This window comes from Erythrolamprus reginae, chromosome 2, assembly GCF_031021105.1.
Source record: "Erythrolamprus reginae isolate rEryReg1 chromosome 2, rEryReg1.hap1, whole genome shotgun sequence".
Classification (NCBI taxonomy): Eukaryota; Metazoa; Chordata; class Lepidosauria; order Squamata; family Dipsadidae; genus Erythrolamprus; species Erythrolamprus reginae.
In genome coordinates, this window is record NC_091951.1 from 304,214,954 (window position 1) to 304,359,132 (window position 144,179).

At 38.1% G+C, this 144,179-nt stretch overlaps 6 protein-coding genes across 12 annotated transcripts in view; 3 read left to right on the plus strand and 3 right to left on the minus strand.

The window, feature by feature from the left end:
- Positions 1-3,523: 3,523 nt before the first annotated feature.
- Positions 3,524-67,554, minus strand: RHOBTB3 (Rho related BTB domain containing 3). 3 transcript variants are annotated; one of them, XR_011558344.1, is made up of 13 exons: positions 67,435-67,554; positions 42,693-42,877; positions 42,252-42,477; positions 38,984-39,176; positions 31,488-31,639; positions 29,079-29,190; positions 25,528-25,893; positions 22,027-22,139; positions 19,755-19,875; positions 15,476-15,649; positions 13,532-13,694; positions 8,122-8,218; positions 3,524-6,469 (listed from the first exon to the last, which is right to left on the minus strand). XR_011558344.1 is itself a non-coding variant. In XM_070743007.1 (13 exons), coding segments are annotated over exons 2-13 (1,839 nt in total). In that variant the 5' UTR covers positions 42,695-42,877; positions 67,435-67,554; the 3' UTR covers positions 3,524-6,353. The 3 variants fall into 3 exon arrangements, 2 of the variants coding, with proteins under 2 accessions (XP_070599108.1, XP_070599107.1); XM_070743007.1 differs by having other exon boundaries at positions 13,532-13,698; XM_070743006.1 differs by lacking the exon at positions 67,435-67,554 and adding an exon at positions 42,990-43,117 and having other exon boundaries at positions 13,532-13,698.
- Positions 47,398-67,800, plus strand: LOC139162538 (carnitine O-palmitoyltransferase 2, mitochondrial-like). The gene is made up of 5 exons (XM_070743005.1): positions 47,398-47,577; positions 53,159-53,239; positions 54,979-55,085; positions 57,995-59,293; positions 67,472-67,800. Exons 1-5 carry the CDS (start codon positions 47,402-47,404, stop codon positions 67,798-67,800), a joined length of 1,992 nt encoding a protein of 663 aa, XP_070599106.1. The 5' UTR covers positions 47,398-47,401.
- Positions 67,801-70,525: 2,725 nt separating this feature from the next.
- SPATA9 (spermatogenesis associated 9) lies at positions 70,526-87,315 on the plus strand. Its single transcript, XM_070736337.1, has 5 exons — positions 70,526-70,586; positions 72,225-72,313; positions 83,215-83,442; positions 85,414-85,509; positions 87,012-87,315. Exons 1-5 carry the CDS (start codon positions 70,526-70,528, stop codon positions 87,237-87,239), a joined length of 702 nt encoding a protein of 233 aa, XP_070592438.1. The 3' UTR covers positions 87,240-87,315.
- Positions 87,316-89,798: 2,483 nt separating this feature from the next.
- RFESD (Rieske Fe-S domain containing) lies at positions 89,799-101,986 on the minus strand. Of its 2 annotated transcripts, none has more exons than XM_070736339.1 (4): positions 101,878-101,986; positions 92,751-92,931; positions 92,433-92,467; positions 89,799-91,397 (listed from the first exon to the last, which is right to left on the minus strand). In XM_070736339.1, exons 1-4 carry the CDS (start codon positions 101,908-101,910, stop codon positions 91,152-91,154), a joined length of 495 nt encoding a protein of 164 aa, XP_070592440.1. In that variant the 5' UTR covers positions 101,911-101,986; the 3' UTR covers positions 89,799-91,151. The 2 variants fall into 2 exon arrangements, with proteins under 2 accessions (XP_070592440.1, XP_070592439.1); XM_070736338.1 differs by lacking the exon at positions 101,878-101,986 and adding an exon at positions 98,625-98,774.
- A 10,985-nt stretch (positions 101,987-112,971) lies between these two features.
- GPR150 (G protein-coupled receptor 150) lies at positions 112,972-114,627 on the plus strand. Its single transcript, XM_070736340.1, has one exon. The coding sequence runs from the start codon at positions 112,972-112,974 to the stop codon at positions 114,313-114,315; it is 1,344 nt and encodes a 447-aa protein (XP_070592441.1). The 3' UTR covers positions 114,316-114,627.
- A 6,833-nt stretch (positions 114,628-121,460) lies between these two features.
- ARSK (arylsulfatase family member K) overlaps positions 121,461-144,179 on the minus strand; it is a 38,069-nt gene continuing 15,350 nt past the window's right edge. For all 4 annotated transcript variants that reach the window (XM_070743008.1, XM_070743010.1, XM_070743009.1 and 1 more), the window contains 4 exons: positions 135,844-136,015; positions 132,693-132,914; positions 126,105-126,329; positions 121,461-121,818 (listed from right to left, as the gene is read on the minus strand). In XM_070743008.1, coding sequence (XP_070599109.1) covers positions 121,550-121,818; positions 126,105-126,329; positions 132,693-132,914; positions 135,844-136,015 — 888 coding nt within the window. In that variant the 3' untranslated portion in view covers positions 121,461-121,549. The remainder of the gene's footprint in view (positions 121,819-126,104; positions 126,330-132,692; positions 132,915-135,843; positions 136,016-144,179) is intronic.

Here is a 144,179-nt window from a genome sequence, read left to right on the forward strand (position 1 = left end):
TTGCCTATATAGTCACCAAGAGTCAGATACAACTAAATGGTTAAAAACAACTTAAACTGCCATTAAAAATCTTTAAAATAATTTTTACACAAGATTTACTCTGTTTTCCCTGCCCCCGAACACATTCCCCTTGCTTTCTTATATTTACAATCTAAACAAGCAGAGCTAAGCTTCAGTTATTAACTTGTGTTTTTAAAAAATTGAGGTTTAGCTGCAAGATGTCAAAGTTAGGTATTTGTCTCTGTTGTAGTAGATATAGTTCTTCATGTGTCTTTAGCAGTAGAACTGATGAGTCTTCATTTTAAAATAGATAGGCATCTTCTTTATAACTTCTCCAGGTGGATTTCAGCTCTCAGAATTTCTTTAATAACTCAGTTGGCTTTTTCTTTCATCCATACAGCTAAGAAATCTTAATTTTTAATAGTATTTTGCACTTTTGTGAACCATAAAAACCATTCATTAGGAAAGAAACCATCTTGAATGATAGAAGAATTTGAAACCAGTGCTTCCTCCAACTGTGGATACTAAGCATGATTTAAATAATTAAATGATTTCAGTAGCAAAATAACTGTGCTTTTTAAAAAAATACTTTCAAATATGTATTCACAATGTATTTTATAGGTAAAATGTAAAATTATAGGAAGAAACCAAGTTGAAAAGAAGGCGAAGACAGTCCTCAAACTTTTCATTTTTTACTTATATAACAAATGCTCATGTCCTTACATATTTAGAAGTCAAATAACTATAGTGTATGTAAACATTCAGGTATGCAACATGATTGTGCATCTAGAGATGACGTCAATTTCTGATCTCCTAGGATTTCATCAAACACACAATCTGATCCTACCTTTGCTTACAATTGTGTAGGTTTTCCAATCGATTGAGATATGGGCTCCACTACCCCCTCCCAAAAGGTGGCATATTTTTGACATTTGTTTTCTATATTTCTGCACAGAACTAGAGCATAAAGTGACACAGACCACTTGGATTTCTGAGTACAGTAATGATAAGTATTAATATCAAATGAGTCTGTTGAAAGGTTTTTTATTACTTAATAAGCATATATTCTTGTCACAGTTCAGGCATTTATGAAACTTAGGTTTTTTTAAAATGTTATTTTAAAAGGAAGAGGCCATTATTTTAAGTGTTGCTAAGAAATATAATAGCGAGTTCCTTTTTGAAGCTGTTGTCATTAGATACATGTAATTGGTGTAGAAAATAATGGATATTTAAGTAACATAAACCTAGGCATGTTTTTTAGCTTCATCTTGGCTATGTTCTGTCCTTACAAGTAGTGATGGGCTACCAAATTTTTTACTACCACACTGTGGGCGTGGCTTATGCATTTTGTTTCAACATCTTTCAGTGCAAATTGGGTGCTCTGGGGTGGAGGTCCAAATTTTGCTACCGGTACTACCCGTAGGAGCCCATCACTGTTTACAAGTAAATGCATAATTTAAACATAAACCGATAGAGCATATTTATTTATTGCTCATGGGGATATACCAAGTTATAATCTTAAAAGGTTATCATTGTTACCTTATTGTTACGGCCAACAAACAACACAGATTTTCAAACACCATTCGAAAAATGACACAAGTTAGAGGAGCAAAATGATCAGGAGAACTGAATACTTTCCCCTATGAGAAAAGTTTGGAATGTCTGAGCATTTTTACTTTGGATAAAAGGCACAGAACTTGGGGTAAGCATATGAGTGAGGTACATAAAATAATATATGGTACAGTGACATACTTTTATTATTGCAAGGATGATGTCCACTCACTTGTATTGCTTTCAAAGGGGATAAGATGAATTCACCTGGGTCAAATTGTAACTATTCTGGATTGGAAACAGGATATTTTCAAATACCCATGGTAGGAGAAGTAAAATTAAGAGAGGAGAATGCTTACAAGTATAACAGAGTATAACAAGTACAGTGTTCCCTCGATTTTCGCGGAGGATGTGTTCCGAGACGGTCCGCGAAAGTTGAATTTCCGCGAAGTAGAGATGCGGAAGTAAATACACTATTTTTGGCTATGAACAGTGTCACAGGCCTTCCCTTAACACTTTAAACTCCTAAATTGCAATTTCCCATTCCCTTAGAAACCATTTAGATTATTACTCACCATGTTTATTTATTAAAGTTTATTAAAAATATATTTATTAAAGGCAGACAAAAGTTTGGTGATGACACATGACGTCATCGGGCAGGAAAAAACGTGGTATAGGGGAAAAACCCGCAAAGTATTTTTTAATTAATATTTTTGAAAAACCGTGGTATAGAGTTTTTGTGAAGTTCGAACCCGCGAAAATCGAGGGAACACTGTATATACAAGTATAACAGAAGAATCTAGTTGGCCATCGTGCAAAATAAAATCCTTTTTACTTTGCCCCAATATGAAAGGGAGGGAGAGAGGGAAGGAGGGATAAACACTGTGACAGTCTATTTACTTTTCCTATACAGGTGTAGTCATTCAATTACAATTGTAATGAAGCCTGCCAAGGTTTTTTATGGGCCAGTTTTGCAGAAAACTGCAAGCAAATGCTAATTTTGGAGAAACCATCACGATTACGAGACACTGCAATAAATGCAAGTTGAAGTGTGATCATATGACCCTTGGGAGAAGTGGAGGTCATATATACCTCCAGGGGTGTTCTTCAGAACTTCGAATGGTTGCTATGCAACCACTCACAAGTCAAGAATTACCTGTACTTAGCCTTTTCATCATTTATTTGTTTGACAATGAAACTTTGTCTTTAGGATTAAATTTTGAGGTCTTTTAATATCACTGCATAGAACAGTTCACAAAATATGCAATTTTATAGGCTACCATTCAACCTATGCAAAAGCATTTGTATCAATAGGGCATCTGTTGATTGCGAAAAAATTGACCAGCAACAGTCAATGCCTGGAATACATTACCTCACTTTGTAGTTTCTTCCCCAACCCCCCAAAACTTTAAACTTAGACTGTCACCCCATTCCTAAGAGGCCTGTAAGGGAGTGCATAAATGCACAATCGTGCCTACCTTCCCTGTCCTAATGTACCTGTTTTTGTAAATTTTCTTGTACTCATAACTATGCTTGTATAATCACGTTTATGCTGTGTTTATACTTTGTGTGTAATCATATATATGCTTGACTAAATAAATAAACAAATAAACAAACAAACAAACAAATAAACAAATAAATAAATTTGTTGTCTTCCTTTAAAGACATCCCTAAACTCAATTTAACCGAGATCTCTCTCATGAACACTGGATTTGAGGTATTAAAAAAGGAAATATAAAGCTGTTCAGTGCTTCAGATGTGGTTATGAACAAATGAAGCCCTGACTCTAACTCAGAAAGAATGATGTGTCTCTTTCTGCACTTTTCTGCACATTATGATATACAGTATATTTTCCTAGTCAAAATCTGCTGCTTTGCATTGCCAATTAAATACTTACAATAAAGCCTATACAATGTGTGATAATTGTTCTAATTTAAATGCTAAGATCAAATCAAATACAGACAGCTTTAAAAGTGTTTGGACTGCATCTATTTAATGGATAGTCACATGAAATAAGCACTTAATAAAAATGTCATATTACAAGGAATTAAATAGCATAATTAAATATTGTAAATTTAAGAACCTGTTAACCTGAAAAATTATTACATACTCAACACATGCCAAAATAAAAGGGCTTTTTTTGCAGCAAAGCCACAATCATTCATGTCATAAATTTCAATAAATATTTTAATTGCAATTTTAAGGTTGCATCTCTGTAAACTTCCATGCTGGCTTGATATTGACATTTATCATTTAAAAATATATGAGTGTGTAAATGCTTTTCTTATAAAAATAGATTTTAAATGAACGCATTCAATATAGGATGTTTGTAGATTGTTATTTATCAATTATTGGGTATTAATAAATATAATGTTATTAGAAATGTAGAAGTTGCTGCAGATTATCTTTCACAGTAGGCATAACTGTTCATTAAAATGTTTAAGAAATATAATAAATTACAATGTAATCATATGGATTTGAAGGACTATGAATAGCTGTCATAATCCGAGAAGAGATTATAGTTCAGTGCATGTGCATTCCAAAGTATGAATACTGTCATTTTATCAGCTATTTTGCAAAACATGCCATTTGCACCCAAGGATTTGCAGGTTACTAGTTATTATTTATGCATATCTGCAGGTGAATTCAAAAATGTTCAACAATACAGTATTCCTATCTATGTAAGAATTCATGAACATAAAGTACTCCATATGTGACTTCCCATTCTGTCTCTACACAGGATTGTAACAGCAATCTTTAACTCTCATTTTTTCTAAGTTGCAGAGAAATTAATATTTCTGCTTCATACTATCATCTATAATTATCTTCATCTACTACCGCATTGGAATGTTAATATTTTCAGGATGAAATGTATCATAATTATACACATCAGTGTTCAGATAAAATGAACATTTACACCAAATCATAATCTTAAAACATTTGAGTCATTTGAAAAATTATGCCTAGTTTTATAGATAAAATAACTAATTAAATACCAAATCAGTTTGTGATTTATTGTTGTTTTAGTACACAGAATCTTTGTGGCTGCTTACTTAACAAATAGGCATTGTTATAGGGGAATTTTCATTGTTATCATACTGATTTTTACAAATATATTACCATTTTTAAATTAAAGCAAAGGGACAGTTTATAAATTGATTTTAATGTATCTATTTCCATGGAACTTATAGTCATACAAAAATGCTGAAAATGTTTTAAAGTTTCCTTAATAAAATATCCATTATAGAAATAAATTAGTTACTTGGCATTTTAAAAAGAATACAAAACATTATATAAAACATTATTTATAAAAATCATTGTAATATATGTGGGTGAAGCAGTGCATTGTCTTTGAAAGTGTGTGTGTGTGTGTGAAAGTGGGTCAGATAATTCCTGGTTCAAATGTTGCTTCATTAACCATTGGAACATTCTAACGCCCCGAGTCTGCGGAGAGGGGCGGCATACAAATCTAATAAATAAATAAATGCCACTTTTCTACATATGGAGGATGAAATGTGGAGGTCACTGCACTCTATGTCGGTTGTAAAATATATACTTAACCACATATAAAGATAGAAAATAGCAATAATGTGCACCTACACAAAAATGGGAGGTACAAAATCCTCAGAAACTTGACCAGATCAGTCCCGTTGCCTAAATACGGCACAGACCTATCTGGGAAAATTGACAAGAATGCTTTAATGATAAAATGTTTCTAGGGAAAATGAACATGCGGCACAGCCCCTTGTTAAGTTTATTTTTAAAAAATGTGAAATGAGAAGGGAATTATAGGAAGGACTCAGTGGATCAATGTGCTTATGCCCCAAGAGCATAAAAGGTTTGGACCCATATGATCAGAGTATGTAAAATCCTTTTTTTTTCCCTTGGCCTCTCACATACTAAATATAGGAAATCAACTGTAGCACAGCTTTCAGGGATGAATTAAATATATACAAACACAAACACAGGCCATTGCTTGAATTTACACATATCTTTTAGGAATAATGTTCTTTTCAAAATTGTGAAATGATTGTTAAATTACTATCTATTCAGTTGGAAGAATTTAAAATTGTTATTGTCAGAATACTGTAAATGGATTATTATTTCACAAAAAATAAACTTAAGACTTTTATATATACATACATACATACATACATACATACATACATACATGTGTGTGTGTGCGTGTGTATGCGTGTATATGCAATATTTATAGGAAACAATACCAAAATATTTTTGAAACCTAATTTTGTTTTGCAACACCTAGAAAAACCATACTGAGATTCTTTGCCTATACAAGATTCCTCAATGAGGGGAAAGTTTAAATAACTTTCTGAGGAGATTTTTTTCCAGAAATTTGATGCCGATTGGGATGAGGTACATTTTTAATTCCAAAATAGAATCTTCCTTTTACAAGCTCTGTATTTTTACAAAATATAAAATTTCTAAAAGCTCATAAATAACTTACTAAAATCTTCAAAGGAAATAGCTTTAAAAAGTGAATAATGAATGCAGAATCTCTCCGTCAAGCTCCTGGAATCCTAGATACATAATAGGCTAACAAATATTTCAAATTCGTACATATTCCTCTAAAAAATTAAAAATAGTATACAATCCGACCTAACAATACAACTGAAATTCACCTTAGTCAATGCATATGTTACAATATGTTTCACATGCTTTTAAACAGTGCTGTAGTTATTCATTAGCTAGTGCAACATTTCAGCTAAATATCAAATTTTAGTTGTAAGATTTCTGAAGCACAGCTCATTCATAAATAAAAAAAAATTTTTTTTTAAGTTTTACATTATTAGACAATGACATTTCCGAGAATGAATGTAGTTCCTGTACTCCGCAAGCTGTCTCAGGTACATACTAGAAGGCCATCTGTGCAACTCTATGAAATTGCGTTCTTCCACTGGAAAAAAAAGGTAAAGTGTTGTATATCTTTTTAATACTATTTTTTTTAAATATCACCTTTATTTGATTATTTGATATCAAAGCGAGAAAAAGGACCACATCGGCCGTCATAAAACTGTGACTGGTTAAAATACAATAAAATTGGCTAAAATAGAGGGAATTTGAATAAATAATAAGTTAAAATGCAGTATAATATGCTAAAATTGAGTAGTAAAACTTGAGAATATAACTCGTGCAAAGGATTATATTAAACAAATCTAAGATACTGATATAAATATTCTTAAGTGAGTTCATCTCCTTTGCATGCCACCCCAATATGTTCTATAAAACGTATTCTCATCTGAATAGCCCTGACTATAAACTTAGCGGTTCTAGAAACTACATATATATTTGTACCCTGAAGAAAATATGATAATTGTTTATGACAGTCCCAGTGTGTGATTTTGTCAAGTAGGGGCTGTATTTTTTAGTACTAGAAGGGTGCTTATTCAGCCTAATAAGTCTGAATGTTTAAAACATTTTTCTTTATAAGCCAGAAATCTGTGTGGTTTGCCTTATCAAAGTATAACTAATACTAGTTGGGGGAAAGATTAAAAGCAACGTGAGAAAATATTATTTTACTGAAAGAGTAGTAGATCCTTGGAACAAACTTCCAGCAGACGTGGTAGATAAATCCACAGTAACTGAATTTAAACATGCCTGGGATAAACATATATCCATCCTAAGATAAAATACAGAAAATAGTATAAGGGCAGACTAGATGGACCATGAGGTCTTTTTCTGCCGTCAGACTTCTATGTTTCTATGTTACTTCCTCATTTTGACAAGATGACAACAATTATCTGAAAACACCAGTAGTCCACCCACTCAGCCTGACGGTATTAGGATGGTAAAAGCAATTGTGACAGGTGATAGTACAAATAATTTATTTATTCTATTTTTTTTAATGCCGCCCTTCTCCTTAGACTCAGGGCGGCTTACAACATGTTAGCAATAGCACTTTTTAACAGAGCCAGCACAATACGGGTCCTCATTTTAAAATAATAATATAAAAGTAATCAAGGCCCTAAAGAATTTTATAAGTAACATCTTGAACTGCACCCAGAAGCTCACTAATAACCAATGCAGCTCATATACCAACTATGAAACATGGGCATGAGAGGCAGGTAGCATACATATTTAATAGATTATTACTACAGTGTCCAATATTACTTGTGCCACTGCCTTTTGAACGAGCTATAGATGATCACTAAGGGGAGCTCCATGCAGAATGTGTTGCAATAGTCCAATTATGAGTAGAGCATGAGCAACCATTGTTTTAGGCCTGGGTTTCTTTAATCCCTCAAAGACATTCTCCCCCTTCACAAGATTTTTGGAGTCTCCCCTGCAACCTTTTACAGTTTTGGAAAGATCTTTAAAATTTTAAGTATCCCAAAAATTGTTTCATGCAGTATTTGCACAACAAGCCTTCTTTTTACATTTAACTAAATGCAGAAAGACAGATTCCACTTGATTTAAAATTGGTGACAAGACAGCATCGCCCCCTCTTGCTAAAGAATATCAATTTATACATCCGTTTGATATGGAAAAACAACACAATTTATCTCTTTAAATAAAATCAAGCTATTTAGGAAACAAGTTGTCAGTTACCTGAAAGATCTTCAAACTCAGGTTTCTGACTGAAGATTAAGTAATTGGAAGCAATAAAATGAAGCAGCCAATTTGAAAGGCAATCCGAGTTATGAAACTGGGACAAAAGATTAAAAAATAAAAGAATATTGGTACTATAGCAAGGAGTTGAGTCAAATACTATAACTAGACTAAACCTTTGATTTGTAGAAAGATAGTAGTGGTGTAACAGTTAAGATACTGGACTGTGACCGGAATATAGGCAGTTTGATATCCAAGTATCATGTGACACTGGTGGGATGATCTCCCATTCTTACCACAACTCCTGCCTGTTGTACATACTCCTGGTCAATTGGAGGAGGATGAAGAAATTGAGGACTCTGATACAGATAGTGTTTATGAATTAGTGGTGGGCCCAGGGTTACAGGTAGTAGAACAGGTGGGAGGCCAGCCACAGGATGTGGCTATGAGTCCAGAATCTAGTGAGGAAGAATCAGACATTCGCTGGGTCAATCCTAAATTCAGAAGGATCTAAAAATGTAAGGAACAGCTGTTTAGAAGAAGATATTAAGGGGAGGAATGGGTTAAATACTGGAGTGATATATTTGGTACGTCAGGGGGTCAGTGGGGAAGAAGGGTGGAGTTTCAATGTTGTAGGGCTAAAATGAAAGGTATTTCCGTTCAGCTCCCAAGCAAGCAAATGCAGTCTGTGTTATTTTACAGTCATTTCTGCTGTTTTTGAATCATGTTGTGAATACATAAATCTTGTTAAACGGAGAAGGCTGGGAGGAATGTATGAGGAATGCAATTAAGAAATATAACGAGAGGAAGAAGAATGTGCTAGTATGAACTGTATTTTGAATACAGAAGGGAAGAGAAATAAAGATGGAGTTTCTTTGTTTATGAAATACTGCATTTAGTAAGAGTTATTTGTAATAGCTAAAGTTCTACCAGAAACCAGAAAACTGCCCACCTAGCAGTTTGAAAGCATACAAATGTGAGTAGATAGTTCTGTGGATTTTTTAAAAATGGGACTATCTAAGCCAGTGATGGCAAACCATTTTTGGTTTGTGTGCCAAAAAGGGTGTGTGTGGGAGTGCTATAATGTGTGCACGTGCCCACATCCCTTCCCTCCACCCCATGCATGCGTACCCCCCCCTGCATTGCCCCCACACACGTGCCTTCTACTGCACGAATCCCAGCGGCCGATAAGGTCCCACAGAGTTGGCCTTCTCCGGGTCCCGTCGACCAAACAATGTTGTTTGGCGGGCCCCAGGGGAAGAGCCTTCTCTGTGGCGGCCCCGGCCCTCTGGAATCAACTTCCCCCAGAGATTAGAACGGCCCCCCCCTCCTTGTCTTTCGCAAATTACTCAAGACCCACCTTTGTCGCCAGGCATGGGGGAGTTAGGATATTCCTTCCCCTAGGCCATTAGAAGTTATGTATGGTATGTTTGTGTGTATGTTTGGTTTTTATAGTAAGGGGTTTTAGTTGTTTTATTAAATTGGATTGTTACATGTTGTTTTTTATCATTGTTGTTAGCCGCCCCGAGTCTGCGGAGAGGGGTGGCATACAAATCCAATTAATAATAATAATAATAATAATAATAATAATAATAATGTGCACAACCCCCGTCCCGACACATGTGCACAGGCCTCACTGAAGCTGGGACGTGAAATAAAAGGGCCAAACCAGAAGTTCAGAAAAGCGGACTTCCAGTTTGCCATTGTGCTGTTTTTCTACTCCAGAGGATTCAGGGAAGCATCCTGAAGCCTCAGAGTGCAAAAAGCAGCACAACGGGCAAACCGGAAGTGCGTTTTCTGAACTTCCGGTTTGTCCGTTGGGCGGTTTTGTGCTCCAGGGCTTCAGGGAAGCTTCCTTGAAGTGTTCAGAGGGTGAAACAGCCTTTCCCTAGGCCAAAAAGCATCTGGCCAGCACGCACTCTCATGCTGGAGCTGACACAGGGCAACATCTCATGTGCCGTCCAATACGGCTCTGCATGCCACCTATGTCACATGTGCCATAGGTTTGCCATCACAGATCTATGCAGTGTTTCATATACAGTGATCCCCCGGGTATCGCGACCCCGATCATTGCGAAACGGCTATATCGCGAGTTTTCAACCCGGAAGTAACACCATCTGCACGCATGCGTAGATGGTGGAGTTTGCGTTCCGGCAGATCAGCTGCTGGGCGGCCGAAGGAACGTTCCTTGGGTCTTCCCGCCGGCATGGGGGGCTTCCTAGCACCCCCCAAACCCGGGTTGGGGGCTCGGGGGGGTGCTAGGAAGCTCCCCATGATGGCGGAGACCTGTTAAAACACTCGCGTGGCTTCCAAACTGAGTCCTGAAGCCAAGCGCAGAAGTTCGCCTTTGGCGCTTGGCTTCAGGACTCAGTTTGGAAGCCGTGCGAGTGTTTTAAAAGGTCTCTGCCAACAATGGGAGCTTCCTAGCACCCCCCAAACCCGGGTTGGGGGCTCGGGGGGGGGGTGCTAGGAAGCTCCCCATGATGGCGGAGACCTGTTAAAACACTCGCGCGGCTTCCAAACTGAGTCCTGAAGCCAAGCGCAGAAGTTCGCCTTTGGCGCTTGGCTTCAGGACTCAGTTTGGAAGCCGCGCGAGTGTTTTAAAAGGTCTCCGCCAACAATGGGAGCTTCCTAGCACCCCCCAAACCCGGGTTGGGGGCTCGGGGGGGGGTGCTAGGAAGCTCCCCATGTTGGCGGAGACCTGTTAAAACACTCGCGCGGCTTCCAAACTGAGTCCTGAAGCCAAGCGCAGAAGTTCGCCTTTGGCGCTTGGCTTCAGGACTCAGTTTGGAAGCCGCGCGAGTGCTTTAAAAGGTCTCCGCCAACAATGGGAGCTTCCTAGCACCCCCCAAACCCGGGTTGGGGGCTCGGGGGGGGTGCTAGGAAGCTCCCCATGTTGGCGGAGACCTGTTAAAACACTCGCGCGGCTTCCAAACTGAGTCCTGAAGCCATCATGGGGAGCTTCCTAGCACCCCCCCCCCGAGCCCCCAACCCGGGTTTGGGGGCGCGAGTGTTTTAACAGGTCTCCGCCATCATGGGGAGCTTCCTAGCACCCCCCCGAGCCCCCAACCCGGGTTTGGGGGGTGCTAGGAAGCTCCCATTGTTGGCGGAGACCTTTTAAAACACTCGCGCGGCTTCCAAACTGAGTCCTGAAGCCAAGCGCCAAAGGCGAACTTCTGCGCTTGGCTTCAGGACTCAGTTTGGAAGCCGCGCGAGTGTTTTAACAGGTCTCCGCCATCATGGGGAGCTTCCTAGCACCCCCCCGAGCCCCCAACCCGGGTTTGGGGGGTGCTAGGAAGCTCCCATTGTTGGCGGAGACCTTTTAAAACACTCGCGCGGCTTCCAAACTGAGTCCTGAAGCCAAGCGCCAAAGGCGAACTTCTGCGCTTGGCTTCAGGACTCAGTTTGGAAGCCGCGCGAGTGTTTTAACAGGTCTCCGCCATCATGGGGAGCTTCCTAGCACCCCCCCCCGAGCCCCCAACCCGGGTTTGGGGGGTGCTAGGAAGATCCCATTGTTGGCGGAGACCTTTTAAAACACTCGCGCGGCTTCCAAACTGAGTCCTGAAGCCAAGCGCCAAAGGCGAACTTCTGCGCTTGGCTTCAGGACTCAGTTTGGAAGCCGCGCGAGTGTTTTAACAGGTCTCCGCCAACATGGGGAGCTTCCTAGCACCCCCCCGAGCCCCCAACCCGGGTTTGGGGGGTGCTAGGAAGCTCCCATTGTTGGCGGAGACCTTTTAAAACACTCGCGCGGCTTCCAAACTGAGTCCTGAAGCCAAGCGCCAAAGGCGAACTTCTGCGCTTGGCTTCAGGACTCAGTTTGGAAGCCGCGCGAGTGTTTTAACAGGTCTCCGCCATCATGGGGAGCTTCCTAGCACCCCCCCGAGCCCCCAACCCGGGTTTGGGGGGTGCTAGGAAGCTCCCATTGTTGGCGGAGACCTTTTAAAACACTCGTGCGGCTTCCAAACTGAGTCCTGAAGCCAAGCGCAGAAGTTCGCCTTTGGCGCTTGGCTTCAGGACTCAGTTTGGAAGCCGCGCGAGTGTTTTAAAAGGTCTCCGCCAACAATGGGAGCTTCCTAGCACCCCCCAAACCCGGGTTGGGGGCTCGGGGGGGGTGCTAGGAAGCTCCCCATGTTGGCGGAGACCTGTTAAAACACTCGCGTGGCTTCCAAACTGAGTCCTGAAGCCAAGCGCAGAAGTTCGCCTTTGGCGCTTGGCTTTAGGGCTCAGTTTGGAAGCCGCGCGGGTGTTTTAAAACGTCGCTGCCAACATGGGGAGCTTCCTAGCACCCCCCAAACCCGGGTTGGGGGCTCGGGAGGGTGCTAGGAAGCTCCCCATGTTAGCGGAGACCCGTTAAAACACTCGTGCGGCTTCCAAACTGAGTCCTGAAGCCAAGCGCAGAAGTTCGCCTTTGGCGCTTGGCTTTAGGGCTCAGTTTGTAAGCCGCGCGGGTGTTTTAAAACCCCAATCTTCGGCTCCTCGCTGCTGCGGCGGAAGTAAAAACACCATCTGCGCATGCGCAGATGGTGTTTTTACTTCCGCAGCGCTACTTCGCGAAAACCCGATCATTGCGAGGGGTCCTGGAACGGAACCCTCGGAATGATCGGGGGATCACTGTAGTCACATTTGCATTTTAAGCTTTTGTTTCTCTCTACTTTGCATTAATTAAATTAGAAAGCTTTTAAATTAAAGTGTTCTATATTTCCTTCAATACAGAATATATAACTTTATGACAATTTCTTCCATTTTCAGTGTTTTCTCTGTCTGCTACTTCTAAACAGACAGCAATGAAGGTATGTCATATTTCTTATAATTAGGTAGCATGTAACTCTATTGTACTAGAAATGTAAAATATTTAAATTAAACTCACTTAAGGCATGTTTATTTATATTTAAACGTTTGTACTTTTCAACCAGTAAGTCAAACATGCTTTTATGACCAAACCACTATATGGATATTGCATTCTGTACAGTTACAAGATAACACTGTATCTGCTTATATGATTTAAAAATAAATGCTTTATGCATTACATTTTTTCATATTGTTTTCTGTTGCTTGAAAATATTGAGAATTTTATATCACTAATTTATATAACTATTACATCAGCAGTTTACACAGTAAGATAATAATTAACATGGGAAATAATAATATGAAAATAATTTCAAATTAATTTTAGTATTGATGTCTTTCCACAGATCAGTTCTTTAATAATAAAAAGGCGGGGAGGATTCAGCTATCCTTGCCCCTCAGAATCAAGTTTACAGTTGGTCCATTAACTGCAGTTTAATATTGAGCAATCCACAAGTGGTATGTATTCCATCATATAAAAACAATTTTTATTTTCAAAATGAATCAGCCTTTGTTAACTACTGAAAAGATACAGATAAACAATATATCAACAGGGAGTACTTACTTTTGCTTTCTGAAGCAAGCTGACCACGCTCAGGCTTGTAGATGTTAATTCTCTACTAGGCATGCTCTGGAGTTGTGTAATTATATAAAGCTCACAGATGTGCTGGAGCCTTGAAACCTGGTACATCTCAGCACATATTAAAAGTGACATGGCTTGCAGAATGCTAGCTGATTAAAATATGAAACCCAAATTAAAACCGATGCAATAATTATTCACTGGTTTAAATATCATATCAATTTGCAATTCCTATACTACTGATTCACAATGAGTTTTTTAAAAAACACTCTGCCACTAAGTATAAAACTTGAGATTTGATATCTGTAAAATAGACCATTATCTCATCTCTTCAAAGTGGCTATGCCAAAGATGAATGCAATGCATGTTTAATTAAATATGTTGCTTTCACTTATTCACACCCCAAAACATACATCAAAGTCACTTGCAAATTAATAAACACAAAGTATCATTCCTGATATAAAAATAGATTGTATAAAAATTATTTTATCCAACAAACAAGACTTTTAGCCTCCTAGTGTCTATTGGAATCTGTGTGAATTAAACCCTTTAATTTTATTTAATTAATAACAATTCAAACTGTTAGGAATCTCATTTTAGAATAAACAGAATCAAGCTTTTAGAAGCACCTGTTTTTGACTACTGTTGTTAATACATTGCTGAGATATTTTACTATCGTTTAACAATAAGTAATGTGTTCAAATCTATTTACAGTGATACCTCGTCTTACGAACTTAATTGGTTCCGGGAGGAGGTTCGTAAGGCGAAAAGTTCGTAAGACGAAACAATGTTTCCCGTAGGAAACAATGTAAAACAGATAAATGAGTGCAAGGGAAAAAAATGCAAAACGGTGCTCCGCTGGGCGGCAGCGCCCGGTTGTCACCTTTTGAAACAGCCAGGGGCTTCTCGGCATTCTCCTGAATGCTGAACCCGGAGGTTCGGCAAAAGTTCGGGTTCGGGAGGCCATCAAGAAGCGCCGCCGCCCGGCTGTCAACTTTGCAGAAGAGCCGCAGAGCTGTCGACCGGTCGGGAGGCTCAAACGGAGGTGGGGGATCCCAATGGGGAATTCCATGGGCGGAGCTTTGATGTCACGAAGATGTCCTTCCTGGAGTCCACATTTCGGCTGGCCAGGAAAGACGTCTCCGTGACGTCAAAGCTCCGCCCATGGAATTCCGTATTGGGATTCCCCACCTCCGTTTGAGCCTCCCGACCAGCCGACAGCTCTGCGGCTCTTCTGCAAAATTGACAACTGGGCGGCGGCGCTTCTCAGCAGCCTCCCAAACCCGAACGCTTAACCCGAACTTTTGACGAACATCCGCGTTCGGATTTCGGGAGAACGACAAGAAGCCCCCCCGGCTGTTTCAAAAGGTGACAGCCTGGCGGAGGCGCTTCTTGGCGGCCTCCCGAACCTGAACTTTTGCTGAACTTCTGGGTTCGGCGTTCAGGAGAACGTTGAGAAGCCCTCCGGCTGTTTCAAAAGGTGACAGCTGGGTGGCGGCGCTTCTCGGCGGCCTCCCGAAACCAAACCCGAACTTTTGCTGAACTTCCAGGTTCGGCGTTCGGGAGAACGCCGAGAAGCCCCCCCGGCTGTTCCAAAAGGTGACAGCTGGGCGGCGGCGCTTCTCGGACGAATCCGAATGCCGAACCCCAACTTTTGCTGAACTTCCGGGTTCGGTGTTCACGGTGGCGGGTTCGTAAGGCGAAAAAAGTTCGTATGAAGAGGCACAAAAATCCCGAACCCCGGGTTCGTATCTCGGAAATTTGGTAAGATGAGTGGTTCGTATCACGAGGTACTACTGTATATCCAAATGCAAAAATCAATATATTCACAGCTCTCTGAAAAGCCAAGACAATCCAAAAATTCCTTTTTGAGCTATCATAGTATTTAATGCTATTTGAAACTAAAGTCACTGCAATTTATTAGCATACCTGGACAACAGGAGTCTGTATACAGATACTCTAAAAAAGACAGAAATGTATCCTTGGAAATTCCATACACTGGAACCAAAAAACTATTTGATTCAATATAGTTGCCATTAAACATAGCAGCCATTACTTCACAGCGAGCCACCAGGACTGCTTTGTGAGCTGGTACTGTAGCACCTACAAGGAAAGATGTTGGATAAAAATAGTACTAGGTGAGGCAGGATGGTAAGAAATAATAATATATTATTATTTACAATTATAAATTAATGATTAATTATAAATGTATCTGCTGCAAAATATTTATAAATGGCAAGATTGTTCAAGCATCGACATTTCAAGAAAAGCATCACATTTCAACACAGAACAAGAATAAAGGTTTAGTTAAACTTGATTCAGGATAGCATACAATTCCCTTCCCAAATATCATAGATTTTAGCTATTTTGGGACTGCAAATTTCTAGCCAGCAGTTCCCATACTATGCTGACTGGGAAATCTTGGTATTACATTTCTAAAACATGTTGAGGAGATATTTTGGATTGTTTTATTAACACTGCAATCATATACTGTAAATTTATCCTATATTTATCCTATATGTAGAAATTCAGATTTAATGGAATATGTATCCACAATCTGTTTAGCATAAAATATTCTGATTTGTGAATCTATTCCAACTGCCTTTGATATATATGAAATTAATATCTTCTACGTATTAATTGAGTGTTTCTTATTCAATTCTGTGGCATTTTTTTAGTAAATATACTTAAAAATAAATCATACTATGTTTGAAAATCCATTCCTAAATATTACTACTCTATTCAAGATTAGTACTGTATTGCAGAAACAAACTGGCCATGGAAATGTCTATTCCCATTAATTAATGCGGCAATAGTGCCCACCACAAATTCTACCTCTTTCTTTAAAAGGAAATAAAGAATAGACTGAAAGACATTTATTTTGCAGGTGCAGTGGAAAGCTCCAATGAAGCAGACTGTTTCTTTGAAAATAAAATTGCCAAAAAGCCATTTAGAAGTTGCCAAAAAGCATTCTGACATTTGATGTATGGTTAAAGAAAGAAAAAAGCCTTCCAACATTTCCTATTTTTAACGCATTATTCTGCAGCAATATATTCTGGCAATATATTCTTATCTATAAGCACATTCGGGCATGGTACTCGCTAATGACTACTTAAGTGCCATCATCATTTATTCATCAAGGACAGAACAATATTTTGCATATCACATAAAAGTACTTCCAATTATCACCTCACATATTCAGCTGAACCTTATCATTATAATGGTTCTGGAACTAATATATTGTCTTGAATCCACCCCCGGACTCCTCTCTAGATGTCAGTTTGGAAGAGGAGAGTGAGTTTGAGTCTGCAGAGAAAGGCATTGAACTGAGTATTAGGCAGGATTGGGGTAAGAGTATCCTAGCCTGAGGGAGAAGTCTCAGCTGGGTCAATCACACCAGCACAGTCAAGAGGCTGAGGGAGGAAAGCCACAGCTGCAGCAAGTTGGCCAGGAGGTTCCTGGCAGGACTGTGGGAGCAGTTGTTGCTCATTAGCGATGAGAAGAAGGTGGAGTCCACACCTCCAAAGACATGTACCCATGCTTCCCCAAAAATAAGGCTCTGTCTTATATTTTTTGCCACCAAAAAAGGCACCAAGTCTTATTTTGAGGGCGGGGGGATGTCGTCCGCTGACTCACCTTACTTGCAGATGTCAACCCCAGCCTCCTTTTCGCTTTTAGCGACCTTCAGGAACTTCTTGGCTAGCAAGGAAAACAAGGCTTTCTTGAAGGCCTCTTCAGCCGATAACAGAGCTCCAGTTCAATCCGGAGCTCTGTTATCAGCTACCGAGGCCTTTAGAAAAGCCTTGTTGGCTGCAGAAGAAATGGGACAAAAGTGTGCAAGGCGTGGCCGTAACTACAGTAGTACCTCTAGATACGAGCTGCTCCACATGCGAGTATTCCTAGTTACGAGCTGAGACGCGAGCAAAATTTCTGTTCGACACCCAAGCTCAAATTCGGGATACGAGCCGAGCGTCCACTAGGTGGCGCAAGAATTCCATTTTTTTCCAGTTATCTCGGCGCGAAAAGCCAAATCTAAATGCATTCATTCGAGATACTAATTGATCGACATACGAGCTTGGTTCTGGCACGAATTAAACTCGTATGTCGAGGTACCACTGTACTGTATCTGAAGCTAAGTAGTAGGGCAGCTCTATCACCACACCTCCCCCATTTTAGCTTAATTTTTACCTGTGTACCTTGAAGTGGGCAGAGTCTTAATTAGGGCTTATTTTGGGGGTAAGGCTTATATTGGGCACACATGTAAAAATCAAGCTAAGACTTACTTTCTGAGTAGGTCGTATTTTTGGGGAAACATGGTTGAGCAGAGCGGGAACAGGCACGGTGTCAGTTAGCTAGACTACTCAGGAGGAGCCAACTTCTGCACTGGCATTGGCATTACCTACTTAATCTCACCTTGGGGACTTGAGCGTTGTTACTGGAGCAATGTGCCCAGTTGTTTGCCTCGTGTGCTCGTGCTGTGTAACCTGACTTGTTTGACACATGGACTGCCTTCCTGGACTTTGTGTGTGCCCATTGGATTCGATTGCCCAGTGACTCTTGCTGGTTTGCGCTTGGAATTTGGACATGCACTATGGGGGTGCTTTCTAATCTGTTTGAGGGAGGGGTTGAATAAACACCTTTCCATATATGCAGGGGATAACAGGATAGCACATATATTTCTTGCCAACAAATCAGTTATCATAAATAATATGCAGTTTTCATTCATTTATGCACTACATTCTGCCAGCCCCGCAAGTTAGTCAAAAAGAAGGCAGTAAAAATATTTACTAACTCCTCGCATCCTGGACATAAACTGCTTCAACTCCTACCCTCAAAACTTTGCTACAGAGCATTGCACACCAAGACAACTAGACATAAGAACAGTTTTTTCCTGAATGTCATCACTCTGCTAAACAAATAATTCCCTCAACACTGTCAAACTATTTATTAAGTCTGCACTACTATTACTACGAGCTTTTTCCCATCATTACTATCACCCATTTCCTCCCACATGACTATATGACTGTCACTTGTTGCTTGTATCCTTAAGATTTTTATTAATATTGATTGTTTCCTCATTGCTTATTTGACCCCTATGACAATCATTAAGTGTTGTAGCACATAATTCTTGACAAATGTATATATTTCTTTTATGTACACTGAAAGCATGTGTATCAAAGACAAATTCCTTGTGTGTGCAATCACACTTGGTCAATAAAGAATTCTATTCTATTCTAAAGCACGGAATCAGCTACACATAAAAACCAAATTTATTTTATTGAATAATAGAATATTTTAAGTCTGATTGTGCTTAACCTTTCTCTCATTGCCCTTCCCTACCTCTTATACTTCAGTGATCCAGGGACATGTGCTTGAAACACTTTTTATCATGTTTCTCAAGGCTTAAAAATGTTTCACTCTCGTTTGCCTAGATCAGTTCTTGCCTATTTCTGTCAAGATCATCTTCCTTACTCTCTACACATTCTTAAGATATATCAAAAGAAGAGACTCCATTTTTAATTTCTTTGACATACAAATGAATAATTGTTTTCATTGTTTTTGTAAACCTGGCATTTTGGTTCATATCAGTTTATTTCTCTTTGGAATTTTGAAACAAACAATGACACCCATTGTTCTTCCACTTCCTACACAAAATGTCCAAATATTAACATTTAAAAGCCATCTGTTTCTATTGCCAAGTTATATTGCTGCATTTCAGAGACCTGTTTATTTTCAGTTTAGGTTAAGGATTCTTTTCATAATAAAGGGATATTTAGCAAATCATTCCTTTGGACACACATATCCAGTTTTCCTGACAAGCTATTGTTGTTGTTTTTTACCATTGGTCTCTTCCCAGGACTGAAAAAGACTCACTTGCTCAAGACCTCCCAGTTGTTCCTCTAGTGCAGAGGTCTCAAGCCTTGGCAACTTTAAGACTTGTGGACTTCAACTCCCAGAATGCCTCAGCCATTTCTCAGCTTGCTGGCTGAGAAATTATGGAAGTTGAAGCCCACAAGTCTTAAAGTGACCAAGGTTTGAGACCTCTGCTCTAGTGAAGAGAAAGGATTATTTTCTCATTTTTATGTTAACATTATTTCCTAATTAAGTCAAGAAAATATCGATTTACCGGTTCAGAAGATACGTTAACATTATTTTGTATTATTAAAGAAAATATGAAAAAAACAACCAATGATACTTTATATCGTACCTTGTATTTTGAACATGACATCAGCTAATACTGTTGTGTTAAAGAAAAGTCTTAGGGAACTGTTACATAAATGTAGCGGTCTTTTTGACAAATAAGTTCTATAATTTTGTGAACCGTTAACCTGCAGAATGAAAAGATGATTAAATACATAGATATTTTTTTTAAATTAAGCTTTTAAAAAATTCTACCTGCTATTGCTATTATAGCAAACGAAATCACATTTATCTTTGGTCCTTCCACTTCACTATTTTATAAATATCATCTGTATAGCACTTGATCTTTAGAACTTACTTAATAAATTTTCTACTATCATATTTCTGTCTGTAAATCACAGGAGGCACAACCTCAGCAGAAATTGATGATAACAATATCTATGGCAAGAATCAACCTTCCAAGGAGAAAGAGTGCTATAGGCAGAATCTTACTAAGCAAGGTGCTTATACATATTCCTAAATATAAATTCATGGAATTGGAAATTCTAATTTCAAAAAAAGATGGACCTAAAAACAATGATTGAATGCTGAATTCTTAGCACATTTAGAGGGACACCTAGAGGCAAATGAAACAGACTCTTAATTCAAAGGAACGCTGTAAAAAAATTGAGCAAAAGCTGGTGGGGGAAAGGGATGTAATTAGAAAAAGGCATGAACTGAAATGATGGAATTAACAAGCAGGGTTGAGACCAATTGGTGAAGGGCATAGTTAATGCTGAGAAATACAAAGGCGACAGAAGAAAAAAAGTGTAAATCATTACTAACACTAGATAGCAGAGCCCAAATCCTAAAAAGATAGCACAAGGGAACTTGTAGGAAGGAAGTATTATATTTCTGTGAAGTGTAGTTATTCTTCCAAAAACCTATATTCTTTGGAAAATGAAAAACAGAAGAATTTGGCTTATAGGGAAGAATTTAGTTAATAATGTTATAATACCTATGTTTTAATTGGAGTTTTCCACCCTTTCAATCAACACAATTATCTCTATTTCTCTCAAAACAAATTATTTTTTAGTAACAATGACAAACCTGTGTACAATCTCATTCCACCCTACTTTGTTCAGTATTTTATTCAACTTAATTTATATTTCATTTTTTCAGACTTTTTCTCTTATGCTGTGTTCCATAGTCCATAGAACAGTTTTGATGTATGGCTTAACATAGTGTTACTAATATAATATATTAAGATTAATAGCATTAATTTCCTCAAAAGAGTATGCCACAAAATATTAGGTGAAATCTATCAACAGTTCTATCAAAGCCATTTTAATTTGTTTTATAATTCACAAGAATATATTAACTTATATATCAAAAGTGTCTGTTCTACTGACTATGGGATAAAGGAGGATGCATTGGCTGCTGATCAGTTTCCGGTCACAATTCAAAGTGTTGGTCATGACCTTTAAAGCCCTACATGGCATTGGACCAGATTACCTCCAGAACTGCCTGCTACCGCACGAATCCCATCGACCGATAAGGTCCCACAGAGTTGGCCTTCTCCGGGTCCCGTTGACTAAACAATATCGTTTGGCGGGCCCCAGGGGAAGAGCCTTCTCTGTGGCGGCCACGGCCTTCTGAAACCAACTCCCCCCGGAGATTAGAATTGCCCCCACCCTCCCTGTCTTTTGTAAACTACTCAAGACTCATTTATACCACCAAGCATGGGGGAGTTGAGATATTCCTTCCCCCTAGGCCATTACAAGTTATGCATGGTATGTTTGTGTGTATGCTTGGTTTTATAATAAGGGTTTTTAGTTGTTTTATTATTGGATTGTCACATGCTGTTTTTGTCATTGTTGTTAGCCGCCCCGAGTCTACGGAGAGGGGCGGCATACAAATCCAATAAACAAATTAATTAATTAATTAATTAATCTCAACTTACTTCACAGCAAATTAGAATTATCTGAGAAAAAGTGGAGTGATAACAATATATTCAGTCAGTCACCTCTGTACTGATGTTTATTTCAAAAATTCATATTGTTTCTTTTCACATTAAAGTAACATGAATCAAGTTGCAAAAGCTCTATGGATTTATACTTCTATTTCTAGTATTCAGTTAACAGAACAAACGACCCTTCCTTATCAAGCAAATACTTTTCCCCATTAAAAATTACCTGTTTACAAATCTGAAAACTTTTGATTTGCTTTTAAGAATCTTAACAGTGCTTTCTTGTTAAAAAAAATATTAATACTTTTTCTAAATAAATATAAGCCTCACGTTTGAAAAATGAAAGTCTCTTTATATCTTTTATTATAATAAAAATAAGATTTCAACTTGCCTTTCCTGGAATTTTCAAGATACATTTTATCCTCTCAAGAACAAACTCAACATCTCCAGGGTTCTTCAGTTTCTTTTTAATGTGCTCTTCCAATAGGTCCCATTGGAAAGCACCTAAAGATATGAAACAAGTACTTTTAAAATGGCATACACTTTTAGCACAAGGCATCTTTATTATCAATCTAATGTGTGCATGATGTCCCTTAGAGATTGCGGCTCTGCTGCAAACGGTATTTAATTTTTATAGATTTCACTGTATTGTCTTTCACTAAATCTAGTAAATGACAAATTTTACCGATTCACCCACATAAATTTCATGGATATTGGGACTGAGGACACTGCCACTCTGCCATCATTTTATTTAAAAGCAGCAATTATGTTCTTTTCCGCCAATTCAGCTACTCATAATCTATGAAAAATATCTAACAAAAATATCATTACTTTCTCTTGGTTGTTTGCAAATCTTTTACCAGGAAAAAAAAGCCTTTACCTTTACTCCAGTGTTTCCCAACCTTGGCAACTTGAAGATATTTGGACTTCAACTCCCAGAATTCCCCAGCCAGCATTTGCTGGCTGGGGAATTCTGGGAGTTGAAGTTCAAATATCTTCAAGTTGCCAAGGTTGGGAAACACTGCTCTACTCTACACAAAAAGGAGAGAAGAGAAATAAACCAACACACCAATTGTGAACTTACAGCATAAGATCTGTGGAGTCCTTGGTCTTCTGTAAGCTTCCCCAACCTCTAAGTTTCACTACCCAACTAGGGAACATCATCAGTGTTATGAATGGGAGTTTGCTGCCTGTTTATATACACCAACAACCTTGCCAATATTTGTGGGGATGGGATGCAGGAAGTCTTTGGCTTATGACCACAATTGAGGCCAAAATTTCTTTTGCTAAGCGAGACAGCTGTTAAGTAAATTTTATGAACTTTCTTGCCTCAATTATTAAATGATCCACAGCAATTGTTAAGTTACTAACATGGTTGCTAAGTGAATCTGGCTTCCCTGTTGACTTTATTTATTATTTATTTATTTATTAGATTTGTATGCCGCCCCTCTCCGTAGACTTTGCTTGTCAGAAGATCACAAAAGATAATCACACGATCCCAGAATATTGCACTTGTCACAAATATGAGTCAATTTCCAAGTCTCTAAATGTTGACCACATGACCATGGGAATGCTGCAACAGTTGTGTGAAAAAACAATCGTGTCACTTTTTCAGTGCCGCTATAACTTCAAAAGCTCACTAAATGAACATTAGTCAAGAACTACCTGTATTTTCATTAATAGTTCATTGTTTTCTGCTTGTTTGTCTGGGGTTAATCCTGGGTTATCTGGATGGTGGTTGCTAGAGAAGATGTATGTTGATCCTTTTGTTTGCTTCTTCTCCTTTTTGTTGTTTCTTTTGAATGAATAAATGTGGTTTATCTCTATATAGGAACTTTTCCAGCTGCCACAGAATCTTCCTAAGCCTTAGAGAAGGAAAACTGGGCAAAGACTATGTTTTAGATCATTCTATGCTTTAGTAATAACAGTTTTAAACTGAAGTACAGTAGTACCTCTAGATACGAGTTTAATTCGTTCCAGAACGGAGCTCGTATGTCGATCAACTCGTATCTGGAACAAATGGCTTTAGACTTTGTTTTTCCCTGCGGAGATAACCAGAAGCAAGGATTCTTGCGCCACCTAGTGGAAGCTCAGCTCGTATCCCGAATTTGAGCTCGGGTCTGGAACAGAAATTTCGCTCCCGTCGTGGCTCGCAACTTGGAATACTCGCATGTGGAGCAGCTCGTATCTAGAGGTACTACTGTATCTAGATGTAGTTTAGTTATACTTAGTTTCTGTGGCGAATAGGTCTTCTGTATTCGATGTTTTGTATTTTAATTCTGTTTGTACCAGGACTTTACATTAAATAACTGGAAAAAATAGCTCAGTGATCAGGAACAGGGGTGAGACAGGTTGTTTCCAATTGGAACACAGAACTACAATTTTTCAAACCCCGGCCCCAAATGAGTTTCTTATCACTTTCACTTATATGGCAGCTAAGCCAGAAATAAAAAGTTGTTTTCCAGCCAGACAGAATCCTGTCATAGAAGTTCCTTCAGCTGATTACTTTGACTGTACTACGATTTTGTCTTTCATCTTTCTGTTTCTCTGTTTAAATAAAGAAATATCTCTAAAACAATGACCAATGAGCAACATCCTTTTAAAATTTTATAAAACACTTTATGACATAAAATGATTAAAAAACATTTTATGACATAATACAAAATGTCATAAAGTATTTCCTGTGGTCAACTTCTTGTGTTTCATTGTGCTATACAGTTCAACATGAGATACTTTCAAGGCAGATACATCTCTGAGTTGCTCCCTGAATTTTTAAGAACTTTTCAGTACATTAGAACGTTTGCCATTGTTGAATGCATTAAGGAATCTGGTAAGGAAATATCTCAACGATGGGTTGCCTACTGACTTTTACATCATCAAAGAAAATAGAAAATACTATTGATATACTTCAAAGTCTCCTGAAAGTCCTCTATAATATGACCGGCATTCAGATGACTATGGTCCCAAATGTTTATAAACCTACTTTCTGGATCTCTGGACTTGGCAATAGAGAAAAAAGCATTTTTGTTCTGTAGCAGCTTACATTGATAAAAACTATCTTCACGTATGCGTTCAGATATCTTCAGTATCATAGACTTCTGTACTGTATTTGCATATTCTTTTTCTGATGCATACACAGACCTCTTGGAAAACATGGGTTCTCAACTTAGGGAATACAGTGTTCCCTCGATTTTCGCGGGGGATATGTTCTGAGACTGCCCGCAAAAGTTGAATTTCCGCAAAGTAGAGATGCGGAAGTAAATACACTATTTTTGGCTATGAACAGTATCACAAGCCATCCCTTAACACTTTAAACCCCTAAATTGCAATTTCCCATTCCCTTAGCAACCATTTAGATTATTACTCACCATGTTACTTTATTAAAGTTTATTAAAAAAATATATTTATTAAAGGTGGACGAAAGTTTGGCGATGACATATGATGTCATCGGGCGGGAAAAACCATGGTATAGGGGGGAAAACCGCAAAGTATTTTTTAATTAATATTTTTGAAAAAACGTGGTATAGACTTTTCGCGAAGTTCAAACCCGCGAAAATCGAGGGACCGCTGTAAATCTAATAACCATGTAAATGGAAGTCGGTGGGAGATCTATGTGCTTACAGAAATAATTCTACAGTCAAGAAGCTTTTTGTAAGAATATCGGGGCACAGAATATCTTCTATTTCCTTTTTTAAATGGACTTCTCTGGAATAGTTTGGTGGACTAGGTACACATGTCTCCACCTGTATTCTGAAGTGATACTGCCAAAGTATACACTAACTCAAAGTGAATAGGCTTCCATATTAATAAAATAATATGTACTCCGCTCATAGTAAGTAACCTCTTCTTTGTTAACAGACAATAAACAGCCGGAACTATTGTGAGAGGATACCTGAATAAATGAAGTGCAGAATATCTGTCAAACAAGAGCAGAAGAATGAGTCTTTAACAATGACTCTTACTGGTGAACCACATGATGTGCCATGTTTTAATATGGGAAACAGAGTTTCCTGTTTGGCTGCAAAGAGAGACTGAGCAGTTCTAACGATAGAAGAATCCTGAATGTCAGTTGGGCTCTTCACATTAAAAACCAACATGAAGACATGGCTAATAGAGCATAAAACAATCCTGTGTGCTTTTGCTACCTCCTTCAAGTCTTCAGAGTAAAATATCGCATCAACACACTGGCAGCAGAACAACAAGTTATGTAAATCAGAATCATAATGTGAAGTTTCGCCTTTTAAGATAGGCATTTTTTCTAAAAAAAAAAAAAAAAAGACCACATATTAGAAAAAGAATTCATGAATAAACTATTCATAAAATCATTGTTCATAAAATTATCACAGTTGGAATGCTGCTCTTTCCTGCATAAAATTTAATAAGCCACATGGATTGTCTTGTCTTAGAACAGGGTGATTGCTTTTATCATTTATCTACCTCCCCATTTCACATATTTGCAGTTCACTAGACTGGCTGCTTTCATACAATACAAACATGAAATTAAAATATGGCTGTCTGTTTCACAACTTAGTTTGCCGCATAAATGCAGCTGCGAGAGCTATCATGGGCTTTCATAAATATGCCCATGTTACACCAACACTCCGCAGTCTGCATTGGTTGCTGATCAGTTTCCGGTCACAATTCAAAGTGTTAGTTATGACCTATAAAGCCCTTCATGCCATCGGACCAGAATATCTCTGGGACCGCCTTCTGCCGCACGAATCCCAGCGACCAGTTAGGTCTCACAGAGTTGGCCTTCTCCGGGTCCCGTCAATTAAACAATGTCGTTTGGCAGAGCCCAGGGGAAGAGTCTTCTCTGTGGCGGCCCCGACCCTTTGGAACCAACTCCCCCCAGATATCAGAGTTGCCCCCACCCTACTTGCCTTTCGTAAGCTCCTTAAAACCCACCTCTGTCGTCAGGCATGGGGGAATTGAGACTTTCCCTCCCCCTAGGCTTATAAAATTTATGCATGGTATGTCTGTATGATTGGTTTTCTAAATTAGGGTTTTTAAATTAACTTAAATATTAGATTTGTTTATATTGTCTTATTATCGTTGTTAGCCACCCTGAGTCTATGGAGAGGGGCGGCATACAAATCTGATAAATAAATAAACAAGCATGCAAGCAAGCAAGCAAGCAAGCAAGCAAGCAAGCAAGCAAGCAAGCAAGCAAGCAAGCAAGCAAGCAAGCAAGCAAGCAAGCAAGCAAGCAAGCAAGCAAGCAAGCTTTATGAGGATTTTTTAGTAAGACAATTCTGTTCCTAAATGAGTGGGCTTGGAATATCCAGGCTACAAAAATATGTAGAACTGTTTGTTGGAATAGTATTTCATAATATGAAATTTTATTTCAACAAATTTCATAATTTCAAAAATGGAAGAATTATGAATTATAATATTTGAAGTAATGGTTTATTATAATGAAGACATGTTCTTGGACTCTGCTCAGTTCGTCTCATTATTTCACATTATAATCTATGCTGCTACCAGGTACAAAAGGATTGCTCAATCCTCTATGAAAGGAAATATCTAAGACCACTTCTTTGTACCAATCCATTCTAGATAAGACTTTGGACATAAAAATCAGATAATATCTCCTTTTTTTGGTGCCGTCAAGCCCGTCTTTGTGCCTTCAAGTCAGTCATCTCAAAGGTGCTTTTTCGAAAGGCAATTGGACTTTGTTTTTCCTTGAAGACATTTTGCTTCTCATCCAAGAAACTTCTTTCTTGTTTTAGTATTTTTTTATTGTTTTTATATTACAATTCCATTTTTAAATTGAAGCGTGTTTTCTAGGTAACAAAAATATTATACTTTAAAAATTTCATAATCATTACGATCATATCGTAAATTACTCAAGCCTAACTTATACCGCCAGGCATGGGGGAGTTGAGACACCTTTCCCCCCAGGCTTCTTTATATTTTGTTTCATGTTTGGTATGAATGTGCTGTTTGTTTTTTAAATATATGATAGGGTTTTATATGCTTCTTTTAATACAGTGGTACCTCGACATACGAGTTTAATTCATGCCAGACCAGAGCTCGTATGTCGATCAATTCGTATCTCAAACGAATGCCTTTAGACTTGGTGTTTTTCGTGCCAAGATAACTAGAAACATGGAATTCGTGCGCCACCTAGTGGATGCTTGGCTCGTATCCCAAATTAGAGCTCGGGTGTCGAACAGAAATTTTGCTCGCGTCTCAGCTCGTAACTTGGAATACTCGCATGTGGAGCAGCTCGTATCTAGAGGTGCTACTGCATTAGATTTGTTTTGTTATAATATTGTTTTTATTGTTGTGAGCCGCCCCGAGTCTTCAGAGAGGGGCGGCATACAAATCTAATTAATAATAATAATAATAATAATAATAATAATAATAATAATATCAACATAGAAGCACATATAAATACTATTAATCATTGTTATAAAATATATTATCTTCCATATTGACATCAATCATATACGCATCAAAATGTTTACTAATCAAAACTTCTTTCTGGAGGAGAAACTAAACATCTTCAAGGAAAAACAAAGCTGTTTTTTGAAAAAGCACCCTTGGGACAACCATGACCTGAGTGACTGAGAATCTCTATAAACCTCCAAATCAGTCCTGGAAACTGCCTGTACTAGATTCTTTAAAATTGAGATGAGTGTACAGAAAATGGCATATATTTCACGATACCAACTTATTGTTTTTCAATTTTGTAATCACACTATGCTTATCCTATGCTTTATCCAAAAAATAAAGAGCATTTTCAGATGTCCAATTTACATTGGGATATTGTATATTGGGAAATGAAACATAAAATAATAATTATCTGCTCATAATTCACTGATATTTTACATCAGTAGTAATTTCTGTCAGCATTATGTGGACCTGAAAGGTCATCATTAAAAATTTTACATCAACTTCTTTCTAGATTTTAGATTGATGGGAAAGATGCACATATCCAGAGAAAAGTATCTACATATTGATAAAGACTCTGGACAATACTATTATTTTAAAGAGGGGGAAACATTCAAATGGATGTGCTAGCTTCCATTCTGTTACCATTTTATTCTTCTGAATGCTCCTGGAATTATAAACCATAGAATAAGGATGGTATATGATTAGAAACAAGCATTTTGTTTTAAAGCACTCCTGCCAATCTTCAAGAAAAAAAGAAGGACAAATCCTATAGGTAGTGCTCAACTTATAACTTGTTTCTGTGAATGTGATATTTTATAAGAAATTATATTCATGGCAGCAATTATTTTAAGAATGAGCTCCTCTAATGAAAGTCATTTCATAATGCTGCATTGTCCATGACACCTTATCAAATTTCCAAATGTTCTCTGTAGCCCAGAAAGTTTGGATATTCCATTAGGAAATACAATTTTAAATACTAATCGCATGAGTTCTGCAAGTTACAATATTATACAATTCACTGTAACAGATATTAGAAGGCACCTGGTTGATCAAGCTGGGGTGGCTTAACTCCATGACATTTATGGCTTTTCTTCCTTTTCTTCACTTTTTCAGATGATTTCTGATTCAAGCTTTGTATAATAAAATATTCCAGCTAAAATCAAACAGAACATGTATCATTAAAATTTCATAACCAAAATTAATAACACTAAATTTCATAATCAAACTCATTTAAGAAGATGCAATTGATCAGTGTCACCCAAGTATTTCTAATTACTGCTATTGCTTTTAATCTAAGCTTTTCTAAATACTCTGGATATAAATAGTTTGCAATCCTGCTTTAAAACTGTTTAATTCTCACTAAAACCAGCAGAAAGTAATCTAACGAGATTATATATTTGTAAAAAAATGCAGCTGACTGTAGAGTACTGAAAGTGTTAGAAACTACTTTTTCAAAGTGTAAAAATCCTCCTTCCTGCTTCATTTTCTGTGAAATCACATAAATGCTCAGATAGAATTGCCACTGTGAGCAAGAGACAAACAGCAAATGATCACAGTTAACCTGTTAAGATGACAGTCCATGCTACCCTTACCTTTCATTGCAACAGGTAGGCAGGATGACATACTGTACACTATGAGGTCTAAATTTTCCTTACAAATTTAATAATACAACTTTCTAAGAACACCATAATAAAATAGTAAAAATCAATCATAATAAAATAAGTGATTTATATAATTTATAAAATCATAATTTTTAGAAGATACAAAAAATTTGTATGAGCTGATGATCCAAAGTCACATGTCATGAAAGCCATGTTTAGTATTGATTTAGCCTCGTAACAGAATTAGGAATAATTAACTATTCTGATTTGCAAGGCAAGATTAACACCAAAATTAGTGCAAGTGGAGTATTAAAATGCTTATCCTCAAAGTACAAGTTTTCACAAATAATATTTCCTACTTCACAGAATTTTTGTAAGATATAAATGTAATAATAGTTATATGACATTATATAAGCTATATGTTTTTTAAAAGTTACAATGAAACCATTTCTTTTTTATTTTACCAGCACTTATAAATATTGTAATTATTTTTTTAAATAAATGAGATATATCATGTGCTTACAGAAAAATATAATTAGCATACTTTACAAGTGATGATTCCTCATACTTTAAAAAAAAAGGTTTGAGGACTATATCTAGAGTAACTTTTCTTATTATTTTAGCGTATTGGTTATCCTATTTTTGATGTGAAAAGCATCATACCCATTGAAGCCACTTTTTAAAGCAGCTGAATTAACAAAGTTGGTGGCATAGTTGTTAGAATGGAGGCAAACTCTGCTCACAGACTGGAGTTCAATCCTGGTCACCTCAAGATAAATTCCTCCTTCCATCCTTACAATGTTGGTAAAATGAGAACCCAGATTGTTGAGGGCAATATGCTGACATTGTAAACTACTCAGAGTGCTGTACAGCACTACGGAGAAGAATATACATCTAAGTGCTATTGCTATTGCTATAATGGCTTATATTTAAAAACATTTTAATTAGAGAAAATCAACTTACTTCCCAATTAAGATTAGACTTCTGAAAAGTACGGAGCAGCTTGGGCTCCTTTTTTATGTTATGTGTTTTTGTATGTGTCTTTTTCTTGTCTTGGAATTAACAATAATTTAAAAAAAAAAAAAGGTTGGTGATCTACCAGTAGCAGCACATATTATTTCTCAGAAATAATTTGAGATTATTTGTTTTTAAGACACTAATTCATTTGTAAATGTCATTTATTCCATGACTTAATATATTACGTCTAAGTCGAATTAATTTAATGGTGATTAAATTACAATGTATAATATTGATTTCCCCAATGATCAATTGGATTTATTAATAGAAATGAATCAGCTTTCTTCCCCGTAGAGCCCACATGATGCAATGGCACTGATCTAGAATAGTAACTTCAGGTCATTAGATTTTTAAGTATTTCATGCTATTCTTTTAAAAATGTATTTTAGAATATTAAATATAACATGGCTGGAATGTCTACACTGAATTCTGTCAAATGACTATCACTCCCTCTTTTTATAAGATACTGCAGTGTACTGAGAAGAAAATACTAATCATAGTTCTGTTACACAATTTATAGTTATAAAAATAGTTTGGACTACATATATCTTCTATGTTTCTATATCGAGGTAATAAAATTTGAAATCCGTTCTCCCCAAATTATAGATCTTCTGAGTAATAGGATTGCAGTTTTCAGCAAACACGTTGCCTGAGAATTGAAAGTTTCAAACCAAATATATCTGGAGGATGCCAATTTGCACGGTGCATGATTTTGTGTCACATAGTTTCAAAATCACATAGTTTCACAATCATCACTAAACATCTGATCTGAATTTTGCAAACTCAAAAGAAAAAGAATCAAAGACTTTGCGTCTTAACATATTATACTTACCACCCCACCAAAATATTTTCCTATGTAAAAATCATTAAGGCTATGCAGTTCCAAGTAAGTGGCTCCTAGTTCTTTAGCAAGTTGAATTCCTTCAGAAGCTGTAACACAGCTACCTCTGTCTGAGATACACAAAGGACAAGTGCAGGGGACTTCTGTGAAAACAAACAATTCATGCCACGTGGTTTAAACACACTGATTCTTATTCAATGATTCTAAACTCTACCATGTTCATTATGCATTAAGCCGTGGCGTATTATACTCCTAAGGACCAGACTAAGACAAGAATTATTCAACAATTTTAACTTGGAATAATTATTTATTTATTTTTATAATAATGTAACATATTGTTATAAAATAATATAAAATATATCTTTATTATAAGATATTATTTTTCTTTATATATATCTTTAAAATTCTTAATATTCTTCATGCTACAATTGCATCGAAGTTTTCTGGGATACTGGAAATGTTTCCCGCCTGAATACAAATATGATTTACTATAGCAAAATTACTGTTCTTATACTGTAGGGAGGAAAAACAACTTTCTTCGATAAGAGACAGAAAATTCATTCCTTGGTTTCCTTTTTGGATTATTTCAAGCTGAATATAATAATCACATATAATTGGCAACAATTTAAAAAATAATTAATGAGAAACTATCATGGTTATTTAACTATACAGTGTTCCCTCGATTTTTGCAGGTTCAAACTTCGCGAAAAGTCTATACCATGGTTTTTCAAAAATATTAATTAAAAAATACTTTGTGGGTATTTTCCCTATACCACGGTTTTTCCCACCCGATGATGTCATATGTCATCGCCAAACTTTCGCCTGCCTTTAATAAATATTTTTTTAAGAAACTTTAATAAATAAACATGGTAAATAATAATCTAAATGGTTGCTAAGGGAATGGGAAATTGCAATTTAGGGGTTTAAAGTGTTAAGGGAAGGCTTGTCATACTGTTCATAGCCAAAAATAGTGTATTTACTTCCGCATCTCTACTTCGCGGAAATTCGAATTTCGTGGGGGGTCTTGGAACACATCCCCTGCGAAAATCGAGAGAACACTGTATATTGTTATAACAAATTAAGTCTATTTTAAGAGATATATTTATAGTATGCTAAATAAAATGTTACTTCTACAACAGTTTTTGTTTTCTTTCCCAGAGCCTTCCGTAATTCCCCAAAATGGGACTGAAAGGTTTATGGTTTTTGGGAATAATATGGGATGGAGCACTTAAGCTTCTCAGAAGTTCACAGAGAGCTGTACTGCTGAAACAGAATATTTATAGCTCTCAGGGCTGAAATGAGGGGTCCTCAGTATTTTCTGACTTAAGTTGTTTTCGTGCAGATGGTTTATTAACCAAACTATGGTATTCTCTCACCTTGGTTGTTTTCAAACTAGATAACATCATTAGTTGCCAGTAAGAAGTGTGACAACAACCCTTTACTAGCGCAGATGATGTTAGATAGTTAGATAATGTACAAGAAAACAACCAAGTACATATAGCACCAATGACCCCTTAGTAATGTTCTTTTAAGGTTCCAACCACAAAAATCACATTAAAAAAACCCCAAGGAAGACAGAAATTAAAAACAAAGAAATATCTATTTATTATCTTTTTCCAATGGATTACTTTCAGATTATTAAAAGCTGGTCTTTGAGAAAGAGTGGAAAAAAAATGAATCACACTTCTGGAGAAAAAAACAATAAACTGCAGGAAAAGAACTAATCAATCCCAGACCAAATGCTATAAAGACTGTTCTCTTGAGTTGATAAGCAAATAAATGGAAAGAAAGAAATTACAAGGATGTCTTTGGAAGTTACTACTAGATACAAGTTAAGTAGTGAGCATTTCTTCATTAAGTTACCTCATGGCATCTGAACATTGCTTTTAGCTGGGTGTCTCCCCACTCTCCATTTGGCTGAAAGAACACAAAGGCTATAAGACTGTGATAGCGAACTATTGCACACATGCCACAGGTGGCACACAGAGCCATATCTGAGGACAAGTAAGGCATTGCCCTATGTCAGCTCCAGCGCACATGTGCATGCTGCTCAGCTGATTTTTAACCTTCCTCAGGGCAGGGGAGGCCATTACCACCCTCCCTTATCTTCAGGAAAGCCTCCAGAGCCTAGGGAAGGTGAAAAATGGCCCAATGGGCCTACTAGAAGTTTAGAACTGAACTTTCAGTAGGCCCATTAGGCTGTTTTTGTCATCCCCAGGCTCTGGAGGCTTTCCTGAAGCCTGAGGAGGGTGAAAAATGGCACAATGGGCCTATCAGAAGTCTGGAGGCTTCAGTGAAGCCTGTACGTATGAATGAGGGGCAGCACATGCACAGGGAAAGGGCACTGCATTATGGATGTGCAATGGCTATCACATGCCTGCACACCCTTTTGCCACCCAAGCAAAAAAAAAAGGTTTGCCATCACTGTAATAGGAAGTACTAGAAATTTGAATTAATGGGATTTTGTGTGCATGAACCCACTACCCTACTATAACATGGCACCTCTGTCAATAGGACTGGACTCTCAGGAAACCAGTGAAATCTTATGATGGCTTCATCACTGTGAATGATTCATTTTCTTCTGTGCAATGTGTTTTTTAACAATGACTGTTTAATACTTTACATAATGAATATTTTTTAATGTATTTGTTTCAACTAAGATAGATAGATTGATAGATTAATAGATAGATAGATAAACAGACAGACAGACAGTCTTTTCGGAAGTAAACCATTTTCCTTCAATTAAATTCACTCTCAAAAGGTTTATAATAAAGAATAACAAATAAAAATATCTATGCATCAATACATGCAACAGATATTCCACTGGTTTATTATTAATATTGACAGTTCTTGCTTCTTTTTTAAAAGACATAATTCATTTTATTGAAAGATTATGTATCACACAGAAATTAACATCATTTTTCATTTAGATTTTCAGCTAATGAAAATGTTCAAGTATTAATAATAGTCCTAAGTGAATAGGCTATTGAACACAGTAAGGCAAATTCTGAACTGAAAGCTATCACTCAGCAAAGACATTGTGGTTAATATAATATTACAAGGGTATTCAATATTTATTGTCAGGCAGTCAATAAGCCTTGCAGACTGAATAAATAATTTTTGGAAAAAAGATATTCTTACAAGTGGTCAAGGAATTATTCATGCTTGTGTTTGTTTGTATGTGTGCAACCATAAAATTACTAAGACCTAAGATGAACTTAAATGCTTTTGTAAATGTATGTAATTGTATACACCTCTTCACACTACATTCAAAATTACCTCTATATCCACTGCTTTTAATAAACTGCAAATGAATTCCACTTGATAATCCTTCAGGAAAATATTCTCATTTATTAACAGTAGTAATTTATAGCTTATAAACCATTTTCAATAAATTATGTCCATGTAGGACAACAGCAATACAATGTAAGCAATATTTTTAGCTATCTCTATAAATACATCTATTAGCACATCCACACTGTCATTCTTCAGAAGTACTGGTGATACCATGAATAATGATTAAGATTTATTTCATAATAAATTTTCATTCTAAATCAGATATTAAATAAGTGAAGTCTTTTTATTTTTTAGTACAACTCTGGTACTGGTACGATATACAGCAATATAATAAAAAGGATGCCTTTGCATATGATTATTACAGAAAGGAAAGAACCTTTGGAGAATATTTCCACTTGAAATTTGAAATCCCAAATTACAAAATTGGAGTGTACTATTTAAGCAGTAAAATTCAGTCCTGTAATCCAATGAAAACACCCCAAACAATTACTTAACTAGCCTACACTAATACACACAACAAAGTGGAGACTACCACTTCTCTGATGAATTGGCTCTACTGTTAAACTGTTCTCACTGTTAGAAAACTTGTAATTAAGTCAGAATGTATCTTTCTGCCTTGAATTGTTCTTTCTGACACCATTTCATATATTTGGAGATTGTATCCTCTCTATCATCATTTTTAACACTAAGAATACCCAGCTCCTTATATCTGTCTTCATATCGAAGTACTTCATATAGTCATCCTCAATATCATTCTCTTAACTTGTCACAATTTCTCTGAATCTTTCTTCTAAGTGCAGTGTTCAGAACTGAGAGCAATGTGAAGTGGTTCTCACTAAAGCAAAATAAAATGGAAAGATTGCATTATTTAGACATTATGCTTCTGATGATGCAGTCTAAACTTGCACTTACTTTCATTGCATCCACATTACACTGCTTTCTCATAAATGCAGTACCTACATGCCCTACTGCCAATTTGACATTTCCTTCCTAAGAACTTGGTACTAAAGTTACTTTTGTTATTTCCAGACTAGTTTTCTAATCTATTTTGATTACTTTCAATGTTGCTGCTAATGTTTTAGCTATCCTAGTAAATGTTGGGGCATCTATAAATCTGATGGAAATTTCTTCCATCTCTTAAACTAAGATATTTAGAAAAATATTGAAGATACTAGACCTAGGATTGATCCATATAACACCTGCTCAATATCCCACTTCAGTATTCTTTAGTAGCACCGATGAGCATTCTTTTGAGTACAATTTTGAACCAAATGTAACTACATTGCTAAAGAGCTTATTTTGAATTGCTTTGCTGAAAGTCAAGATACATAACAAGTACAGCGTTTCCATAATCTGTTAAGAAAATTACCTGATCAAAAATGAGATAAGATTAAGTCTGGCATCCCAGCACCCCCATGGCCATATGATCCCAATCAAGGTGCTTGACAACCAGTTGATACATCCAGTTGTAGCATCCTGAAATCACATGATTATTATTTGCAACCTTCCTTTCCAGTTTCTCCATTATGTCAATGGGGAAAACAGCAGGGAAGGATGCAAGTTCCTGGGGTAAATCTTCTTGACTCACATGACGCCCCCCCCCCCCAGCCTCTCTGTGCATATGCCATACTGTTACTCTCATGCTTTGTACATCTTTTTTATTATTTTATTATTTATTATTATTATTATTTATTAGATTTGTATGCCGCCCCGCTACGAAGACTCGGAGCTGCTCTTCCAATCTTTCCAATCTCTTACTCTTGATTCTGACACATACATTTCAATCTCCCCAACTCACACCTCTTGTGCACCCTTCACACTGTTGCGCACCCTCCCATCCCCTCCCCTCCCCAGCCCAAACTAAACCTCTCATGTTCTCTCTTGCACCCTCTCCAACTCAAACCTCACTTCTTGCACATTCTTTTACACCAAGGCTGTCAAACTCATGGCCCTAAGGATGGACGTGTCACACACTGGCCATGCCCATTCCCAGTTTAGCGAAGGGGGGGGAAAGTCACAATATGTCACAGTGAAAACACGAGTTTAACACCCATGCTTTACACCTTCCCTATCCTGGGCCCTCGCCACACTCTTCTGCATCCATCCAACCCATGTTGCACCTCTCAAGAATTCCTTCACATCCTTCCTCCCCAATCCATGTCCCTCACTCTCCAACCCTCAAGACACCTCTCACATGCCCTCTTGCAAATTCTTCCCAACCCTCACAATTTATCCCTCACACCCCCATGTACCATCTTGCTTTCTTCTAAACACAACAGTAGTCACTTACCTGCATGCAGGCCTGGGACTTGCAACTTCCCGTGAGTTTCCCCACTGACTTAAGTCAGGAAAGTTGCCTTGGTTAATGGTTATAAAGTTTGATTAATGATAACAACTCAGACTGCAGGAATTGCCTTCTCTAAGAAATGCAATTGTGCTATACGCTGCTTAGCGATCAAAATTCAGGTCCCAATTGCAATTGTAAGTCTAGGACAATTGGTATAACTTCATATAAATATTGTCTAAAATCATTAAGTAATATTTTTAAAGAATCTTTTATGTTTTCATCGTCTTTACATAAACATCCATAACTATGCCATAAACATCCATGACTATATGGATCCATAACTATACCATAACTATACCATAAACAACCATAACTTTACATAAACATCCATAACTATACATACATACAGTAATTATACATTTCTGTCCAAAATGCCATAATTTTGGATGGAAATATCCCAAATATACTAAATTTGCACCTTTTATACTTCGATCTCCCATTTTTTTTCCTTCTATATTTCCTATTATTCTCCCCCTTTATCTTCCTCTCTTCTCTTAAAATCATTAAATAATATTATGAAAAAGCTCAACTGCCAAATATGTTTTATGATCAAATACTCAATGCACCACACAAACTGTTAAAATATCATGGAAATTATTAATTAATTTCCTTAACAAATAAAGACTGCTAATAAATCTCTACATTGATCAATATTCTAGTATGATCTTTTGGCATTAGGAGTTTAGATTAACAATTTCTGCTGCAGAATTTTTAATACTCAGCTGTGGTAAATACAAATATAATATCTACTCTAAGAAAAGGGTTTGTTACAGATACAATATAGTGGATGGTTTATTTTAAGTGTGTAAAATGCACTCTATGCATCACAAAATTATGTGTTTCTTTAGTATGTCTAATCTACTAGGAATTCAAGAATCTCTGAAGTTATACTAGTTTTGTTCCTTTACAAGTTCAGAAAGGCACACCGGTGCTCACAAAGAAGCAAGTAAAAATATGAAATGCCAAAACATATTGTCACAAATCCTATGACTTAAATATAATAAAAATAATCAAGTATGATACAGTAGACTTTGCATCATGACATTTTGTCATATTCCCATTATTAATTGTAATTAGTCATATATGGAAAAGTCATATATACTTCTATGGAAAAGCGATACCTTCCTGGGAAAATTTGTTCTTTATAGTTGAACCTACCAAATTTTCAAGAATCCCATTCTTCAACTCCTAACTCAGAATACTGCTAATCCTTTTAGATGGTTTTTAAAATGAGCATACAGGTAGTCCTTGTGTTACAACCACAATTGAGCTCCAAATTTATGTTGCTAAGTGAAACGTTTGTTATTTGAGTTTTGCCCCGTTTTACAACTTTTCTTGCCATTATTGTTAAGTGAATCACTGCAGCTGTTAGTAACATGGCTGTTAAATGAATCTGCCTTCTCCATTGATTTTGTTTGTCAAAAGGTCACAAAAGGGATCATGTGACCACAGGACACTGCAACCATCATAAAAATGAACCAGTTGCCAAGCATCTGAATTTTGATCTTGTGACCATGAGGATGCTGTAATGTCATAAGTGTGAAAAATGATCATGGTTTTTTTGTGCCATTGTAACTTTGAACGTTAACTAAATGAACTTTTGTAAGTCAAGGACTACCTGTATAGCATGATACTATTCTCGGTTTTTCTCATTTTTTTTCTCTTTCAACAGGAACCAATCAAACCAAGTAAAATGTTTTCCCGTAGAATATTACGTTTAGTTCTAGGAAGTATTAACTTTATCATGAGTGGTCTAATAACAAAGCTTTCTCATCATGATTCATCCAACACTTAGCATAATACTGATATCTCAGCTCGTTATAACATGACTTCTAGCACATACCGTTTTGTCTTGCACCAACAGCAGAAATTATAACCGGAACTGAACAGTGACTAAGTGTTTTCTTTATCAGTGGTGCATAAATATCTTTTATTTCTTGAAATGAAGACTTGTCATTTACAGAATATTTAATCACAATGATATCTGCTTCTCCAATGAGGTTCCGAGATGTGTACCAGTCACTTTCAAAAATATCCTATATACAAAACAAAAAGATGAAGCTAAATTCCCTTTTTTATTGTTCAAGAGATCAGAGCACACAACTATATAATAACTGAAAGTTTACTAAAACTTAGGAAACATTTCTTTTGGGGATATTAAAAATGTGTAAATCTGTCTGCAATAAATCAATTTGTTCAAACTTCATCTTGATTTCTATATCTTGACTGCAGCAAACTTTGATAACAAATCCGTTTTACAATTATGAGTTTGTATATATAGGATGACTAGATGAAACTAACAATGGTGTAAAGGATTTGTAATCCAGGTGTCTACATACATTTTTTTAAATGTATCTTTGATACACACACACACCAAAACTATCACTTGTTTTAGTTTAGATATTATAGCAATATCAATTTATTGGTGCAGTACTAATACATTTTGAAAGCCGAAACATTTGACTTTTAAAACATTATCCTTACTGGAAATTAAGGAAAAGGTATAACTGAAAATCCTGCCCTGGGTTTACTGGATAATAACTGCCAGTAGTTGTTCATTTCTGAAGTTCAGTAAACTGGCTATTAGAAATAAATTGCTAAAATTCCTAACAAAAACAGAGTTCTTTTTTAAAAAGGCTGTTCCAACCTCCTTTAATGATTGAAGAGCAAATAGCTAACTAAACAAAACACTTTACAAGGGCAGTTAGAAATACCATACTTTTTCTGAGATACTAAATGTGCCAAGTTAGGTTTTCCTACATTTTCCCAGCATTTATGAATACCATTGTACCCCTTAATCACTCCACCTTTTATTACAATCTTTATAATGCTTTTAAAGTTTGGGTTAGAATCATGATACATTTATTCTTATAAGAAATTGAAGTTCAACTGTTTTCCCGATGACATTCTGAAAAGCTCACAACTTTAGAAATGAACGGTCAGTTCAATGCCAATATTGTCAGCAATGAAAATTTTAAGCTACTATGAGGGAATTCTCTGTTGTTGTTTTAGGTTGCAGTATCACAATTCGAAAGACTTCAGTAATCACACAATTTGAAAACTGAATTAGATTATCCAACAATTTAAGTAACTGATAAAAAAAAGAACATTGGCTATGTTCAGAACATTCAGGGTTATGAAGAATACCCGCGAGTGGGAATGAAATGGAAATACAAAAGGTATCCAGGAACAATATTAAAAGAAGATGCAAAAAAGACTGTAGGAATAACAAAACCGAAATGACATAATGTAGTTTGACATAGTGAATATTAAGAGGTTTTACACCATGATTATTATCGACAGTATACACATCTCAATTCACATTCTGAACCTAACAAACTGTCCATTAGGAAATATTAGTGTTGAAATTCCTAGATTTTTGCACATGCAAGATATTGCTCAACCATTGACAGATATTGTCTCTCTATTTCAAAGAATCAGAGAACCTTATTTACATACAGGCAAAAATCATGGGTTGGGACTAGAATCATAGAAAATAGCAAACATTTCATCTGAATACAAATTAACACGGTAAAACCGCAAGCAATGTCTGATTTATATATATGTAAAATACTTCACAAACTGCTGAAAAATAATGGCCTCCATAAAAAGTTAATCTCAGATGCAGTTTATTTCTGAAGTTTTATATAAGACATATGTAAGTAATGGTTTAAATGCACTTTTAAGACAAAAATACAGGATCACCAGTTTCAATAATCTTCAATTATCTATGTTTGCATGTAAACGTATGAATTTAAAGTTAGCATGTAAATTTAGGGCATATTTTCATAATTATGTGGCACAGACAATTACCTTCAAATGTGCCCTAATTATTCTTCTGTCCCATTGGAAGTCTTGAGCATTAAATACATTCCCACCCCCATCTCCCAAAGTTATCTATACATATTTCATGTACAATACATTTCATGGATGAGGGAGGGAAAGGGAGGACTGAAGCTAAGTATTGATCCAGTAAATATAGAGACTAGATGTCATATCAGAAAAAAATGGAAAAAATGTGAGAATAATCTCTTCAAGCAAAAGTATTTTAACTAATTATTTGTGTTAATTAGCTATTAAACCTGTCCCATCACCAGGCAGTAAAGCCTAATCCTACATGAAACTTCTATAAAAGAAATCCTTTTGGCTCAAACAACTGCAGTAGTTATAATACTGTAGTGTTATATAATTCTACTATTCAATAATGTCGATGACAACAGTGTGAAAAACAACACTCTGGAGAGAATGATAAGAACTGCTTCATTACCTATTTCTCTAGTTTAGCTTACATTCTTAGTTTTTCTGACCATCCTGCAGATAGTGATTACTTCTGCTGTGATGTCCTAGTATTCTAAAAATACATTCACCCTAATATACCTTTTAACCTCTTTATGACACAGACTGGAAGCATATAATTTATATCGTAAAGGATTATTTTAAAATTAAAACTCTAGGAATATCATTCACAACTATCAGATAGTTTCAGAGGATGGATCCTATTAAATATATGTTATCTGTCAACAATAACTAAGATAAGCAGCATTTCACTTGTAAGGATTAAAACTACCAATATCATCTGACAATATTGATAGACTTTCACAGAAATGTAGCTCTCTTCTCTTTCAGATATGGGATTTATTTCTTGTATTTAAAATTTAAAATACAAGTTATTTATTCACATCTATATAAATTACTCAAAATCTCACATAAAAATATGAATCTAGGCTGTTGCTTATAAGTCTAACATCAGAAACATAGCTAAAAGCTATTTTTTGCATGATTAAGAAAAATAAGTGTCAATTTTTACAAGTTTACAATAATGCAGTATAAATAAAATTCTAAGTTGAAAGTTAAACAATTTGCTTTTAGAAAAAGATCCAGATTAAAATTTAACATTGAAAAGCCATATTATATTCAATTGGTTTCAGTAAAAGGTTTTAATCTATGACAAAAAAAATACTATTTTAGCACTTGGCCAGATTATAGTAAGACTACAGTTCTATATCTGATTGCAGTGAAATAAGCCTAATGGAATACTTTGAGACCTAGGTATTTCAGAATAGACATATTTACAATTGATTTATAACTTTTTTTTAACTACATTCTCTTACCCAGAGAGGACAGTCATGTACCACCAATCTGACATTTCCAAAAACACAAGCTTGATACTCGGTGAACGCGGGATTTCTAAGGTAACTGGCAGAGTTTAGTAACAAATTATTGTCAGTCTCTGAAACTAAAGCACTCCTCCCAAGATAGGTCCAGATCAAACTCTTCTGCTGATCATCCTCGGAAAATCCATCTCTTTCATTCCCAAAGGCTACAATGTGAACAGACCTACAAATAAATAACATTACACAATGTGTTGAATTAAGCGTTTACTACGACAAAATTAAGAAAATATAGGGCGGGGAAAAGAGGTAACCCAAATTATATGTATATATTTAAAAATGGACACGCAGACCGGTGAACACTGATATAAACACAGATGCACAGATATATTTGATTTTTTGCGGATTCCTAACGATAAAGGAACAAACAAATCCACATACATGATTTTAAATCCAGAATCACGAAAGCAAATTTCCTTGGGACTCCACAAAAGCTGCTTGCATTACAAATCCAAAGCCTTTTGAATTTATTCTTCCTCCATTTCCCGAAGCTCTTTCATTCACCTAGTTGCAATCGCTGTAGCTCGGGGGAGTTTCCGTTCATGTCTTGTTGAGCAATCTTGTCTCTGCAAGCCAGAAAGAGGGTTAGCTCCGTGACAATAGCTTGCTTGCTTGCTGTGCTGAAGATGAAATTAGAACACAAACTCAGCAACTACAAGCCTCAAGCTCAGCCATTACCTCGTGACGTCAGTATACGCTACGAACAAAGAATATTAACATCCGCAAAAAGGAAGAGTGCTCTGTATTCCTGCAAAGCCTGATACAATCAGGTGAAACCTACACACATAAACTATAGCGGTGGGAAGGGGAGCATCTCACTGAACCGAAGGAGACTACGCGATCTATTGCTGCTGCTGAAAAGAGATGCATAATAAATCCATGAGCTCACTGGCAGCCAATCCACTTTCAGAGTTGCTATATGCAAGAAGTCAGGCAGATCAAGTTAAGAGAGATGTCAACATTCTGTCCTCAATTTAAAATACCTTCCACTTGCATAAGATAGCAGCATTTTTTAAAAAACAACAGGAATACAGAACGTTTCAGATATTGTCCTCGTTTATTATCAACTAGCAGGCTAATATTAATTTTTATTTAATCTTAAAATAATTTGTTGGATGTATTTTTCAAAAAGTTCAATGATTTTCTCATTTCATCATTTTCTGTCATCAGTTGAAAAATGTCATTTTGAGAAAGAAAAAAATACTCCAGCATTTTAATTTCAGCATTTGCCCTGTTCTGGCCACTTCTATAAATTAATAATATTATAGAAACATCATTGCCAGTCAAACTCCTGAAGGAATATATCAAGTACAACTCTGATATTTACATGAAATACAGAGAAAAAGACCTTTCCTATATTTTGAATATACGTAGTAGTTAAATCTGTATTGCAAAAAGTATGCAACCTTATTTAATTTCCCCCCCAAATTGCTAAAGTACAGCTATTCAGCCTTGAAATGTAAAACTAGTTAGATTAACAGTAATTTTAACAGACAATAAAACATATTTTTCAATTGATATATTTTCCAAAATTTCAAATATAATCTGTTATTCAGAAAACAATTTGCTTAATTTAATGAATTTAGCATAGTATACATAGCAAATATATTATTTAACCTACTGTCATTGTGCAACAAAGAGGCATTCTCTAGTCTAGCCCAAGAGGTAAATACTGACAAACTTGGAGTTGCAAAGTACAAAAACAAATGTAGAGGAGAAAATCTGGTTAGCTCAAAACAGCCCAATAAGTACTAACAATATGCAATGTATTCTGATTGTTGCAGGGCAGAAACGTAATGCGAGAAATTAAGGGAGGAATTGCATTTTTTGTTAAAGCACTGGGGTTCTAATAAAAGAAATGTTAATAAAATAACTCCAATTAAAGATGATTCACAGTGGTTTATTTTTTGTCCCACTTTTGTAAAAACAAATTCTGGGAAAACACTGTATTCCCAAAAGATTCTGGAAAGTTTGGGCGCGCATACAAATATCCTCAAATGGAGCCAAAAACATGCAGGTGAGCTATCATTATTATAATTCATATCCCCTGTGAATTGAGATAGCAAAAGAAATATATCTTTATTCGCTATTTCAGTTCTTTGATTTTATTTTTTCTTTTCGTTTAACCCAATTGGAGTTGGGAGTTAACTGCCAATTCTAGGCTGATAATCTTTGTCAGCTGCTATTGGGCAACTGTCAACTCTGAGGCTGCTTGGGCTCCTATGGATCTTTGGCTAAGAATATTATTATTATTATTATTATTATTATTATTATTATTATTATTATTATTATTATTAATTAGATTTGTATGCCGCCCCCCTCCGTAGACTCGGGGCGGCTCACAGCAATATGACATGCCCATTCTAGTTGATGTTGCAGATAGGGAATGTTATATAAGTAAACTTAGTCATCTTTGTTCATCATAATGGGATCTGTAATTTCCCAGAGACAACAAAAATCTCTGCAGTTTTTTTTTAAATCACAGCCTTAAGCTTCATGTTTGTTTGTATGTTTGCATGTATTGCACAGACAGAACCAACAAAGATATGCAGTTAGAAGTTAGCACTAAAAACACACTGCATGTCTCAAAATATTATAAACTCCTATTAATCTTCTAATAGACATTAAAAACAACAAAATTGTTGCAAACCAGTATGTTTTATTAAAATATTAATATGCATATCTGCTCTAAACTATATGAATTTCTAATATAAATCAATGTAAATTATTTAAATTAAGCTTTTTCCTTAGTAATATAATTAACTGCTATAAATCTGTCTCATCTGATATCTTTCATTGTTATTTAAGTAGTTTAACAACCATAATTATCCAGATATTGAGCAAAGTGGTTGCTAAGTGAAACTTGACCATACCTATCTTATTTCAACCTTGCTTTACAAACCAAGTCGTAAATCCAAGAACTGGTTGTAAAATTACTTTTTCATACTGTTGAACTGCAAACAGTTGCTAAATGAATTAGTTGCTAAATGTGGACTACCTATAGCTTGGTCTTTATTATAAATGTTTAACCATCCACTGTATCTTATTTCCAGATCTCTTGAATAAGGGAGTCAAGCTGTAGTCAAACTACAGCACATAAAATGAAAGCCTAAACATGCACATTAGTTTTATTCTGATAGTTAAAATAATGTGATAACAATACCTATTACTTCAACTACCCACTGTAGCCTAATAACAAATTTAAGATAATATGCCAGCCTGGAATATAGATTTATGATCTAAACAAACATCATTGTGATCTCTCTCAGAGACTAATTATAGTGATAAAGCAAGATATTAAAATGGAACTCAAGATTTCTCTCTTGTCACAACAAAATTAATAGACAGAACTTTAAGGACCACAAAGTATTTTTAAAATAAATTTATTTCAGATTTTATATGATAAAATCAAACTTATGGAGAAAACAGCAATCTTTTATTTTCTTTGAATATAAAAATAACTTGAGTGTTCTTATAAAGAATAGTTGTACATAATTCTAAAACAAATCTACTAGCTGCATGTTTTTTAACTATGCTACTTTCTGCATTTAAAGAGGATAGTTTGAAATAAAGACAAATCATTTTGAAACATAAAAAATGGAAAGGCACAAAATATCAATGTCTGAATCATAAGCAATGCTGCTTCATTTCACTTTAAATCTCTTCATTCATAATCTGATAACTCTGACATTGCAATTATTTATTGCAGAATTGTGCCCATAATTTGTTGCAGATTACCTGACTTGTATACAATGAATATTACTGATGGAAAGTTAGGGCTTTATTGGGCAAGATGTTTTCCATGAATTAGATTTTAATGGGAAAATGATTGCTAGCCTCTATCCCTCCCTCCCTCCACACCAGGAAATAATGACAGTGCCAGTCAGTGGCTTTTAACATTGACTACAAAGTAATCCCATCAGATAAATTAGAATAGAAACAATTTTTTTCCTGTGACTTTACTTAAGAAGATGAAGCATTTAAAATCTGCCTGATTATTATTAATAGTAATAATAATTCATATGTTGCCTGACTTCCGGCAACATTTTTCTTCATGGCATGAAATACTTAAGATAGAAATGAGTCACTGTCCCACTTCCATTGTTTCAAAAGGAAGAAAAATTGATTTGGAATTTTTTTTGCTATTTCCAGATACAGGATATTTCTGTGGTGTTAAGATTCATGTGTATTTAAGAAAGTAGTCTCAAAGACATTGATATCGGTAGTCTACCGAAGAGAAAAACAAACCTTATGAAATTTTATTGTTTTTTTTAAATGAATACATTTTATTTTCTTGTTATTTTTATTTTACATATAGTGTTTTAATATACACTGCTCAAAAAAATAAAGGGGACACTCAAACAATTCTAGATCTGAATGAAAGAAATATTCTCATTGAATACTTTGTTCTGTACAAAGTTGAATGTGCACAACAGCAGGTGAAATTGTCAATTAGTGTTGTTTCCTAAGTGGACAGTTTGATTTCACAGAAGTTTGATTTACTTAGAGTTATATTGTGTTGTTTAAGTGTTCCCCTTATTTTTTTGAGCAATGTATATTTTTCCATTTTTTTCTTCTTTGTTTTTTATCTTTAAACATCATAACATTTTAATTAAACTCCATCCCATACATGTTCCCCTTTAAGGGAAGAGATGGGAAGACGATGATGCTGCCTCAGTAAATGGGACGGCGACAATGTGGATTCTCAGCTATTCCCACGACACGGAGGGAAAGGAAAAACGTTCGGTGCCTCCCACGTCGGTCAGGTACCCTATAAATAATTTGGCAATAAAGCTCGGTCAGCCAGCACGTCCTCAAAAACCGCGCCCCACCATGAGGTGCAGGGGTCGAACGCAGCGGTCAGCTAGCAAGGCAGCCACCACGGCCTCCCTCGTCGCCCGCGCTATCTCCTCAGAAGCGAAAACGGCTCCTTGCGTTCTCCGGTTGCCTTGGATACCAAGCGGGACGTCTTCTTTCCTTCAGCCTTCGGCCGTTTGCCGCCATTTGTAGGAGCGCGTGCAGTCGAAGGCCAGTTGTGGCGGAGTAGCATTTCGCCTTTTCTGTTCCCTCTCCGGGCGGAGTAGCCTGCCATGCGCCGAGCGAAGCCCCCGTGGGGCGCCTCAATGCTGCGGTGGGCGGTTAGCTGCCGCCAGTACTGGAGGACCGTGGGACAGCCTGAGGGGATCGTGTCGGAGCAGGACAAGGACCATCATTTCGTGCACCGAAGCACTATTCCTACTATGCATTTCCAGCCCAGCTTGCCCAGGTTCCTCTGCCGTTCTTCACCAAGTTTAATGGAAATTGTGGGGGCTGGGGGAGTAAAGCGTACTTCGAGTACATCGAAAACACCCTTCCTTCTCTCTTTCCCGCCATTCTTGCAGTGTAGCTGGATCACTCGGTTGTAGGGGAAAGCACTTGGACGCCGCGTTTCTCACACATTCTTTGTGAATGTAACCTAAGCAGTACTATTGAAGCCGTTGGGCCTCTTTCAAAAACCATCCGATTGCCGTTTGAGGGAGCAGCTGAGCTCTGGCTTTGAGATAGCTTCATAAAGATCCCATACAAAGCCCTGTCTTTTTCTGCCCTATCATATTGTCGAAGCAAAAAATGTTCGTGTTCAGGTGTCCACTGTCCAATATTTCATAAATCCAGATACATATGGTATATTCCTCAAGGAATGTCCCCAGGCAGGGCCACCATCAGGAATTTTGGGGCCCCATACAGCCTAAGTGTCTGCCCCCCCCCGCCATTTTAAAACTATTTTAAGTCGCCAAGCCACTCCATCCCCCGGGATCATTTCCCGCTTCACGCCAAGCGAGGCGTTCCCATAGGCCGGTGTTTCCCAACCTTGGCAACTTGAAGATATCTGGACTTTAACTCCCAGAATTCCCCAGCCAGCGAATGCTGGCTGGGGAATTCTGGGAGTTGAAGTTCAGATATGTTCAAGTTGTCAAGGTTGGGAAGCACTGCCATAGGCTATTTCAGGAACTGGATTAAGCCGATTGTGTGGACTCGTCCAGGAGAAAGAAAGAAGCGGGAGTGACAAGGGAAAGAAAGATCCTCCTGGCATCGGTCAGGCGGAGCGAGGCTTATTTACGGCTCCTTGGCACTTCTCCCTTCTTGTTGACAAAAAACCATGTGCTTTCTAGCGAGGGGAGAGGGGAGGGGGATCCCACACCCGGCAGCCACCGGCGAGGAGCTGGAAAGGATGAGGGGAGAGAAAAAGCAGGGTACCAGCAGTCAGGCGGGTGTCTTGAGGGGGCACTCCCATCTGGAAGGAAGGGAAGAAAGGCGAGGGCGAGCTAGGAAGGAAGGAAGGGTAAAAGGGGCGAGCAGGAGAGGAATGGGTGAATGAATGGACGGAGGGTGGGAAGGAAGGAAGGAAAGAGGGAAGGGACAGGAACAGAGGAAGGGTGCAAAGGAAGCAAGGAAAGGTGAAAGGGGAGAGTAAGAGAGGAAGGAGTGAAAGAAGGGAGTGAGGGAGGAAGGAGAAGGAAAGCAAGAAATGGAGGGAGGGAAGGAAGGAAAGAAAGGGGGAAGGGACAGGAACAGAGGAAGGAAGCAAGGAAACTTATGAAAGGGGAGAGTAAGAGAGGAAGGACTGAAGGGAGGGAGGGAAGAAGGTAGGAAGGAGAAAGAAAAGAAATAGAGGAAGGGAAGGTAAAAGAGCAAGAAAAAGAGCAAGAAAGAAAGCAAGAAAGAGAATGAAAGAGATAAAAAGAGAGAGGGGGAATGAAAGAAATGGAAGGAGGGAAGGAAGGAGAGAAAGCAAGAGAAAGAAAGAAAGCAAGAGAAAGAAAAAAGAATGAAAGAGCAAGAGAGAAAGAGAGAAAGAAAGAAAAAGAAATGAAAGAAAGAAAGAATGAAAGAAATAAAGAGAAAAGAAAGAGAATGAAAGAGAAATACAAATAGAGAGGGGGAATGAAAGAAATGGAAGGAGGGAAGGAAGGAGAGAAAGAAAGAGAAAGAAAGAAAGCAAGATAAAAAAAAAGAATGAAAGCAAGAGAGAAAGAAAGGAAAGAAAGAAGGAAAGAAAGAAAGAGAAAATAAAGAAAGAGAATGAATGAGAAATAAAAATAGACAGGGGGAATGAAAGAAATGGAAGGAGGGAAGGAAGGAGAGGCTCACTGAGCGGATGCATGAAAAGAGGGACCTTGCCTCCCCCTCGCGCCTCGCCCTTCCCACCCGGCCGGCCGCACGCACTTACTTGCTCCAGGCGCCAGCAGCAGGAAGGCGAGCGAGTAAGCCGGCACACGCCAAAAAGAAGCCATTGGCTCCGGGCGGCGGGCGGTGTTCACGGCCCCCCCCCCAAATCCCCGGCCCAGCACCTCCGGAGGCCGAAAGGCGCTGCTCTCTTGCCCTCGCAATCCTTGGGGGACACACAAGGCCGGCGGAGAAGCCGGCCAGGCTCAGTCCTCTCCCGGCTTCCCCAGCAGCGCGGCTTGGCTTCCGGAGCGGAGGGCCAAGTCACCCCCGCGCTTTCTTCCGCGGCTGCGATCGGGGCTCCCTGCCTGTCTGCCGGCCTCCCTGCCTTCTTTCCTCGCAGGGGTGGGAAGAAGGTGCAGGCCGCGGTCAGAGAAGCTCCGCAGAGGCGAAGTTTGGCGAGGTGTCTCTGGTCCTTTTGCTTTCCTTGGCGCGCTTTTCCCCATCGCAATCTGGGTTGGGGAGTTTTTGGCGGGCGCCCCCCCCCCCATTTTCCAATTTGGCCGGGCCCGGTACGCCACTCCCAGTAGTACTGCCCTATCGGCAGCCCTGTCCCCAGGCAAGCATTTATTGGAAGGAGGAATTACTTTGCTTTTTCAGAAGCAAAATGATCTGAGAATGCCAGGTGCTGATATGTTGCCTGAGGTGATGTGTACATACCAATGCAAATAGGTTACCCGAGATAGTAGCATTGTAGTGACTAAGCAAGAAAGCCTTATTTTACCAATCCATTTCAATGTAGCCTGCTACATAGTGTATGCCTGACAGATGAAAAATGCAGTAATTTGCTTTGCTTATCACGATTTCATTGATAGGAATGGAAGTAGCAATGAATATACATTTACCCACAAAAGAGAACAAGATCTAGCAAAAAGGCTGCTGAAAATCCATGTCTGTGTGCTGAGTTGGAAAAATTACAAATATAGTTGAAAAGGAAGCTAACGTTAGCCCCAAAGCATTGCCCAGAAAAAACTCCGAAGAAATCAGCCATTAAATGGGCACAATTTCTTTTCTTCATCTCTAAACAAGAATTTACTGAGCACAGACACTGGAAAAGGAGGAGTGACAGATTTTATTTATATTTAAAAGAAGTTTTATTTGGTATAAAGTGACTTTTTAATGTCATTTGTTTTTTAAAAATGACAAAAATGACTACAAATAAACTAATAAAATGCAAAAGCAAGTTAAAGATTACTTACGGGACCACCTTCTGCTGCATAAATCCCAATGGCAGTTAAGTCCCACAGAGTTGGCCTTCTCCAGGTCCTATCAACCAGACAATGTCGTTGGGCGGGGTCTAGGGGAAGAGCCTTCTCTGTGGGGGCCCCGGCCCTCTGGAATCAGCTCCCCCCCAGAGATTCGTACTGCTCCCACCCTCCTTGTCTTCTGCAAGGGTCTTAAGACTCACCTATGTCACCAGGCCTGGGGCAATTAGATCTAGACCCCCTGACCAATAAATGTAATGCATGGTTGATTGATTAAGAGATTGGGTTTTTAGCTGTAGTTTTTAATGTATTAGATTTGTTTATAGGCTTTGTTTTTTACACTGTATCCTGTGAGCCGCCCCAAGTTTTTGGAGAAGGGCGGCATACAAATCTAATAAATAATAATAATAATAATAATAATAATAATAATAATAATAATAATAATAAAAAGGTGATACTTGATTAAACTAATATCAAGCAAAATTTAAACAGATTTTTTAAAAACCAAATACTTTGGTAAAATATTTAATCTGCTCTCATGTATTATATAGAATTAAATATCTTAAACATTTGAAATATTTCATTTTTTATATTTTCTATTAAGAACTTCCTATTTTTCCCTAAAAGTAGAATAGTCAAATTTCACCCCCAAAAGTGGAATATTCCAAGTGGGTTCAAAAATTAATTATCTGTAAGGGATCAAAATAATAATCAAATATTAGGAAAGCTTGATCTTTCTGCCTGAGGTTTTTTTTATTATAAAAAGTTGAATTTATATAGAGCATTCTTCAAATCATTAAAAGTTACTTCTGAAATATTTTTTATAAATGTTTGAAACAAAGTAATTTTGGAAGACAGTCATTTAAGAAGAACTAATCTATCAAATATGGAAATTTTTAATTTAATAGAAGAGAAGATATGTAGCTCGGAATTGAACTATGAAGTTCTTGTGCTTTCTGAGCCTTGCAGTTTGCTTGCAAGACATTTCAATACCCAAATAGGCAATATCATCAGTGTGATTAAATATAGAATTTTCTTGCTGTTATAGAGTAATAATAATAATAATTAATAATTTATTAGATTTGTATGCCGCCCCTCCGCAGACTTAGGGCGGCTCACAACAATAATAAACAGTATACAATAAACAAATCTAATATTTAAAAGAAGAATAAATATCTAAGAAATAATTAGTAGTAGTTTGCCTTGCCAGTTTTGAGGGGGGTATTTTTTTCTCCTTAGTAGTTCCTTGATTAGGGTATTGTTTTTGTTTTTCGTCACTCAACCCAGCACAACCAGCACAAGATGAAAAAGTTCTCAGAAACATCAAACACATTATTATAATTACTCAGCATAACTGATGTACACGAACCACTGTACACAAACCAACTAAATCCCTCCAAAATATCTTTAAACCAAAAGACCTAGTTGCCCAAGAAGAAAAAACAGGACATCTACATTATACAATGTTAGAACAGCCATTGTGTAAGATGAATGAGCAGACTGCATCCATGAATAACAGACGACAAATGAAAACTCTTCAGTCACAATACATGGATAGACTCAACCACAGTTTCAACTGAAAAACTGTTGGCATCTTAGATCAAACCAAATTTAAAAATGCTATTAAATCCAATTATCAGTAGACACATAGAGACAAACCATATTTACATAATATTCAAAAAAGATAAAGCTAAGAAAGAAACAAAAAGACCAGAACACAAGTCTCCAGCAGTCCACACTCAGATAAGCAGGGATTAACACCAGACAAACATCAAGTAGAAAAAATATCCTAGTCAAGGTACAATAAAAGGGGGGGGGGGGAGACACCACACCTAAAACTGGCAGGGAAGTTTTGCATCTAAACAGGGAGTAAACTACCTGCTTACTTTCACTGAATATGTTATGTTACTGATTTGGGTAATAAAATATCTGTAAGCAAACAACTGAACTCAAAGTGCAATAAGGATTCCATAGGTAATTTCATCTAAGATCTATACTATTTAAATATAAACCTGGATATTGATTTTATACTTAACATTTATTATTAAATTTTATCAAATAACAATTATTTACTGTTTCAAAGTTTTACTGGTATTGCCACACAAATGCTACAAATAAGTCTAAGTTGATTCATATTATTAAATACTGCTTCAGTTTTGGAATCATTAGTATAAAAAATCATCTACTCATCCATATGGTTATATTGAATTACTGCTACATCTAGTCTATATCTCTGTCTATCCTAGTTAGTGAAAACATCTAGAGAGATGACAGGAGGCTAGGTTAGGGTAATCATCTATGAGAGATTGCTGCCCACTCCTTGATGGAAATAATATTCTCTTTAAAAAACTTCTGTAAATGAATAACAGCTAAATTGATGGGGTGAGAAAACTGATATAAAATGTCAATTTATAATTTGTTAATGATATCCATTTTTAGGTTGCCTATTCCTAAACTGGAGGACACTATCAATAGATACTTAGCTGCTCAGAAGCCATTGTTGAATGATCAACAATACAGGTATAAGAAAAGACATTATATAATTATAATAAAAGAATAGATATAGCAATTATATATTTTTAAATATAAATAGATCAAAATACACAAAATACTCATTTCCCTCTATTTGTATCTGGCAGTCTGAATAGTGAACTCTTTGTTTTGTTACTCAATTTTCTCTTGCTAGCTATGCCTAGAGGAAGAATTATAGGGCAGTGCTGGATTGTTGTTTTACACACACCACACACCTCCCCACAAATATCCCAGATTCAGCCTTCAATATTTACTGATTTATTGAGCAAAGTTATTGCCTGGAATTCTAGATAACTGTTGATTAGACCAGTGGACTAAATCACCATATTCATACATAGTGCTAGGTCTAAATTCTAAACAATCTTGCGAGGGGACATGCGCCCATGCAAGATTTTAGGGATTTTTTTGCTTCCTGCACATGCAAAATCACACTGGGGATGCGCACACGTCCATAGCACACATGCTCACACAAGACGACTCAAGCTGTGCGCGCAGTTTGTCTCCTCACCAATCTTAGAAGCTAACTGTAGATACTGTTTCTATATTCTAGTTTTTAAGGAGAGTGGAAGACCAGTAAATCCAGTTTACAGCTTTTCTTTCTTTTTAGTTCCGTTTACTTTAGCTTCTTTGACTAATGAGGGAGAGCCAGAAAGAGTGATCAGGTAACACTCTGCACATGATCATAAGCCAAGATCCTTTGAACTATTGTTACATTGTTACATATAAAATACAGGCAGTATTAGGTAATTTTTCCATTACTGTATACCACTGTTTTTTAATGTCCTTTCAGTGAAATCTTTGGTATGGGTGCATGTACAGTATATTAATCCATAGCAGTATCATTTTGTTTGTTTGTTTTGTCAAGTACATATTGGTGGTATACAAAGATATAATAATATTTATATACATGATACTACTAAAAGAGAAACATCAGGACAGGAAACGGAAGGCATTCTGGTACACTTATGCATGCCCCTTACTGATTTCTTAAGAATTAGGAGAGGTCAACAGTAGACAGTCTAAGGCTAAAGTTTTTGGGATTAGGTTAGTCTGGTAGTGAGTTCCATGCATCAACTACTCGGTTATTAAAATCGTATTTCCTGCATTTGAGTTTAGTGCAGTTTACTTTAAGTTTGTATCTCTCGTGTGCTCGAGTGTTGGTGTGGTTAAAGCTGAAGTAGTTGTTGACAGGACTACTGTCTTCATATAGCCCAAGGTGTGTAAATATGTTTTTTTCCTTCTTCCTTAATTGTGTGTAATTCTTGGCAACTGCCTGGACAAATGGAGTTTTGTTAGCAAGGGTTTTTTAAGCAGTGGTTTGCCATTGTCTCTTTCTTAGGTCTGAGAGAGAGTGACAGGCCCAAGCTTAAGCAGCTGGCTTTGTGCCTAAGTCAAGACTACAACTCAAAGTCTCTCATGTAGCCTTTAAACATCAGTCCCCAACCTTTTTGGGAACCAGGGGACAGGTTTTGTAGAAGACAATTTTTCCAAAATCTTCTGAGGTTAGCTAGAAACACTGAAATCTCACAAAACTGGACAATTTCATGGTATAAGTTCTTCCCAAATGATTGTGCACAGCATCTGGAAAAGTTCCTGACCACTAACATATATGGAACAAGATTATTTTCTTATAATTAAGTAATAAATAATAAATGTAGTTATAATTATATCAGTTATAATATAAATGACTATTCAAGTGTTATAATGAATCTATTTGTAATTTGTAGATATACTGTAAAACTTGCTACAGAGTTTGGCAAAGGAGAGGGGAAGATCATACATCGTGATCTTCTTGAGCATGATCGGATTAATAGTAATACAAGTTACATATCAGGTTTGTTTTTAATATTCTTGATTATTCTTGACTCAGACCTAACATTATTTAAGCTTGTTTTATTTACTATTTATTTTTATTGAGCAAATATATTTTAATGACCTGGCTTTATAAGAATAGTTTCTGTTTTGAAACTTTATCCAAAACTTAAAAAGTAGGTTATACAATGGCAAGTTCATTCATGATGAAGGAAACAGGGCAATAAACAGTTTAATTGGAGTTCTATAGCCCACACTAATTTGATTGTTTACTAGAGTAATTTAAAGGTCATCTCCAAGCAAGTAATTGGAACCTTGATTGGGCTCCTTAATGGTTTAATTAATCTCCATCATCATGGGAAAGGAATCACAGAAAAAGAATGGACTATTTTTTTAATCATTATCCTACCTAACTACAGTACTAAGGAGGCAGATCCTACAGATTATCTGTGAAAAAATATTATCTTGAATGGAACATAATCACTTCTGAATTTGTTTGTTTGTTTGTTTGTTTGATTTGTATGCCGCCCCTCTCCGTAGACTCGGGGCGGCTCACAACAACAATAAAACAATATGCAACAAATCTAATAATTTAAAAATCGCTAAAAAAACCCTTATTAAAAAACAAAAACATACATACAAACATACCATGCATAAATTGTATAGGCCCGGGGGAGATGTTCAATTCCCCCATGCCTGATGGCAGAGGTGGGTTTTAAGAAGTTTACGAAAGGCAAGGAGGGTGTGGGCAATTCTAATCTCCGGGGGAGCTGATTCCAGAGGGTCGGGGCCGCCACAAAGAAGGCTCTTCCCCTGGGTCCCGCCAGACGATATTGTTTAGTCAACGGGACCTGGAGAAGGCCAACTCTTTGGGACCTAACCGGTTGCTGGAATTCGTGCGAATTGGCGATTCACTGAAATCATACATGTTTTTATATATATGCTCATGAAATTTAAGACCTTATTCAAACAGAAATATGAAATAAGATGTTATGATAAAAATATGCCTCTGTTAATGTGTTATATAAGATTTATAAACTAAGAAGAATCATGTATGAAACTTTATAGAAGTGAAAAAGATTAGAATCCCTAATTTAGACATTGTTGTTTTACAAAAGGAAATTAAAATATTTGCTGCTTACCTTATAAGAATTTCTAGGCTAATACCAGGGCTCACTGTTGTTTAGAAATCTCTTTTAATTACTTTGAGAAATTTGCAAAGCATACCATAAGTCAAATACAACGAAATGAAATGAATACAAATGAAAATGGTTAAACCATAGCAATTTTAATTAATTGGTTTTACTTGAAGTATCGCAGCAGGTAATAATACTTAACTAGCCTTTTCTGGGATCAGAAGGTAAACAGGACTGGTATGGTTAATATTTGGATGAGACTAACAGATTGTACAATAGATATCTCTATGAAATAATGTGTCCCCTTCAATTGGATGTTGGAGAAGGAAGTCATGTTTAGGATTTGTCTTTATTTTTGTATTATTTTTAATTGGTATTTTTTAATTGTGGAGAACAAATTAAGTTCAGTTAAGCTGCATTTTTGTATGTTTGGTTTGCACAATAAAATCCTATAAAATAGGTACATTGGAGTTGACAGTGAATTGCCTTGATATTATATGGAATAGCTAACCATAAATCAGCACTTGTGTGAAATGGTATATTGTCTTTCTGTCTGTATTAATTCCTGTGATTGCTTGGAATAATTCACACCGTTATCTTAACGACATTTCAGAAAAGGTTTACCATTGCCTTCTTCCTAGGGCTGAGAGACAAATGATTGGCCCAAGGTCACCCATCTGGTTTCCTGCCAAAGGCAGGCATAGAACTCAAATTCACACAATTTCTAGCCTGGTGCCTTAATCATTATATCAAACTGACTTTTTAAAAAATAATAGTTAATATGTTTATGGTTTCATTACATAGGTAGTAATAACACTTAGACTTAGGCAAACGCAAGCACAAACTGGTAGCAATGGGATTTGCAACCCATTGCTAGTACAGGCAGATGTTTCGGTAGAACAAATAACAAATTATGTTAACTTAAATGCTAGATTAAGGAAACTTGTACAGATATGATGATGTTCTATTTTTATTAAACCAATTAAAATAACAATTTTATATGGCCTTAATTTGAAATCAATCCATTTTTTACAAGATGTTTGTATACAATTAAAAATAATAATATATCAATTTAATTAAAGGTGTTTCTAATGTGGAGAGTTATTATACAATTATGTCAGAGTAATCAAGGTCATGTTAGAATCTTATTGGTTTATAAAAATAAATGAAGTGATTTAATCCAGTGAAATTAAAGGAAATAGAATGCTATATTGGCACTGATTAGAAACTATGCTATGTATATTCAGGAGATGCTGGATATATGATATATGTATAACTGATATATAACTGATATATGCCATATATCAGTTACCCAGTACAAAAAGCCAAACTAAAAGGCTCAGCAAAAAACCTAAACTTTATGTATTCATTAGATGCTTTAGCTTCTTTATTTTTGACTTCACATATCATAACTAAGAGATATTCAGAAACATATATTGGAGATGTTTTGTTTTGTTTTTAATTGTATATTAAGAAAGGCTGTACATTTTACAGAAAATTACAAACAAATGCTGCTTTTCTGATATTTAAAGAAAATGTAGAACGAAGCAGATGTGAAGGGACCTGTTTGATTTTCCGTAATACATTTATTTATTTACTTACTTACTTACTTACTTACTTACTTACTTACTTACTTACTTACTTACTTACTTACTTACCTACTTATTGGAATTGTATGCCTTTGTCTTTGTATTTGTATGTATGCATTTGTATGTATATAAACTGCAGTCTTTCAAGTTTATATATTAAGCATTTAAATGTATTTTTTTTAACTGAATTATTTTTATTTTTGTAGGACCCTGGTATGACATGTATCTTTCTTCAAGAGATTCAATTGTTTTCAACTACAACCCTTTCATTTCTTTAAATCCTGATCCTAAACCCGGATACAATAATCAAGTAATTAGAGCAACCAATCTTGTTGTTTCATCCTTAAAGTTTCTTAACACCTTGAAGAATGACATTTTACGGCCAGATATATTTTATGTAAACCGCAAATGGGGTCAAAGCAAAATGTTTAAATACTTCATCCGTGCTCTTCCATCCACTCTATCCTGGTATGGAGCATATTTAGTGAATGCTTATCCTTTAGACATGTCGCAGTATAAATCTCTCTTCAATAGTACCAGGATACCTAATTTAAGTAAGGATACCTTATTTACAAGTGAATTTGCAAGACATTTGTTGGTGATGAGAAATGGTCATCTTTATGTTTTTGAAGTATTGGATCCTTTGGGTAACATTCTACATCCATCTGAAATTCAAGCTCACTTAGCACAAATAATATTTGATGCTGATCGTTTGCCTAGATTTGAACTTTCATATCTCACAACTGAAGAAAGAAATACTTGGGCAAATGTAAGGCAGCAACTTGTGCAAAACGGTAATGCAGAAAACTTAAAGAAAATTGACAGTTCGGTCTTCTGCCTTTGTTTAGATAATGCTTCCCCACAAGATGAAATTGAACTCACTCATTGTTTTCTTCATGGATATGGCTTTAATCGCTGGTTTGACAAATCCTTTAATATGATTATCACTAGTGATGGAAATGCGGGAATACATTTTGAACACTCTTGGGGAGATGGTGTTGCAGTTCTGCGTTTCATTAATGAAGTTTATAGAGACAGTACAGAGCATCCAGCTATTGTGCCACAATCAAGTCCAGCTTTATTTGTTACATCTTCTGACAAGCTTGAATTTAATCTGAATGATTCAATAACATCTGCAATTAATGCTGCACATACGAAATTTGATGATACACTGAAAAAGTTTATTGTAAAATCACTTAGATATGAAAAATATGGGAAAGAGTATATTATGAGTAAAAACTTGAGTCCGGATGCTATGTTTCAACTTGCTTGTCAAATGGCTGTCTATCGTCAATATGGAAAATTTCTTCCTTCTTATGAAGCATGTAGTACTGCAGCTTTTAAACATGGTCGCACTGAAACAATTCGACCAACATCTGTGTACACTAAAAAGTGTGCAGATGCATTTATTGCTGAACGAGGAAAGCATAGTGTTCAAGACATGAAAAATATGATTGAAGAATGTTCAAAGTACCATAGACGATTGCAGTTGGAAGCTACACTAGGTTAGGTCTTTTCAATACTTTGTTATTTTATTTTAGCTAAGTCTTGTGATAAAGTCTAGGATTGATACTTATGTGGACTGTCAAATAACTTGTGTAATTTAACACAGAATATGAAAATAATGGAGTTTCTGTTGTGGGAGGTACTTTGTGGAAAGGATAGTATTAGAACATAGTTTAATTAGTTTTTAGTTCCAACTTTGTTATAGTTATACCTTTGGTATGAAGTTAAAAAGAAATATAGAATATAGCAACATTTTAAACTTTAATTCTTTCACTTATATCTCTCTGTATTTAAGTAACTCAAGTTATTGTGCTTCTGAGTTGAATGGGGATTTGAATCCTACTCTCCCCACCTCTAATCCAATACCACTGCTACACTATATGCTTTTTTAATTATTGGAAGAAAAATGCTATTTTTGTAAGTTTTTAAAGGATACATCTTTTTGTTTCCTTGTGGGCACTATTCAAATGGATTACTAGATATTCCCTTATTCAATTTTTTTTTCAAATTCTACCATTCTGGAATTTCCTGGTGATCCCGATCCAAACATTAACTAAATGCGACTCTCAAGATTTTTTCTATATCAGACAAGAAACTGCCATACTCTGTCATCAGAATTGAGCTTGAGTTGAGCAATATTTTGCTTTTTAGTGATGTTAACCAGTACATACAAAAAAGTAGTTCTTGTTTAGCAACTCTTTGCAGCTACAATAGCGATGAAGAAATAACTTTACAAAGTTCTTGCATTTACAACCTTCAAAGGTCTGTAAAGTAAAAGCCAAAATAAAATACTAAGTCTAGTTATGGTATTACTTAGCAACTGCTTCACTTAACAACTGAGTGATTGTTAACCTGGGACTACCAATAGCATCTATTTAAACAAGAGAATATCATCTGTCCAAATGGAGGATAATTGGGTCACAAAATATTTTGAAAGGGGGTGTGTGATTATTATTTTTTATTATATAAAAGTTGTATTAGAGAAAGACCGGGTGGTGGTGGACAGTAATAAGCAAACACTGAATTACAGTTTTAGGAAGTCACTTATAAGCACCATATAAGGTCAGTAATATCTGGATGATCCCAAATTCTCCAGAATTATATATTTATATACATTTTTTATCTTCCAAAACTTTTGTGGAATTATGGCTTGTGATTGTTATAATTACACAGGAAAAAGTTATTTACTTCAGTAATTACTACATCAATAGCAGCCCCTACTCTGTGAAACACTTTTCTTCCTGGAACCTAGCTGGTTTTCACCCTTTTAGCTTTCTGGGAAGAACCAGCTTTTCCTCAGGAGCAAAGTTGGAGCCCAAAGATTATGAGGATTGGGGATGGTAGATCAGGTAACTGGTTTTCGTTGTTTTCTTGATTTTATTTTTATTAATTTTTGTTTCATTATTCTTGTGGCCGTCCAGAGTGGTGTTTTATGAGATAAGTGGCCGTGTGTGTCTCTCTGTGTGTGTGTGTGTGTGTGTGTGTGTGTGTATTTAAAGTAAATAAATTACTATAGAAACTTTTGCAATAATTCTACCATTGAAGTTTTAAACTGTTTTAAATATTGGATTTGTACTGTTTTCTTGTTGTGAGCCGCTCCGAGTCCTCGGAGAGGGGCGGCATACAAATCTAAATAATAATAATAATAATAATAATAATAATAATAATAATAATAATAGAAACTTAACTTTTTTAGCATCTGAATTTAAATCTTGGTTTATTTGCTTTACAAGCAGGTACAGTGGTACCTCTACTTAAGAACTTAATTCATTCCATGACCAGGTTCTTAAGTAGAAAAGTTTGTAAGTAGAAGCAATTTTTCCCATAGGAATCAATGTAAAAGCAAATAATGCGTGCAAAACCGTTAGGAAAGAAATAAAAGTTTGGAATTTGGGTGGGATGAGGAAGAGGAGGAGGAGGAAGAGGAGGAGGAGGACAGTCGCTGCTGAAGGAAGAAGGTGAGGTGAGGGGAATTTTAAAAATCCAAAACATTAAGATTTTTTAAAAAAATGGGACTCTGAGGCAGCAAAGAGGAGCAGGTGCCTCCCATATACCTAGCACGAAGCTGCCTCCCATACACTGTGCCAGAGAGAGAAAACCAGGGGGAATGGCAGGAAACTAGCCATGCCTTCGTGCCACTCTCAAATTTCCTGGGAAATTTTTCTGGGCTCGGGTTCTTAAGTAGAAAATGGTTCTTAAGAAGAGGCAAAAAAACTTGAACACATGATTCTTATCTAGAAAAGTTCTTAAGTAGAGGTGTTCTTAAGTAGAGGTACCACTGTATTTCTAAGTAACATCATCTTGGAAATACAGGCTTGGATTTTAAAAATGTATTTCTTTATACTGAAGGAGAATTATTTGACAACTGCTTTTTAATCAACTGTATAGTAATTATCTTTTTCTTTATGTGGGTTCATATTAGTTAATAGGAGTAGCCATGAAAGTTCAGTATTTACTAAATACCGTACAGTTGAAGACAAATATATATAATGCAATCAAATATACTACAAAATTCAAGCTCCTAAGTGTGAATCAGAAATGTCTTCATTTTGGGGACTAATCATAAGCCATTGCTTATTGAAGTCCATTTTCACAAACTATATTTTAGTAGGATTTCAAATTTAACAAAACTAAATAATTGGAGCTGAAATATAATAAATGCCTTAGCATTTATTATATTTATTTTTTTCTTTTATTTTCTATCATGCAATAGCAGTATCTAGACATAATGCATTCTCAGCATTGTATAAACCAATCTGCACGTTACTAAATAATGTAAATGAGGTCATTCTGCTATAACATTCAATGCTAAATTTGTAAGATCCATTGGTATTTTGGCTTGGAAAAGATTTGTGACCATTTTATACATTGCATTTGACATGCAAGTTAGTAATTCACTTTTATGTAGACTTTGCTTAATAACCAGTCATTTAGTGATCGTTCAAACTTACAGTGATCGCAATTCAGGCACTTGGTAACGGGTCTACATTTCTGACCATTGTAGCTTCCCAGAATCACACAATTGCAATTTTCAACAAAGTTAATGGGGAAGTGAACAGAAAGTTGAAGTTGCAATCATATGAGGTCCTCACTTAAATGGCCCACAGTGATTCACTTAATAAGGGCAAAAGAGGACTGCTGGAACTACCATAACTAAGCAGCATGGTCATGTAACAAATGAAACAAAATGTTAAAAAGTTATGATATTATGTAGTTACTTATCAAGCACTTCTAAATTATATTAAAGCAGCCAAAATCTCTTTACAAGGCATGTCACAACTTTTGAGCATCTCTAATGTTTGGAAATTGAAAGTTGACAAATTGACACAAACTAAAATTGTAATATAACATTTTATAGCCGCATTATTTAGTTGCAGAAATTCCAGTTCCAATTACAATTGTTGAGCAAGAACTATCTCTAATTCTTAAACAATATATAAATTACTGATTAATTCATTAAACTTGAAAACCTAATTCAATATGCCTTTTTCATTTAGATGTTTTCTGTTCTGTATATATCATGTCACAATAATACTACTTCATTATTGTGGTCTCTGTGCAAAAGACATAGGTGTTCTGTGTTTACACTGAAATTCCCATCTGGAACATTCTTTAATTGAGATTTTAGCAGGAAGTGAATCCATACAGTTCATGCTCCTAGGCCAAAGGTAATAAAAATTGGTCCACCAATGCTGTCAGGGACCCCAAAGCACTCCTAATTGGGCAAACAGAACTAGAACTAAGAATCCCTCTCCCTTTTACAATTTCGGGAAATAAGGAGCAAATGGAAAGACCATCATTACTTAAATGGACTAATAAGCTGCACTGATACAAGCAATTTTTTTTCAGAGAGAAGCAAATCAAATGTTACTGCTTTTTCCTTTCTATTTTGACGTCAGCGTCAAGCCAACTGCTAGTGTCTAAGCCAAACTTTGCGAAGGAATAAAACAGGCCCAAGTACTTCAGTATTGGCTGATCCTTTTTACCAGCTTCATTTACCATTAGATCATTCCAAGGGTACAGAACCTTGCTAGAATTGAACTAGCCCTTTTGGACAAACAAATGTGCTCATCTGAATAAATCATCCAGCATAAACCTGACAATCTTTACCCTAACACAGCCATCTGTTCAAGATAACTGGCAGCTGCATTCGGGGAGCCTAATCCCCAGAACCCCATCTGTCTTATTTGTGGTACCAGCTGAATTAGATTTATTTTATAGAATCTCCATTGATTATTACTTTTGTATGTTACCTATGCTCAAAGGTCTTGGGCGCACAGACAGCTTTTCAGGCTGACAGTCTGAAATGTTTGTTCAACTGAAGCTTACATACATAGAACAACACTTTTTCCATTTAACTAAGGATTTGCAGCAAATCCAGCTTCCAAAGAAATAAAATTGAATTCCAAGCAATCAAGTATGCTAAGTTTTCTCTTGGAGAAAATACTATAGCTTCTTTTCTCTCTTATTTAGCATATCAGAAAAAGGAGCTCGGTATCATTTTATTCTCAGAGGCTTTGTAACAAAGTACTGCACATCTTGACTGCACCTCTATGTTTCTGATTGAGATCATTCAATTTTGAACCTGTACTTGGCTATCAGAGTTATCACAGGAGATTCAGAATGGACTAGAAGGCCTATTCTGCTAGGACACAGACAGTTAGTGGATTACAGTACAGAGAAGTTAAAAACATTGTTAGTGGATAGGTATAGATCCAATTAACTCTTCATCCAGTTCTCAGTTTCGCCCTTGATACTGTGTATTGAGCCACACATATTTTGGTGGCATATTGTGAGAGAAATATAGAAGCATTTGGGGTGCCCCAACATGTATCTTTTAACACAATAATTATATCAGATGACCCTCTCTTTTACTTCAGGTCCCTTCACTTTCTAAAGCCTTACAGGGTTTTACATTAGATATTTCAGTATTGACTAGAGTGATTGTAATTATCCAACAGCAGGCAGCATGCAAAGTTGTTTGTCACACTCCCCTGCCAGTCCAACAATGCCGATTGTTCTCTTGTAAGGAAAAAACAGTTCCAAACAAGCCTGTTCTACCATCTTATCTAAGATTATTTTTTTATTACTGGGTAGCAAAAAGAGAGGAACAATTAATAATACATCTTTATAGTCTCCAGATAAATTCAAGCTTTGAAATTTAGGCAAATGAGTTTATAAAACAACTTTCTCCACTTCTTGGGCATTAAAATTTACATTGATCACTGGCTTATAGCCTTTTCATCTCATTAAACAAATGAACAGGTCCAATGTGCTCAATGAAAATAGACTAGGATTCTGTTTACACAGCAAAGCCTTTCTGATTCGGTCTTTAATTTGTCATGTATATTGGCATCCAGTTGGATTTTCAGGTAATATGAAGTCTTTAGACTCATCACTAAAATAATTTTTCTTTTATCTTTCACCCATAGTATAGGTCAACATTCTCAGATATGGCTTCTGCTATTCAGTGCTTACTCAGATTCCCAGTACTGTATCAACCATATTGGTTGTATAGCATACTAGACTTTGGAAGCAAATACTGAGAAGGTTTGTGCATTGTTTTTTAAAGCAAAGTATCTGTTCTGTGGTGATGAAAGCCCCCTCTCAAATGTCATTAGTTTTCAGCCGACTATCTCCATCCTACTTCAGTGCACAAAGTTCAGTTGATAAGAAAATACCTGCAATAAAATTATTTACAATAGCTATGAATGTACACTGTGATTGCTGTTGTAGTCAAGAGAAAATGTCATTTTCTAGAAGTGGGATGAAATCCTACCCTTATTGAATTCTAAAAATCAACACGGTTATCTTTTGATGTACTTCGCCAAAATGCTTGCAGATTCTAGCAACAAAAGGATACTGGCTTTTCTTTCTTTCTCTATTGAATTTATTTCAGGGTCTCTATCTTCAACTCCTGCAGTTGCATATTCTCTTAATTTTGAATATGGGAAATTGCATGATCCCTGTGTTTGTTATCTTCACATGGGAGTCTTCCACGAACAAGATTTCTTGAAAGGATATGATGGAATTTCTTGTAAACATATTATGACTTTTTGAACACTACATTTCAGAAACAGCCTTCTCTTTCATCTTATGTCTCCCTGACAGCCTGACAGTCAGTGTCATAATGCAATCTTTCCATCATGTATTCCTAACTCACAAGGAAGCCATTCAGCCATTGGCCACCATAAATCTATATCTCCTTAAATTAGGTTTATTTGTAATGGTTATGTTAGCTTACTCATATATTATAGCAGATTCCCTCCATTTCTGTAATTACATCTTGATCAGATACTACAATGGACTGATTTACCCCCACCCAAAAGGTTAGTTGGAATAAGCTATTAATACACTTTTATTGTAATCTTCTCTCCATCCCAAGAGCATTCTTCTTTCACAGGATGTGCAGTGATCTATGACATTCTGTTTAGGCAACATCAAGGAATTCCATTCTTTTTTGTCTTTAAAATTTTCTTTACAATATTACGCAGTCTGGTATAAACCACCATCGCTTTATATTATTGGTTGCCTTATTCCATCTGATGCTTCTCTAAGGTATGATGCCAACATCATTTTATAGAGTTCTTTTTTGTGGAATTTAGTTGGACCTCTAAAAAGAAATTATTTCGTCCAACCAGTTAACATTTGTAAGATGCTACCAAGTTGACTTTTGGCAAGACTAAATGCCAGTTGTAGCAGAGCAGAGTTATCCTCTGTACTTTCTTAACTGTAGCACTGGACCCACAGCCTTCAAGATTCTCTTACTTATTATCCGTATATGTGGTTCCCAGAGACCATAATGAAGAATAGATTGCTTAACTATAACTATAGCTCTTTGTCTTGTCATCCATGCTGCAATTTACTGAGCCACAATTTTCCTTGCTATAGGTGCCTGCCTTGGTAGGTATTCCTGATTTCTGAACTGAAATGACAGTCTCTTGAGAACTGAGGGAAATGCAGGCGTTTCTTCTAGGAGCATGCACAGTAGGGATACACTTTCTGCCAGAAATCCCACCTACAGAAGATTTCTGGTTGAGCTTGGTACAGGCACAGACACCATTTATTTGTTGGACAGATGATCACTCAAACAACCATAGTTACAGGTAAGCAGTTAAAATTCATGTCACCATTCGTTTTTATAGATGATTTTTGAATGTTTGGTGAAAAATGGACAAAAAGATATATTCATAAGTATCCTGTATTCTTTCTGCCAAAATTCACACCACTGTTTGTGTGTGTGTGTATGTGTATGTGCCACTGCTAATTAGGATCCCATGAAAAATTCTGAAGTTTTCAGATAGTTTTTATTGTCCTTTATGAAATAGCTATTTGATATTTTAAATAATACGAAAATAATGTATAACAGGGAAGACGAAAAGGTAAATAGGGAACAAAATGAGGAAAATGTTTGGGAGAAAAACAGATAAAATAATAACATAAAATACTAAAAGCCGAACGCAGAGTCACTGTACTGATAATTCAGTGCTTAACTGCAATTTATTGTATAAGCCACAAATATTTGGATTTATATACCACAGATTAAATCATACCCCAAATTATATAAAATCCAATGGCTGGATTCATGCAACAACTTAAGCAAAAGCATACATATTAATTCTTGTCTTAGTGCACTGTAAAACTATTCAGTCACTTTTTGGGCAGTTATAGTATTTAAAAATATAATATTTATATTTTAACATGATAAAGTAAAGAACAAACTTCCAGTAGACATGGTTGGTAAATCCACAGTAATCAAATTTAAACATGCCTGGGATAAACATACTGTATATCCATCCTAAGATAAATACAGGAAATAGTATAAAGGCAGACTAGATGGACCATGAGGTCTTTTTCTGCCATCAATCTTCTATGTTTCTAAAGTAGGAGGAGCTGTTTTCTTGCACAGCTACTAGAAATCAAAAATTATATAAAGAAGCAAACAATCAAATTCCACAGTCAACCAAACACAAAGCACTCTGAATTCCAAGATATCCGGAACAAGAAATGTTGATTCTGTCCAGAGTTTTTTTTGGTATTAATGAGTCTTCAGAGTGAATATATATGGTTAGATGGTGCTTGATTTCATCATGTTCTGCACATACCTGTAACGTGTTCATAGTATAAATATCCTACTCACTCTTTATATTGAATGAATCTGCCTCTTTTTTATTCAGGTCAAGGATTTGATCGACACTTATTTGCTTTGAAGTACCTTGTCCAGTGCAGAGGTGGAACTATTCCTGATATTTATAACGATCCAGCCTATAAAAACATAAACCACATTAACATTTCAACCAGTACACTAAGCACTCCAGCAGTTAATCATGGTGGATTTGGACCAGTAGTGCCAGATGGTTTTGGGATTGGATATAATATGTTTAATAACTGGATAGGATGCATCGTTACTAGCTATCTGGAACATGAATTAGATGAACATCTGAAATGTCTCCAGTGCACATTAGATGATATGTTTGAAGTCTTAGAAGAAGGAGAACTTAAATAGTATTAACTATTTACTACATAATATTTCAAAAACAGCTGATATTTAAATAATGCATATATTACTATGAAGGGTAATAGTAGATTAAGTAGCACAACTAAGCTGTTCAAAATGTACAGTTTAAATCTTGAAGCAGTTTTAATGACATAATAATACTTTGTTCTCCATTATATTCTCTTTTTAAAAAAAATTAAAAATATACAAATATTTTTAATTATTTTTTATTGATTTTTCTGGAGTTCTACATGCTAATAAATAAATATTTGCTAAAGAGTATAAAATATTAAAATTCCAAAAACCAGAAAAATAAACTGCTTTTTAAATTATTTATTACATGTATTTTATTTGATATGGGATTTTAAAAATTAGAATGTTACAGTGGTATTTCATGACATGGAAAGTTGTGCAAATATGTTTTGTCATGTGAAAAGAAATATTATTAAAATAAAGTGATTTTTCTCTTTTATATTTTGCTTCCTGAAATTACTTCATCTAAATTAGACTAATAAGATACAGTATTGGTGTATTGTATAATGCAGTGTGCTATACCTGCTATAATGAGTATTGTTATTTTTGTAACATTGAGAATCTCCATAGATATTGCTTTTTTTTATTTGATCTACATATCTAAGATATGTAATGTATATGTCTGAATCATGAGAGCTTTTCAACTATATATTTCTCTGAAAATGACATGTATTTCAAACTTATTACAATATTATTAGTTATTAACATCTGTAGTTATGAAAACATTTGAAAGGCTAGTGATGTCCCACTTGAAAACCATCACGGATCCACTGTTAGATCCCCTGCAATTTGCATACTGAGCAAATAGATTGACAGATGATACTATTAATATGGCTCTGTACTACATCCTACAGCATCTTGAATCTCAAAAAACCTATGCTAGGGTTCACCTCTAGACTTTAGTTCAGCATTCAAAACCATCATACCGGACATGCACTTATAAGTGGATTACAAGCTTCCTAACAAACAGGAAGCAGCAGGTGAAGCTAGGTAAAATCACATCAGATACCTGTACAATTAACACACACACACACACGGCTTTGTACTCTCACTATTTCTATACACCAATGACTGCATCTCAAACGATCCATCTGTTAAACTACTGAAGTTTGCAGATGATACAACAGTGATTGGCATCATTCAAGAAAACAATGAAATCGCATACAGACGGGAGGTTGAACAACTAGGTTTGTGGTGCGACCGGAACAATCTGGAACTGAATACACTCAAAACCATAGAAATGGTGGTAGACTTTAGGAGAAACCCTACCACCCTACAACACAGTATCAACGTAGAGACCTTCAAATTTCTAGGTTCTATCATATCTCAAGACCTAAAATGGTCACCTAACATCAATAACGTCATCAAAAATAGCTCAACAAAGAATGTTCTTTCTGTACCAACTAAGGAAGCTCAAACTGCCCAAGGAGCTGCTGATACAGTTCTACAGAGGAATCATTGAGTCTGTCATCTGCACCTCTATAACTGTCTTGTTTGGTTCTGCAACCCAACAAGAACCGACAGACTTCAGAGGATAATCAGAACTGCAGAAAAAACAATTGATGCCAACCTGCACGAATCAAAAAGAAAGCTGTGAAAATATTTGCTGACCCCTCGCATCCTGGACATAAACTGTTTCAACTCCTACACTCAAAACATCACTACAGAGCACTGCACATCAAGACAACTAGACACAAGAACAGTTTTTTCCTGGATGCCATCACTCTGCTAAACAACTAATTCCCTCAAACTGTTTACTTAGTCTGCACTACTATTACTAAAGTTTTTTCTCATCATTCCTATCACCCATTTCCTCCCACTTATGATTCTATGACTGTAACTTGTTACTCGTATCCTTAAGATTTTTATTAATATTAATTGTTTCCTCATTTCTTATTTGACCGCTATAACAATCATTAAGTATTGTACCTCATGATTCTTGATAAATGTATCTTTTCTTTTATGTACACTGAGGGAATATGCACCAAGACAAATTCCTTGTCCAATCACACTTGGCCAATAAAGAATTCTATTATTATTATCTATTCTATTATTCTATTACAATAACTAATCTGCACATAATGTAATGCTTGAGAGTCTAATCTCATGTGAAGACAATCACAATTAGATTATACAAGGGAGAAATTCAGGAAAGAGAATTAATTGTGAAAAATATTTTGGGGGATTGTAAAACTTTTATACAAAATGAGATGGAAACCAGGAAATCTTGAGTCCTGATTGTGAGAAATGGGAGCTTGCATTTTAAAATTCAAGAGTATGAAATGTGGAACATTTTATTTGTATAACCCAGAAATCCTGTGTGTTCCACCAACACTCCCACCATCACCATTTGTTTTAAATTTTGGTTTTGAATCTGCTAAACATTATAAATCTGCTGAGGTTGTTCCAGTTTTCAGGTTATGTCATACATTCTAGTATATTGGAAGTATTTGAAAGTCCTGTCTTTTAAACTGAGGCTAATTTGGTACACATGAGATACACTGATTGCCCCAGGCTGTACTGTGTTTGAAAGGTACATTATGTTCTCATAAAGGTAGAGATATGCATATGTATGGGATGCTGTCATTTGAAGGTAGAGATATGCATATGTATGGGATGCTGTCATTTGTGGCTTGAACCATCCGTTTGATTGGAAGACACCGCCTTCTAACTTAAGCAGTGGTAGCAAGCATCAAAAAAAATGGCTCTTAGGCCAATTGGCTGGATATGTGGTGAGATTGTCAGGAAATTTGCTGGACAAGGTATGAAGTCTAAGAATATTTTAATGTTAAATTTTCAAACATTTAAAAGAAATCTCTACCAAATACACACATCCACATATACACCAAGGGGTGTGCATAAGTGCACCTGTGTGCCAACTGTCGCTGTCCCAATATTCCCTTATTTTATTCATTTCATCTATTCAAATTATGTATTTGAATTATCAGTACAATGACTCTGCGTTCGACTTTTAGTATTTTATGTTATCTAATACAGGTTTGACAAAATAAATAAATAAATTTATAACTTTGTTGAATTTGGCTAAGATAACCAAACTTGAAGAGAAATGTCATTGAGCAAGAACTTTAGGTAACTTGCCTATGCATTTAGAAATCTGTGAGAGAAGGACTAAGTTCCCACAATATTTTTTCTTACAGAAGTTTCTGAACTCCCAGTGCCTCCAGTTGCCCCCACAATTTCAGTCAATGGTAAAGGAAGTTAGTAATGAAGGCCCATAGTCCTACCAAATTATTAACCTCTTCGATAGGAGGCAGATCTGATCAAACTGGCTAAAATCTGACTATAAATAAAGTTTATACATATAAGAAGTTTATTTATTTATTTATTTGATTTTTTTTTTAATGCTGTCATTCTTCTTAGACTCAGGGCGACTTACAACATGTTAGTAATAGCACTTTTTAACAGACGCAGCATGTTGCCCCCACAATCCAGGTCCTCATTTTACCCACCATGGAAGGATGGAAGGTTGAGTCAACCTTGAGCCGGTGATGAGATTTGAATCACTGACCTGCAGATCTAGCAGTCAGTTTTAGTGGCGCACAGTATTGCACCCTACCCACTGCCCTTAAGTTGCCCCTAAGCCAGTGTTCTCAACCTTTCTAATGTCACGACCCCTTAATACAGTTCCTCATGTTGTGGTGACCCACAACCATAATTCTAGTGCCAATTCTCCCAACAGAGCTTTAAGCTTATTGGCAGGAAGGTCAGAGGGATACCCCCCTGTAAAGGTCTGTAAAAATATTTCTAAGGTGCCAGAAGAAGCTTTAGTTCCTAACACCATGGGAAATTTGTCTTTTCCCATGGTCTTAGGCAATCCCTTTGAAACTGTTGTTCAACTCCCAAAGGGGTCTCGACCTCCAGGTTGAGAACCACTGCCTTAAGCCATACCACCATTTAGCTAATTCTTGATGGCAACTGGTTTTTTTTTATTTCTCCAAATTACTGCTAGTCAAGATTCTTAAAAGAGAGATCAGGAGAATCATAGACTCATAAGGTTGGAAGGTCCTTCTAGTTCAACCCCTCAAAATGGGAATAGTTTCCTGGGACTGAGCCATTGTACAATGCAGAAAAAAGGAAAATTATTCATATTGGGCAAAATTACCCCATAGCCTTCAGAATATGGTTCAAATTGGGTAAGATCCTGTGTTCAAGAATGGAGTCAACAAAATCTGAAGAACATTTTAGTTTCCAATGCTAGTTTGCAAAATAACATGGGTTCACCACTATAGTCAAATACTGATTGATAGCAACTCAGTCTGTAGTCCTGCTATTATACTTCATTTAACCCATTTTTTAAAAACAAATATGCAATGCTTCATATTTGAAATTAATTTTGAAAATCAGGATTTTATTATTTTAAATCTTTTATTTCAATTCAGCTGGAATTATACAGAGAGCCGTCTTGGAAATTATAGATGAGATTAGGGATGAATTTCCAAATCTATTGAGGCTGACACGTTCAAACCAGGTAATATTTCTTAATTACTGCATAGTCTCACTATCAGAATGTTCAAACATTTCCATAAGGTACTTTGTTACATTGTGTTTACTTTCCATTTTCTCAGCTTACAATGAAAAATTTATAAAATTAAATTAATTTTAATGTTCCTTCAACATCAAAATTAAAATTTAATGTTTCCAAATGTAAAATAATGCACTTGGGGAAAAGGAATCCTCAATCTGACTATTGTATTGGCAGTTCTGTGTTAGCAAAAACTTCAGAAGAGAAGGATTTAGGCGTAGTGATTTCTGACAGTCTCAAAATGGGTGAACAGTGCAGTCAGGCAGTAGGGAAAGCAAGTAGGATGCTTGGCTGCATAGCTAGAGGTATAACAAGCAGGAAGAGGGAGATTATGATCCCGCTATATAGAATGCTGGTGAGACCACATTTGGAATACTGTGTTCAGTTCTGGAGACCTCACCTACAAAAAGATATTGACAAAATTGAACGGGTCCAAAGACGGGCTACAAGAATGGTGGAAGGTCTTAAGCATAAAACGTATCAGGAAAGACTTCATGAACTCAATCTGTATAGTCTGGAGGACAGAAGGAAAAGGGGGGACATGATCGAAACATTTAAATATATTAAAGGGTTAAATAAGGTCCAGGAGGGAAGAGTTTTTAATAGGAAAGTGAACACAAGAACAAGGGGACACAATCTGAGGTTAGTTGGGGGAAAGATCAAAAGCAACATGAGAAAATATTATTTTACTGAAAGAGTAGTAGATCCTTGGAACAAACTTCCAGCAGACGTGGTAGATAAATCCACAGTAACTGAATTTAAACATGCCTGGGATAAACATATATCCATCCTAAGATAAAATACAGAAAATAGTTTAAGGGCAGACTAGATGGACCATGGGGTCTTTTTCTGCCGTCAGACTTCTATGTTTCTATGTTTCTAATAAATAGTTTCAAAGTACATTTTAAATAGCATCTCACCCCTGCTTTTATTTTTTTAAAAACATATCAATTAGGGGAATATTGTAATAACAAACATCATCATTGGATAAGAGATTCCTTTCTATGCAACAATATTTGATATTTGAACAGCCTTTGGATGACAAAAATTACTATTTTTTAAACAAAATCCTCTGGCCCAGTTACAACATATAGGGTTTTGAAACATTCTCTAGCAATAGATTGACACTTGGAAAATGAACAGTAGCATTTTCTAATATTTTACCTTTTTAATGACTCTCATTTTGAAAGAAAGGAGAAGGTTTAAATTAACTAAATAAGGAAGGACTAGTCTCAATTTTTCTACATGTTGGAATATCCCCCTATTTGGAGCTTTCTAATGTTGGATTTTGAAAATAAACAGTCTCATAGATTGGCAAGAAGATAGGAAGAGCAATTCAAGATTTCTAACTTTCAGATCTAGAACCCGTTCTCATACTTCTCAAGGGGATACTGCAGTAGTGGGTTGCTACCGGTTCCATCCCATACGGCGACCTGATAACAGTGGTGGCAGGAGGCTCCACCCACCCACCCACATGTCATCAAAAATACTAATTGCATGTGCAGAAGCGCGCCCGCGTGCTCCCATTCCCAAACTGGTAGCAAAGGTAAGTAGAACCCACTAGAACCCAAACTCAAGCAGTTACGTCATTCCAAAGAGGAAGCCTACAGAAAAGGTGATAGAATGCTGTACAATCAGGCCAGAAATATATTAACAAGGGAGATCAGAGTAGCAAAAAGGAACTACTCTGAAAAGTTAAAGAATCAATTCTCAACAAATGAACCAGCAAATGTGGAAAACTCTCAAAAACATCACCTGTTACAGCAAACCACCTTCCCAAGCTGAAGGAGATCAGCAATTGGCAGATGGCCTGAATGTGTTCTACTGCAGGTTTGAAAAGAAACCTCAACCACTTATCTGCACAACCTCCATCCCAGACACACCAACAACAGCTAAATCTTCTACAACTGAACCCATCCCATTGGATTTACAACCCCTAGTGATCACAGAAAAGGAAGTGAAAGATCTATTTCTCAAACAGAAGCCTGGAAAAGCACCAGGCCCAGACAAGATAACTCCTTGCTTAAAAGTCTGTGCTGACCAATTGGCCCCCATCTTCACCCAAATCTTCAACAAATCACTAGAGTTGTGCTATGTTCCTTCCTGCTTCAAACGCTCGACTATCATCCCAGTGTCAAAGAAGCCCTCCATCAAGGAACTGAATGACTACAGACCAGTTGCTCTAACATCTGTAGTTATGAAAACTTTTGAAAGGCTAGTGATGTTTCACTTGAAAACCATCACGGATCCACTGTTAGACCCCCTGCAATTTGCATACCGAGCAAATAGATCAACAGATGATGCTGTTAATATGGCTCTACACTACATCCTTCAACATCTTGAATCTCCAATGACCTACGCTAGGATCCTCTTTGTGGACTTCAGTTCAGCATTCAATACCATCGTACCGGACATTCTCTTAACCAAACTAAATCAGCTAGCGGTACCTGAACACACTTGTAAGTGGATCACAAGCTTCCTAACAGACAGGAAGCAGCAGGTGAAGCTAGGAAAAATCACATCAGATACATGTACAATTAGCACAGGTGCCCCCCAAGGCTGTGTACTCTCACCACTTCTCTTCATACACTAATGACTGCATCTCAAACGATCCATCTAAGTTTGCAGATGATACAACAGTGATCGGACTCATTCAAGACAATGATGAATCCGCATACAGATGGGAAGTTGAACAACTATCCTTGTGGTGTGACCAGAACAATCTAGAACTGAACACACTCAAAACCGTAGAAATGGTGGTAGACTTTAAGAGAAACCCTTCCACCTCTCACAATACTAGACAACATAGTATCAACAGTAGAGATCTTCAAATTTCTAGGTTCTATCGTATCTCAAGACCTAAAATGGTCACCTAACATCAAAAACATCATCAAAAAAGCACAACAAAGAATGTTTTTTCTGCGCCAGCTCAGGAAGCTCAATCTGCCCAAGGAGCTGCTGATACAGTTCTACAGAGGAATCATTGAGTCTGTCATCTGCACCTCTATAACTGTCTGGTTTGGTGCTGCAACCCAACAGGATCGACACAGACTTCAGAGGATAATCAGAACTGCAGAAAAAACAATTGCTGCCAACCTGGCTTCCATTGAGGACCTGTATACTGCACGAGTCAAAAAGAGGGCGGGGAAAATATTTACTGACCCCTCACATCCTGGACACAAATTGTTTCAACTCCTACCCTCAAAACGTCACTACAGAGCACTGCACACCAAGACAACTAGACACAAGAACAGTTTTTTTCCAAACGCCATCACTCTACTAAACAAATAATTCCCTCAACACTGTCAGACTTTCTACTAAATCTGCACTTCTATTCTACTAGTTTTTCTCATCATTCCTTTCACCCATTTCCTCCCATGTTGACTGTATGACTGTAACTTGTTGCTTATATCCTAAGATTTTTATTAATATTGCTTCTTCATTGCTTATTTGATCCCTATGACAATCATTAAGTGTTGGACCACATGATTCTTGACAAATGTATATTTTATTTTATGTATGCTGAGAGCATATGCACCAAGACAAATTCCTTGTGTGTCCAATCACACTTGGCCAATAAAAATTCTATTCTATTCTACTGGGACACTGTATTAACACATGTCATCAAAAATGCTGGAATTGTTGCCAGCACATCATTAAAATCTGCCCTCCCCAAGCTCTTATATACGAAGCAAGGTTGAGTAGAAATATTTGAGAGAGGGTTATGCATTAGATTAATAATTGTGATACAAGAAAATTGGAAGTCCCTTCTTTATATTATTTTTTCCTTTTAAAAAATTTCTGCACCTTTGTCTTTGCTCTTTTTCTTTCATTCATTTCTTCCCTTTTTCATTCTAAATAATAGTTCTTGTTAGGTTTTATTCTATATTTTAAAATTTTAATCATTTTTTAAAACTATTCCCAATTTTTTTTTTAAAAAGAAGACTTTCCAGGCAGTGCACTCATCAAATTTATTGACAGGTGGAACTGGTTTATGAATCACTTAGAACATGAATTATTAATATTATTTCAATAGTTATATGCTTGGCTTGCATACACTGCATTAATTTTTTAATGGTTTATATTATACTTTTATTTAGAGACAAAATGTTTTATGCATTTATGAATGTCTGATTTGTATCTGTTCTTTCCCATCATTTTTAACAGTTTCACATGCATTACTAGAGTCACAATCTGAGTAACCACTCACCTTTCTGGAGGACTGGATATACAACTTGGTACAGTGATACCTTGTCTTACAAACTTAATTGGTTCTGGGATGAGGTTCTTAAGGTGAAAAGTTTGTAAGACGAAACAATGTTTCCCATAGGAATCAATGGAAAAGCGATTAATGCGTGCAAGCCCAAAATTCACCCCTTTTGCCAGCCGAAGCGCCCATTTTTGTGCTGCTGGGATTCCCCTGAGGTTCCCCTCCATAGGAAACCCCACCTCCGGACTTCTGTGTTTTTGCGATGCTGCAGGGGAATCCCAGCATCGCAAAAACAAGTGCTTCGCTGGCAACGGAAGTCCGGAGGTGGGGTTTCCCATGGAGGGGAGCCTCAATGGAATCCCAGTAGCGCAAAAACAGGTGCTTCGCTGGCAACGGGAGTCTAGAGGCGGGGCGTCCCAGCGGCGGTGGTGGGTTTGTAAGGTGAAAATAGTTTGTAAGAAGAGGCAAAAAAATCTTAAACCTCAGGTTTGTATCTCGAAAAGTTTGTATGATGAGGCGTTTGTAAGATAAGGTATCACTGTATATTCAATTAGATCCTCAATTTAAAGGTGGTCCAGGACAACTTACTTACTATTTTTCTTCCCCTAAGCTACTATTTGTATCCCTCTTCTGCTTTGCTTTTTAATTAGGGGTTCACCTCTGTTCCCAAGTATTTATTTATTTTTATTTTATTTATTCATTCATTCATTTGTCCAATACACAAATACATAGGAAGAAAAATAGACATGTGGTAATATATATAAGGGTAAAAGTGAACTTAGAGGAGAGGATATATGAAAGAAAGAAAATATATATGATAGGTGAAAGAAAGGAAAGACAATTGGACAGGGGACGAAAGGCACACCAGTGCACTTATGTACGCCCCTTACTGGCCTCTTAGGAACCTGGAGAGGTCAATCGTGGAGAGTCTAAGGGAGAAATGTTGGGGGTTAGGGGTTGACACAATTGAGTCCGGTAATGAGTTCCACGCTTCGATAACTCGATTGCTGAAATCATATTTTTTTACAGTCAAGTTTGGAGCGGTTCGTATTAAGTTTGAATCTGTTGCGTGCTCTTGTGTTGTTGCTGTTGAAGCTGAAGTAGTCATTGACCGGTAGGACGTTGCAGCATATGATGTTGTGGGCAATACTCAAATTGTGTTTTAGGCGTCATAGTTCTAGGCTTTCTAGGCCCAGGATTGTTCGTCTATTTTCGTAGGATATTCTGTTTCGAGTGGAGGAGTGAAGGGCTCTTCTGGTGAAATATCTTTGGACATTTTCAAGGGTGTTGATGTCTGAGATGTGGTATGGGTTCCAGACAGTAGCCCGAATAGATAAGCACAGCGCTGATGCTTGAGTTTAAACAATGAATCAAATAAATCAGCATTTCACCAGCAATCAAACCTTCAGAAAAAAAATGTCCTGTGAAAAAAATGGGTAGTTTTGGCGGGGGGTGTAAATGCAGTTGAGGGGGCAAGTTTCAAACCTGATATTTGCAAAAGATTGGTGGCCAAACCCACAAATGCTGAATTTGTTTTTCCCTGGTGGGAAGTAGCCAATTTATAACACAAGGTGGTAAATTGCAACCTTTTTACCTTTACGCAAAAAGTTGTGCTCTTGGGACCAAATCACAAATTAACATAACTTCTATGCACCTTTGGAAAAGAAAGACATATGATCGTTAGCAAGCAATAGGCAATGAGGGACAAAGTATTCACAGCCCTGCTACAGAATGGCGCTCCCAGAAGTGGATTCATTACTAAGATATTATAGCCCTCTACCTTCTGTTCCTAACTGATAAGGCTGCTAATTAAGTATGTAAACTAATTTATATGCGACAGAAGAGGGGACGTGAACTCTGACTCAACTGCTGGCTTCGTACAAATACCATGATAAAGGGTATCATGTAATCTTCTTGGAATTTTAGGGCAAGACTGTGAGGGCCAAGAATAAGAAGCCCAAAGAGAAAACATCTAAAGGCAGAAGTGAGCAAAATGAAAGCTTTTGGGTTTTTTTTGTTTTTAATAAAATGGAGTTTCTCTGGCTAAAACTGGCTAGATCAGTCCCACATACGGGATAAAACATGCAAGTAGGCTATTAAGCAAGCTCCAATCCAAAAAAAAGGATTGTGTATTGTTGTTGTGAGCCGCTCCGAGTCCTCGGAGAGGGATGGCATACAAATCTAATATATTATTATTATTATTATTATTATTATTATTATTATCATCATCATCATCATCATCATCATCATCATCCCTTTGACAGAAAAACTGGCTACGTTGCTAACTTTATTTATTTAGTTGTTTATTTATTTATTTTATTTGTCATACAAATATAGTATTGTATTGTAGTATGTTTAGCATAATATAAGTGTAAAGTAGAGATAGAAAAGATAAAAAGACATTAAGACTGGCTGAAGCATAGACATCAGAGGGTTGTTGTTAATGGCAAGTATTCTGAGCAGAGACAGGTTACAAGCGGTGTGCCACAAGGGTCTGTTCTGGGTCCTATTCTTTTTAATATGTTTGTGAGTGACATAAGGGAAGGTTTGGTAGGGAAGGTTTGCCTATTTGCCGATGACTCTAAAGTGTGCAATAGGGTTGATATTCCTGGAGGCATCTGTAATATGGTAAATTATTTAGCTTTACTAGATAAATGGTCAAAGCAATGGAAACTGCAGTTTAATGTTTCCAAATGTAAAATAATGCACTTGGGGAAAAGGAATCCTCAATCTGAGTATTGTATTGGCAGTTCTGTGTTAGCAAAAACTTCAGAAGAAAAAGATTTAGGGGTAGTGATTTCTGACAGTCTCAAAATGGGTGAACAGTGCAGTCAGGCAGTAGGGAAAGCAAGTAGGATGCTTGGCTGCATAGCTAAAGATATAACAAGCAGGAAGAGGGAGATTGTGATCCCCTTATATAGAGTGCTGGTGAGACCACGTTTGGAATACTATGTTCAGTTCTGGAGACCTCACCTACAAAAAGATATTGACAAAATTGAACGGGTCCAAAGACAGGCTACAAGAATGGTGGAAAGTCTTAAGCATAAAACGTATCAGGAAAGACAATGAACTCAATCTGTATAGTCTGGTGGACAGAAGGAAAAGGGGGGACATGATCGAAACATTTAAATATGTTAAAGGGTTAAATAAGGTCCAGGAGGGAAGTGTTTTTAATAGGAAAGTGAACACAAGATCAAGGGGACACAACCTGAAGTTAGTTGGGGGGAAAATCAAAAGCAACATGAGAAAATATTATTTTACTGAAAGAGTAGTAGATCCTTGGAACAAACTTTCAGCAGACGTGGTAGATAAATCCACAGTAACTGAATTTAAACATGCCTGGGATAAACATATATCCATCCTAAGATAAAATACAGAAAATAGTATAAGGGCAGACTAGATGGACCATGAGGTCTTCTTCTGCCGTCAGACTTCTATGTTTCTAGGACAGGAACGGTAGGCGCGAAGGTGCACTTATGCACCTTACAGACCTCTTAGGAAAGGGGAGAGGTCTATTGCAGATAATGTAAGGTCGAAGATTTCGGGATTGGGGGAAGAAACAACAGAGTCCAGTAGTGAATTCAAGGCGTGACCACTCTATTCCTGAAATCGAATTTTCTGCAGTCTAGTTTGGAGCGATTTACATTTAGTTTGTATCTATGGCATGCTCTTGTGTTGTTCTTGTTAAAAGTGAAGTAGTTGCTAACAGGGAGTACGTTGTGATGTATGATTTTATGAACAACAGTTAAATCAGTTCGGAGGCAGCGTAGCTGTAAATTTTCTGAACATAGTAATTGAAGTCTGGAGGAGTAAAGTAATTTGTTGCGTGAGGAGGAGTGGAGAACTCTTCTTGTGAAATATTTCTGGATTCCTTAAAGCCACTACAAAAATCTATGCCACCAATTAAAGACCAAATGTATCAATTATCACATCAAGAAGAAAACCTTCTGCGCACAAATTCCACACGCGCCTTCTACAACTTTGTAAACAACAAACTCAAAGACTCGAGGTCCATCCCACCCCTCAAAGGACCAAATGGTAAAGAATATAATGATGAAGCTGTTAAAGCCAACCTCTAATACATTCTTTGGCACCATCTTTGTAAATAGCAATGACTCATGTGCAATATTTCCTAGTTGCACATCAAACAATTACAACGATCGATTTTACAGAAGATAATGTTGGAAAAGCATTAAGCAACTTAAAACCATCTCTATCCATTGGACCTGACAGTCCATGTGCAAATTTCTTTTAAAAACTCTCTACAACTATAAGCTGAGCCTCTAAGCATAATTTTTTTTTAATCCTTCAGGACTAGCCTCTTACCCAACTTATGGTCACTAGCCACAGTCATCCCTATCTTCAAAATAGGAGATCCAAGGAACATTGAAAATTACAGACCAATCTCTATGTTGCGTCACTTGCAAAGTCATGGAATTGATCATAAATCAATCCATTACCTTTCACATCAAAACTAACAACCTAGTCTCTAACAAACAATTTGATTTCAGATAAAGATTACCCATTAACCTGCAACTCCTACACTGCAAAAACATATGAACTTCACAACTCGATCAAAGTAAATCCAGCCATCTTGGAGAGGGCTCATCGGTCAACGCCCGTAACTCAAAGGCCACTGAGAGGGTAGAATGCCACAGGGACAAAGTCCTAAAGAAAATTCAAAGCAAGGTTGCAGCCCAGATCTCCTTGCATAAGGATAACCCACCAGTGGTGCCACAGGCTTCGCCTCTCGTGCTGCAGCTGACCCCTTTTCCTTGGACAATCCAACCTTGAATAAGGATTTGGTAAACCCTTGGGGGCCAGTTGGACCCTCCATTCAATAGGCTTCTATTTCTTTGATGAGGGTTCCAGGACCAATAGCACAGGACCAATCTCCCTAGACCCGGCAAACCTACAGGCCCTCTTCTTCCAGTAAATAATTATGCTTCCAAATCTCTTATGGCTAGTTACAGCTTCAGGTCCACCATGTTAGAATAATATGACAGGACTCTTTCACACAGGATTAAAGAGGGTGCCCTTCACCTCAGCAGGTAGCTGTTCTCCACCACACTGTTACTCGAGATGCCCCTCTGCTTCACCAAGGCCTCCAAACTTTCTATGCCTCGAAAGGTCTCCAAACACAAAATAAAGCAGATTTAAAGAACAGAGGTCATCCTTTTCCCTTTGCACCACCCAATGAACTACCGGAAGTGTGTATTATTTATGTATAGATGGGAAATAAAATGTTAACAGGCAATTCTTTGTAAAAAATTTAGGCCACTGTGTGCTCCAAGCAAACATGACCCTTTTCAACCCACCCACCCCTCCAGTTACATTTTGCCCTCTCTACTTTATTTTCCATGGATAGTTTCTGTTTGTTTGTGGTTTTTTTAGCATTGACTACTCACTCCCAAACAACAAGATTTGGTATATTTGTTCTTCTAAAATATGCTGACATTTCCCTCCTGGTTTTCAGTGGTTGAATGTGGGATATACTTCTGAATTGCCCTAATAATCTTGACTAGCATTTAGTGGATGAACAATAAACAAATTCATGCTTAGTCTGTGACTTCTTGTCATAGTTCCCTCTAAGCTGAGCAGTGAGCAATCGCTCACTTAAAAATCATCATCAACTCAGAGTTTTCCAAACCTGCCCAGAAGCTGAGAGGGAAGGAGAGAGAGAGGAAGAGAGGAAGAGAGAGAAACAGATAGAAAAAAGAGAGGAAGGAAAAGAGAAAGAATGGGAATGGGAATAAGGGAGAAAGAAAATCAAAATCTAGTTTGAAACTAGCTCAACTATTTAAGTGGCATTTTGATATTGATAGAGTTGCCCTATTATGAGCTCACTGTTATAGACACACAGTACAGTATTTTATTTTGAAATTCTCGGAGGCAAAACAGGGTGGTTTTTTTGTTTGTTTGTTTGTTTGTTTATTTATTATTTCTGTGCCGCCCAGTCCCAAAGGGACTGCCGCTCAGACACTATACATTTCCGCCCACCCCCCAAAAAAATTAGAGGGAACACTGTTTCTTGTTTAATAAAAGTTTATTCTGCTTTTGTGGTAACAAGATTACTAGAAATAGTGATCCTATTCATTTGAAATAATATCTGACATAAATAGAACAAAGCTTTTTGGAGTTGCAATATTAGAATATAATAATTAGAATATAATATTCAAAATATAAAGTACTTCTTTATAAGCAGACTATTTTAGTACCAAATTTTACTGTCATGTAGAGGTTGTGTGCAGCAAACTGCCTACCTCAAGCAGGGTTGCATAGCTACATGATGTCACCCAGTTCACATCACAAGGATGATGTAGGGTGATCTCATGTAGGTTGTATCAACAGAATGTTCTTAAGGATTGGCGAGGAGAATTCCCCAATAAAATGCTGTTGCTCTTTGTTACCCTTTGTTGCTTGGAAAATAAAAGCAATAAGCACTGCGATGGCAGTCAGACATCTTAGCATCCTGCAATGACTAGTCTCTAACGCCATCATCTTTATCCTCCCTATTAGTGTGTGTGTGTGTAAGTATAGTCAACACATATGCATGTAACTGTATGTTAACTATCTTTCATACAACAAATTCACTATTTTTGTTCTAAGTCTAAAAGCTTGTTTATTTCTGTTTCAGGAAACAGATCGTAGGGTGCAGAAATCTGAGCCAGTTATCAATAGGGCATTCAATTCAGCTCATGGAGCTATCATTATGAATGGGCTAACTAAATTATCACGGTCTTCAAACTCCATTGCAAAAGTCTTACAGCCACAGCTTGCTAGAAAATTAGCAGAGCTAAATATCTTATCACGACGCCTTTTGAGAACATCAAATACTCCCAGGCAGCCTTTGCATAGGATGAAAGTAGGTAAATTCAGCTATCCCTCACAACTTCTTAAATAAGTCTGTTCAGAAAGTGCTAAGCAACCATTCAGCCCTATAGATTTAGCTTAGCATGTGTCAACCCAGCCCTTACAGTTTATAAATAATCTTTTGTGACCTAGATTGCCATGAGAGACTCTGAGATAAGTATATATTTTTTTAAAAAATTGCTTTCATATCAAAATTATATGGGGGACAGATTTCTTGGCTCAATTTAGTTACTTGATGACTACTCTTTCATCACAATGCAGGTAATTCTTGCTTAATGACAACTGGATCCAGCAACTACCATTTGCTAAGTGATAGATTTCTGCATGAAATATCACGTGACCACGCTGCAATTAACATCATTCTGGCTGCCATCTGGACGCCAAATAAGCTATGGTCATTGTTCTGCTGGCGTGTCTCAACCGCCTGTAATTACAGGGTAATTAGTCCAGGAAGACACACACCACACGATAAAAAGAAAACCCAAAAGTCTTTATAAACAGAAAAACAGAAACAGCTCCCTTTTTACATGTCAAAGGGATTTTCTGGTACACACAGGCACAGGTGAAATGCAGTCCATTTGCTCACCCAATAACTGGGAAATTGAGTCCAATTCTAAAGTCCAGAGAGTCCACACACACAATCCTGAAGAGCAAAAAACACGATCTTGATGAAACAATGAATCAGATAAACTGCCATGAGGCTAAAACACCAGGCTGCACTTTTATCTGTAGCACTAATTACAGCAGCCCCACCCAACCACAGGGGGCCTCACTTTCTCTTGTAATAATCCTTCAGTTGTTGTCTCCTATGCACCACTCTACGCATGCGTGGATGTGTCATTAATTCTTGTTCAGAATCCAGGGATGACACAGATGACTGATCTCCTCCTGGGCTGTCTGCCAAACTCCCCTCTTCCCTGTCACTCACGCTTCCTTGGTCAGAGGAGACTTCGTCGGCAGATTCTACTGGGAGCAAAACAGGCCTGCGGCATGTGGATGTCTCCCCCACATCCACCTCCACATTCCTTGGGGCAGGAGCTGGGCCAGAGCTAACCACAACAGTCATTAGGAAAGACATCGTATAACTGCAACTTGTGATTTTATCACCAGCTTCTCCATTAACTCTATTTCTCAGAAACCAGTTGTAAAATGCAGAAATGACAACCATGTGACTGCAGGGGTGCTGTGATAATCATAAGAGCAAGTTACTTTTTCAGTGCTGATGTAATTTAGAAGAGTCACTAAACTAAATGAGTCTTCAGAGATGGGCGGCCTACAAATCTAATAAATAAAAAAATAAAATAAAATAAACAGGACAGGTTTTAAGCAAGGACTACAGCATGCTAAACCCCTGATTGCTAATTACTGGCCTACTGAATGGTTGGATTCACTTGGTATACGAGCTGAACAACTAGCTAAATCACTAGAAAGAGATTCCCAGTGAATCAGCAAACTGCATTATCTTAGTCAGATAAAACTCCAAGTTTCCAAGCATCACAAAACAAGGACCCGGATTGTCGGGGCAATATGCTGGCTCTGTTAAAAAGTGTTATTGCTAACATGTTGTAAGCCACCCTGAATTTAAGGAGAAGGGCAGCGTAAAAATCAAATAAATAAAAAAATGAATAAATGAATGAATGAATGAATAAATAAATAAATAAATAAATAAATAAGTCTATTTTCTCCTAGCTCTATCCATCCTTTTTTCTCTACTAGAAAGAGAGAAAAAAAATAGATGAAAGAATTGCACCTTGTCCTTTAATTAGTAATACCAGGAATTCAATATGGAAGCCCACTTGGTATTAAAAAAAACCAGCTTCATATGTTGTCTAACAAATTGTTATACTATTAAGGAACAATAGCTTAATTCTTCTACTGAAAACTGTGAGATTTAAAATTGAAATGATCACACCCACTATATTATAAAATGGATGATTTTTTCCTCTCTGTTTTCTCTTTTCAGAACAAGAAAGTCTTCTTTTACGATATCATTTCCTACCCAGCAAAGGCTGCCCTGACCAGCCTAATGTGTGCTTCTTATGCAGCATTAATTATTCTGGTGGGTTAATAAATAAGTATTACTCCAGCTCTTCTAATACAAAATAGCATTTTATTCTCAATATATACTCATAATCAATAATTATAGAGTTTTAGCAATAGACCACATGTCTCATTTATTAATGAAAAAAATATGAGTTCAAACATCACAGTAAGCCATAAAGTGGTTTGGTTCAGTGATGGGTTGCTACCAGTTCACCCCTGTTCGTGTTCTGCCACCTACCTTGGTGTCATCATAGATGATCTGTGCATGCGCAGAAGATTCTGAGAATGCACAGAAGTGCCACATGTGAGTGAAGTAAGCACATGTTCATAGTTCCAAACCAACAGCGAAGGTAAGTGAAACCCACTGCTGGTTTGGTTATAACTTAGATGTGTTTAGTGAACTGTAACTAGTAAGCCTTGCTTTATGACTAATGACTTTGGCAAATACAACCAACTGTAGACTATCCTACATGCCATTATTATACTACAGACCATGATTACAAATGACTTAGCTTGATGAAGGAAGTGTCAGGCGCAAAGAATTAGGGCCATATGTTAAGTTTCAGTTCAGAAGATTATTTCTCAACCTTATACATGAGAATCTAGTCAACTAGAGTTCATCACTAAATTGACACCAGATAAGGGTCAACGGATTCAAGAGGGATTGGATTTAGACCTTTGTGGGAAAATTTTAGTCTGATAACTTGCTTAACTCTGTCCCCAGCTCTACCTGCTGTTTCTACAAGAACCCCACCAATATACTTGTAGGTGTCTTACCCTAACAATGGATAAGAATAAATAAAATAGCATTATAGCATTATTTTTTAAGAAATGTTAAGATATAGCCCAACCTTCATTCAAGATTCTGATTGAAGTCATACATATTAATTTTATATTTTTAATTTTTCATATTATATTATTACATTTATACTCTGCTCCATGTGGGCTACAAAGTGGAAGGCTATAACAACCACAAAAATAGAGTTGTTCCATCTCTTCAACTTTTTCCTTCTCCTTGTAGGCTTGAAGAAGGAAAAAGAGGACGGGGGCGGTGAAGCCACCATTATCCCACTTAATAATGCCTCCAAACTTTATCAGGTCATTGCATTTTTAACTGCGGTTTTTGAGTTGTGAATGAAAAAAGAAGGAGGTGGCAGCCTTCACAGATGATGTGGTATAGGTCAAAAAAGTCAAGGTGGCAGCCACAACCACATAATTAAAGACCATCCATTTTTCAAGATGTGCTTCACCCATCTTTTATTTATTTATTTATTAGATTTGTATGCCACCCCTCCGCAGACTCGGAAATCTTGATGTTTTAACTTCCCATCCCTGGTTATTCAGGGGGGAAGAGTTTCAATTCAATTCAGTTTTCAGTTCTATGGCACCCGACCACCCGGCTAGATATAGATGTCAACCTCCCCTACTAATTTCTATCATAGTGTTACCTTTCCATCCATTCATTGATTCATTATTTTGCTGTTAATTAAACAAAACTATCTCTTTCTATGTGAACAGGCAGTCTCTATTAACAAACTGAAGGCAAAAATAAAAGGCGTTGTTCAAAAAGAAGACACTTCTAGGAAAAGCAGCAGTGAAGATGTGGATGTGAATGGATTTCCCAAAACTCCTGAAGCAACTTCCCCCCTTCAACAGGACTCTTCAATATTTCCTACTGAAGCATCACAAAATTGTGGAAGCATCCATACTCTACTTGCAGCAATGGATCAAGAAAGCGAACAATAACGGTTCTTTTTACATAAAATAGGACCAGCTTTGACTTTTCAGCCTATCTCCATATTGTTTTATTAAATACAGAATTATATGAATATGGTCCTCATTTTCCATTCAAGAAATGCCAAGTTTTTATATGCTTTGAGGCTGCAGAAGATACATTTTGCAAAGGCAGAAGTCCAAATGAAGCATCTTTTTCCAAGCTGATAATAAAGCCAATGCAACTTTTGTAAGCCCTGGCACGACTGCTTTAGAAGCTGCCTGATGGAGTGGGGAAAAAAACCTGATTTATGGATAAATGACTCGTCACGTCTCATGTAAAAGCTTCATCTCAAAACAGAGAAAAGCATAATTAAATAAATCCATTAAAAATTGGAAAAAATAATCACATTACTTGGGCAAGGAAAGTTGACCTTAAAATGTTTTTATAACATCCATGGATTGGTCAGAAAATGAAAACCAAGTTAACCAAGTTAAAAGTGAAGGAGTAATTATAACAAGTTGATCATTAGAAAACCACTTGGGAAATGCTGATTCTTTTCTTTTGCTTGACCCTTGTCCAGAAAGCTCGTAACTTCATAGCTTTCTTTGCCTCCTTAACTCTACTACTGTGCATGTAAATTTTTCCTCACAGTCTTATTTTAAAAACAACCACACTTTTTCAAATAAAATAAAATAATTCCGTAACTTACCATTCCAAAGAGCAAGCATTTGATTCAGTTTGGATTCTCTCCCTCCAAAAATCTTATTTCCCAGACAACTAGCAACATATTGTGTGGCAGGCATGTTGTTCTGAAAAAGCCCCTCCTACACAACAGTGTGTGCCAAGTTGTGCCAAAGCTACTGTGTAAAGAGGTCTTTGTTACTCACAACCTTTCTAATGGACAAATTCCGACCATTAGAAGAAAAGGGCTCTGTTTGCAGCAAGAGGAGAAAGAGAAGGCTTGTTTGCAAAAATCCCAGTCGTGATTATTAAGCGTTACAGATACCATGTGACAGCTCCTTTAACCAGGACCATGAACTCCCATTTCTACAGGGTCTGTTCCCGAATCCACCACATGTTTACAGTGCTGGTGCCACGGTCGATTTTTCTACCCAGCCTGGCCTGGATTTTAACACATGTAAACAAGTGGTTGGTTAGAGAGAAAATAGGGCATGTCACATATACCAACCAGAAAATCCTTACAAACAGGCTTCAATGTGCTCCCAGTGAACTGTTTAGTGGAAAGTTTGTACTGTCAATAGTTTGTTACAGCTTAATAAGTGTATACACATCTAGCATTGAAGCTTAAAGTAAAACATCTGTTTACTTTGGTGTACGTAAATAACTATGAAATAACTACCAGTATTTAATCTTGGTAGTCCTTAAAAGACCTGAGGCATAGCAGCAAATTACAACCCACCAAAATATAAATTAGCACTAAAATGTCTTTTTAAAATGGTATTTATAGTTAAAAACACCCAGCAACAGAACACATACGCCGGTATGTTGGAGAAAAGAAGTAGGATTCAATAGAGTCATTTTGAACAAATGCAGAGATGAGTCTGGATTAGAATACAGTGATACCTCGTCTTACAAATGCCTCGTCATACAAACTTTTCGAGATACAAACCCGGGGTTTAAGACTTTTTTGCCTCTTCTTACAAACTATTTTCACCTTACAAACACACCTCTGCTGCTGGGATGCCAGCGAAGCACCCATTTTTGTGCTGCTGGGATTCCCCTGAGACTCCCCTCCATGGGAAACCCCACCTCCGGACTTCCATGTTTTTGTGATGCTGCAGGGGAATCCCAGCAGCGCAAAAACTGGCACTTCACTGGCAACGGAAGTCCGGAGGTGGGGTTTCCCAGCGAGGGGAGCCTCAGTGAAATTGCAGCATCGCAAAAACACAGAGGTCCGGAGTTGGGGTTTCGAGGACTTTGGTGTTTTTGCGATGCTGTGATTTCACTGATGCTCCCCTCGCTGGGAAACCCCACCTCCGGACTTCCGTTGCCAGCGAAGCGCTCGTTTTTGCGATGCTGGGCGCTTCGGCTGACAAAAAGGGTGAATTTTGGGCTTGCATGCATTAATCGCTTTTCCATTGATTCCTATGGGAAACATTGTTTCGTCTTACAAATTTTTCAGCTTAAGAATCTCATCCTGGGACCAATTAAGTTTGTAAGACAAGGTATCACTGTATATTCTCTCCTGGATACTGGAAGATTTCTTCTCATAATTTCCTCCCAGACAGCTGAGATTCAAAACAAGAAATGTCTCCAAAATGGTCTGCTTCAAGTAACAGGGAAATGTGTTTGTACCAGAATTCAGCTACTGATCTGCTTAGGTTTACCATACCAATGATAGAAAGGATTACTAAAGCCTACAGATCTACTGCCTGTATGTGTCCTAATCCCCCCAGGTTTGTTTTCCTAGAAGGGCCTGTAAAGAGTTCCTAGTTAATGCAAATAACCTGTTTGACTTAAACAGATTTTTGTGGCCTACCTCCCTTACGAAGAGGAATTGTAATGCAAAATAATTGATGCATTACAACCCATTACAGCAAGAGTCAATATGTACTATTCATACAAGATAGTCTCCCAACAAAAAAAAAAATCTTTATTTAAAGATCCCTAATGCATAGCATGGAAAAATAGTTCTTAGGTAGAGGTACCACTGTACATTTATTATTTAGTTTGCTGGTTGATGGGTCAAAAATGGCAGCATAAACTTGTTTTCATAGGATTAGATAATAATGACCTAACTCAAAAAGAAAACATGCTGAGTTGTTTATTAGAGTGAATACGACAATCAACCCTAACTCTTCAGTTCTCCCTCATTAAATCTGGGGCGGGAAGGGGTGGAAAACATCTCCTTTCTGGGTTTTGGTTGTGAAATGAGGTCCTTGGTCTGAGTGTGGACATAAAAGGCTGCCAGGAAGAACATTTGAAAAGTTAAGTCCCAACTGGATGATTTTGTTTTGAAAATATTCTGGAAATAATTATCCCAAGATCCTGCAGATATTGGACAAAACCCTCCATCACTGAGGGAGTATTACTACGCAAACGTACCACAAAGAAACAGAATGTCTTTTAGATAACAAGACCAGAATTTATACAGATAGTCCTTGGCTTGCCAGAATTCATTAAGTGACTGTTATAATAATAATAATAATAATAATAACAGAGTTGGAAGGGGCCTTGGAGGTCTTCTAGTCCAACCCCCTGCTTAGGCAGGAAACCCTACACTACTTGAGACAAATGGTTATCCAACATCTTCTTAAAAACTTCCAGTGTTGGAGCATTCACAACTTTTGGAGGCAAGCTGTTCCACTGATTAATTGTTCTAACTGTCAAGAAATTTCTCCTTAGTTCTAAGTTACTTCACTCCTTGTTTAGTTTCCACCCATTGCTTCTTGTTCTACCGTCAGGTGCTTTGGAGAATAGTTTGACTCCCTCTTCTTTGTGGCAACCCCTGAGATATTGGAACACTGCTATCATGTCTCCCCTGGTCCTTCTGTTCAAAGTTACGGTACTGAAAAAAAGTGATATATGACTGTTTTTCACACCGATGACCATTGCAACATCCCGTGGTCATGCATTTTGCACTTGGACGTTTGGCAATTGGTTCATATTTTTGACAGTTGCCGCATCCCAGGGTCATAAGGTCACTTTTTGCAACCTTCTCACCATCAAAGTCAATGGGGGAGCCAGCTTCACTTAACAACTGTGTTACTAACCTCACAATGTCAGTAATTCACTTAACAATTCTGGCAAGAAAGGTTGTAAAATGGGGCTAAACTAATTTAATAAATGTCTTGCTTAGCAAGACAGAAATGTTGAGCTCAATTGTAGTTGTAAGAGGCCTACCTGTATTCAACATTTTTTTCATTCAAGTTCCTATATAGTAAAATGTTATTTTAAAATGTTATTTTTCTGTAATTTTTTTACAATTTGTATTTTTCAGCATAGTAGTCAGACTCTTTATACTCCAATAAATCTGAAAGAGTCACATAAACATTTCCGTTGTCCACGGTGACTGTGTGAGTCCTTTGCTTTGCTCCTTTTGAATGCCACTTGGGTACTGCAGATGGCTCTTTGGGATTTATTGCTTGATACAATCCTTCACCTGTATTCAGAGTTATTTTATACTTATGCCAAGGACAAATAATGCATGGTTGTCCATTGATGTCCTACAGAAACAAGAGAAAAACAAAAAACATTTGTTATTACCTTACACCATTAGACATAGACACATACTGTATATTGTCTACCTACAAATTGTCTCTGATCATTTAGTTAATTGTATTTGCAATGTCCTTGCCCTTTGAGGCTTTCATTTATGTGAAAATATTGATTACCGCATTAGCTATATTATTTATTTTGTTTGTTTGTTTTGTCAAACATGTATAATATATCAGATATTAGAATAGAATAGAATTTTATTGACAAATTGTGATTGGACACACAAGGAATTTGTCTTGGTGCATAGGCTCTCAGTGTATATACTGTATACTGCTCAAAAAAATAAAGGGAACACTCAAATAACACATCCTAGATCTGAATGAATGAAATATTCTCACTGAATACTTCATTCTGTACAAAGTTGAATGTGCACAACAGCATGTGAAATTGATTGTCAATCAGTGTTGCTTCCTAAGTGGACAGTTTGATTTCACAGAAGTTTGATTTACTTGGAGTTACACTGTGTTGTTTAAGTGTTCCCTTTAATTTTTTGAGCAGTGTATAAAAAAGATAAGTTTGTCAAGAATCATAAGGTACAACATTTAATGATAGTCTGAGTACAAATAAGCAATCAAATCATATTAGGAGCTAGTCAATATAAATTGTAAGGATACAAGCAACAAAGTTATAGCCATACACTCATTTGTGAGAGAAGATGGGTGATGGGAATGATAAGAAGAGTAATAATAGTGGAGACTTAGTAAATAGTTTGACAGTGTTGAGGGAATTATATGTTGTAAGCTGCCCCGTGTTCTCGGAGAGGGGCAGCATATAAATCCAATCAATTGATCGATCGATCGATAAATAAATAAATAAACAAATTGTTTAGAACAGTGATGGTTTTGGGAAAAAACTAAATATAAACTTGTTTATGAATACATTAAATGGATACAAATAAATGGGAACATTAGGATAGAGACAGCAGGCATGATGGTGCACTTATGCACACCACTTAATATTAAGCATGTATTGTGTTTACTTACCTCGATTTCACCAAGATGTAAGGGACCTCCTGCATCTATTAAAAGATACAAATATATTAGACCACAGCTATTAGTTATGGTGGTTGTACCCTACTTCTAGTTTCAGAGGTATTATAGCTATGAGTACAAATGGCTGGGGACCATAAACATTCCCAGCTTATGAGCTTCCCAACCACATGTTGCTATCCAAGGACTAAATAATATCTGCATTAACTTAACAAGGGACTTGCTTTGTTCTCACTGAATGTAGCTACTGTAATAGCTATATTAAAATATAGCCTCTGTAAGCATCAATGAACATCATTTTTAAGTTCTTACGGTAACAGCGGCAATCCAGAGCATAAAAGAGTCCACCATGGTAGAAAATAACAACTTGTCTCTCGTGGACGGTAGCTGTTATTCTCTGGAGCTTTTTAATGTCATCTTCTCTACCAACATAAACTGGACTAGACATGTCTTTCCTTTTAGATGGTTTGGCAATACTGCTTTCATTAATATCCTGCAAGAAAAAGAATTACATTAAAAATTAACATGAAAATAAAAACAATAAAGCTATGAGAAAAATCCAACAGTGCACCATAAGAAATCTGTTCTCTTCTTCCTCATAAGATCTTCCAGTTCTTGCCGAAAATCTTTTTGGAAGGTCTCCCAACTTATTGTAGAGATTTTGAGAAAACGTTTTGGGCTACAGGGAAGCAGTGGAGAACTTTCCTATCTATTGAGATGTTCCCTTGCAAAATAAATTGGATTGGATGGATGCCATTATCAGTGAATTCACTTTAAAGCAGACTTGTAATCATGTGATCCATCAGTCCTTTTAGATCAGAGATCTTCAAACTTGGCAGCTTTAAGACTTGTGGACTTCAGCTCCCAGAATTCTCTGGGAGTTGAAGTCCACAAATCTTAAACGTTGCCACGTTTGGGGACCCCTGTTTTAGATGGCATCACAAGGGTGACTCAAGTTTCCTTCTCATGTGAAATCTGGAAAAAAAAAAACCCCCAAAGGAATCAAGTCTTCGGCAGTCAGCCATACTGGTCAGCTGTCTGTAGCTGAAAAGCAGAGATGGTCACAGGTTCTGCAGATAAAATTTATATCTCCATAAATCCATCATGAAACAGAGCAGAAAGAAAATAAAATAAGCATTATTCATCCAAGAGTGGTGGTGGTTAATGAAATAAAATCTCTTTCTGATCCAGCTGGTCCCTGAATGTAATTAACTTATTGAACAGTTCAGTGCCAACATGGAGTCACCTAAAGAAGAATTCTTGAAGGAGGAAAATACATTAAATGTCCCCTTTGCACCAAATGAGCATAATTAGCACAAAAACCAACCCAGAATCAGTTCCCAATAACCAAAAATCTTCTGCCAGAAACTTCACCCTACATCAGTGTAGGGCTACCAAAATGTTTACTACCACACTGTGGGTGTGGCTTATACAGGATGCCCTACATTTTCTTTCAATATCTTTCAGAGCAAATTGGGTACTCTGGGGTGGAGCTCCATTTTTGCTATCCCACTGCGTCCCCCCCTCCAGCAGTAGCCATTCATGCCCTACACTCACCAGCACATACTGTATAAGCCAGTTTCTATGAAACAGTGCTGCTAAGATGCATATCAAAAGGCAGAGAGAATCCAAAGTGCTCAATTATAAGGAAGAATGCTGGAGAAAGACAGGCTCAAAGTAGCCAGATGGCTGTGGAACCAGACCAAATATAATGGGCATCAAATCAGAAAGAACAGGGTATTGATAGCCTACCACATAAAGTTCTCCATCGGAGTGCAATTCAATGCCCTAACAATGTATTATTTACCATATCCTTTAGGTCTTGTCGGAAGATATGCTCCTAATCACAAGCAGTGTGAAGAGGATACTGAAAGAATTAGAACAGGTCCCATTAAAAATAAATTGTTGAAAACACTTTTTTGGTGGAATTCAGGAATGGGCTTAGTCCAACCATCAATAAATGCTAATCGACATTTGTGGCATTTGAAGCAAATAGGTTTATTAAGAAATATATCAAAGTAAAGCCACACTTATTTAAATTACATGTTCAAGAGAGGGATGCAGACATAGTGGGTATGTAATACTCTTTGCCTTTTAGTACAGGAACTCAATTAGACAATCTCTTGTAAGATGTAACTGACAGTTATTGGCAAAAAAACAAACCTGATGAACTATCTGATCCTTTTTTGGCCAGCAAGCAAAAAATTGCTTTTGTGGCCTCTGAATATGGGCAGTGACATCCAGGGGTGGGGTCTGAAAAATACTCAGAGAGTTAACTTGGTAGAATTAACAGTCCTTAATTAACAGAGCTGGTAGGGTTAACGCAAACGAGTTACAGAAAAAATTGCTCGCAAGAAAGTGCCGCGGTTTGTATTTATAGGGTTCACAATGTAACAAACGCACATACGAACTGAATAAATAATCTCTCACTGCCAACCCACACTCAGTGAAAGACCTTGGAATACTAATATCGAATGACCTAAGTGCTAAAGCCCACTGCAACAATATCGCCAAAAAAGCTTATAGAGTTGTTAACCTGATCCTACGCAGCTTCTGCTCAGGCAATCTCGGACTACTCACAAGAGCCTACAAAACTTTTGCCAGACCCATCCTAGACTACTGCTCGTCTGTCTGGAACCCATACCACATCTCAGACATTAACACCCTTGAAAATGTCCAAAGATATTTCACCAGAAGAGCCCTTCACTCCTCCACTCGAAACAGAATATCCTACGAAAATAGACTAACAATCCTGGGCCTAGAAAGCCTAGAACTACGGCGCCTAAAACACGATTTGAGTATTGCCCACAAGATCATATGCTGCAACGTCCTACCGGTCAATGACTACTTCAGCTTCAACCGCAACAACACAACAGCACGCAACAGGTTCAAACTTAATACGAACCGCTCCAAACTTGACTGTAAAAAATATGATTTCAACAATCGAGTTATCGAAGTGTGGAACTCATTACCGGACTCAATTGTGTCAACCCCTAACCTCCAACATTTCTCCCTTAGACTCTCCACGATTGACCTCTCCAGGTTCCTAAGAGGCCAGTAAGGGGCGTACATAAGTGCACTGGTGTGCCTTTCGTCCCCTGTCCAATTGTCTTTCCTTTCTCTCACTTACCATATATATTCTCTTTCTTTCATATATCCTCTCCTCTAAGTTCACTTTTACCCTTATATATATTACTACATGTCTATTTTTCTTCCTATGTATTTGTGTATTGGACAAATGAATAAATAAAAATAAAAAATAAAATAAATAAACTCTATCTGACATGGTAACAAGTCTCCCACCAAACGGAACAACCAATCAGGGTGGCTCAGGAGGCTCCATGCAGATTCTGAACTCTGGAACCTTCTTCATGAATATTTAACAGGTTCCACTTACCTTTGCCACCGGTTCACATCACAATGTTTCATACATGCGTGCTCAGAAGGTGGATTCAGCCCGAAACACAGCTGAGGAGCTGATTAGCTGTGCTTCGGGCAAAGAAATAAAGATGAGTATTAACCCGGGGGCAGGCGGGAGGGCTTTTTTCAAAGCACAGAATCAGAGAAGCCATCCAAGCACAGTAAAATCAGCTGAAAATTCAGAAAGAAAGATGGCCGCAAGCACAGACTGGCACAGACAGAACCGGATCCATGCCGCCAAAATTACATCACTAGCAGGTCGCTAACATTTCGAGTGATCTGGTCAGAACCAGAAGGAACCCACCCCTGGTGACATCTCTACTCAAGCTCCATTGTGTAATACAGGTAATCCTCAACTTCCGACCACGGTTGAGTCCCAAATTTATATTATTAAGTGAAAAAAATTGTTAAGTGGATTTATCCCATTTTACGACTTTTCTTGCCACATAACATGGTTGTTAAGTGAATCTGGTTTCCTCACTGACTTTGCTTGTAGCAAAATGACTCAGGTATACGGCAACTGTCATATGTCAGTTGTCGAGCATCTGAATGTAAACTACATGCTCATTGGGATGTTGCAACGGTCATAAATTTGAAAAATGGTCATGTCACTATTTTAGTGACGTTGTAACTCCGAATGGTCACTAAATGAGCTGTTGTAAGTCGAGGACCACCTGTAGTGTCACAACCCAAGTAAGTATAGGAAGGGGGTCTATGCAACAATATATGGAGTTAAGTTTGCCATAACTTGTCCTCAGTGATGGGCTACCAAAACTTTTACTACCAAACGGTGGGAGTGGCTTATGCATTTTGTTTCAACATCTTTCAGTGCAAATTGGGTGCCCTGGGGTGGAGCTCCAAATTTTGCTCCTGACTGTTCCCGTAGGAGCCTACCACTGCTTGTCCTGCTTTCCTGCAGATAATCCTAAAAACTGTATTCCAAACTGAAAAACATTAATTTGTAGGTAGCTGATAGTCTCTTAAATACTCTATTTCAGTCAATCTACTAATAGGATTGTGTAACACAAGAGGTAACGGTTTGCAAATGATGTTATCTGAGTCAATTTTAAAAAGCAAAACTGCATCATGGATTTACACATGTGTGTAAACCCTGTTCTTCAGAAAACACATCCTACAGAAAAAAAACCTTCAAAGTTGAAAAGTGCTGCTATTTTTCCCCCAAACCAAAATTACAATTATCAGTTGGATGCAGTAGAAATACCTACGGACAAACACATGAAAGGGCTTACATTTTATTATCAAACAGAGGAAGGGAGAAGTAGTGCCTTACCTGGCAAAGAAGAAACTGAGAAGAAGAAGCGGGGGTTAGCTGGGAAAGTGAAGATTTTGAAGGGGCATAATAATAGTAGAATTAGTTTAACTTGCTATTTTGCTTCTGTAAGAATTTCTTTGCTAAGAATTGGAATTGCTTCTGTCACGTACTTCTACCAGTGATCTAACTTCTATTATCTTGGGGGTTTTTTGTATAACTCAGCACCTGGTGCATGTCATGGATTGGCAAGGCTACATCAGGCAAATACCTGCGTTGCTAAGCATCCAGCCCTTCTGTTCCTTGCTACATGACCAATGCAGGGCTACAAAGAAGGCATGGTCCAGGGGACTAGAATTGGGTACCAAGCTGATGTCTCTGAAGGTATAAAAGGATGCCATACCTTCCCCAAGGTGTGGCTTTTATTTATTTAATTTAATTTAATTTAATAATTTAATTTAATTTAATTTAATTTAATTTAATTTAATTTAATTTAATTTAATTTAATTTAATTTAATTTAATTTAATTTAATAATTTAATTTAATTTAATTTAATTTAATTTAATTATTTATTTATTTATTTATTCGTTTGTTTGTTTGTTTATTTATTTATTTATTGTTAGAGTTGGAAGGAACCATGTGGGTCATCAACTCCAACCCCCTGCCTAAGCAGGCACCCTATAGCATCCCAGCCAAATGGCAGTCCAATTTCCTCTTTAAAATGTCCAGAGTGTTGGAGTTCACAACGTCCGCTGGTAGGTTGTTCCACTGGGTGATCGTTCTGACCATCAGGAAGTTCTTCCTTATTTCCAGGTTGAATCTCTCCTTGGTCAGCTTCCAGCCGTTGTTCCTCGTCCGGCCCTCCGGTGCCCTGGAGAATAAAGTGATCCCCTCCTCTCTGTGGCAACCCCTCGTATACCTGTAGACTGCTATCATGTCCGCTCTGGCCCTCCTTTTCTCTAGGCTATCCATGCCCAGTTCCCGCAGTCTCTCTTCGTAAGTCTTGGTTTCTAGTCCCCTGATCATTTTGGTTGCTCTTTTCTGCACCTTCTCCAGAGTTTCAATGTCTTTTTTGAAGTGTGGTGACCAGGACTGAACACAGTACTCCAGGTATGGTCTGACCAGGGCATAGTAGAGTGGTATTAAGACTTCCCTGGTCTTGGAGTGTGTTTTCACTGCATGCTCTTTGTATGTTGTGGAATGATCTACCCAGTTCTTCTTTGTACAAATAAAAGCTGATATTTTTTCCAAGTTTCTTCTTGGGTCTCTCTCTTGGCATTCTGGTGACTCAAGTACATTTTGGGACTTTACAATTTCTATTAGAAAGAACAGACTAAGGACTGTAAACAATGTACATATTTTTAAATTCTAAATAAACAATAACTTACAACCATAGTGGAGCCCAAAATATCTATTCTTAAGTAAGTTTTACTCCATTTTATGATCTTTCTTGTCGTAGTTGTTAAGTGAATCACTGCAGTTGATACTTTAGTTACCTGGTTCTTAAGTGAATCTGGCTTTTCCATTGACTTTGCTTGTCAGAAGGTCGCAAAAGGGGATCATTTGATTTTAGGACACAGCAATGGTCGTAAGTATGAACTCATTGCCAAGCATATGGATTTTGATCACAGGGGCGGCATACAAATCTAATAAATAATAATAATAATCATGGGGATGCTTCAAAGGTTGTAACTGTGAAAAATGTCATAAATCACTTTCAGTTCTGTTGTAAATTTGAAAGGCCACTAAACGAACTGTTGTAAATCAATAGTCTTCGGAGAGGGGCGGCATACAAATCTAATAAATTGAATTGAATTGAATTATTATAAATCAACAGTAAAAATGGTACTTTATAAAGAATGGACACTATTCAATAAAGCAATGTTTCTAAGATTTAATCTATTGTGGTTAGCTCTGGCCCAGCTCCTGCCCCAAGGAATGTGCAGGTGGATGTGGGGGAGACACCCACATGCCGAAGGCCTGTTTTGCTCCCGATGGAATCTGCCCACGAAGCCTCCTCTGACCAAGGAAGCGTGAGTGACAGGGAAGAGAGGAGTTTGGCAGACAGCCCAGGAGATCAATTATCTGTATCATCCCTGGATTCTGAACAAGAATTAATGACACATCCACACATGCATAGAGTGATAAATAGGAGACAACAACTGAAGGATTATTACAAGAGAAATTGAGGCCACCTGTGGTTGGGTGGGGCTGCTGTAATTAGTGCTACAGATAAAAGTGCAGCCTGGTGTTTTAGCCTCATGGCAGTTTATCTGATTCATTGTTTCATCAAGATCGTGGTTTTTGTGCTGTTCAAATTGTGTGTAGACTCTCTGGACTTTAGAATTGGACTCAATTTCCTAGTTATTGGACTGCATTTAACCTGTGCCTTGTGTGTACCAGGAAAATCCCTTTGACATTTAAAAAGGGAGCTGTTTCTGTTTTTCTGTTTATAAAAATGTTTGGGTTTTCCTTTTATTGTGTGGTGTGTGTCTTCCTGGACTAATTACCCTGTAATTACATGTGGTTGAAACACACCGGCAGAACATAATCCAAGTAAAATGAACAGGGCTTACAATAAGAGAACAATTACAATAGCATTTTCTTAATGTGAGTTTCAGCAAACAAAATACAATACCACACACCAATCAGTCACACACAGTGGACCGGAACCTGATTATCCAAATTAGTTGGTAAATGACCAATAAATCACATTATAGATAACTTGAGAAGATTGCAACTACAGGGAGCAGCAATCTGCCCCTGCAAACGTCTAGGAAAAAACATATTTGATATTTAGCTTGCATTTACCAATCCTCATTCTTCCTGTGAGTCAGCCTTCCTACTGCCAAACAGCCTCTTAAAAGGAGAAACAAGCAAAATGGTATGTGATGTATTATGAGGGAACTGGCTGAAAGTAAGGCTACTGGCACAGCATTAACAGCTGCAGGATGCTCAGAATACAAAGATGTGGAGTCTAAGGGGAGAAAGTGGGGGAGAAAAACAGAATCTTTAATGGCCGGCCACTTCTCATGCTAGGGCCTTCAGGCTCTTTTATGATGCAGTGGTGTTTCAAACTAGCTCTCATTATGCTGCTCTCGTGATGGAGCGTTATGAACCCTCCCTATGATTATGATTATGGAGCGTTTTTAACTCCCTCCATCAAATAGGCAATGGACATTGTGTCAACTTCGAAATGGTTCAGGCCTGATGCACTTTCTTGATGTACTTTTTAAAATTCTTGGACATGTTGTTATTTATTGATTTATTAATTATGTGCCCGAGTCAAGTGTTGGCAACTGCCTGGATAAGAGCCTGCAGTTTTCTAGGCAATTTCAAAAGTATTTGCCATTGCCTGCTTTCTAGGGCTGAAAGAAAGTGACTGACCCAAGGTTATCCAGCTTTCCTTTGTGCCAAAGGCAGGACAAGAACTCACGATCTCCTGGCTTCTAGCCTGATGCCTTAACCTCTATACCAAACTGGCTGTCAAGCACATTATTTTGGGTTTAAATTATAACTTGGTTGGATTGCAAATGTAGCTAGAAGTGGAGCTAAAAGAAACATTTATTGGGACATGTAGTAATTTTTCTATCCCTCGATTCTCTAAATGTAACAGTTGTGTAGCACATACATAAGTACATATATTACTCAAAAAAATAAAAGGAACACTCAAATAACACACCCTAGATCTGAATGAATGAAACATTTTCATTGAATACTTTGTTCTGTACAAAGTTGAATGTGCACAACAGCAGGTGAAATTGATTGTCAATCAGTTGTTGCTTCCTAAGTGGACAGTTTGATTTCACAGAAGTTTGATTTACTTGGAGTTATATTGTGTTGCTTAAGTGTTCCTTTTATTATTATTTTTGAGCAGTGTAGTTATTTATTTCAGACTGTGAAATTAAGATTCTATCAAGGATTGGAGTATGAAATCCAGGCTGCAAATATAAATTCAAACGAAGGGGAACCAAGGTTTTCTATTTGGCTTAAGTCTGGCGTCCGCTAGCATTCGGAAGGAGCTGTAGATATAAATTGGATTTTCAACTCAAATTAAAGAAGTATGCCAAGATTTAGAGAAGGAAGGCAGGCAGTGAGATATCACGCAGAGATAATACTTCAAACTCCTGTGATGCCAAACATATCCCACAACATTGTCAAACTTTTTACTAAGTCTGCACTTCTATTTCTACTAGTTTTTTTCTCATCATTCCCATCACCCTTTTCCTCCTACTTAGGACTGTATGACTGTAATTTGTTGCTCGTATCCTAAGATTTTTATTAATATTGTTTCTTCGTTGCTTATTTGACCCCCTATGACGATCATTAAGTGTTGTACCACATGATTCTTGACAAATGTAAATTTTCTTTTATGTACACTGAGAGCATAGGCACCAAAGACAAAAATTCCTTGTGTGTCCAATCATATTTGGCCAATAAAGAATTCTATTCTATCTATTCTATATTTGTTTGTATCCCCCCTACTTCGGTCTGCCTCACCACATCCTGCTTACTCCCATCACACGCTCTTCGCCATCCACAAGGGGGCGCATCGATGCGGACGTTCTTGCGGCATCCAACCTGAGCTTGTCCGCATTTTGCAAAACCACAACGCCCAGCAGCCTTCGCGCTGCAGAAGACCACAACTCCCTGCAGGCGCTGCGTTCAGTCCCTTTCTCCTGGTTCTCTTTCACGTGTTCTTCTTACGGGGAGGGAGAGAGAGAGACTTTAACTTAAAGGAAGACTAACCTGTTCCATTTCGCCCGTCGAGAGAGAGACCATTGAAATCCGGCTGCCTGCCAATCCTGCACGATGATGGGCTCAGCTGGATTGTTTCTCACACACCCCCCCCCCCTTCGCTGGTGCGTCACATCTGAATGTTACTGGCGCTGTAAGCGTCACGTGATAAAACCTGGTCCGCTGATTAGTGTTTGCGCGGTCTTGTTGCTTTGGAGGAAATTTACAGGAGTCTTTCCTGCTTTGCAAATCCCCTAATACTTCCCCCCCCCCATGCCATCACTCTGCTAAACAAATAATTCCCTCACCACTGTTAAACTGGTGCATGTGCACCAGTGTGCCTCCCGTCCCCTGTCCAATTGTCTCTCCTTATCTCATTTATCTTTTCTTCCTTTCAAAGTATGTTCACCTATACTTTTATATATTTTCTTCTATTCTTTTCTTTACTTATTACATATCCTCTTCAATGTGTATTATGTATTGGACAAAATAAATAAATAAATATCCACTAAGGCTGCATTACTATTACTATTAGTCTTCTCATTGTTCTGTCACCCATCTCCTCTCACTTATGTCTGTATGACTGTAACTTGTTGCTTGTATCCTTACGATTTATATTAATATTGTTTCCAGGTTGCTTATTAGTACCATATGACAATCATTAAGTGCTGTACCTCATATTTCTTGACAAATGTACTTTTTATGTACACTGAACATATGCACCAAAGACAAATTCTTTGTCCAATCACACTTGGTCAATAAACAATTCCTATTCCATTCTATTCTATTCTGTTCTTCCATTCCATTCCATTTCATTTCTGCCTAGTCTGGTTTATTAAAGAAGCAAGAAGTAAAATTCCTTGTCCAATCACACTTGGTCAATAAAGAATTCTATTCTATTCTATTCTATTCTATTCTATTCTTCCATTTCATTTCTGCCTAGTCTGGTTTATTAAAGAAGCAAGAAGTAACATTCCTTGTCCAATCACACTTGGTCAATAAAGAATTCTATTCTATTCTATCCTTCCATTCCATTTCATTTCTGCCTAGCCTGGTTTATTAAAGAAGCAAGACCCAGAAGTAAAATAGTGGATTTTTGGAAAATGCCACAGAGATTGAGGTTAGCCAGATTGAGAGGAATAAGAGGGAGAAATGGTTAGGAAAGTCTGGTATAAGGAAGAGACCCTGAAGCCCCATTTGTAAAAGTTAGAACAATAGAAGCCTGGGGTACAGGTCAGCTGCATCAGATCCCGAAGAGGTTGAAGGATACACAGGTTTTGTAAAACATGGAAAAATACTGTGATCTTTATATTGGTCAAAGCTTATCAGTTTAAATAAAATATTCTCTATCCTCTCTTAGAACGTCTAGCATTTTTGAAGAGCGTCAAAGAGTTTATTGCAGCATTTGGCTTTTACCTCCTATTCTGAATCTTATGTTCTTTCTAAATCAAGTTGGCATATATGGGGCCATGTACAGTGGTACCTCGAGATACGAGTTTAATTCGTTCCGGACCTGGGCTCTTAAGTCGAGCAGCTCTTATCTCGAACGACTTTTCCCCATAGGAATTAATGTAAATAATTTTAATTGGTTCCAGCCCTCAAAAAACTCACAAAGTTAGTCTAAATTATGCAGAAAGACATGTTTTTAATGAAGAAATGTACATGTACATATAAATGAATAATGAAGTTTCTTTCACTTAACTTGTAAACTTTCTTAAACTTTTAAATTTACATATGTTCAACTTCTCTGCCACCCAATCCTGTAGGACAGAGGTCCCCAACCCTTTTTGCACCAGGGACCGGCTTTAAGCGATCAAGAGAGGAATGGGTGAATGAATGGACGGAGGGTGGGAAGGAAGGAAAGAGGGAAGGGACAGGAACAGAGGAAGGAAGCAAGGAAACTTATGAAAGGGGAGAGTAAGAGAGGAATGAGTGAAAGGAGGGAGGGAGGGAAGAAGGTGGGAAGGAGAAAGAAAAGAAGAAATAGAGGAAGGGAAGGTAAAAGAGAGAAAGAAAAAGAGCAAGAAAGAAAGAAAGGGGGAAGGGACAGGAACAGAGGAAGGAAGCAAGGAAACTTATGAAAGGGGAGAGTAAGAGAGGAATGAGTGAAGGGAGGGAGGGAGGGAAGAAGGTGGGAAGGAGAAAGAAAAGAAGAAATAAATGAAGGGAAGGTAAAAGAGAGAAAGAAAAAGAGCAAGAAAGAAAGCTGCAAGCACCCCCCCCGAGCCCCCCAGGCCGGCTGCAACCTTTTAAAACACACGCGCCGCTTCGCAGCTGTCTCCTGAAGCCGAACGCGGAAGTTAGTGTTTGGCTTCAGGAGACAGCTCCTTGGCGCTTGTATCTCGAATTTGGGCTTGTAAGTAGAACAAAAATATCTCTCCCCTCCCAGCTCTTATCTCGAGTTGCTCTTAAGTAGAGCAGCTCTTATGTCGAGGTTCCACTGTATTCTATCCTGGCTGAGATTAGTATATAAACAGGCTTGTCACATTTGTAATTCTATAATTATATTATGGTGGGTTAATCCCAGTTCTGTGAACTGGTAACGGTGGTAGCGGGAAGCTCCGCCCACTCACCCAGGATGCTTCTGCGCATGAGTAGAAGCATCATGCGCGCAAGTGTGCACACAAACCAGTAGTGATGTATTTTAGAATCCACTACTGAATTATATGTTATTTAATTAATTAAAATAGAAACAGCATCATAATGCAGCAGACCTGGTTTTGTGCGATAAGCAATATAGTAAGTATAAAAAGTAATGTATGTTTCTTTAGGGAGCAGTAAGAGCTGATTTATATAAATGCAGCTTTCCTTTCCAATTCAGAGGAAAATGCAGAGAAGGTTCATTTTCAATTAAGCATTCTTGACAGCAAGCCCAAGTTAAGCAACAGTATAGACCTTTAGTATATCAGTATAATATATCAGATTTTATAATTTATTTTATTTTATTTATTTATTTATTTATTGGATTTGTATGCTGCCCCTCTCCGTAGACTCGGGGCGGCTAACAACAGTGATAAAAACAGCATGTAATAATCCAATACTAAAACAATTAAAAAACCCTTATTATAAAACCAAACATGCATACAAACATACCATGCATAAATTGTAGAGGCCTAGGGGGAAAGAATATCTCAGTTCCTCCATGCCTGACGGCAGAGGTGGGTTTTAAGGAGCTTACGAAAGGCAAGGAGGGTGGGTGGGGGCAATTTTAATCTCTGGGGGGAGTTGGTTCCAGAGGGCCGGGGCCACCACAGAGAAGGCTCTTCCCCTGGGTCCCGCCAAGTGACATTGTTTAGTTGACGGGACTCGGAGAAGGATTCATGCGGCATGTACTGTAGTATCAATGTCAGGTTTACTCATCAACATACCCATTACTTTATTCTGTTTTGGATTTGTGGTTACAATGCAAAGTGTAAAAAGAGTTTTAAAAAGCCTAAAAAATTAAGGATTAAAAATGAAAGATAGAAGAAGAAAAAGAAATGGAGCACAAGCTAGTTTACCTCTATATATTTAATATATATTTCCCTCCATAAATTTTTGTCCTTACAAACCATACGCATTTCCCTATATCGCTTCATGAATTGTTTTTGTTCTTTAAACTTAACACATTGATTATCTCATTAACTCCATCTTTTAACAACTTTTGGTCTTCCTTTTTTACAGTCTAACCACTTTTTGTATACTAGTTTTGTGATTTGTTCTTCAGTACAGTAATTCTTTCTGTATTGTCAAACCACCTCTAAGCACTTATTTTGAATCAGTCACTCACTATTGCATTCAGTCATGTTCATTAATCACCCATTTATTCTCTGCTCCATTTCTTCTGGTTTTACCACACATACTTAAGTATCATATTCCCATTCCATTTATTTTGTTTTTGTTGACATACTTAACTTCCAAGCAAAGTCAACAAATGATTTAACAGAAAATTGTTCATTTTTTGCAACAATACCTACCAGCATTTGCACATCTTAAACCGTCTTGCAATGTTTCCCTTTTATCGAGTCCAACACTGCTACTTTTATCTTTAATGTTTGTTTTCCTCTTCATTCTTGTTTTTAAATCATACATTTTATTTAATAAATCATTTGGATTCTTAGTCTTCTAAAGTCACCATAATTTTCATTATTTTTATTTGTATTTCACCTTTTATTATTTTTACAAATAACTTGAGGTAGTGAAAACAGTCAATGCACCTTCTACCTCCTATTTTCCCCACAATAACCGTGTGAGGTGGGTTGGGCTGGTCCAAAGTTATTAGGCATTATATTCATGAAATCAAATAAAGGACAATACATATACACTCAATGTTGAACCATCATTTACTGAACATCCCATTTATTCCTCAAACACGCTTTTCTTCCATCACATATTGTTATGACCACATTTAGCAGCCAATCGTCCACTTCATATTTTGCAAAACATTCAAGTCTATTCACTTCATCGTATACTTTCTCTAAATAAAAAAAATATACAAGTTGATTCAAAGAATAGTTACCAAATATAATTTTATTTAATTTGTAAAATTATGTGGCAAGTCCTATTTGATTTCATTTTTAAGTTGGGAATCTAACCCAGTGCTTTAAGAATTTAATGCTTAATCAAGATTTTGTACTTATGTTATTTATTTTGCTGTACCCCCACCCAAAGTCATATAACAAATGAGCTAAATTGCTGTAAATCCAATGAATATTTCATTTAAACAAAACTTCCTTAAATTTCTAAACTGACTTATTATTGGGTTATGTTTCTTAATATAATAAAACCTGGGGTCACTTTTAAAATATTTTCTGCTTATTTTGTCTTTTATTTAATAAGGGTCTACTTGTAGGAAAGTTTAAAGTATAGAAAATCTTTGATTTGGGATGAAAATATAAGTGAATTAATACTGCAGTATTATTCCACAGCTTACCTTCCTTCTGTGTCATTATTTGTTCATTTATCTCAAAAATTCTTGGTTCTAATACGTACGTAATAAACCAAGAAGAAAAGTAAGAGGTATGGAGACTAATGAAAACCTACAATTAAATTAACTAATTAACTATATTAACTCTTTATATTAAGAATAATCAAGCCAAGGCAGAATCATGCCCCCCCACCCATTTGTGAGCAGCTTTTGCAAGTACTGGGCAGCTACTAAAAAGCAGTAGTAGCAAACCCTCCTAACATTCTGAAGTAGTATCCTGCTATTAGATTTCTGGTTACAATGAACCATCCAGGCTAATTCCACTGCAAAAATGTGGACTAGCCATATTCTGAATAGCTACAAAACATTACTCTGGTCCAGCTTTTCAGGTAGATTTTAATAATGTTTGCCTAGAGAAAACTGCTGCAAATTCTTTGCCATAGGGTTAGGGTTAGTCTATCCTCCATTCTAACCTACCCAGGCTTCATGCTCTAGGGAAACCAGAGCATAATACCATGGTCTTTCGAGACTGAAGGATGCCAATACAATGAAAAATATATACTTAGAACATGACACTTATTTCAAACTACAAAGACAATATGAGTTAAATGAAACTCGGAAACAGATTCTTTATCAATTATGGACAGAAAGATGGCTTTGACTGACATAAAAGGGCCACATAATCTTTAATCTTCTTGTCATTTTTATTAAACAGAATATTAGGACAACTAAATTACCTTTTTGTGCTTTTGTTCTACTCACTGATTCCAGACTGGCATCACAAACATGTGTTACTATGTACTCCAATTAAAGGCCCAGTTATCCTTACTAATGGTCTTTTTTAGTGTCTACTAAAAACTTAACAAGAGAAAGAAGTAGCAGCAACTATCTTTTTATTTCCCTTTTCTGGCAATTGCTGGAAGAACTGTTTCCAGATACGCAAATGGTCAATGGAGATAATAGTAATGTAGTAGATCTACAAAACTGGGACTCAATATTGCTAGTAATTAAAGAGCAGATGATGAACGAAGGAAAAATAATATGTTCGCTTCAAAGGGTAGGACTACAGGTCAAGTATATGATATATTTTGTATGTTTGCAGAAATATGTGAATCTTAATTTCTGATGAAAGGAATTTTTCATCAGAAAAATTTGGAACTGTATAATCTCTTATGAATCCAATGACCTGGGAATCAAAAATGATTTATTATATAACTGTGTAATTATTGTTTTGACACTTTGTCATGATTTGTTTGTAACATAAACATTTGAAAATTAAAAAAATATTGCTAGTAAACTTGTATAACATCATACATAAAAATTGCCATGTTCAACTATCACTAGAAACAATCATTGCTCTTTGGACTTATTTTAAAAGTTATCAAAGTAATAGCATCATTTAAACACACAAAATGAAAAATGTAACACATTTGAAGCCTGACATTTTGATTGCCTCATGAAAACGCTTTCTAGTTTTCGTGTGCCTGAGCTTTTCTTTTTCTACAAAGCTGATAGAACAGAATAAAATGAGATGGAATCTGGGGAAATAAAAACAATTTGGAATTCTTACGAGCTATTTAATGAAAAATACTTCTTGGCTAGAAGTTCCACTACATTCCAAATGTTTCTGAGCAATTTACAAACATGAAATACAAAATGCAACCAAAATCCCAGACCCCAAGCAATAAATAATCATAAAATGGTGTCAAATGTTATGAGCAACAATCAGCTATTGAGGTTCCTATAAAATAAAAATATATACAGTATACAGTACTTCCTAAAAGCCAAACTATTGGCACACTTTGAACCTTTCGTGGAAAACTATAGTAAAGGAATGAGGCCGTGGCATTCAGCTATTTTCTTACACCTTCAAAAAAGGGAAATCAAGTTTTTTCTCTTGAGAAGAGTTAATTTTATTGGGAGGATGGAACCACAAATATATAAGACTGGTGGTGAAATCCAGTTTGTTTTACTACTGGTTTTGTGGGTGTGACAAGAGAAGGATACTGCAAAACTCCATTCCCACCCAACTCTGCGACCAGCCAGAAGTGGTATTAGCCGGTTCTCCAAACCAGTGTTTCCCAACCTTTTTTGAGCCGCGGCACATTATTCATATTTTCAAAATCCTGGGGAACATTGAAAGGGGGGGTGGGGGGTGGGCTAAAGAAAAGTTTGGACAAAAAAACCCTCTCTTCCTCCCTTTCGCTCTATTTCTCCCTCTTTCTCTCTTTTCCTTCATTCCCTTCTTTCTTTCTCTCTCTCCATCCCTCTTTCTTTCTTCCTCTCTTTTTTGCTCTTTCTCTCTCCCTCCTTCCCTTCCTCTGTCTTTCTCTCTCTCTTGCTATCTTTCTTGCTTTTCTCTCTCTTTCTTGCTCTCTCTCTTTCACTGTCTCTTGCTGTATGTCTCTTTCTTTGCCTCTCTTGCTATCTCTCTGTCTCTCTTGCTATGTCTCTCTTTCTTTTTTTCTCTCTCTCTGCCTCTCTTGCTATGTCTCTCTTTCTCTCTTGCTATGTCTCTCTTTCTTTCTCTTTCTCTCTCTGCCTCTCTTGCTATGTCTCTTTCTCTCTTGCTATGTCTCTTTCTTTCTCTTTCTCTCTCTGCCTCTCTTGCTATGTCTCTTTCTTTCTCTTTCTCTTTCTCTCTCTGCCTCTCTTGCTATGTCTCTTTCTTTCTCTTTCTCTTTCTCTCTCTTTCTCTCTTGCTATGTCTCTCTTTCTCTCTTGCTATGTCTCTCTTTCTCTCTCTCTCTCTGCCTCTCTTGCTATGTCTCTCTTTCTTTCTCTCTCTCTCTGCCTCTCTTGCTATGTCTCTCTTTCTCTGCCTCTCTTGCTGCCTCTCTTTCTCTCTCTGTCTCTTTCTCTGCCTCTCTTGCTGCCTCTCTCTCTGCCTCTCTTATATGTCTCTCTTTCTTTCTCTCTCAGCTGACTGCAAGCGGGAGCCCTGACGGCAGCTGGACGTGCTGTTGGACGCCGTATATGCCAAGCCCGCAGCGCCAGCAGTACGGCGTCCAGTAGCACGTCCAATCGCCACCGTCAGGGCTCCCACTTGCAGTCAGCTGTGTGTGTGAGAGAGAGAGCTCCCGCCGCCTGGAGCTCCCTCTCGCCGCCGCCATCTCCCCGCGACTGCCTGCGGCCGCTGCAGCCACCCCCCCTCCCCCCGCCAGTGCCCTCCCGCCGGGCCCCAAAGGACACTTGCCGCCGACGCCAGGGCCCGGCGGGAGGGCACTGGCGGGGGGACTGGGGTGGGGTGCGGCTGCAGCTGGGAAAGGCGCAGGGAGGGAAGCTGCCTGCCCGCCTGCCTCGGGGAGCCGCGCTTGCAGCCGCAAACCAAAAGGGCAACCCCCGCGCGCTCCCCAGCCCCGGCCCGCCTCTGCGCCCCCGCCCGGCCCGCGCTCTCTCCTGTCCTCTCCTGCCCGATGTCGTGGTTTCCGGCGCTCTCCTGCTGGGCCCCAAAGAAGGAAGGCGGGAAAAAGGCGCAAAGAACGAAGCTCTCCTTCTTCTTCCTGCCTTCCTTCTTTGGGGCTCAGCAGGAGAGCGCCGGAAACCGCGGCATCGGGCAGGAGCCGGGGGACAGCTGCGAGCGGGCGCTCCAGGTCGGCACCGGCAGCGCCCCGCCCAGCTGGAGCTTCCGTAGCTCTGCGGCACACCTGGCAGTGTCTCGCGGCACACTACTGTACCGCGGCACACCGGTTGGGAAACGCTGCTCCAAACTACTCAAAATTTGGACTACCGGTTCTCCAGAACTTGTCAGAACCTGCTGGATTTCGCTCCTGTATGAGACCTAATTCAGCTGTGGCTATGGGGGCGTTTGCCCAGGTTAGCCTAGTGCACCAGTTGCGGCCCTATTTGGACCAGGAGTCACTACTCAGTCACTCATGCCCTCATCACCTCGAGGCTCGACTACTGTAATGCTCTCTACATGGGGCTACCTTTGAAAAGTGTTTGGAGACTTCAGATCGTGCAAAATGCAGCTGCGAGAGCAATCATGGGCTTCCCTAAGTACGCCCATGTTACACCAACACTCCGCAGTCTGCATTGGTTGCTGATCAGTTTCCAGTCACAATTCAAAGTGTTGGTTATGACCTACAAAGCCCTTCATTGCACCGGACCAGATTATCTCAGGGACCGCCTTCTGCTGCAGAATCCCAGCGACCAGTTAGGTCCCACAGAGTGGGTCTTCTCCGGGTCCCGTCAACTAAACAATGGCAGTCCCGGCCCTCTGGAACCAACTCCCCCCAGAGATTAGGATTGCCCCCACCCTCCTTGCCTTTCGCAAGCTTCTTAAAACCCACCTCTGCCGCCAGGCATGGGGGAACTGAGATACTCTTTCCCCCTAGGCATTTACAATTTTATGCATGGTATGTCTGTATGTATGTTTGGTTTGATAATAAGGGTTTTAACTGTTTTAATATTGGATTGTTATATACTGTTTTTATTGCTGTTGTTAGCCGCCCCGAGTCTGCGGAGAGGGGCGGCATGCAAATCCAATCAATCAATCAATAATAATTCTTAGAAGTTTATACTCTACTCCAAACCCAATCTGAACCAAACCAGTCTTGTTATCAACGTAAGATGGTTAGAAACTGTTCTACCTACCCAAGAATGGCTGCACTCTAAACCGAAGAAAGAAATTCAAGAATTTCAGCCTTGACTTTACCATAAATTGGATTTGTGTTTGATACATAGCAACCACTTCAACTCTTTTGTAATAGCTTCATTATTAGAGCTTTCACAGCCTTGGAACTTTTTGTACCAATTTCCTGCCTAGCCATCTAAAGCAGCTTGACGGACATCCTGCATTCAAGCCGGACTAGGGCATAACAGTGAGCAAGGATTTACACTACCTGAACCAATCTCTTGAAATGTGTCAATATATTTTACTTTTACAGAGCTCAAGTTCTGAAGTGAATTCCATTCAGTTCAGATGGGCTTATTTTAACAGGATAGGACAGTGATGGGGAACCTTTTTTTCCTCAGGTGCCAAGAGTGTGTGCGCACGCTATTGCACATGCGCGAATGTCCACACCCATAATTCAGTGCCTGGGAAGGGCGAAAACAGCTTCGTCTGCCGTTTGGAGGCCCTCTGGAGGCCAGAAACAGACTGTCCCCCAACTTCTGGTAGGCCCAGTAGGCTCGTATTTCACCCTCCCCAGGCTCCAAAAGATTCCCAGGAGCTGGGGGATAGTAAAAATGCCCTCCACCATTTCCCCCCAGGCTCTCTGGAAGCCAAAATGTCCTCCCAGAGCCTCTGTGTGAGCCAAAAATCAGCTGGCCGGCACACACATGCACGTTCGAGTTGAGCTAGGGCAGGGATAGGCAAAGTTGGCTCTTCTATGACATGTGGACTTCAACTCCCAGAATTCCTGAGACAATCATGCTAGTTCAGGAATTTTGGGAGTTGAGGTCCACATGTCGTAGAAGAGCCAACTTTGCCTACCCCTGAGCTAGGCCAATAGCTCAGGTGCCAGCAGATGTGACTCTGCGTGCCACCTGTGGCTCCCGTGCCATAGGTTCGCCACCACTGGGATAGGCTTTCAACATTTTCATACAAAAGCTTAGGACCTGGTCAATGTATGTGCGTGCATGCTATTGAAAAAAAAAAAGCTTAACTTGCTCATTTTTAAAACCAAATTGTATCCCAGACATTTTTTTTAACCCATTGGTACTTTCCCCCCCTGTGCTAAGCTTATGAAAACATGACATGCCGTTTCTAGTGAAGGCAACTGGAAACCTCAAAACATATTTTAATACAAATCACTATTTATTTATTTATTTATTTTTAAAAAAGATCCTCTTCAACAGTTTTCAGATGCACGGCCATATTTCGGCAGACACACCACCGAGCAAGCAAAACAAGCATCGTGGAGTCTTGGGGGGGGAGAGAAAGGGGGAGGGAGGGTTTAAAGGGGATGATTTCATTCATACGTGAAAGGCAGCTTCGCAAAGTATGCGGAGAAACCTGGGCTCAGTTCAGGTGGGTGTGAAAGACTGCGACTGGAGGTGGTTGTGGGGAGGGGGAAGAGAGGCTGAGGGGTGGGCAGAGCACAGGCGCGTGGAGTGCCCACCCACGGTGAGTGCCAGGTGACAGGCAGCGAGCCCCTATATATATGCTGCCGAGGCACGTCCATCCACACAACAATCCGCGCGGCTGCTTTCTAAGAGTAAAGTTTGTTCCCAGTTTTGGCGGCCACAGGGGAGCCATGGATGACGCGTCCGAGCCAGACAGCCGAGCTCCGGGAGCCAACTTGTCCAGCCTTCAGCATCCCGCCTGGAACTTGAACCTTTCTTCTTCGCCGACCCGTTGGGCTTCGCCCGGACAGCCCGGGCAAACCATCGCGGCGGGAGCGATCCTGGCGCTGGCGCTGGTGGGCAACTGCCTGTTGTTGTACCGACTCCGCTGCGGAGGGTGCTGCTGCTGCGGCGGCCGGTTCAGGAGGCGGCGGAAGATGGATTTCCTCCTGGCGCACTTGGCCGTCGCCGATATCTACGGCTGCGGGCTGGCGCTGCTCTCCCAGCTGCCTCCAGCAGATGACGAGCGCGTCGCGGAGCCGGGAGACGCCGGGTGGCCGGCGGGAGACGCCACCTGCCGCTTGCTCCGCTTTCTACAAGGCTCGGGGCTGTTGGCGCCGTCGCACATGCTGGTGCTGATCGCGCTCGAGCGACGGCGCTTAGCCCCGGGCCCTCCTCCGCCCGCGCAGGAATCATCGCCGCCGCCTTTCGTGCTCGCCCGGAGCGCCCTGGCCGCCCTGGGATGGCTCCTGGCGTTGCTGCTCGCCCTGCCTCAACTCTTCGTTTATAGGCTGGTCCCGTCGCAAAGCGGAGGCCGTTGCCTCAGCGTTTTCCCTCAGCTGCCCCGATGGCACGGCCAGGCCTACGCCGTGTACGAAGCCGTGGCGGGCTTCGTAGCTCCCGCCTGTCTCTTGGTCAGGACGTGCAGCCATATCGTTGCCGCCCTCGGCGCTTCTGGAGCCGAGGAGGAGGAGCCGTCGCAGGAGGGCCCCGCCGGGCCCTGTCGCCTTGAGCTGCCTGGCGTCGCCGGGCCCAGCCCGCCGCTTCTTCTGCGGCTCCTGCCGCTCTCCAAGTGCGCTTCCCGCTCGCCGTCGGCGCCCCGGAGCCTGCCCCGCGCCCGCGTCAGAGCGCTGCAGCTGACTTTGGCGCTCGCCGCCCTTTTCGCCCTCTGCGGTTTCCCGCGCTTTATTCTGGAGGTGGGCCTAGCTTTTGCCTCACCCGATGCCGCCACCCACGAAGCCCGGACGACCCTGAGGAACATGATAGCGGCCACCAACAGCGCCCTCAATCCCTACGTGTGCCTTTTGTTCCACAGCTACCGGCCCTGGGCGCGGCGGCTTCAGCGCAGCCTCTGCCGGTGCCCCGACGGACAACCCAGACGGCGAGCCCGCCACCAGCAGCGACTGTCGCCACGGGAGGCCGCGGATCGCGCGGAACTTTGGCTCTGCCCTTGCCAGACTAAGACGCCGGTCATCGCGACGGCTATCCAGCTAGAGAAGGAGGAGAGCCGGGCGGTCGGCGAGAGCAGATTCTAAAACCCAGAGACCGACTTCGAAGATACGGCTGCATTTGCCCTTAATCGTCCACGGAGAGCAAGTCAAAAGGAAGGAGAAGGAATCTTTGGACCATTAGGGTGGCCTTAAGTCTGTTTGGGCTTTTGATTCCATGTGCTCCATTGACTTAAGAGCAAAATTAAAACATTGCAGGGGGTTTGCTTGCCTGTAGGTCATGTGTTCAAAAAAAGGGAGAAAGGAAAAGACACTGCACTTGTTCAAGAGCCCACTTTGAACTCTAATTCTTTCCAATTGCCTATCTCAGGGGTAGGCAAAGTTGGCTCTTTTATGACATATGGACTTCAACTCCCAGAATTCCTGAGCTACCATGATTCTCTCAGGAATTCTGGGAGTTGAAGTCCACATATTATAGAAGAGCCAACTTTGCCTACCCCCTGAACTATCCAGTTGTAGGAATTTAAGTCTATAAAACTACATTACCATTGCAAATGAATTCTATTTTTACTGATCTGGCTCTTATCATAAGTGCAGAATATCGGAATATCTCAACTGTCTGTGGCTTTGTTCATTTTATTATATTGTCAATGTTCAAAGCAAAATGGGACTGTTCGCACTTTCAGTCATTTGCATCCAAAATCTGTTCGCTACAAGATGAGGGAGTAAAACACCTCCATGTAAGCTGTTTAATCTGTGGCTTTCACTACATGCAGACATTTTTCCTTGTATTTTGTAGTATTTATGGATGTACCCAAACCAGAAAGAGTGTTTGCTTGTTTTGCGCACACAACAAATACTTGTAAGGTTAAGTCAGACAATTCTGGGTAGGTCATAGAGCAGCTGGACAGAGCACTGCAGGACTTGTGTTTGTCTGACTTTGTTCAAAACTATGGAAGCATCTTACTTGCAAAGAGGAAATGTTGCTGCATCTTGGCCTTGTCTCCCTTTCAATTTGGGGACCAGCCCATTCAATCTCCCTGAAGCCTTTATCACTATGCTGCTGTACTTCTATCAGCCAGTTCCTGGCTTTCCCCTGATCATTTCATTCTCTCTTTTTCACTTAGTTCTTTCCAATTGCCTGGCATTATCTCCCAACCCAGAATGTTTCTCCCCAAAGGGTATTCTGGGTTTGGTGTTCAAACCAAACACACAGAAATCCAGTTGTTGCTCAGACTAAGCAAATGTATGTCAATCTAGGCATAGATCATCAATACAGCATATACTAGTTTTATTTTTCATATTTCCAGACAGAGGTAGATAAACAAGTGGGTTACTTTTGTTGCTATGCAAAGAGATTGTATTATTAATGCCTTCTCTCATTTTGTGATATTCTACATATTAATTGCCCAAAAATGTCCAATATAAAATAAGGCACAGTTTAAGGAATTGCAGAATCAAATCAGACAGTTATAGAGGTGCAGATGACAGACTGAATAATTCCTCCGTAGAACTGTATCAGCAGCTCCTTGGGCAGTTTGAGCTTCCTGAGTTGGCGCAGAAAGAACATTCTTTGTTGTGCTTTTTTGATGACGTTTTTGATGTTAGGTGACAATTTTAGGTTTTGAGATATGATAGAACCTATAAATTTGAAGGTCTCTACTGTTGATACTGTGTTGTCTAGTATTGTGAAAGGTGGTAGGATAGGAGGGTTTCGCCTAAAGTCTACCACCATTTCTACAGTTTTGAGTGTTCCGTTCCAGATTGTTCCAGTCACACCATGAGGCTAGTTGTTCAACCTCCTATCTGTATGCGGCTTCATCATTGTCTCGAATGAAACCAATCACTGTTGTATCATCTGCATATTAGCATAAACTACTTCAGTAGTTTAACAGATGGATTGTTTAAGATGCAGTCATTTGTATATAGAGGGAAGTCATGAGAATATACAGCCTTGGGGTGGGGGCTGCACTAATTGTACAGGTTATCTGATATGATTTTGCCTAGCTCCACCTGCTGCTTCCTGTCTGTTGGGAAGCTTGTGATCCACTTACAAGTATGTTCAGATACTGCTAGCTGATTTAGTTTAGTTAGAATGTCCTATATGATGGTATTGAATGCTGAACTAAAGTCTACAAAAAGGACCCTTGCATAGGTCTTTGAAGAGTCAAGATGTTGCAGGATGTAGTGTAGAGCCATATTAACAGCATCGTCTGTTGATCTATTTGCTTAATATGCAAATTGGAGGGGGTCTACCAGTGAATCCGTGATAGTTTTCAAGTGGGTTATCAATAGCCTTTCAAAGGTAAAAAAGTAGCTATGTGCTGCTATAAATCAAAGTGCTGCTTTCCAATATTTTATTTCCAAGAATCCCATTGGGTGCTACATGGAGTTGATAAATGTTTTCAGAACATAAACACGGTACCCAACTGTAGTTCAGGGTGTAGTTTGGAAGCATTTTCCTTCCACCCATTAAATGGGATAAAAATAAGTTTTGAAGTGGGTAGATATTACAGTGATCCCCCGATCATTGCAGGGGTTCCGTTCCAGGACCCCCCGCAACGAGCGGGTTTTCGCGAAGTAGCGCTGCGGAAGTAAAAACACCATCTGCGCATGCGCAGATGGTGTTTTTACTTCCCAGCAGCGAGGAGCCGAAGATTGGGGTTTCCCCGCCGCCCACGCAAACTCCTCGCTGCTGCCGCGCCCGCCGCTCGCCCGCCCTGAAAGGGAAAGCCCCCCCAGGCCGGCTCCGATCCCCCAGGCCGGCTCCGATCGTTTTAAAACAGGCGCGCCGCTTCTCCGCTGACTCCTGACGAACTTCCCCGCTTTAGGAGTCAGCGGAGAAGCGGCGCGCCTGTTTTAAAACGATCGGAGCCGGCCTGGGAGGGCTTTCCAGCAACCCCCGAGCCCGGGTTGGGGGCTCGGGGGTTGCTGGAAAGCCCTCCCAGGCCGGCTCCGATCGTTTTAAAACAGGCGCGCCGCTTCTCTGCTGACTCCTGGCGAACTTCCCGGGCGAAGGGCGAAGGGCGGGCGAGCGGCGAAGGGTGGGCGAAGGGCGGGTGGCCGGGCGAAGGGCGGGCGAGCGGCAAACGGCGGGTGGCCGGGCGAACGGCGGGCGAACGGGTGCTGGGGGGGGCTTCGCCCTCCCGCCAGCAAGAGGGGGAAGACCCAGGGAAGCCGCCCAGCAGCTGATCTGCCCGGCGCCATCTACGCATGCGTTCCCATAGAAAAAAGGGCACGCATGCGCAGATGGTGTTTTGACTTCGGATTGAAAAATTGCAAATTAGCCTGTTCGCAATGGTCGGGGACGCAATAACCGGGGGATCACTGTATTCAGAAAGGAAAGAAGGGCAGGAAGTATTGGATGCTTAAAATGATACTTTTTGGTTGGCCATTTCCCATACACCAGTTGTTATGCGAAAGGTGCATAAAATGCATTCTAGATTTCAAGTATCCACCAGTGGTCCAAAAGGTCGACAATCTGTTTTACAGAGAAACCCCCCCCCCCCAATGAAATTTATGGTCTAAAAGGAAAAATACTGTTGTTCAGGCCATCCCCACCCACCCCAAATCAAATACTAAAATTTGTGTGATATAGAATTTGCAGAAACAAAATATCAAGATGGGAAAACCCAAAGCTATAAACATTGAAAGCCATTAAAACCACGCATTGACTATGGCTTAAAAGGTGACAAAAGGTTCTGAATATCAGCACTTTATTATGACAAAGTGGGAGGGGCAAATTCAGCAGAGAAAAGAAAGGTAGGAGCGGTTTTTTTAATTGAAAGATGTCCATCTCTTCATTACTCTTAACTGTGTCAAACTTGGAAACTAAGATGCATAGATTTCAGCTCCCAGAATTCATGCTGATTAGATATATACTGTACATCCATGTATTTTTCTTGATAAGAGTATTAGATTTTTTTTTTACTCTGAAGTTAGCCTTTTGATTTCTTGATGGCCTCCCATCAAAGTGTTAATCAGGGCCTTTCTTGTCTAACTTTTGGCCAGACCAGGTCCAACCAGGGGCTGCCTTCTTCTGAGACCTTAATGGAAACATTTTTGCTACCTAAAAACAAGTATTTATTTATTTATTTATTTATTTATCTATTCATTCATTCATTAATTCATTTATTTATTTATTAGATTTCTATGCTGCCCCTCTCCACAGACTCGTAACCTTTGTATACATCCAAATACTGTATGCACATATGTCGGGTGAGTGAAATAAGCTTCCATTTTCTGAGTGTTCATACTGTAATGGGGCTACCTTTGAAAAGTGTTCGGAAACTTCAGATCGTGCAGAATGCAGCTGAGAGAGAAATCATGGGCTTCCCTAAGTATGGCCATGTTACACCAACACTCCGCAGTCTGCATTGCTTGCCGATCAGTTTCTGGTCACAATTCAAAGTGTTGGTTATGACCTATAAAGCCCTTCATGGCATCGGACCAGAATATCTCCAGGACCACCTTCTGCCGCACGAATCCCAGCGATCAGTTAGGTCCCACAGAGTTGGCCTTCTCCGAGTCCCGTCGACTAAACAATGTTGTCTGGCGGGACCCAGGGGAAAAGCCTTCTCTGTGGCGGTCCCGACCCTCTGGAACCAGGTCCCCCCAGAGATCAGAATTGACCCCACCCTCCTCGCCTTTCGTAAGCTTAAAACCCACCTCTGTCGTCAGGCTTGGGGGAGTTGAGATATTCCTTCCCCCCCCAGGCCTATACAATTTATGCATGGTATGCTTGTGTGTATGTTTGGCTTTTAATAAGGGTTTTTAGTTATTTTAAATATTAGATTTGTCATACGCTGTTCTATTGTTAGCCGCCCCTAGTCTATGGAGGGGTACAGCATACAAATCAAATAAATAAATAAATAAATACTGTAATGATTGATATACACCTTGTTCGTATGTCCTTTGCCCAAAATGTTAAATACTGTATAAAATAAAATCCAGCACAATATTGACTAAATGAAACCAATGATACAAGTTGTTCATTACTTAAATCAATGTACTTTTATATATTTATAAGCAAAGTTAACTGAGTGCTGATAATATAATGTTGTTTTGGACCATAATGCTGCCTGTGGCTTCTGGTCATGCCTCATACAAAGTAAGCTCCAACATGCCTCTGAATAAAATGTTGCTGGAAAATAGTTTCTTCTCATGTCCCATTTGTGGGATCCTGTTGAACATCCGATAAGTATAAGGGTAGTGCTAATGCACTAAAAAGACTTCTGGCCAGGTCCTACGTGGTTGTTCCTATTAGAATGATTTTTTTTCTTGGAAATGACAAAAATCATAAAAGGAATTGCTGTTTAATAATTTCAGCCAACATTTTGATAGTTTTAAACGTGTCTGGGAAGCAGTTTTTCACAAGCCAGCATTGCTCAATAGGTGGCCAAATGTTTTCATGCAACCCGTTACAGGGTTAAGTACTTTATCTTGGAAGATTTACTTATGAATCACTGTTCTCAAGTAGAGATCAAATGTGTAGGAAGAAAGGGACAAGGAACAAGAAGTTAAGCTTTGGCCTTTTCCAGATCATAACTGAAAGGCTGTTCTTAGCATGCTATTTAGTTTAAAAGTCTATATTCTTTGCAAAATAATGCCTTCATGTTTGCAGAATGTGATCTTCTAAGGTCTGCTGTCCACTTAATTTGGCCTCTCAACTATTATATTGCAATAGACCGCAGAGTTGCTATGGGGTTTTCCCTATTCTTAGCAAACAATCATATTCTCATCTCAGCAAGTCAGTCCTAGTTCACAAGATCATTTGAATTACCCTCTTGCCCCATGTCTCCTTTTAATGTAAGTCTGTCGTATTACTTGTGAGCAGTGCTAGATTTTTAAAATTAAAAATAATATGCATCATTAAACGATGATGCTACACACGCATTTTATTTCACTTTGACATCCCCAGTGGCACTTTGTAATTATGTCTCATAATCAAAACTGTAAATCTTATTAGCTTTGTTCAACTATAGTTAACTTCATAATTGTACTATAAAGTTGGCATATTTATCTAAACCAGTCTTTGGATCGATGTTATTAGACTGAAAATTTCCAGCAGTTTTAGCCATTATAGCAAATAATGCCATGGTGAGCCAAAGTTGACCTATCCTCTTAAATCACAATTTAGACTAATCATACTTTATGTTATGATATATATAGACAGCATTTATATCTCACACTAAGGCATGCTTAATTCATGACTTATTGAATAAACTTGACTGGATTTATATAGCACCAAAACCAAACCTTGTTTTGTTTGCATGTATGCCTATACATATGCATCTGTAATGAACTATCTGCAAGTGAACAATCAAGCTCAGATGCCACCAAGGATTTACACTATAGCTTAGTTACAGGGCACCATTTGGAGAACCTCAATCAAAAATACATGGTACATTTCTTCTGTATGCCATATTGTATGGATAGAGAGGCAAGAGCTGACAAGTTTGATTTCTTTTTACATAAAAAAGCCCTGAGGGAAATCAAATCATTGTGAAGACAATGTCACAACATGCATGACCATGTGATTGTATAAATGCAACAACTGAAATACAGTGTTCCCTCGATTTCCGCGGGGGATGCGTTCCGAGACCACCCGTGAAAGTTGAATTTCCGCGAAGTAGAGATGCGGAAGTAAATACACCATTTTTGGCTATGGACAGTATCACAAGCCTTCCCTTAACACTTTAAACCCTTAAATTTACCATTTACCATTCCCTTAACAACCATTTACTCACCACTATTACTGGTACTCACCACTGAATAAGACACTTAGTGATCCTGATATTTATAAACATAATTATTTATTAACAATAATTATTTTTTTTGTTATTTATTTGCAAAAATTATTAGTTTGGCGATGACATATGACATCATCAGGTGGGAAAAACCGTGGTATAGGAAAAAAAACGTGAAGTATTTTTTAATTAATATTTTTTTGAAAAACCGTGGTATAGACTATTCGCGAAGTTCGAACCCGCGAAAATCGAGGGAACGCTGTACTCTGTTAGATGTTGGAATACACTGATGTAATGTCGTTACCATTTCCCCAACCGCACTATTGCATATGTGGTGTCATTACCCTTATTGCAACACAACTGATAGCAGCATCATGTTATCCATTATCAGGTTTTCTTCTTAATTAGTTTTGAATCTGACTAATGCACCCTGGTTAAGAAATTGGTTGATAGGGTGAATTTAAGGAGATAGGGAGGCTGGGATAGTGGATAATTTTGATTTTATGTTCTCTTTTACAGCAGCAAGATATCATTATTCAACACCATGTACAAATGTCTGAAATCTTACTAATTCATTCATTAATCCATGTGTCAATGGCATGTTGATATTTCTTTGGATTCCTTTTCCAGCTCCAATGCCATCTGAGGTTAGCTATTGTATCTGAATAGTTCTGCCCTACACTTTGCTTCCAGCTGATAAATTGCTGTTTATTATATTGTTCAACAGCAGCAGAGACTTTCGGATAGTTAATTATTTGGAATAGTTTCTTGTTCAAAGATTGTGTGATTGTTGGAAACTTTGTGGCTACATCTGTTAATTCATCTGGGTCAGCTGAAAGATCTACAATCAAGAAAAACAATAGGTTAAGAGAAATTGCAATAAACATCAGCTTAATTTTAGAAAACTAGAATTCTGAATTCCACTTAAGAAATGATAACAATATTAATTAAATCAGGAAATTACTGCACTCTTGCAATAAACACTTCACCTTTGCAATTCCTCCACCAGTTATGTTATCATATTAGAATACAGTGGTACCTCTACCTACAAAATACTTACGAACTTTTCTAGATAAGAACCCGACCCTCTGAAACTGTAACTGGAAAAGGCAGGGAGAAGCCTCCTTGGGGCCTCTCCAGGAATCTCCTGGGAGGAAACAGGGCCTCCACCATCCCTGTGGTTTCCCCAGTCGCACACATTATTTGCTTTTACATTGATTCCTATGGGAAAAATTGCTTTTTACAAATTTTTCTACTTAAGAACCTGGTCACGGAACGAATTAAGTTCGTAAGTAGAGGTACCACTGTATAAGGAACACGCACACACACTGCAGTAACTACAGAAAAAAAGTATGCATCTGGAATTCAACAGCATGCTTATATTGTTGGTGACATCTAATTCATAGGTTGTTCCACCTGCTATCTGAACAAACAGAGACGGGGTATGTACCTGTGCTATCAGCAGTTTGAGAGAAGATAAGGATTTTAAATTATATGTCTCCGCACAGGTATCTTATTTGCAGAGGAAGGGGAGGGGGAAGCTATCCTCTCCCACTTTACATTCAGGTTGCAGTAAAGTCAAGCCATTTCAATCATAATGGTCTCCTGAGTGGGAGTGGAGAGGAGAGTGGATGGGGGTAGTGGGGGTGAGGGAGAAAGTTCTCAATGAAACCTCACTGGCATTTTACAGCTTTCCCTTTGAAAAGTAGAGATGGGGTGGGCAAATACGATCAAAGCGGGAGAACACTTTGATGCTCTCTCAGCAGGGTGAATTAATTCTGTAAAGGGAGGCAATGAAGCTGAGGACTTGCAAAGCTGTGGAAGAAATGGAATATTTTTTTTAATGGTCCTCCCAAGAAAGGGAAAGTGTTGGGGCTATAAAGACCCTTGAATGATTCCCATTAATAAATGGTTTTATTAAGGAATTCCAAGTATGTTACACTCATGAACTGGGAGAGCCAATAATAACAAGGTCAGCCAATGGGAGCTAACCACTTTTGAGTCTGTGCATAGAATTGAAACTGGAACTAAAGCTTAAGGCTAGGCATGGCTCAATCCACTCTGCGCTCTCTACACACTCTGTACTCTGTGCTTGTCTGCTCTGCTGAAATGAAAGGAACTCCTGCTTGTGTTTGCTTGAAGAAAGAACTCTGCTAATGGTATTGAAAATTCATCTGTTCCTATGTTTATAAAAAAGTTAATGAATCCAGATGAATCAGTTATCTCTGTGTGCTGCTGGCTTTGATTTCTGCAACAAACTTTAATAAAGTTACTTAGGGACTGCATCCTATGTTCCATTGAAGGGGCACATGTCTGCATGTAGACATTACTCATAAACCCCACACACAGAGTAAAAAAGTAGAGTACACACACAATTAAGTTATTTTGTCAACCCTTGCTACTACAATTAAGCTAAGGGAGTAAGCTTGCGGCAGGTCACAAGCCTAGAGCTTTCTGTGACTATAATTAATATTATAATTTAAATAACCATAACCAATATTATAATTTAAATAACCATAGCAAAAAGGGTTATTTGGTACCTCCATTTGCTGGCTGGGGAATTCTGGGAGTTGAAGTCCAAATATCTTCAAGTTGCCAAGGTTGGGAAACACTGACTTAGACCAGTAATGGCGAATCTTTGCTCGGGTGCCAAAAAGGTGTGTGTGTCCACGATAGTGCCTACACACATGATGCAATGTCCTCCCCCCACACATGCATACACGACAACCCCCCCCCCCCTGCATGCAGATTCCGCTCACTGAAGCCTCTGGAAGCTATGGATGGTGAAAAATGGGCCCAGTGGGCCTACTGGAAATTTGTTTCAAAACTTTTGATGGGCCCGTTTGCTGTTTTTCGCCTTCCCCAGGCTTCAGGAGGCTTTCTTGAAGCCCGGAGAAGGTGAAAACAGACTCCCCTCACCTTGCGGCAGGCTGAAAATCAGCTGACCAGTGCGAACATGTGTGCTGGAGCTGACATAAGGCAACACCTCGCGTTCCCTCAGATATGGCTCTGCGTGCCATAGGTTCGCCAACACAGGCTTAGACTGAGTAGAAGCAGCCTAGGACAGGACTTCCTTCTCAGCCTAGACTGTAGTAGCTCCAAGTCAGTCTTTGCGCGGGGAAGAGGGGCCGAGGCTTTGTGACTTTTACCCGGGACAGAACCCCCAGCTCATTAATTAATATGAAATATTAATAAACATTGAACTAAATGAAACAATTAATGAAATAATTGCCTGCAAGCTAGAATTGGTGGGACTAAAAAATATTGCTTCGGACAAGAATGCAATGCAGAGAACAGAAAAGATCATTGGTAGTACACTTCCTTCTATCCAGGACGTAAAACATAATCTATGCTTGATCAGAGCCCACAGGATTGTCTGGAAAATACACATCCACTGCATCCTGTTTTCCTTGTTACCTTCTGGGAGGATGCTTCATGGTATCTGAAGCAGAACATCTAGATTCAGTCACAGTTTTAATCCACATAGCAGGGGTCCTCAAACTTGGCAACTTTAAAGACTTGGGGACTTCAACTCCCAGAATTCTCCAGACAGTTATGCTGGCTGGAGAATTCTGGGAGTTGAAGTCCCCAAGTCTTAAAGTTGCCACGTTTGAAGACCTCTGCCATATAGCATCAACCTTGTGAACTCTCAAGTTTCCTCTTTCCGCTATACATTCAACATTGACAGTGATAAATATACATATGTATGGTGCAAGTGCACAGCTCAAAAAAATAAAGGTAACACTTAAACAACACAATATAACTCCAAGTAAATCAAACTTCTGTAAAATCAAACTGTCCACTTAGGAAGCAACACTAATTGACAATCAATTTCACATGCTGTTGTGCACATTCAACTTTGTAGAGAAGAAAGTATTCAATGAGAATATTTCATTCATTCATCTAGGATCTAGGATGTGTTCTTTGAGTGTTCCCTTTATTTTTTGAGCAGTATACAGTACAGTATATACACTGAGAGCCTATGCACCAAGACATGTATGTATGTATGTATGTATGTATGTATGTATGTATGTATGTAGCATGTATGTGTGTACAATTGTGTTTGGATAGATACGCACTTTCCCTTGAGAACAGGCAACAGAATTTCATTTTCAATGTGGGCTGGTGTGTTCACAGTAAAAAAAATGACAATAAAGTTATTTTATTAAATATTAAATCTTATTTTATCTTATCATCTTATCTACAAAGTAACAGAAAATGAAGACGCTAAAGTGCTCTGGGACTTTAGAATTCAAACAGACAAGCACACAACTTAACAATTGTTAATAAGTAGGACAAATAAAGTTTGGCCAATGAGCATTGCAATACTTGGGACAACAGAATAGAAAAGAAAGATTGGGAGAAAATCACAAAATGTAAACACCTGCAAAGAGAAGTAGAATGACTATGGCAAAATAAAACAGAGATAGTATCAATAGTAATAGGTGCCTTGGCTGCAATTCCAAAATGTCCAGAGTACCACTTGAACAATAACAGAATTGACACTATCATCATTCATCAATTGCAAAAGGCAGCTTTGCTTGGAATAGCTTACATCTTGTGACAATATCTGTAACACCATTAAATGTCCACATCTGCCTATCCCATAGGTAGGTAGACAAAAATGCCAAATCCAGTCTGAACATCTGGTTGACTGTGCAACAAAACTGTAATAATAATTATCAGATTGGGCACAGTTCAGCATGAGATTGAAACCCACATTTATAGATCCCAGGAGACCAGAATAGATATTGGATACTTGGAGCACAGCTATCTTCTCTGTCTCCCACTGTGGCCCATGTTTCTTGCATTCATTCTACTGTTCTCTATTGTACTGTATGCTGCATTGAACTACATGCTAGCTTTAATGGATTTAGATTATTTCAGGCTTTTGTTTACAGGAATTTTAATCAATATTCTTCACCCTAGATGTGCATCACTGCTCTGTTCTTTTGCTGAATGGAACAAGGCGTAACAGAGATTATTTCACAGTTTTGGTTCTTGTGCTAGTACAAGGCAAGGACTGTGTAGCTGAACCTGCGCAATGTGAAAGTGAATCAGCTTATTTTGATCATTCAGATCACATCAGAAAACAAGAATGATATTTTCATCAAATGGTAAACCTACCAAACAACTGAGGAGGTACGGAGCGGCCATCTGAATAAGCAATGTATTTCCACTTGTCAATTCGCAGCATGTAGGTTGAAGAATTCACATTGCAGCCATGAAACTCACTCAGAATCCAAGGAGGATGGAGCCTTCTAGACGGGGCTTTAAAATCTCCCTTTTCTAATATCAAAGGCATCAGTGAATATCCACTGATGTTTTTGGGAATGGGGATACTTGCAACATCTGAAAAAGAGTGTCAATTTGGTAGAGAACAATTAGAAAGCTGAAATAAGAAACGGAATGTATAAAATTGAGAAGAGAACAGAAATTATACCATTTTAACTTCTTTAACTTTTTGCTATTCTGGCAATATTACTGCGCCTCTTTTCTTTATGTCTATTTTATGTTACAAGTGGAAGTTAGCGGCACAATTCTCTATACTCGGAGTAATAATCCATTACATTGAAGAGTGCTATTCTCAGTTTTCTGAGCATAGGACTGACATTTAATTGTTATATTTGGTTGTCAGGAAAAATAAAGTCTATGAAGATCTCAGTTAAATTGAGTTAATGAAATGCACCCTAAATGTATTTATTTATATGCATACAATTGTCTGCTAGTTCATATTAATATGATCTTAATATTAGTTGAAAAAAGGCGTAATACTCAATTTTTATTATACTTTGTTAATATGTTTTCAGAAGATGGTTGTCAACATTAGTTCTTCTCAGTGGTGTTAAATTTAATTAATGAAATGTACTCATGGTTCAATATGTTAACAGTTTGTGAGTGATTATTACTCTTCAGATTTATAATATGACACACACTATTTTTTATATATAGTCTACATAGACATCTGCAGTGACTTTTATCTGGACAACTGAGTAAGAAATCAGAATTTTAAAGATTATTTATAATCTTGTATGTGTTTTATGCAATGTCTAAGCTGAGCTTTTCTGGGTAATGATGATAGGGTTTTATTATTGTTGTTATTGTTGTTGTTGTTGTTGTTGTTATTGTTGTTATTATTATTATATTTTATAAGCCGGCCTTCTCCAGTGGACGCAGGGCAGCACCAAGCTAGAAAGAAGAGACTTGAGTACTAGTTCCATTTTAGGCATGAAAGACGGTTTGGATGACTTTGGGCCAATTTATTTATTTATTTTATTTATTTAATTGGATTTATATGCCGCCCCTCTCTCAGGACTCGGGGCGGCTCACAGCATGTACAGAAAAACTGGAAACAATAATAACAATCCAATTATACCTTAAAAAACAATCTTAAAATTCTAATTAAAAACTATCAATATCATTCATTCAACAGTCAAACTAAGCATTCATCGGTCAGGGGGGAAGGTCTAAGGAACCCCAGGCCTGGCGGCAAAGATGAGTTTTTAAACTTTGTCAGAAGGCAAGGAGGGTGGGGGCAGTACAAATCTCTGGGGGGAGCTGATTCCAGAGGGCCGGGCCCCCCCACAGAGAAGGCTCTTCCCCTAGGTCCCACCAGCCGACACTGTTTGGTCGATGGGACCCTAAGGAGACCAACTCTGGGACCTCACCGGTCGCTGGGATTCGTGCGGCAGAAGGCGGTCTCGGAGATAATCTGGTCCTATGCCATGTAGGGCTTTATAGGTCATAACCAACACTTTGAATTGTGTCTGGAAACAAATCATTCTCTCTTAGCCCAATTTACTTTACAGGGTTGTTGTTGAAGGGAAAATAGGAGGAGAAAGGAGCATTAGGTATGTTTGCCAATTTGGGTTATTTATAAAAGTAATAAAAGCAGGATAAAACAAATAAATATACATATGTGTGAATGAATGAATATATTCTGCTAATTGTAGAGTTGAAATACCACATACATATTTTTTTGCCTCTGTCTCTCAAAAAAAAAAAATGACTCAACAGCCATTGTACTCATTTTAACATCCATTTTAAATTTTGAAAAGTTCATTTCAAACAACATACTTGCAATATAATTACTAAGAACTGGAGCTACATCAGAAACTCTTTTAAAGTGCTGGCATTAAATGCATTAACATGATTATATATTTAACGCTTGAAGTGGAGATTACATATGAACGATTATTTATGTATAGAGAACATATACTATATATTGGGGGAAATAATTTATGTTTTTAACAATCAGTCTGGCTGAGAAAGTAACATTAATCATTTGTTTTATTACTCATCTAAATAAATTAAACCCTGTTGATTTGTGTTTTTATTTTTAACTTTTTGATTACAGGATAGAGCAATCAAGAGAACATATGGAGACGAACAGAACAGGAAGGAGAGCAATTTAAAAATATAAACTTCAGGAAGATTGTGGGGAAAACACAGTTGGAACCAAAAATTGCTAACTAAATTGGAGGACTAAGGATTTGAAAAAGTTATGGTTCCCCTTATTAGTAAAGCTGCTATAAGAATGTTGCTTTGAAAGGACTCTTTTGCAGCATAAGAAAGCTTTTGCAATTTCTGAACAATTTTTAAATCATTACTTCAAAAGTATCAATCTATAGCAGTGATGGCGAACCTTTTTTTCCTCAGGTGCTGAAAAAGCATGCGTGCGCGCTACTTCACATACATGAGTGCCCACACCCATCATTCAATGCCTGGGGAGGGTGAAAAAAGCTTCCCCTGTCCCCCAGAGACCCTCTGGAGGCCAGAAATGGCCTGTTTCCGAACTTCTGGTGGGCCCAGTAGGCTCGTATTTCGCCCTCCCTCATCCCTGTAGAGGCTCTTTGGAGGCCAAAAACGCCTTCCCAGAGTCGCTGTGCAAGCCAAAAATCAGCTGGCCAGCAGACACTTGCACTTTGGAGCTGAGTTAGGGCAACGGCTCGCGTTCCAGCAGATATGGCTCTGCGTGCCACCTGTGGCATCCGTGCCATAGGTTCGGCATTGCTGATCTATAGAGAAGGCCTAACCCTTATTCCAAATTGCAGGTAAACTTTGTTTTATGACCACAACTAAATCAAAATTCCCATTGCTAAGCAAGATGATTGTTGTGAATTTTGCCCCATTTTATCACCTTTCTTACTATAGTTGTTAAGTGAATCACTACAGTTGTTCATTTAGTAACTTGATTGTTAAGTGAATCTGGCTCTGTTCCCAACCCTATTGGCGGGGAACAACCAGAATCATCACTCAGGAAGCATTGTTCTTGCATTTATTAATGTATATAGTGTTTTACGTCCACAATATTTAAGGGAGTGGTATTAATCTCTACTTTAAAAAGATCACTTTAAGCCATATTCAAGGCTTGGAATGATAGAAACAGCAAACAAAGCAATTATAAGTCTGAAAGGCTTTATTACCATATTAGATGGTTTGTATCTTCTAATAATAGTGAGGCAGAGCTAAGGACTAATCATTTAGACCAGTGGTTCTCAACCTGGGGGTTGGGACCCCTTTGGGGGTCGAATGACTGTTTCACAGGGGTTGCCTGAGACCATGAGAAATGACAATTTTTAAATCATTACTTCAAAAGTATCAATCTATAGCAGTGATGGCAAACCTTTTTTCCCTCAGGTGCCAAAAAAGCATGTGTGCGCGCTATTACACATGCATGAGTGGCCACACCCATAATGTTCCCATGGTGTTAGTAACTAAAGCTTTAGTTAGGAACTAAAGCTTCTATTCTGGCTCCTTGGAACATATTTTTACCCACCGGCCAATCAGGCGTTTACAGCGGGGGTGTTCCTCTGACTTTCCTGCCAATCAGCCTAAAACTCTGTTGGGAGAATTGGCACTAGACTTATGGTTGGGGGTCACCACAACATAAGACACTGTATTAAGGGGCCATGGCATTAGAAAGGTTGAGAACCACTGATTTAGACAGCATGTAACAATTTCAAGGTTTCAGAAAGAGCTTCCTTGTATGCCAGTGTCACAGACTGCTAGCTTGAAGAATTTAGAGGCAGGATATAAGGCAATTCACACGCTGGATTCCAAAAAAATCCACACTCAATTCCTAATTGAAAGTCAAGCTGAATTTCTGGTCATAGCACAGGAAGAGAAGGAGGAGGAAACCAGAAGGGATATCTCAGGAAAAGCAGTCAAGAAGAGAAGAGTTGTTTCCAACCAGACAGAAGGATTTTCAAACATCAGAACTCATGGATGACCACTAAACGTTTCTTAAGACCATACACAAAGTGTATAGTGTATAAAGCAAGGTGTTCTACAAAGGGCATCGTGGCAAGCTGCAAGACTTCCTCCATTGCAGAACAGTGAGTATTCCAGTTTCTGAGACAACTGACAGCACAATTGTTGTGGGAACTGGGATTGCACCTCACTTGGAGAACGAATACACAAGTCAGAAAACTGGGTATTTTTTCCTAATCAGGGAGGGGACCTACAACTCAATCTTATATAGTGGGAATTCATGTCATTGCTCAATTAAAAAGGAGCCAGGTTTTCTTAATTTTATTTCTTAAGGAAGTTATGACTTTCTTTTTTACCGTATTTAGGGCTTGACATTTTTTTCTACAGATAGGCTCTGATTCTTTACTAAAGCAATTGGTGGCCATTTTCACTCATTGAGATCTATCTCTCCCAAATAGACATTAACACCCTTGAAAATGTTCAAAGATAGAAGAGCCCTTCATTCCTCCACTCGAAACAGAATACCCTACGAAACTAGACTTACAATCCTGAGTCTTGAAAGCTTAGAACTACGACACCTTAAACAAGATCTAAGTATTGCCCACAAGATCATATGTTGCAATGTCCTGCCGGTCAAAGACTACTTCAGCTTCAACCACAACAACACAAGAGCACACAACAGATTCAAGCTTAACATTAACCGCTCCAAACTTGACTGTAAAAAATATGACTTTAGTAATCGGGTTGTTGAAGCGTGGAACTCATTACTGGACTCCGTAGTATCATCCCCTAACCCCCAACATTTTACCCTTAGACTCTCCACGGTTGACCTCTCCAGATTCCTAAGAGGTCAGTACATAAGCGCACTAGAGTGCCTTCCGTCCCCTGTCCTATAGTCTCTCCTATATCTCATATTTCTTCTCTACTATATCCTCTATAACCTTCATTGTGTATTATTGTGTATTGGACAAAATAAATAAATAAAAATAAAATAAAAAATAGTTGACAGCTTATAAACCCTGTTAGTACAGGGTACATGGTTGTTAGGGATTGCCATTGCAAAATGCACATTGTACACTTGTACTAAACTTGTACTTAAAGAGTTAATGTGCACTCAAAAAGTTAACTTGTACTTGAAGAGTTAATATTCAAGGCTGTTTCGTCACTTCCTCATTGAAGCTATAAAAGCTCATTAGTCTGCTCAGTCACTTCCTTTACTTTTGCCTGAGAAGGGGGAGTTGTGTTTAAGCTTCGTGCTTGTATAAGCTTCGTGCTTATTATGTATATTGTATTTTGCTTTGTGCATATCTTCTTGTATAAGCTCAGTGCTTATTATCTTATTGTATAAGCTTTGTGCTTTTATCTATATTGTATTTTGCTTTGTTATGCTCTAATCTTGTAATTGCTCAGTGCTATTTGATCAGTGCTATTTGATCAGTGCTATTTGCTTTGTGATTGCTCAGTGCTTATTGTTCTGTATTTGCTTCGCGCTTATTCTGGATTGTCTATATTTTGTTTATATGTAAATAATACTTATTTAACTAAATCTGTGTCTTGGCTGTATCACACATCCACGTTCTGTTAAAATTCTCTGCTCGGTTATGTTGAAGGTTTCATAGCATAGCTAGACCGAGACAAGCCAACAAACCCCACGTTTTCCTCTTCACCCTTAGAACCAGAGAAATCATAAGGCTCCATAGCACTCCATAGCCCCAAATAATGTCATTGTACCATATATTGATATACTGGTATATTAACTTTGTTTCTTATCATCATTTAATGTTAATAAATATTGCTAGCCAATACAGACAAGTGAGATGTATGTACATTTATTCTTAGGCATTCCAATGACTCTCTAACTATGAAGAAGTCCACCACATGCCAGGAAAGGAGAACTCTCTCTTGAGGATATTGGCCAGAAAGCAACTGGAAAGACAAGTTAGAGCCATGTCTGTAGTAAGACCAACCAAGTGCCATATCTGTAGTAATGAGGGACACTGGGTCAAATGAAATGCTTTAAAATTTGGAAATAATAGATGAATCCTAAAACAATTGTGCCAAAAAAGCAACTGGACTGAAAATTAAAAAGTACAAATGAATATAAAGAAAGGCACATTCTGATGCACCGTTTTGCCAGTTTACAACATGTAACAACCAACAACTGAAAAGGAATTAGTTGCTGGAGGGTAGATACAGTAATTGCATTAAGGATCATTTCCCCTAAAATCCAAAAGAGATAGATTGTTATTCATATTCTTGGTTTATCCGCATTCTCAATTACCTTCCTTTCCCTTCACTGTCATTATGTAGTTAACTTTAATTCTTTAAATTAAAGTATCCTGATAATTTTGTAATTTCTATCAACTAGGATTGTCTCACAAAATTAACCCAGAAAGGACAGGCAGCCAACAGATGAAACAATGGCAACAAACAATAGTGGGGGGAAAAGGCAAACAATCCCACTAATATTCATGTTATTGTTGTAGGATAAATGTTGCTTACCAAGCATCGTAGGATAGATATCCACAAGGGACACCATATTTGATATGGACTGTGACTTAATATTTGGACCCATTATAAGGAGGGGAATGTGGGAACTTGGTTCATACATGCTCATTTTATAAAACTGTCTGTGTTCCATTGCAAGTTCTCCATGATCCGCAGTAAATATTACGTGAGTTCTTCCAAGCAGTCCTGTTTCATTTAGAGCAGAAAGTATCTCACCTATAACAGAAGACAAGGAAAACATGTTAAGATATTAATTATCGTAAATAGCGCTGATGCTTGCAAATATTTTTAGTGATCATGAAAGTTTCTCCCTGAAAGTTCTAAGTTTCTTTCAAAGCTTTACAATATCAAATGTAACTGATTTCCAAAACTCCATACTTGAAGCACTCTTTGGTATAACTTACACTTAATATCTATGGCAATCCAAAATCCTAATAATGAAATTAGACACCTGTCTCAAAATTTAAATCACTGGAGATTAACTCTTAGGACCAGGTTATATTCTCCAACTCCTCAAATTTTACAAACTACATCAGAAAATTCAGCTTCTTTTAAACATAGCTTTATATCTGAGCTGACAATTAAAACCAAGTGATCATGTTTCAGAGTCATTCTAAAGTCTTGATCTATAACTATGTTATGATAGATAATCAGTAAAAGTGAACATCATCACACCAACTGAAAAGCATATATTCTAATGATAAGATTGCTTCAAAATCTTAACAGCTGATTATTATATTTTCTATCTAACACTTCATAGGGTTATGCTTTGCATCCTATTAATAAGTGTGTTTTTCAGTGTACAGAAGTTCTTAAGGTACATTTTAGCTGATTGAAATGAGCAATATAATAGAAGGTTATAACAGCTCAAATGAAACACATCAATTAAATATTCCATATTACTCAACCTTACTTTAATATGATCAATTCCTAAAGTTAAGAATAGTCCTGATTAAAAACTGCATAAATAGAGGTTAACTTCTAAATAACTGTTTACTTCACATCTAATTTATTTCAAATGCTACTTATGGCAAACACAAAAACTGACATTTCCCTTGAGTTTCTGAATGCCATGCTGGTTTTAAAGCAAGTTAGAATAATTGCAAAGAACTATGAATCTACAGTAATTGAAAATCTATAGCACAGGGAAAAAACCCAATGTTGATAATATCCAAGCAGTTTCAGTCAAAGAGATTATAACCAAAGCAGGATATTGTGTATCACTCAAGTTACTGAAAACTTGATCAAATTATTTTTGGTGTATTAGATTTTACACATTTGATAGTTTTCATGCTTATAAAATGAAGCTGATATTTTCTGAATGAATATTCCAATTTAGAAAGTGACAATTTTAAAGCAGACTCTATGCCCGTGATGGCGAACCTGTGGCACATGTGGCAGAAGTGGCATGCAGAGGCCTCTCTGTGGATACACGTGCCATTGGAAGCTGCTCTTTCAGGTTCCAACATGTGCATGTGTGCCGGCCAGCTACTCCTTTCTGGGTTCTGGCGTGCACATGCATGTCAATCAGACCAGCTGGCCGGCTTGTATGCGTGTGCCAGAACCCAGAAAAGAGCAGCTGGTGAATGTGCATGCACACTGAAACAGCTGGCCGGTACACATGTGTAGAATAGAATAGAATAGAATTTAAACTATTTAATACCACCGACAACACTGCTACCCATCAAAAGACCTTGACCACGTAGCTGAATGGTCAAAAACTGGCAACTTCAAATCTCCACCACTGAATGCTCTGTCTTATACATTGGTAAAAAGAATCAGAATACTAAATATAAACTTGGAGGAATTGAACTTATTGATGATCCTCACTCTGTCAAAGACCTTGGAGTACTCATATCCAATGACCTAAGTCCTAGAGCCCACTGCAACAACATTGCCAAAAAGGCTTTAAGAGTTGTTAACCTAATCCTTCGCAGCTTCTTCTCTGGTAATTTTGAACTGCTAACAAGAGCTTATAAAACATTTGTCAGGCCAATTCTAGAGTACAGCTCACCTGTATGGAACCCACATTGCATATCTGATATCAACACAATTGAGAGAGACCAGAAATATTTCACAAGAAGAGTCTTTCACTCCTCTTCTCACAACAAAATACCTTACTCCACCAGACTTGAAATTCTTCTATTATACATCTTACAACTCTATCTTCTCTGTTCCGACTTAACTACAGTTCATAAAATCATATACCAAAATGTCCTACCTGTTAGCGACTACTTCACCTTTGACACACAAGCAACAACACACAAGCTCCAAACTAGACTGAAAAAAAATACAACTTCAGCAATAGAGTATCAATGCCTGGAATGCACTACCTGACTCTGTGGTTTCTACTCCTAACCCCAAAATATTTAACCTTAGACTATCTACAATTGACCTCTCCCCTTTCTAAGAGGTCTGCAACGGGCGTGCCTAAGTGCACCATCCTGCCTACCATCCCTGTCCTACTGTTTTATTATCTTCTATCATTACTTTCTATCATTACTTATATAATGTTTTATTTGTACAAATTATCATCCTATAACTGTTTGACAAATACATACATACATACATAAAAGCAGCTGGCCACCACGCGCATACAAGCCGGCCAGCTGCTTTCTTCTGGGTTCCAGCACTCTATCACCTGGGTGTACCCCAATTTTGGTACTCAGTACTGAAAAGGTTAACCATCACTGCCATATACTAAACATAGGAAGCCATAATACTAGAAGTAGTTGAAGCCACAAAGGAAATAAAAGTACAAGATTCCAAACAGAGATCTTCCCCTGAAGTTTCTCCCTTTACCAAAAGGACACAATTACAAGTGATAGGGAACTGCCACCAATTGTTCTCAGCAAATGGTATGAGCCTATGTAAATACCAAGAATCAGCCCCTGGTGGCAGAGATGGAGTATTTTAAAATGGCTATATTGTATTCTTCGTGAATCTATACAGGTAGATATCTAAATACATGAAGAATAAAGGAGAATGCAATATAAAATACAGTACATTTGGGACTGAGGAAGCTTCTGACAAGTAACAGTTCTAAAATTTCTGACAATATACGAAAATTACATCACTAAGATCAGGATGGCAAACAAATTCATGAACGTATATATTTTGAAAGTAGAAAATTGGTATCACCTACCAAGCATGGCATCCGTTTCTGCACACATGGCATAATAATGTGCTCGAATATTTCTGATTTCATCCTGTGTAAATTGCCCACTGCAGTTCTTGGTGTAAGTAGAATAATAATCAACTGGGTGCATCTCTGAAAATGAAGGCCATTTTGGAATCTTTATAGCATCATAAATCACCTAATAACAAAACAGAAATGTGCCATATTTTACAAAATAGCTCTATTGTGCATTTGCAATTTGTCGACAATTTTCAAGTAGGTGCCAAAAGGAAGCATGCTGATTGAAAAGGAGATTACAAAGATTTCTCTCCCTAGACGAGTAGGTGCACAGAAATAAAAAGTGAACTTTTTCTAAAAAGGTCAGTTGCTAGCACTACTAGGACCCTACAGAGTTACGCCATCTTTTTATACATAACATTTTGAGAAGGAGAAAAGATGAAAAAGTGATGGAACAGTGACAAAGACAAAACAGTGTTGTCTGGAATTAATTTTGAAATATGGGAATGAGTAGGGTCTCAGTATAACAGAAAAAAACCCCCTTGTTTGAAACTTCCCCCTGCAAACTTTAATTTAGTTACAAATCTAGATATAATGGAGCGCCACAACACAGTTTGATTTTTAATTTGTATTCTCAGCAAATAACTTACGGTAGTTCAAAAATACCCTTTTGGAAATGTTACTCAGTTATAAGAAATTAGGAAGACTCCAGAATTTTTTTAATTAGGTATCACAAATAATAAATATAAAAAAGAAATATATTATTTAATAATTCATATTTTAGTAGCTGCAAGGATTGTTTTTGCACAAAGATGGAAAGAAATGGAAATCCCCAAGGATGAGGAGGTCTTTAGTAAGATTATGGAATGCGCAGAACTAGATATGACGACGAGGCGGTTGAATAATCAAGTAGAAACAGAATCTTATAAACTTGGCAAACGGTTTATAGTTCGTGGAATAAAAGAAATGCTTAAAGATGTTAAAACAAAGAGTTTAATAGTTAAATTTATTAGAGAGAATATATTACATAAAGATATTTTATAGAAATGTTTACTATAATTAGTTTTTCCTTTTTGTATTAAGAAGACTTCAATACTGAGCGGAGCAATTGTAGCTCCTTTTTATGTTATGTTTTGTTTTGTCTATTTTATGTTTGTTTGACATGTTAGGTCTTTTATTTTGAAAATAATAAAAATATTTTTTTTTTAAAGGAAATGTTACTCAGTTATATATTTTTGTTACTCAAAAAATATTAACAAGAAGAGTTAACCCTTCCTCTGACACTTAATATCTATTTTGATAAGGGGGAAACAAAGAAAAACATAAGCAGTAGCAAAAGAGGAATCATATGCATCCTGCTCAATAACACTTACTGAACGTGAGGAATAGGAGCCCAAAGGATTGGCCAAACGAAGAGTTTTGAGTAAGATGTCCAGTCCTCAACTTATGACCAAAACTGAAGCCAAAATTGAAAAATCCATTAAGTGAATTTGCTCCAGTTTGCGACTATTCTGACCACATTTGTTAAGCGAATCACTGCAGTTCTTAAATTAGCAACATAGTTGTTATGTGAATCTCGTTTTCCCATTGATCTGCTTGTCAGAAGTTGGCAAAACTTGATTCAGGGTGCTGCAACCGTCGTAATTATGAGTCAGTTGTCAAGCATCTGAATGTAAGTCACATTCATTCATTCATTCATTCATTCATTCATTCATTCATTCATTCATTTGATTTCTATGTTGCCCTATTCCTCAGACTCAGGGCGACTCATAACAAGTAATACATAACATGCAGAAATCTAAATTTAAACATACTAAAACCCTAATATTCTAAAAAGACCAGTCACTCGTGTCCAGGCAAATAAACATGAATTCATTCGTCAGACGGGCCTAGATGTTAGCCTTAGCGGTCCTACCCTCTCAGCATAGATAAGTCTTTAGACTCTTGCGGAAGGCGGGAAGGGTGGGGGCAGTGCAAATGTCTGGAGGGAGTTAGTTCCAATGATGCTGCAATGGCCATAAGTGTGAAAAATTGTCATAAATCACTCTTTAGCGCCATTGTAACTTCAAACATTCACTAAATGAATTGTTGTAAGTTGAGGACTACCTGTACTCAGTGGCTTGGAATATCAGTGCAAGAGACCCTATAATCACTGCTGTGTCTATCTCGCTTTGCCTGTCCTTTGAGAGACACCATTTTTTTGTTTTTCTCCCAGTGTCAAACTCTCACAGATTGTAAACTGAATGTTAAAATGTATTTCCACAAGGTACCACTGGCTTTAAAGAGAGGCCTTTTGAAACCTATTCTCATATCATGTAAATGCCTTATATATCTATAATGCATTCTCTGTATGCAAAATGTATTTTCTTCCTTATTGCATCTCATGTATCTGAAAACAAGCCACATGATTCCAAGCTGAATCCAGTTAGTATATTGTCTTAAAGACCATCTGCTTAGCAACACAGTGTACTATGAGAGCATTGTGTTGATGCAGTGCTCTAAGCTGAATCACCAAAGTAAAAAATGAATTCAGGCTAAGCTCTATTCAAGTCAAGATGGGAGAATTCCATAGTTAGATCACTCCATTGTTCTCCCATTACAAAAAGTGGAACGACTTGCCTTCAGACTTGGTGGGTTTTTCATCACTGGAGGCTTTTACAAACAGTCTGGACAGCCACTTGTCTGAAATTATATAGGGCAGTGATGATAAACCAATGGCATGCGTACCACAGGTGGCACACAGAGCCACATCTGAGGGCAAGCGAGGCATTGCCCTATGTCAACTCCAGCGCACATATGCCAGCTGATAATCGCCCTCCTCTTTGTTCTGTCGAGCTCTCTGGTAGACGTCTCCCAAAAATTCATAGGTACAAATTTCAGACACACACACGTTTGAAAATTCAAAACAATGTTCTTTATAATGAAAATTCACATAAACTAAGCCCTGTTTTGGTATAGCAAAGAGCACTTGTCTCCAAACAAACTGGTAATTTGTACAAGTCCCTTATCAGTTCTGAGATACTTAGCTTGCAGCTGTGAGGCAATTCACAGTCCTTCTTCTTTCACAAAGTGGAACACACTTTGCTCTGGTTTAGTTTCAAAGCGGGGGAAAAATCAGCACACAAAAGGTCAGTCAGTCAAGCAGTCACGAAACACAACAATCAGATAATCCTCCACAATGGCCAAACCCACAGGCTGCTATTTATAGCAGCCTCACTAATTATCACAGCCCCACCCAACCACAGGTGGCCTCATTTTCTTTGATAATAATCTCTCAGTTGTTGCTGCTTATGCATCGCTCTCCGCATGCGTGGCTGTATCATTAACTCTTGTTCTGAATCCAAGGAGGAACTAGATAATTGATCTCCTTCTGAGCTGTCTGCCACACTCTCCTCCTCCCTGTCACTTATGTCTTCTTGGTCAGAGGAGCCTTCATCAGCAGATTCCACCGGGGGCAAAACAGGCCTGCAGCATGTGGATGTCTCCCCCACATCCACAGTCCTTGGGGCAGGAGCTGGGCCAGAGCTAACCACAACACTCTTCGGCCATTTTCTCTCTCCCCGTGGTGAAAACGGCCCAGCAGGCTAATCAGGAGTTCACTTGTGTGCTCACTTTCAGCCTCCTTTTTGCTGTCAGAGGTCTTAAGGAGCTTTTTCTGCTTTGGACAATTTTAGACAGACCTCTCACATCTTGGCCCATTTCTTCTGCAGCTGGGAAGGCTTTCCCGAAGGCCTCTGTAGCCGATAACAAAGTTCTGGATCAATCCGAAGTTCTGTTATCATCTGCAGAGACCTTATCTAAAGACCTTTCTTAAAGGCCTCTTTAGCCAATAGGAGAGCTCTGGATCGATCTGTAGCTCTATCATAGGCTGCACAGGTCTTTCCTAAAGGCCTCTGCAGCCGATAACAGAGCTCCAGATTGATCCGCAGCTCTGTTATCAGCTACACAGGCCTACAGGAAAACCTTCTCAGCTACAAAAGAAATGAGCCGAGGTGTGCGAGGCCTGGTTGCAACTATCTGAAGGTAAGTAGTAGGGCAGTTCCACTTCCTTTCGTTTCCAAACATCCAATTGCCCTATTGGGCCATTTTTCACCATCCCCAGCCTTTAGAAGGAATGTTAAGGGACGGTGAACCGGTAGTAAAACTGGAGCTGTGCGCGTAATATTGGGTCTCTGCCGTGTGCATGCGTGCATCCAGGTGAGATTTTGCTTCTGCGTATGCGCAGAACGCAAAATCTCGCGAGGGGGCGCACACCTGAAATTTTGACGATTATTTGCTTCTGTGCTTGCACAGAAACAAAACCGCCAAAATCTTGTGCATGCACGCATCTCCTCGCAATACTTTTGCTTTCTGCACATGCATAGAAGCAAAATTTTGCTGGGACATGCGCGCACGCATTCCAGGGACTGCAGCTGCATGCACAGCATACCGGTAGCGCCAATAGCAGCAAACCCGACCTTGTTATTCTGTACTGTAATTTCAGATCTCAGCCGTAGAACGCATGTAGCCGTATGTACCAATAGCAAATTGTGTTATGAAAAAAGAAAAGAAAAAGTCATTCTTCACATTTATATCCAGGGGTGGGCTGCTGCCAGGATGGGGGAGGGGGACACAGTGGGGTAGCGAAAAAGGAGCTCCATCCCAGAGCACCCAATTTGCACTGAAAAATATTGAAAGAAAATGCAGGGCATCCTACATAAGCTATGCCCACAATGTGGTAGTAAACATTTTGGTAGCCCTTCACTGTTTATACCATATGTGTTGCACTGTAGTGTCATGATGGCAGCCCTTCAGTTCTAACTCTGCTCAAGTTGCTCCAGTTAGACAGCCAAAACTGGATCAATAACTGGAGGTGGCACCACAAATATATAAAAGTACTGTGTTTGTCACTAGGCAACCTCATAGACAAGAAAACAAGATGCAGTACTGATTGATTCAGTAGGGCTCCAATATACTTAGATGAATCACTATAGCAGCTAAGGAAAAAAACCCAGCAATAACCTGGAGGAAGAAAACATTGTTCAAGAGAGGATGGAAGAGAGACTTGGAAGAAACATTACTTAGCCCTGAGACAAAGACACTCAAAGTAACCCTGTCTTGAGGAAGGAATACTAGCAGTAAATTCAATTAGAAGACAGTTGATTTATCTGGATAACGAAATTAGAAAAGGAAGCAGTGAGAGTTAGGCAAATACATACCCAAGGCTAAGAAATAATAGAATGGATATTTTATTTCAGTAATATTATTTGTAAGAAGATACTTGTTTAAAAGCTTTATTGAAAGTATATGAGGTTGTAAGTATGTTTTTTATGGTGGAAAAAGAAAGTAAACCTGTCTTGATTTGTTTAGAATAGAAAGGGAGAGAGAAAAACTGAAATAAATAGGCTTTCTGCTACTTTCTGAAGTACTGTATTTTTCGGAGTATATTAGATGCACTTTTTTCTCCTTAAAAGAGGCTGATAATTTGGGTGCATTTTATACTCTGAATGTAGTTTTTATCCGAAGCTTTTTTTCCCAGCTTTTTTTCCTAACTAAGTGCTAATGATCTTCCCAGCTCTTACCTTGCAGGTTCTTTCATTGTTATTCTCTGCAAAGAATGTTTCCCAAGCCATAAGTCTTTGCAGGGTTTTTTCATTGCTCTAATTTGCTCTGAATAAGTTTCTTTCCAGCCTTAACCAGGTGCTAATAGTGTTCCCAGCTCTTACCGGCTTGCAAGCTCTTTCATTGTTACTCTTTGCGAAAAATATTTTCCAAGCCCTAAGCCCTTGCAGCGTCTTTTTTTTTTAGAAACATAGAAGTCTGACGGCAGAAAAAGACCTCCTGGTCCATCTAGTCTGCCCTTATACTATTTTCTGTATTTTATCTTAGGATGGATATATGTTTATCCCAGGCATGTTTAAATTCAGTTACTGTGGATTTATCTACCACGTCTGCTGGAAGTTTGTTCCAAGGATCTACTACTCTTTCAGTAAAACAATATTTTCTCATGTTGCTTTTGATCTTTCCCCCAACTAACTTCAGATTGTGTCCCCTTGTTCTTGTGTTCACTTTCCTATTAAAAACATGTCCCCCTTTTCCTTCTGTCCTCCAGACTATACAGATTGAGTTCATTAAGTCTTTCCTGATACGTTTTATGCTTAAGACCTTCCACCATTCTTGTAGCCCTTCTTTGGACCCGTTCAATTTTGTCAATATCTTTTTGTAGGTGAGGTCTCCAGAACTGAACACAGTATTCCAAATGTGGTCTCACCAGCATTCTATATAGCGGGATCATAATCTCCCTCTTCCTGCTTGTTATACCTCTAGCTATGCAGCCAAGCATCCTACTTGCTTTCCCTACCGCCTGACTGCACTGTTCACCCATTTTGAGACTGTCAGAAATCCCTACCCCTAAATCCTTTTCTTCTGAAGTATTTGCAGGCCCAAATGTTTTGCAGGCCCAAATGTTTCTTTTCTGGTGATAATGATGTTCCCAGCTCCTACTGGCTTGCAAGCTTTTTCATTGTTACTCTCTCCGAATAAGGTTTTTTTTAAAGCCCTAACCAGGGGATAAAATAATGTGCTAAAACTAACCAGACTAAGGATGCTAGCCAAATGAATATCTGGTGAACAGATTCTTTTCCCTATTTTCTTCCCCAAAACCTAAGGTGCGTCTTATACTCCTGTGCATTTTATACTCCGAAAAATATGGTAATCTAGATTGAAGTAACTGACTGAAGTACTGAATGAAGTCCATTATGGGTGTGTACCCTTCCAAAACTATTATAAGAAATCCTTCTGAACACTGCATGAACAAGCATCCCTGAGCTTTCATTAAAGCAGTCTTCCAAAAGAGTTTGAAAAAGCTGTCATTACTTTAATAGTCATTGAGTTGACTCAAAGTAGTGGCATGTTTTTTTTGGGTTTTTTTTAGAAAAAAGTTTATTAAATATTTACACTAAAATCATACAACTACAATACATATAATACAACACGATGTACACAAAAATTTAAATAGAGAAAAGAAAAAAGGTGAAAAAAGGAAATAGAAGCAAAAAAAATTAAGAAAGAAAAGAAAAGAAGAAAAAAAAAGAATAAAGCATTCTGCTTTATCAATTATATTTTTGATGTCGCTATTTACATTTGAACTACTCTATGAGTAGTAAATTCAATGCGCAGCTTAAGTCTAGTCCTTTTATTACTTTGTTATATATCAATTGGCATGTTTTTTTTATACATGCAGAAATCTGGAAAAGCTAGGCCAGTTGAATGAATAATAAAGAGCTGATAAAAAACCCAAAGCATTTCTCCAAATCACGACCCTAACATGAAAATACTTGTAGAACAACAATGCTATTTCTTCCCAATTTAAGAATATTCAGAACTGAGAAACACTAGCAAAAATAGAGCTAAATTTATAGTGTATACTGTCTGGGTTAAACATAAGAACAATATTACAATATATTAAAATGTTATAAGAGAAAAATATGTATGAACAATTATTTAATGGCCCACAGCTCACTAAAATGCTGTCCAAACCATAAAAAATAAATATGTTATGATGCTTTTGTGGAGAAATTGTTTCATTACAGAACTGCAGTGCCTTTCGGCAGTAGGAGCCATGGCAACAGGACTAGAGAGTGTGGTAGCCATTGTAAAACATCTGGGAATAATTCATTTCCAATACAAATAAACAGGAGCTTTCGACTCCTCTTCATGAAAATAATAGCACTAACTGGTTTTAGTTTTAAAAGACAGCTGGAATTTCCCACCATTTAAAATAGAAATGTAAACCAGTAGAATTACATTTTCTTTCCTAGCAAACAGCAATTGCCATATAAAGAGAAAGCCTTGCAGTTTCTCTAAGAAAGATAAATTTAAGAGTCAATATGGTAGTTCATTATACATAATAAGAAACAGATGGGCAATGCAAAGTCTATACTAGTAAACATCATAATTGCTCAGTTGATAAAATGACATTATCACATGCAATTCATATTAACTATGGCAGCTGGTTCCATTTTTTTTTCTTGTAGGAACATTGAGTAAGGCAGTGTTTCCCAACCTTGGCAACTTGAAGATATCTGGACTTCAACTTCCACAATTCTCCAGCCAGCATTTGCTGGCTGGGGAATTTTGGGAGTTGAAGTCCAAATATCTTCAAGTTGCCAAGGTTGGGAAACACTGGCCTAAGGGACTACAAGATCAGCAAACCTTTTCATTTCAAAGACTATATGGGCATCAATCACTGGTCAATATAATGTATCCATGGCCAATTTAAATCCTGTAAGATTCAAGCATGCACACACGCACACCCACCTTTTCAAGGAAAATGTTGTTACTACTATGCTTACATGATGTGTAAC

Excerpts from the sequence above, each read along its gene's own strand:
- GPR150 (XM_070736340.1), top strand. The coding sequence starts at position 112,972 with ATGGATGACGCGTCCGAGCCAGACAGCCGAGCTCCGGGAGCCAACTTG.
- RFESD (XM_070736339.1), bottom strand. The coding sequence starts at position 101,910 with ATGGTCTCTCTCTCGACGGGCGAAATGGAACAG. Across the intron at positions 92,468-92,750 it reads TCTGGATTGCCGCTGTTACC|ATGCAGGAGGTCCCTTACAT; the intron begins GTAAGAACTTAA and ends ATCTTTTAATAG. Across the intron at positions 91,398-92,432 it reads TACATCTTGGTGAAATCGAG|GACATCAATGGACAACCATG; the intron begins GTAAGTAAACAC and ends TTGTTTCTGTAG.
- RHOBTB3 (XM_070743007.1), bottom strand. Across the intron at positions 29,191-31,487 it reads GAAAATATTTTGGTGGGGTG|CTGGAATATTTTATTATACA; the intron begins GTAAGTATAATA and ends GTTTGATTTTAG. Across the intron at positions 6,470-8,121 it reads TGAGTTTGAAGATCTTTCAG|TGGAAGAACGCAATTTCATA; the intron begins GTAACTGACAAC and ends TTTTTTTTCCAG.
- SPATA9 (XM_070736337.1), top strand. The coding sequence starts at position 70,526 with ATGGCTCTTAGGCCAATTGGCTGGATATGTGGTGAGATTGTCAGGAAA. Across the intron at positions 70,587-72,224 it reads CAGGAAATTTGCTGGACAAG|CTGGAATTATACAGAGAGCC; the intron begins GTATGAAGTCTA and ends ATTTCAATTCAG. Across the intron at positions 83,443-85,413 it reads AGCCTTTGCATAGGATGAAA|AACAAGAAAGTCTTCTTTTA; the intron begins GTAGGTAAATTC and ends TTCTCTTTTCAG.
- LOC139162538 (XM_070743005.1), top strand. The coding sequence starts at position 47,402 with ATGCGCCGAGCGAAGCCCCCGTGGGGCGCCTCAATGCTGCGGTGGGCG. Across the intron at positions 55,086-57,994 it reads TAATACAAGTTACATATCAG|GACCCTGGTATGACATGTAT; the intron begins GTTTGTTTTTAA and ends TTATTTTTGTAG. Across the intron at positions 59,294-67,471 it reads GCAGTTGGAAGCTACACTAG|GTCAAGGATTTGATCGACAC; the intron begins GTTAGGTCTTTT and ends TTTTTTATTCAG.